Source organism: Euprymna scolopes, chromosome 4 (assembly GCF_053919585.1).
Source record: "Euprymna scolopes isolate OS-2025 chromosome 4, ASM5391958v1, whole genome shotgun sequence".
NCBI classification, from domain to species: domain Eukaryota; kingdom Metazoa; phylum Mollusca; class Cephalopoda; order Sepiida; family Sepiolidae; genus Euprymna; species Euprymna scolopes.
Window position 1 is genome coordinate 516,556 of NC_136485.1, and position 144,179 is coordinate 660,734.

General features: G+C 36.1%; 3 protein-coding genes across 3 annotated transcripts in view; 2 read left to right on the forward strand and 1 right to left on the reverse strand.

The window, feature by feature from the left end:
- The first annotated feature begins 798 nt into the window (after positions 1-798).
- On the forward strand, positions 799-14,896 carry LOC145273298 (uncharacterized). The gene is made up of 2 exons (XM_080127067.1): positions 799-1,230; positions 14,570-14,896. Exons 1-2 carry the CDS (start codon positions 799-801, stop codon positions 14,894-14,896), a joined length of 759 nt encoding a protein of 252 aa, XP_079983193.1.
- Positions 14,897-24,089: 9,193 nt separating this feature from the next.
- On the reverse strand, positions 24,090-52,220 carry LOC145266407 (glyoxylate reductase/hydroxypyruvate reductase-like). The gene is made up of 3 exons (XM_080122071.1): positions 51,890-52,220; positions 41,553-41,723; positions 24,090-24,878 (listed from the first exon to the last, which is right to left on the reverse strand). Exons 1-3 carry the CDS (start codon positions 52,083-52,085, stop codon positions 24,280-24,282), a joined length of 966 nt encoding a protein of 321 aa, XP_079978197.1. The 5' UTR covers positions 52,086-52,220; the 3' UTR covers positions 24,090-24,279.
- Positions 52,221-104,017: 51,797 nt separating this feature from the next.
- LOC145266413 (uncharacterized) overlaps positions 104,018-144,179 on the forward strand; it is a 445,667-nt gene continuing 405,505 nt past the window's right edge. Inside the window, exon 1 of the mRNA XM_080122081.1 lies at positions 104,018-105,516. Coding sequence (XP_079978207.1) covers positions 105,224-105,516 — 293 coding nt within the window. The 5' untranslated portion in view covers positions 104,018-105,223. The remainder of the gene's footprint in view (positions 105,517-144,179) is intronic.

Genomic DNA, 144,179 nt, shown 5'->3' on the forward strand with positions numbered 1-144,179 from the left:
TTTGACCAAAATGGGCATCAAGACAGTTCCTTATTATTCCTATGATCCAAACCTTTTTCCCTGTGACTTTTGGTTATTTCCTAAACTCAAGGAAAACCTTAGAGTCCCATAATGTGACTATTGAGGAGATGAAAGGGGCTGCGACGAGGGTCATAGCTTCAGTGCTTTCTGCATCTGGGTTTTTTTCTCTTTTACTGTGAATAATTTGCCCTTAATGTTTTATCTTATTTAAGAAGAACTCACATTTTTAAGAACTCAGCTTGAATCCATATTCTTCAATTCTCTGAAATACTGCTCTAATATGGGCTTTATATTGCATATCATATGAGCTTTTAATCAAAATATCGTCCAAATATGCTATTGCATATTCCATACATGCCAACATTTTGTCCATTCTTTGTTGGAATAGGCTTGGAGCTACTTTCAAGGAAAATGATTAAGTTTAAAAATTCCTTTATGTATGTTTATTGTCAGGTACTTCAAACATTCTTTACTGTCTTTAACCTGAAGCTTCAGACAAATCCAATTATGAAAACACTCTATCATCATTTAATTTAGTTAATATATCTTCTGGATACGGTAGTGTTATATTTTCATTTAAATTTTGTTCTTACTAAAAAAAAACATATACAAATTCAGTTTCTTGCCACGTGATTTTGCATGTGTTCCTTTTTCTTTAAAAGACTGAGTTCTTTCTCTCTTGCTTTAGTAGCTTTTAATTTTTTTCGATAAAGCCTTGGAAAAAGGTTTGTTTACATCTTCGACACTACAATTTATCGAACAAAAATTTATTCCCTCATGGAGAAGATCATTCGTCTGGACAAATTTGACGTATCCTTGACAGACCTTCAGGCTGGAAAGCTTTGGAGATTGTGGTATCGTAACTTTCATTACTATTTATCAACTATTGCTTCGTTCAACCCTGATAAACTCGAAGCTCTTTATTTAAACATCGGTCCAACCATTGCTTTAGCCACATACGTTATCGAGGGTTGTTCAGGATTTGAACATGCTCTCGAATTACTGAAAGGTGTTTCCGACAAGTCTCCAAGCGTTATTCATGCTAAACATTTGCTTTCCATGCGTCTGCAACAAGAAAACTGGTCTGTCGACCAATATCTTCAGGTCTTGAATCGACCTGCCACTGATTGTTACTTTAAAGACGTTAATGCTACTACTTACAAGGACGAATCCGTCTCTGATGCATTTATACGTGGTCTCCAGTCCTCAGTAATACGTACTAGACTACATGAAACTGATACACTAACTCTCAAAGAGGCTACTCAATGTGCTAGGGCTTTAGAACAAGCTCACTTTCGTGCTGAATCATACGCCTCCTCGATTGAAGCAGCCGCTGCTACTACTACTACTTCTATTAGAACTAACAATGTGTCTACTTATCCTACCGAGGAGGCCACTAATACTAAAATTGCTGACTCTACTGGTTCTCACATGGAGTGTGACTCTTTACAATTTTCTGCTGCCCTTCCTGCTCATGGCAAGTGTTACAACTGTGGAGGGAGATGTCACTTTAAGGATGATCGTCGTCATTGTCCTGCCCGCGATAAGGTATGTCGGAACTGTGGTAAACTCGGTCATTTCTCCAAAGTTTGCTGTTCTACTATGCAGACACTTCCACGTTCTGCTATTATGGTAACCCATGCTAAAGGTGGTGATAGGTACCCTCTCATTACTAAAATTGTTGAATTAAAAGAAAAAAATGAACTGCCCTCATAAACACCGGCAGTTCTGATAATTTTATCAGTGCTCATATTGTTAAAACAATAAAGCTGTCTACATCAAAACATAATTCCGTAATTTCGATGGCATTATCCGCCTTTTCCCTCAAACTATCGGAATATTGCATGGAGAACATTTCCTTCAATGGTTGCGAGTATAAAGAAATTGACTTTACAGTGCTTCCTGATTCCTGTATGGATATTATACTCGGAGTGCCTTTTTTAAAAACTACATCAGGGTATCACTATTTATTTTGGTGGACCTCAGGATATTGTAAAAATCTGCGCCTTAACCAAGATCAGCTGTGCCCTGTGAAATTGTTTCGAAACTTAACCTCTGATTGCAAACCTATTGCTACTAAATCCTGAAATTACCATGTGGAGGATGCTCGATTCATTGAAAAGGAAATTCTACAACTGCTTGAGGATGATGTAATTGAAACAAGTTATTCACCATGGCATGCTCAGATTGTTGTGACTTCGTTGCTTAATAAAAAGAAACGATTAGTAGTTGATTTCTCCCAAACTATCAACCGTTTCACCTTACTTGATGCATACCCTTTGCCTCGGATTAAGGATCTCGTGAACCAAATAGCCCAATACTGTATATTTAGTACAATTGACTTATCCAAAGTGTACTACCAGATCGAAATTTGTCCCGAAGATCGGCCCTACATGTCCTTTCAAGCTGGAAATCATTTGTACCAATTCAAACGAATACCCATGGGTGTCACTAATAGGGTTTCTGCTTTTCGACGGTTTATGAATTCTTTCATTTCTGACAACAAATTATCTGGAACTTTCTCATATAGATGATATTACTATTTGCGTATATTTCATATATAGATGATATTACTATTTGTGGTAAAACTCAGGAGGAACATGATGTTAATTTGGAATGTTTTTAAAGGCTGCCTCGACATATAACCTCGAAATAAACCAAGAAAAATCAAAGTTTTCACTTCATTCCATCGATTTGCTTGGGTACCAAATTTTTAATGGGAGTATGCAGCCAGATCCTGAGCGTTTGAAACCTCTTTTACAAATTCCTCCTCCTTCCAATTCAGATTCGTTAAAGAGGTGCTTGGAATGTTTTCATACTATGCTAAATGGATACCTAAGTATTCATACAAAATTCGTCCACTGATCGAAAATAAACAATTTCCCATACCTCCTATAGTTATCAGTTCCTTTGAAAAACTTAAGAAGGACGTTGCCAAATCGTCTGTAAAAGTTATTGATGATGAATTATCATTTACTATTGAAACCGATGCTTTAGAAAAGGCTATTGGAAGCACTCTCTTACAGGCTGAGAGGCCTGTAGCATTCTTTTCTCGATCGCTAAACCCATCTGAAATACGACTTCACATCGTCAAGAAAGAGGCTTATGCCATAGTCGAGTGTGTCCGAAAATTGAGGGATCTCCTTGCTGAGAAGCACTTTACTATTATAACAGATTAGCAAGCCGTATTTTTTATGTTTAAACCTGCTAAGTGAGGAAAAATTAAAAATGATAAAATTATACAGTGGAAAATGGAACTTCTCCTGTTGTCATACGACATAAAACACTGTCCCGGAAGTGAAAACATTGTTGCTGCTGCATTATCGAAAGTATGTGGTGCTGTTGCTTCTTCCTTGGAGGAACTAAAGTCAGTATACAATTCATTAATGCATCCTGGAGTACAACGCTTTTGGCATTTTGTAAGATCACGAAATATGCCATATTCAATTGATGAAGTCCGGCGTGTGACATCTGAATGTACGACTTGTGCCAAGATAAAACCTCACTTCTTCAATTCTACTAATAATACACTGATCCGATCTGCTCTTTTTCAGTGCCTCTCCATAGACTACAAAGGACCTGTCCCGGTATCTTTGACGGGATATCGTTACATATTTACTGTCGTCGATGAATACAGTCAATTTCCTTTAGCTTTCCCTTGTCGCGATTGTTCTTTGCAAACCGCAATCCAGTACCTGACAAATGTTTTTTCCATATTCGGATTCCCCTCATTTATCCATTCCAATCGAGGAAATTCATTTATGTTGGAAGAATTCAAAAAATTTTTGATGCGACTTGGAATTGGATCCAACAACACTACTGCATATAACCCAAGAGGCAACAGTCAATGCGAGTGCTACAACGGCATTATTTGGAACACTTTGTTATTAGCTCTGGAATCTAGACGATTACCCCTTAGCGCTTGGCAGGATGTTCTACAGGATGTTTTAAATGCTATTCGCTCCCTGCTGCGCACTACTACAAATGCAAATCCTCACAAACTCATGTTCAACTTTGAAAGGCGCTCTTCTACTGGTACTGTTTTACCTGTTTGGCTCTGAGCCTGGGGGGTATTATTTAAACGGTTTGGTAACAGGAGCAAATATGACCCGATTGTCGAGGTAGTGGAAATTCGGTTTGATAATGTTGCATGTTTAGCAATTAGCTGTCACTGCACAGATTTCTTTAACTGAGTATGGCAAGTTTCTATTTCGAATAAAGTGTGTCATTCTGATTACACCTAGGTGACATAGGGATTTATGTAATACTAACAGTTTGTTGTCCGTAAGTGTAGCACAACTTGTTCGTGTGAGAATGTCTGCTGCCACATTCTATTTTTTCTCTCGGTACTGGATGTCAAAACTAAAAGATGCAAGATTGATTCTCCAGCACAGTATCTTTTCATTTTTTATTTTGCCATGATTTTGTGTACCAAACATGAATCGGACAGATTTTTGGTCTGTTTTTAAAATTAAGTGCCTACGAATTAAGAAGTGTCTCCATTTCTCAACAGCATCAACTATTGCAAGAGCCTCTTTCTCTACTGATGCATAGTTTAATTCACTGTGTTGTAAAGATCTTGAGTGAAAGGCAACTGGCCGATTGTTCTGATTAAGTACAGTGGATATAGAGTTGTGGGATGCATCGGTTTCGACGACAAACACTAGATCGTCGCTAATTGCAGTTAGGCTGGCATTTATCTGGTCAGTTTTCAGTGTCTGGAAGGCTGTTAAAGCCTCGTTTGATAATAGAAAGATTTTTGTGGATTTCAGATTTTTAATTTTGTCTGAAAACCTATTTTTCCATTTTGCATAATATGCACACATTCCAATCACACGTTCCAACGACTTTGTATTTTGGGGTGCATTAGTTAATGTGAGAATTTAATAAAAATTTTGTATTTTGGGGTGCATTAGTTAATGGGATTATAGTGCTCGTAATTCTACACGTATGCATAAACGTTCTGGGTCAGGCTTGATGGTTCCCTCAGATATCCGGTATCCCAAGAAATGTGGACAAGTTCTTACTTTCTGTGAGAATTTAATAAAAATATTTTTATACGTTCTTCGGTAAGTAAAAAAAAAACAACAACAAAAAAAGAAAAATGGACCAAGCAGGAATATGAACCCTGGGCTGGCTTCACTTAGACTTAGAACAGACTTCGGGTTACACCTTTTTGACCTTCACCTTGGTACGTTCGTGCGGTTTTCGCGACCAAGTGCATTTTTTAAATTTTTTAAAAATATTTACACAATTTGAATTAATCTTTGGATTGATATTGTAGTTTGACGTAATTTGCATATCCATGAGGCCACACACAAGAATGAGGCAATGAGGCCGAAAGTGAAGATAGCGTGAGTCGAGTTCAGGAGAACTGAGCTGAATGAGTCAGAACTTGGACTTTTTAAATGCTGACAAGAATCCATTTCTTCTTTTTTTTTTAATTATAAGCTATTTATTGCCCTCTATAGGCCCCACAACAGCGGAGTTACTATCTTTAAGAGCATATCTGAGAAAATAGACCACATACTGTCTTCACATCCCTCGGCTAACATCCACATCTGTGGTGACTTCAACGTCCATAACGTGGAATGGCTGACCCATTCAAATAAGACAGATGATGAGGGGAGGTTTTGTCATGATTTTGCCATTGCTTATGACCTCACTCAGATTGTTTGCGAACCCACCCGTGTGCCCGATACACCCAATCAATATGCAAGCCTCTTAGACCTTTTTCTCTCAACTTCCCCTGAGCTATGTTCATGTACCGTTCATTCTCCTCTAGGATCCTCCGACCACTCCGTCGTATCAGTTAAGATAAAAACGAAATGTAAGAAGCCCCCAGACGTACCCCTCCACCGTACTGTATACCGATACTCTATGGCTGACTGGGATAGCTTCCGTACATTCATATCTGATTTACCTCTGCACTCCATGTTTAAAAAGGAAGTGTCCTCTATAGTATCAGATCTGACCGAATGGTTAATTGTAGGCATAGACCAATTCATACCATCTAAAAAATTCCAACAAAAACCTAACAGCCAGCCATGGTTCTCCCCAGAATGTGCTGCTGCTATCGCGCACAGAAATCACTTTTTCCATAGGTACCAACGTAATAGATGCACTGAGACTAAAGCTGCTTTCAGGACTGCCAGCAACCACTGTAAAAGAGTAATAAAAAATGCAAGAGAGCTATATGCCCAGTCTGTTAAATCCAAGGTAGCTGATCAGCGGCTTGGTTCCCACCAGTTTTGGCAAATAACAAATAGGATCCTGAACAGAAATGTGCATTCTATCCCAACCATTATCAATGGACCAGAGGTTATCTCGTCAGCGTCAGACAAGGCCAAACTATTTGCAAAGAACTTTGCAGCTAATTCTACCCTATGCGACGAAGGCCATCAACTCCCCATATTTCCTCCTATAACACAGAACAAGCTAGGTAACATACAAATATCCGTGCATGAGGTCGCCAAGCTAATAAAAAACCTAGATTCCAGTAAAGCAACTGGCCCTGATGGCATCCCAGTTATAGTGTTAAAAAAGCTTCAACCAGAACTTGCTCCCATACTTACGAAACTATTTAAGCGCTGCCTTAAGGAGAAGTGCTTTCCGACTCCCTGGAAGACCTCATCAGTTTGCCCTGTATTTAAGAATTCAGGTGATAAGTCATCTCCCTCTCAGTACAGACCAATAAGTCTTCTCTGTGTTATGAGTAAGTTGCTGGAATCAATATTAAATAGAGAATTAGTCAACCACCTCAGCAGGAATAACCTTCTTAGGGACACACAATATGGTTTCCACTCTGCAAGATCTACCGCAGATGTGCTGACGGTTATATCCCACAGGATTAGTGAATCTCTTGACAAAGGCTTCCTTTCTAGGGCAATTGCTCTTGACATATCAAAGGCCTTTGACAAAGTATGGCATAAGGGTCTACTTCACAAGATTTCCAGCTACGGTATAACTGGAAATGTTTTCTCAATCATTAAATCATTTCACTCCGATAGGCTCATAAGAGTAGTGGTAGATGGACAAAAATCGGAGGCCTTCAATATAAATGCTGGAGTCCCTCAGGGGTCAATCCTGGGCCCAACTCTCTTCCTGATCTACATCAATGACCTCCCTAAACACATACTTAAATCATTCGTTGACATCTATGCTGATGACACGACCATCTATGGCAACACATCAAAGGCTGTAAATGATGAAGTTCTCTCGGATTCTCTCTCCTCTGATCTCGAGTGCGTGGTTCAGTGGGGGAAGATGTGGCTAGTTACCTTTAATGCATCCAAAACCAAACTCCTATCCTTACATCATCAACGCTCTGATTCCCAGCTGGCATCAATTGTGATGGATGGCTCTCGTCTGGGTGAGGCCCCGTGTTTTGACAAGCTTCTGGGTTTGACCTTTACTCCTGATCTGAAATGGAACACGTACATCAAGTCTGTTGCCAAGGTCGCTGGAAAGATGGTGGGATCCTTCTACCGCTCCAGAAGATATCTCACTACTGATGCAATTCTCTATCTATATAAAAGCCAAGTACGGCCAAGGATGGAATACTGTTGCCATATCTGGGCAGGAGCTGCCAAAAACAGCCTATCATGCCTTGACAGAGTACAAAATAGACTTCGTGGTTTAGTGGGGATGCCCTTTTCTCTACCCTGCAACCCCTCTCCCACAGAAGAGACGTTGCGAGCCTATCCTTGTTTTATCGTTATTTTCATGGCAGGTGCTCGTCTGAACTCCAATCCCTGGTCCCCCCTCGCCAATCTTTCACGAAAAACACCCGTCTAGCTGAATCCACTGTGAAAAATTTCCCCCACTCTATATCTGTGCTTAAATCAAAACGCGGATTTCATGAACAAAGCTTCTTTCTTAGAACTGCACGCCTGTGGAACTCTGTTCCGTCTGCCTGCTTCCCTCCGGACTACAACTTGGATGTCTTCAAGTCTAATGTTAACAAATTCCTAATGAACCGCCCCCCTAATTAAACACTTCATCAAATCTCCACACTAACGTAATGTACTTGCAATAACCCTTATCCCTGAGTGGCTTCCGGGCCTTGATAAGTGGTGATCACTGTGTAAAAAAAAAAAAAAAAAATATTTCGGCCTGAAAAATACAGTCGCTGCAATCGAGACGAAATTTGAAAGCGTTGTCAAAAAGAAAGATTAAACGAGTCACGTCGAGATTTGAAAGCCTCGAGAAAGAAAAAGATTAAATGAGTCACATCAAACTACGAAAATTGAAAGTGTCGAGAGAATGGGAATAGCACGTGTCGAATTAAAAAAAATTGACAGCATTGAAAAATGGAAAGATATAAATGATTTGCTTAGACCTTTAAGAATTGAAAGTGTCGAGAGAATGGGAATATTAAGTGATACACGTCGAATTTTTAAAATTGAAAGTGTTGGAAAATGGAAAGATTAAAATGATTTGCACCGAACTTTAAGTTTAAAGCGGTGAGAAAAGGAGAACTGAAACGAATTGTGATCAGAGAGGTGAAGATACGGCGATGATGAAGTGAGTCGAACCTTTATGTCTTTTTCTTTGTTTGTTTGTTTGGTATTCCCAGTGAGATTCGTTGGAATTTCTTTTTTATTGTCTCATGAAATGAACGTGTTGAAATATGATTCGGTTGAATATTGGAGGCGCATACAAAAATCAACATGAAAATTCGTCATACTATGGATAATTTAAAATGCGTACATATTTATTTAAACACTTAACTGGTAGTTATTTTATGAAAGTACAATTCGAGTAGGATTTTTTTGTTTGATTTTGAAAAAGTCGTCACTTTTAAAAGAACTTAAACACAACAATGAAGGCATATGGGGTTTCATTCACCAGTTTTAGAATAGTGCGTGCGTAGATGATTTACGTACAAACACGTTTATGCATTTTTATTTTTATTTTTTTTACAAAGGAGTCACCACTTATCAAGGCCCGGAGGCCACTCGAGGATAAGGGTTAATGGGTATATATTAGTTAATGGGATTATAGTGTAGTAAACATAAGTAGTGGGAATTTTGTAAATTGGATTAATTAGGGAAACGGTCAATCAAGAACTTGTTTATGTTGGACTTGAAGGCAATCAAATTGTAGTCAGCTGGAAAGCAGGCAGACGGAAGCGTTCCACAGGCGTGCAGTTCTAAAAAAGAAGCTGTGTTCATGCAATCTACATTTAGGTTTATGCACAGATATACAGTGTGGGAAATTACTGATAGTGGTTTTGGCTAGATGAGTGTTCTCCGTGAAAGTTTGGCAAGGGGGGACCATAGATTAAAGCTCAGATGTGCACTTGCAATGAGAATAACAATAAAGCAGAGACAGGCTTGCAATATTTCTTTTTTTTCTTTTTATATAGGCATAACCACTTTTGTACATCAATGTGTAAAATCAATGCTACAGGCATTTGTCTGAGTGTGTGTTGTTTTGTGTTAGAGTGCATTAGCATGCGGTTTATCTTTTATTTTTAAATTTTCTTATCATTTTATTCAAGCCAGGGAGAGGCATCCTATCAGATGCCAGACATTCATCTGCTATCTCATATATTCTAACCATGAGAACTTTTTAAGATTTTAACCGTCCCTTTAAATGAAATTGTTTGAATACGGCTGTGTGTGTGTGTGTGTGTGTGTGTGTGTGTGTGTGTGTGTGTGTGAGCTTAGAATTAATTAGGCATTTCTTGGCCACTTTATTAACAGAAAGATATTTAAATTCCACAATGGGAAAATTAGCGTCAGAGGATAAAGTATCATTTTAAACATTTTGAAATGCTTAACAGACAGAAAGCAAAAACAATCTGCAGCATATCAAGTTCTTTTTAAATCACTAAATTCAAGATTACTTGGTGTTGCCTGAGTTGAGGGTGTCGTGGTTTCAAAATCACTGCCTTCATTTTTTCTTTCTTTCTTTGCCCCCGCTTTTCTCTTCACCGTTCCCTTACCTTAAACAAAGGATGCGGGCCAACTTATGAAAATATTCGGGTTCAGTGAATGCATTGACCTTCCTGTTATCTTTTCATCATCAATTTCACTACGCACATCGGAATTCAAATGCATCAACAAAACGCCAATAAAGCAGGCAATTGACATTTTTACTTTTAGACGAAATTAATTTAAATGGAATCAACAAACTCACAATCTACTTTTGATTGCATAAATTTTGTTCTAGAATTAATTAGAGTCGTTTGTTTGTCTTATTGGGAGCAACACCTTTAACATCATGCTGGCCAAATGAATACAGCTCGTGTCGGCCCAGTCAAGTCAACTTGGCTGGGGAGTAGGAGGAGGCTCCCAAAGCGATGACTGACACTACCAGTTGTGTTGACCGAATCCACCAGCACCGAAGAATTTCAACAGCAGCAGCAGCGACAGCAGCCATCTCAACAGCAGTTCAAACAGCCCTTATTAGGGCTAATGTTTTTCTACTAATGCGATTCACTACTGCTTGCCTCCTGAGACCCACCAGCAGCAAACTTCATTTCCAGTCTCCAGTGCTTCCAGCTCACTCCAGCAGCTTCCTGCTCATTCCCGCAGCCTTTCTAGCCCTTGGTGCCTCCAGCGCCTCCAGCTCACTCCTGCAGCCTTCCAACTCTTGGTGCCTCCAGCTCACTGCTGCAGCCTTCCAGCTCCTCCTGCAGCTTTCCTGCAACCTTGCCTGCATCTCGCTCCTCTGATCTGCAACCTCACGTGCACCTCGCTCCTCTGGCCTGCAACCTCGCTCCTCCAACCTGCAACCTCTTTTGTACCTCACACCTCTGGTCTGCTACCTTGCTCGCATCTTATTCCTCCGATCTGCAACCTCAATCGAACCTGACTCCCTACCGACTGTCCGTTCCTTAACTCTCAGTGTTGTTGGTTCTTTAACACTGACCCTACGCTCTCAGTGTCGTCCATTCCTTAACACTGACCACCTCATTCTCAGTGTCCGCCATCTGTTTCCAGATCGCCCTGATGTCCAGCCGATCGTTCCAGACCCAGCGAGCAACCCTGAACCACGCTACGTCTAGAATACCTGTTCCAGACCTTCAGACCTTAGCCTCCAGTGACGTGCGACCTTCCAGGTGATCAGCATCCATATCATATGATTTTTCGTTTCCTTTGCAAATAAAAGGCAAACCCACGTCTTTAACCAAATAACCTGTGTTTTTCATTCTTCTTTACCTTAGTTGTTGGATCGATTGTCTCCGGACGACCGGCCCCACAACAAGGGAAAACAACTATGGATAACATGCATTCATCTCAAAGGACTTTGTCACCCACTCAATGAATTTTTTTTACATGCAAGAAAAGCGAACATTAACAGAAAAAAATACAAAAACAAGTAGCAACAAATCACTAAATTCAAGATTCCTTGGTGTTAATTGAGTGGAGGTATAACAAATATGGATAACATGCATTCATCTCAAATGATTCCCAAAATATAAAACATAGATAATTTATTTGGCTAAATTTTTCTTTTTTTTTTTTTACAAAGGCATCACCACTTATCAAGGCCAAGAGGCCACTCGAGAAGGGTTAAAGAGTGTACAGTAGACAATTGGACAATAAAGTAATCGTTAGTAATGGAAATTCGGTAAATTTGTTAAGTTATATGGTACGGCTCATCAAAAACTTGTTTATGTTTGACTTGAAGACAACCATATTGTAGTCAGCTGGAAAGCAGGAAAATGGAAGACAATTCCATAGGCGTGTAGGTCTAAGAAAGAAGCTTTCTTCATGAAATCTACGTTTAGGTTTAGGCACAGATAAAGAGTGGGGAAAATTATTGATAGTGTTTTCTGCTAAACGAGTGTTTCTTGTGAAAGTTTGGCGAGGGCGGACCATAGATTGGAGCTCAGTCGAGCACTTGCCATGAAAATAACGATAAAACAGAGACAAACTTGCAACATCTCTTCTGTGAGAAAGAGGTTGCAGAGAAGAGAAAAGGACATCCCCTACGAGGCTATAAAGTCTATTTTGAAATCTATCAAGGCAGAATAAGCCCTTTCTAGCAGCTCCTGCCCAGATGTGGCAACAGTACTCCATCCTTGGACGTACCTGGCTCTTATATAGATAGAGAATTGCATCAGCAGTGAGATATCTACTGGATCGATAGAAGGATCCCACCAAATGGAATTCTTGTGCCTAGATATTTTTTTCATCAGTTAGAAAGCTAATCTCTTAATATTAGAATTAAATAAACTTAAAATAAATCTTAAAAAAAAGTTGGGATTCTGTAGGCATTTGTGTATGGTTTTTGTCAGAGTGTACATGTAGTCGATGTGTACACAAAAGTAAAATGCATAAACACATTTGAATGCATATACTATCCTAAATGAAAACTAATAATTGTATTATTATTCATTGGACTACTGTTCTCATCTTGAGTGTGATTTTCACAACGTTTCGGTCGATCTAACCTCCGACCTTCTTGAGGTGTATCTTGTCAAACTCGGGAATGTTTCTGTCAAACTCGGGAATTTGGACGGAATTTTGAGCAGAACCCTTTATTTACTTCACGGGGATAGCATGCTCTTGTTCCATCAGCCATGACCGAATAGAGGTCCTAAGTAATTCGCAAATGTATATTTCGGTCGCCCACATTGAGTATTGAACCTTCAACTTTCAGGAGAATATCACTTTTACAATTGATTTTTCCCACGGATCTTTGCGGACAATTCTAATACGTATTTTAGGAGCCTTAAACCTATTTTTATTTCTTGTTGTAAATATCACTATTTATTACTAATTATTATTATATATTAATGTATATCTATCTCTATACTTATTACTTGTATATATTATCTATTGTTTATAATTACTGGTCCCCTGATTTTGGGGTCCTGGATATAACCTTAAACTATATCCGATGGTGAGGCTCCAGCTTGCAGGCTTTGTGGAGTGTGGAGCCACCCTTTAATTGCCATTGCTCCCAGGTTCACTCTGACCTGGAGTAGTAGTACCTGTTAGGGTCCAAACTTGAAAAAACAAATATATTCTATTAAAATATTGTTCAAAATTACTGGATTCGGCATTAAATAACTTGAAAAGGGTTGATATGCCGTAAAACAAAAACAATCAACAACCAAATCCCATGTCATATAAAATTCTATACTAGGTCTACTTAGCAGTTAGTTATTCCCCAGCATATGTGCTGCTTCTTTCAGTCGTCTTACTCTCCACCATTCCTCTCTGTCTATAATTTTTACTTTGTCCTATAGATGTAGATGGTTTCCCTTTTCTTTTCAGATATGGTCAGCTATACCTGACTTTTCAGTCTCTCCAGGTACTACGGCTTTTCGATGTTCTTCTAACCGTACTTTCAACAGACGACACGTTTCACCTCTAAATAGTTTTCCACATTTACATGGGATTTCATATACACAATTCTTAGTTATGATTTTTTTTCTGTGGGGGGCTTGACTCTCATAAGCTGTTTCTGGAGAGTTGAATCAATCCTAAATACTGTCCTGATGTCATATGGATTACATATTCGTACACATTCCCACTCTTTCTCTCTCTATCTACTACTGGTCCCTGAGAACACCTTCACGTTGCTGACTACTAACTGATGTCAACTCTCATATCCTCTTCTTTGTCTACACGCTGGACTACCATTCTCATTTTCACTATAACACTCATTTCTCTTCCCACGCGCGAACAAACGATAGTGACCCGAACTTGAGATGAACACACATTTCCTATTCTTGCTACAACACCAGCCCCGCAACGAACATTGGTTACACATGCACGGACATGAACACGTTATAACTAAAACGTTCATTCTTTCAACAGCAAATAAACGACGTTTATCTTATCCATCAATCGAGTCTTTGTTTCCTTCAATTACATTCGTTTCATTATTTTCTTGTGGCGAGCTAGGTTATTATATCTTGGTCTGCTACAGTATATAGATGACATAAACCCCTGACCTGTGCGAGTTATCAGCACATCTAGGAACGATAATTTATTGTTATTTTCTTTTTCCATCGTGAACTGTATAGTTGGACAGATCGAGTTCACATGGTCTAGTAACATTCAAATTACTTAGAACCTCTAACCAGTAACGGCTGACGGAACAAGAACATATTACCCCCGTGAAGTAAATTCTGTCCAAATTCCTGAGTTCGACAGAAACATTCCCCAGTTCGACAAGATACACCTGAAGAAGGGCGGAAGTTATATCGACCGAAACGTTGTGAAAATCACACTCAAGATGAGAACAGTAGTCCAATGAATAATAACATAAATAACCAATCTTCATCTCAAAAATTCAGAAACGTCATATGAATTCGGTACGGACCCCAAATAATACAAAAATGAAAACAAATCGGAAAACTCTACCAAAAACTGGCAAGGATAACTAACCACCTCACATTCCTATGCCGGTGCCATGATCTTAAACTAGTACCACCAGGCTTAACATTGAAACTACCAGTCAGCTCCAGACGGACACAAAAGATCACAAAACAAGTAGGGGATGAACTCGTCTGAGACAGAATCTACAACATCAATTACAGACTAAAATTTCAAACAACCTTACTTCATTCCTGATTCAGATTGATGACAAAACTCGCATTCAAGAATACCTGGACATATCCTATGAGAAAGAATTTAAAGAGGTTAAGTCTTGCCAAATAAAGAAATTGGAAAATCTAAAAAAAGCTAAGGACATAAAACTCCAGGTCCACCATTCACCAATAAGCGCCATTGTCAACCAAAGTAAATGTCAGCTAACTCCCTCTGAGGAATCAGTGCTAAACAAAGGTCTCAAATTTGCCACAACCATAAAGCGAATTCCATACTTGGATATACTAGCTCCAATAGAGGAGACAACCTTGAATAAACCCAAAGCACAAGGAGATGAACTAAGGTGGAAAGTGTGATAAGTATTCGAGAATTCAAAGCCTCCAAAACCAAACCTCTCAAAGGAAGAAGTATTGGCTATCAAGTCCCTGTGCGGTGACAATGATATCATAATACTACCAACAGACAAAAGCGATGCTACAGTGATAATGGATAGAGTAGAATATTCCAAGAAATTGGCAGATTTAATAGAATTTGGTGGTTACTGTAAAGTGAAAAAGAACAAGAATCTGACCCTGAAAACGGAAAGGAAGCTGTCACAGATCCTATGCAGTCCTTTGCATTATTGTTGAATTTTGCAGAATATTTCAAGCTGCACTGGTTGGGCAGTAGAGAGCATATAAAACATTGCTGTATCGTATGGTCCACTTCTCCACACTTAGAAATGGTTTGGTCAGTTTTGTAGCCTCATCTGGTCATATCAACTTTTGATTGCCCCAGTCCTGTTCTTAGGTGGTTAAGTGGTTTCCACTGGAACCAGGATGCTTCTGAACTGAGAGGTTCGAAATAATATTTTTCACAAGTTTGAAATAGCGTTGTTTTTGTCTTTAACAGGTGCGAAATACCAGTTGTATTTGTCTGTCACGGATCTGAAATAACATTTTTATTTGTCTGACACAGGTTCAAAATAGCATTTTTGTTATTCTGTCATTATGTCATGTGAAATAGGATTTTTTTAAGTCTGTTTCTTCTGTTACACTATTATTGAAATAGATTTTGTTGATCTGTTACCTTTTAAACAGCATTTTTTGTTCGTCTGTCACATTTACATTTGAAATAGCATTTTTGTTGTTCTGTCACAATAACATTTAAAATAGCATTTTTATTTGTTTGTCAAGCGTCTGAAATAGTGTTATAGTTGGTCTGTCACTCTTATGTTTAAAATAATATTTCTGGTTGTTTGCCACCCTTAAGTTTGAAAATAACATTTAGTTGTGTTTTCACACTTAAATATTTTTTTTTTTTTAATTCCATTTTCATCCCAAACAAGGCATAGTGCTACTTTGATGTAGGGGGCTACTATCGGGGACATAAGTTGCAGGGATACTATGTAGGGAGTTGAGCAGCGAGATGTCCGTTCATTTAAAATAGTATTTTTGTTGGTCTGTCACAATTACATTTAATATAGCTTTTTTGTTGGCCTGTCATATTGTATGTAATGTAAAATAGAATGTTGTTGTTCTGTCGACGTTGAAACATCATTTTGTTGTTCTGTCACGTTTTGAAATAGCACTTTGGGTGTTCTGTCACTCACACGTTTGAAATAGCATTTTTTTTAATTGTTTTGTCACACTAATATTTCAAATAGCAATTTTGTTGTTCTGTCAGGCTTACGTGTGAAATAATATTTTTGCTTGTCCATCACAATTACATTTGATAAAAAATTTTATTTTTTAGTTTGTTGGTCCATCACACTTGCGTTTGAAGTAGCATTTTTGTTGGTGCATCACACTTATGTTTGAAATAACATTTTGGTGGCATATCACACTAGCATTTTGTTGTTATATCACTTTTACATTTGAAATAGCATTTTTTGCTGCTTTATCACACTTACATTTGAAGTAGCAATTTTGTTGTTCTATGACACCAATATCTGAAATAGTAATTTTGTTGTTCAGTCATTTGAAATAGAATTTTTATTGCTTTGTTACATTTACTTTTGAAATAGCATTTTGTTGTTTTGTCATGCTTACATTTGAAGAAGCAATTTTGTTGTTCTGTCAAAATAACATTTGAAATAGCATTTTTATTGCTCTGTGACATGTTTGAAATAGCATTTTGTTCATTCATCACATTTATTTTAAAAATAGCATTTTAATTTGTAAATTCACTGATTGAAATGACTTATCTTAAGAACATCTGTTCTTATTTCTGCTGCATGGTCTTTTACTGTCCAGCTGTTTCTGTTAACTTATTAGATTGTTGTTATAAGTCTTCCCATCATTTATTCTTTTTTATGTGGCAGCAGTTAAGCTCTAATTACACTCGTAAATCAAGAGCAGATACCTTTTAATTTTGATCCTTTTTTATTTGTTTGAGTGTCTTTTTTTCAATTTATGAGTCCACAATTTACAAAATTTAATTTTTCTTTCTTTTCATATCTTAGAATCCGACTCTGCAAACTATAACGTTTTTAAATTTGTTTTTATTGTTCCTTTTTACTATCTGATTAACTAGCCATCATTTATAAAAAGAAGATTTAAATGTAAATTTGTCACCTACTTAACGATCCTATTTGTTGACAGCTCATCTCAGTTATTTATAAACAACACTTTTCTCAGCACAAGGCTTGTGCCGTCGCGATCAATACACGCACTTACCCAGTTCAAAGTGTCCATGGTGTCTGGTGGCCATTTGCAAGAGCTGCAAGGAACATAATCATTGTCAGGGTTATACGCTTATCCATAATTTGCATGCAAGGAGATCAACCTGTTTAAAATACACTGTTGAAAAACAATTGGAGTGAGGACAATTGCGGTTAGAAGCAAGCATACACATCGAGAGACAATGAGAACAAGAAAGTTACTAGTCAACATGTAAAAAGGGAATTATTAGGAAAAGGTAGTGAAAACAAATGACACACAGTATGTAATTTGATTTTGTAACTAAAAGGATATGAACTATTGGAGGTAACTTTATTTCTGATTCACTTCTAATATTAAAATAGGACGCTCTTTGCTGAACAACCGTCGCTTGCTTGTTTCCTTGTTTGTGTTCGTGCACAGTAGATGACTTAACAAAGGGATGATATCACAAAGAGATGACGTTATCAATTAAACATGTTGAATTCTTCTTCAGGTATTAAGTTTGTTATTACAAACATCGATGGTCATGGCTCTCCAGTCCCCTTTGCATTCGGTCTTTCTGTAGAGATCTACAGTCGTCTTTCCTGTGACCCTGTTAGAATGTCAGTGAACTTTGTTCGTTGTCTTTCTCTACTCTTTTTTTCCGGCGATTTTCCTAACATTAAGCTGTTTTCTAAGCCGTCCGTTCGCATTAAATGCATGAACTGTTTGGTGTGGACTGTATTGAGTAGTGATCATGAATACAGCGGGAAAATACCTTTTATTACGTAATAAATGATAAGGTAACAAAAAATTGTTTTATTCATTAAGACAGAGAACATTTACGATACGTAAGCCGAATATTTATGCACCATATATATATATATATATATATATATATATTTGTTTACAGAAAGTTTCTAGATGAGACAAGTCATTGATACCGTCGGTTTCAAACCTGATAATGAGGACCGTTTTAGATACCCATATCAATATATACATCACGAGTTCACGTTTAACTCTCGCTTTGCGAACCCCCTCCTTTTTTATTTATCGGATGGTGATAATTTTATTAACTTTAAAATTAAATTATGTTAAATTTAAAATTTAAATTCAATTAAAATTTTTTATGTTAAGTGCCTTTAATATTAAAACCATAATTTATTTAAAAATTTAAATTGTTTTAAAATTGTTTTTCAAAATTAAAAACTTAAAATTTATCTCAATGTCGATTAAAACGTAAAATTCCGTTTAATTATATCGGAATGTGTTTAAAAATTCGTTTAAAAATTTCAACTCTTTCAAAGTTTGGGGGGATACCCATCTAACCTAAGAGATTTTCCTAGTATATTAACCTCAATACTATTGTATTTTTCTCTATAGTTTTAAAATTGAAATAGATTGTAAATTACATTTATAAAGTATGGCTTTTAAAAAATTGTATAATACAATAATTTAAAATCTATAATAAAAATAATTTAAAATTACGATTAAAATCCAATTTTACAAACTAAACTCAATTTTAGAATTTAAAAGTTAACTAAAAAATACATTTTTTTTAATGTACATAAAAATTTAGGTTTTGTCTTTTTCACTGACCCAGTTTATAAAGAGTGTTTTCCTTCTAATTTTTCAAAGATTCACTCCTCACTTTTAAGCATCTTATTTCCGGGTCATGAATTGCCCGTAGGATGTGGTTCTTTTCCGCATTACACTTAATACAAAAACTAGAGTAGGACATCTTTTTCTTAGACTTCTAGATAAGCATTTTCCAGAAAAGCACAGACTGCACAAATTCTTTAATAAGAATGCTGTGAAAGTAAGTTACTTGATAGAACTATCGATCAAGTCTATAATATCTAAGGCTCCTGGAAAGATAGTTAATGCAGGCTGCTCTTGCAGGAACAAAAATAAGTGCCCATTGGAGGGCAACTGTAAAGCTGAATCCCTTGTTTACGAAGCTACAATAATGGACCAATCGACAAGCACACCGGAAAAATATATAGGTACGACACAAGGCCCATCTAAACAAAGATACTATGAGCATATGAGCTCCTTTAGAGCTAAAAAAAAAAAAAGGATAAAACAGCATTAGTAAACCGGGTGGGAGCTTAAAGAAGAGGGTACACCTTTTCCATAAAATGGAGAAAAATCGAGCATAAACCAGCATATGCCCTGGAATTAAGTCAATGCTCTGTAAAGTGGAAAAGTACCACATCCTACGAGCAATTCATAACCCAGAAATTTTTAAAAACAATTAAAAAAATTTTTTTTTTTCAATTTTTAAATAAATTATGGTTTTAATATTAAAGGCACTTAAATATAATAATCCCAACCAAATAAAACAGCTCAATACAATCTAGATAGGAAATAGAGCTCATTATAGAACACAGATTTAAGATTGTAAATTATATTTTACAGGAATTTATTGTTCGACAGGATACTCAAATAAGATATATTAAAATTTCCTTAATTTGTAGAGTTTAAAAAAAATGCGTTCTTCTCATCAGAGCGCATTTCTTTGAAACTCTGCAAATTAAGAAAACTTCAATATATCTTATTTGAGTATCCTGTCGAACAATGAATTCCTGTAAAATATAATTTACAATCTTAAATCTGTGTTATATTATATATATATATATATATATATATATATATATATATATATATATATATATATATATATATATATCAGAGATCTTATCAGAGACGCCCCATGGGGAAATATTTTTTCTCTTCCTGCTGAACAGTGTGCAACCGAGACCACTGAATGGTTCAAAACTGCAATCGAAGCGCATGTTCCCATGCGGAAATTCTATAGCAAGCCCCACTCTCCCCAATGGTTTACTTCGACTTGCGCAACTGCCATTGCTCAAAGGCAGCATGCATTCCGCAGGTTTAATCGACATAAGTCCAGTTCAAACAGACAGAAGTACATAGAAGCTAAAAGTAACGTTAAGAAAGAAATAGCGACAGCTAAGAGGGAATTTACGGAAACCACGAAAAAACGCATCGAAGCACAAAAACTAGGAACTCGTGACTTCTGGAAAATCTACAACAGTGTAGTAAATAATGGGCAATCAACAATTCCCCCACTAACCAACAATCACGAGGTTCTTTGCTCAGCAACCGAGAAGGCTAACATGCTTGCCAGTCGGTTTGCCTCAAACTCCACACTGGACCCTCTAAACCACCCCTACCTCAATTTCCTATGCGGACAGACGCCACGCTAGACGACCTGAAAATCACCCCTGCTCAGGTGCATGCTATCATAAAAAACCTTGACACTTCCAAAGCATGTGGACCCGACCTCATCCCAGCTGTGCTATTAAAAAAGTGCTCAGCCGAAGTAGCTCCAGTTCTCTCCAAACTCTACAACAAATGCCTTAATGAATCTTGCTTTCCGAGCTGTTGGAAAACTGCTTCTGTAGTACCAGTATTCAAGAATTCTGGCGAAAGAACTGACCCATTAAATTATCGCCCTATTAGCCTCTTCCCACTTTTTGCCAAAATATTTGAGACCTTAATTAACCATGCTCTAGTCCAGCACCTTACAGATGCTAAACTTCTGACCGACCGTCAATATGGATTTAGACAAGCCCGTTCCACGGCAGACATCCTCACTGTAATCTCTGAACGCATATACCATTCACTGGACAAAGCGGGAGAGGGAAGAGCGGTAGCTCTAGATATATCTAAGGCTTTTGACAGGGTATGGCACAAGGGTCTCCTCAGGAAGATTAGATCTTACGGTATCACTGGTAAAATACTTAACGTAATTAAATCCTTCTTAGATAAGAGAAAAATCCAGGTTGTCCTCGACGGTCGTACATCTAAACAATATGATATAAATGCGGGAGTGCCCCAGGGATCTATCCTGGGACCTCTGCTGTTCCTGATATTCATAAATGACCTCCCCGACAAGATTGCCTCTGAGATGGGGATATATGCTGATGACACCACACTCTATAGCAGGCACGACAGGAAAACAAACGAACATATATCTAAAGTAATGGCAGAAACACTAGAGGATGACCTCCAATCAGTAGTGGAATGGGGACAAAAATGGATGGTCACGTTCAATGCCACCAAGACAAAACTGGTTTCATTCAATAATTACAAGAAACCTTCTCTACCACCTATAGCAATGGCCAACGACTCTTTATCTGAGAGTACGTCTCTCAAGCTCCTTGGCCTAACGTTCACTGGAAACATGAGTTGGAACAGTTACATCGAGGGCATTGCCAGGGCCGCTGCAAGGAAGGTGGGCTCTCTCTACCGTGCTAGAAAACTTTTAACACCCGAAAGTATCCTGTACCTCTATAAGGCCACCATTCGCCCATGTATGGAGTATTGCTGTCATATTTGGGCCGGTGCATCGGCTACTAGTCTCTCGCTCCTTGACAAGGTTCAAAAGAGAGTCGCAAATCTGATAGGCCCTAAACTGGCATCAAAACTTCAGCCTCTGTCCCATCGTCGAAACGTTGCATCCCTCTGCCTGTTCTACAAGTATTATAATGGTGAATGCTCTGAAGAACTGCAAGCACTTGTGCCCCCACGACGTGAACACCCTCGACAGACCCGACAAGCTGCAAAATCCCACCCCCACACTGTAGAGATCCCTAGATGTAAAAGATCCTTCTACTCCAGTAGTTTCTTCTCCAGAACTGCTAGACTTTGGAATTCCATTCCGGGTCACTGCTTCCCCAACTGTACTGACATGCATAAGTTCAAGTGCAACGTGAACCAACATCTCGCTGCCCTAATCCCTACATAGTACCCCAGTAGATGTTTCCCCTGATAGTAGCCCCCTACACCAAAGTGGCTATGTGCCTTGTTTGGGGTGAAAATGTAATTAAAAAAAAAAAAAAAATATATATATATATTCACGAAAAACACCCGTCTAGCTGAATCCACTGTGAAAAATTTCCCCCACTCTTTATCTGTGCCTAAATCAAAACGTGGATTCCATGAACAAAGCTTCTTTCTTAGAACTGCACGCCTGTGGAACTCTGTTCCGTCTGCCTGCTTGGATGTGTTCAAGTCCAATGTTAACAAATTCCTAATGAACCGCCCCTTAAGTAAACACTTCATCAAATCTCCACACTAACGTAATGTACTTGCAATAACCCTTATCCCTGAGTGGCTTCCGGGCCTTGACAAGTGGTGATCACTGTGTAAAAAAAAAAAATATATGTGTGTGTGTATTTGTGTATGTGTGTGTGTGTAAGAGAGGGCACTGACATTTAACATTTTTATTTTTTACTTATATTTTTCATATTAAATTCTTAGATGCTTAAATGTGGCATATATGTTTTGGATGTTTACTTTACCTCAAAAGAAATAAATTCATAAACTCACTAATTTGATGGTTTTCCTTTGTTTTTGAATGAATATTATTTTCTTTGTAAAAAGTGTGTGTGTGTGTGTGTGTGTGTGTGTGTCTCTCTCTCTCTTCTGTATCTATTGCTTTTTTGTGACTGGTAAATATAAAGTCATTACTGTTTATGACATATTTTTGATGAGATGCATTTTTACTTACTGTGAATGTGTGTGTGTATCTGTGTTTTAGGCTACCTCTGTTTGTGTGTGTACTTATTACTTTTTGTTTAAACGTATTACTTTTTACTTAGGCGTCACAACTTATCAATGCTTGAAGTCCGCTCGAGAATAAGGGTTAATGGATCTAAGATGGTAGTATAATAATCGTTAATGTTCTAAATTGGGTAGAATTTGATCATTTATGGGGACGGCTCAACAAGAACTTGTTTATGCTGGATTTGAAATTTACCATGTTGTATTCAATCGGAAAGCAGGACAGCGGAACAATGTTCCATAGGTGGGCAGTTCTGGGAAAGAAGCATTCTCCATGGAATCGGAGTATTATTTTCACAATGTTTTGTATTTATTTGTATAACTAGTTAAAAAAAAAGAATGGAAAATCAAACAGTTGAACTATAATTAACAGACGTCATTTCTTAATAAGTCAAGCAACATATTATTTGATTCCTATGTTTGCACATGTTATGACATTTGTATTGTTTGCATTCTTCAGACTACTATTCCTATCATGAGTGTTATTTTAAAAGTTGCATTTCTCGAGATTGAAGGTTTAATCCTCAGTGGAGGCGACACTCAAAATACAATTGTGAATTTCTTAGGATTTTTACCCAGTAATGGCTGATGGAACGAAAGCATGCTACCGTCGTGGATTAAATAAAGGGTTCAGTTCGAAATTCCATTCAGATTCCCGAGTTCAACAGAGAGATGCCCGAGTTTAGCAGAAAGATTCTCAAGTTTGACAAGATACACCTGAAGAAGACCAGAAATTACATCGATCAAAACGTTGTGAAAATAACACGCAACATGAGCTCAGTAGTTTGGACAATTCAAATAATAAGAAAAATCCATTCTCATCAAAAAATAAACCAAAAACGTAATATTATGGCAATATTTATGTTTATGTTTTTGAATTCATTTTCAAATATTTCATTGTGGAAAAATAAATATTTAAAATATAATTAAATTATATTACTTGTTTTGATTGGACTATTGTTCTCATCTTGAGTGCTATTTGTGCAACGTTTTCATTGGTTTGACCTTCCACCGTTATCAGGCATGCTGGTTGTTGTCTTGGAAAAGAAAAGAGAAAGGTACTGGCTCCAGAGAAATTTTTGTATTCTTGTAGTTAGTCTCTGTTTTATGGCTGCGGTTTCGTATCTGTGAAAAAATTGGTTGACAAAGGGAAGGCAACTCTAATAAAGATTGACAGGGGATTATCTCCTTTCCATCGCCGAAATTTTAAGGGTATACAATTTTTGTTTTTTCTCCACTTACAAATAATACTCAAGATAAGAACAATAGTCTGATCAAAACAAGTAATATAAACAATCAGCCCTCATCTCAAAAATTCAGAACTATAATAAAATTAGTTCTTTTAAATGATATTTTATTTAAAAAAAGTCAGAAATTTATAATTGTGATGTTGAAGTGCATAACAGTTTTAATTTCACATAACGTTATTATTTCCTCTTATACATTGAAATATTTTAAATCTCAATTTCTTGTTGGGAATGAAACCTCCCGACTTTAAATGGGAATATAAAATAGAGATTATATTAAACTCGAATTCTTCCCAGAGGATCATTGCCTCCTAAAATTGTTAGCATGTTTTCAGCTGTCAGTAGAGACATTGCATTTCGAGCTTCCCACGTACTGCTGGCAACATGGGGTGTGATAATGCAATTGTCAAGTGACATCAGCTGATGTTTTACAGGAAGCGGTTCTGGGACTGTCACGTCCAATGCTGCCATTGCTATATTTTTGTTCTTAAGTGCTATGTATAGGTCATCATGATTGATGACTCCACCGCGACTGACATTAACTAGAACAGCTGTTTTTTTCATCTTATCAAAAGCAGATTTGTTGAACAGACCTCGCGTCGAATCGGTCAAATTGCAGGCTATGCAAACAATGTCACACACTGGAAGCATCTGATCAAGGGTCATGAAGGTGGCGTTCACTTCAGCTGCATATGGCACTTCTTTCATGTCTGTGTAGCAGATCTTCTTAACTTTAAAGGCTTGAAGACGCTGCGCAATGCCAAACCCAATTCGACCCAAACCAAGAATTCCAACTGTTTTATCAATAAGTTCGAATCCAAGCAGCCACATTGGTTTCCAGGTAGTCCACTCACCTGCTTTCACAGCATTGTATGCTACAATTAATAAAAAGAAAAAAATAAATCATTATGACGTCAACTATGCAAGAATATAATAAGCTTAGAGAAAAACAAGAGAAATAAAGGAATATTTAATAAATTTTCATTTTGGATGGTTTTTATTTGCTGCTTTAACACCTCTCTCTCTCTCTCTCTCTCTGGTCGGACTCCTTGGCCGGATCAATGTGACTCTCTCTCCAGATTTCCATCATCTGCCTCAGGATCACACGTGGTATCATGTGCAATTTGGATGTAGATCGTCCTATGCTTGTGTGGAGTCCACAGCAATACATTTCTCACCAGCTCTTGTTTGCTTCTCTGGCAGTGACCGGCAAATCGTAGACATTGCTCCCTAATAGTAGTAGATATGGCAAGTAGGTTGCCATAAAGCTGCTGCTTCGTGGGATGATCTTGCCAAGATATATTTAATGCTGTTCATAGCATATGGATGTACATGCCGTCTATCTTTCTTTCCAATCTTTTGGTGAGTGTCCAGATTGTAACACGGTAAACAAGGACAAACTTCACCACTGCTTTGAAGAACTGCCTTTTCAGTTTGTCAGTTAGCCTTGAAGTCTAAAACACCCTATCTATTGTAAATTTTTAATAGCAAACCATCATGCTATTTTAATAATAAATACATTAAATAGTAATACATACATGCCTTAATGACGATGATGACGATGATGATGACAACAGCGATGACGATATTGCCCATCATCATCATCATCATCATCATCATCATCATCATCATCATCATCATGTCCATTTTCCATGCTGGTATGCGTTGATTTCCAATGTAACCTATGTCTAGCTTATTGTTTATTTATCCTTATTTCTCTTAACTCCATTCTTATCACTTTTCCAATATTGTTTCTTGCCCATTTCTTGTAAATTAAACTTGCCACATCAACTATTCTATATTGACTAAATCTAAAACTCTTATCCATTCCTTCAACGTCTCCTCTACTGCATGTACATACTGGCCAGACTTAATCTTCATCCAAGTTCTCAGAGCGTTTCTTTTCATGCAAGGTATTCACTCAACTCTCACTGACCAAGTTTCAACTTCCATACATCATCACACTGCATGCATATGCTTGAGCGGTAATGCTTAAGTAGATGCAACAGATCTAATACTGTATGATCTCTGTTCAACCAAACATATATACTTTTCCTTGACACTTATAATTTTTTAATCAGATTTCAATACAAATTATCATGAATTTACATAGATATGAGATGTCTTCAATAAGTTTCCAGACTTGTTTTGTACAGGCATTTAAAATTGTCGTAGACTCTTGAAAGGTTTCAGGTTTAAATGAACAGCAACAGCAGAAATTGGAACACACTCTTCTAAAGGCTGATTGTCACGGCTGGTGAATTTCAAAAATGCAACCTGGACGCGAAGAGCAATATACAATAAAATTCTGTTTTAAACTTGGAAAAAATGCCACAGAAACATGGAATACTTTAGACTGCTTTTGGATTATCTTGCTTGAATCGAGCATAAGTTTTGGAGTGGTATAAGAGATTCAAGGGAGGCAATAAGTCTGTGAGGGGTGATGAGAAGTGTGTGAGGAGTAAGGAAGTCATAACACCAGAGTTGATTGGCCAAATAAAGAATTTCATTGATAAGTGCACCGTTTAATATCAGTGTGGGAACTATACACACAATTATTCATGAAAAACTGAAGATGTAGAAGATTTGTGCGAATGCACCAGTTCACAATTCTATCCTTGTGACAGACTATTTGACCAGATGGGCAACAAGACAGTTTCTCACTCTCTCCCTATAGTCCAGACCTTGTTTTCTGTGACTTTTGGATATTCTCTAAGCTCAAGGAAAACCTTAAAGGCTGTCGTTATGAGACAATTGAGGAGATGAAAGAGATTGTGATGAGGGTCATTGACATGCTCACACAAGAGGACTGCCATGGGCCTTTCAGAAATTGTTGGAATGGTATAAGTGCATTGCATTGAAGTTAGAGGAGATTACTTCAAAAGGGATTAGAGTTTCATATTTGTACTATCAATAAAAGTGTCCATACAAAAACGTCTGGAAACTTATTGAAGACATCTCATACCAAATGCAGTTTATACAGAAAAAAAAAAAAAAAATTAACACAAGAATAAAACTGAAAGAAATTCACTTCAATAAGACATTTCACAAATTTGATCTAACATGAATTTACCTGCAGTTGGTGCAATGTATATAAAGTTCTGTGTAGCAAAATAGCACACATCGTCAGTGAGCACAGTAACATAACTAGTGACTCCCATAGTTTCAGCTGTGTTAGCCTTATTTTCATACAGTTTTCACAATATTCATATGTTTTGATTACTTTAAAGAATGATTAGGAGTTCGAACATTTCACATTTAAAATAGCTTTTTTTTTTAAATTGTCATTTCACCCCAAACAAGGCACAGAGCCACTTAGTCGTGAGGAACTACTATTTGGGTCCCTATTTGCAGGGATAATATTTATGGAGTTTGGCAGTGAGATGTCTGTTCATATTACACTTGAATTTCTGCATGTCAGTACAGTCAGGAAAGCATGGACCTGGGAGAGAATTCCAAAATGTAGCAGTTTGAAGAAAAAATCTATTTGCAGAGAAGGCTTTATGGCATCTAGGGATATCTACAGTGTAGGGGTAGGATTTTGCTGTTTGTCAAGATTATCAAGGGTATTGTCGTACAGTGGGTACTAATGCTTGGAGTTTGTCAGAGCACTTACCATTGGAATACTTGTACAACAGGCACAAGGATGCCAGGTTTCGGCGATGGTGCAGAACTGGATGGGGCATTTCAGGTTGGAGTTTAGTTGATAGTTCAGGATCTATTAGATTAGCGACTCTTTTTCAAACTCCTTCTAGGAGCGACAGACTAGTGGCAGATGCACCAGCCCTGATGTGGCAAGAATACTCCATGCATATACGAACCATGCCCTTGTAGAGATACAGAATACTCTCAGGTGTGAGTAACCTTTTAGTATGGTAGAGAGAGCTCACTTTCCTCGCAGCAGCCTTGGCACTTGTTTCAATGTATTTATTCAAATTCATGTTGTCTGTGAATGTTAACCCTAGAAGCTTGAGGAAAGTACTTTCAAGCAGTATATCATTAGCCATGGCAATCAGTGGTTGATATTAATACAGATATATGTATAAAGAAAAGAAAAAAATGATTTCAAAAATAAATTTCAATATTAAAATTGTGCCTTTACTAATTATGTCCAAAGTAACCTGAAAGAATCGTGTTCCAGGGCAATTATATCAATTTCATGTCTCCTTCACTCGATGTCACTTGTTCTATGCATTCTTTCAAAATAAATATGGCATCTAAGTGTGTAGTGAGTGATTAAATTCTGTGAATTTTACATCGTAAAATTAAATAATTAAATACTTAAATGAAAACAGACTTCTATTTGTATCACAGCTAAATTTGATCTACGAGTCTATAAGAACATAATTTTCTAAAAATAATAATATTTTCAATTAAAAATGTGCTGTTTAGCAGTTCTTAATAAGTGCAATAAAAACTATTGCTTTCTATTATCAAGAAATTTTATTTGTGTACACTAGAAAAAACATCCAAAATTTAACTGTCTTACTAAATTATGATCCAGAAATGCATGTAATTTATTCGCCAAGTCTTTGATATAAATATTCAGAATCTGAATCCATGTTCATATGGAATCTCTTGGATGGTTGTTTATTCGGTATAATACCATTAGCAGTCATCGGGCATCCGCACTTAATTGTTTCTGCTATCCAATTATATCAAATTGTCTAGACTTAACAGTCATATCAAGTTTCTTAGTTCCAAGTTTATTGACCAAGTATACATATGTGAATGTATACCAATGAATACTTATATTTGTTTATTAATATAATAAAATGTAAATGAAGAATTTTGGTATATTTAAAATATGACGCGTCTGCATCTGCCAGTCTGTCTGCCTCCTTTTCTTTCTTTCTTTTTCTTTATCCCTCACCATATACGAGAGACGTTTCAAAATTAATGTATGCTATTTTCTTATTCTGCTCGAACGAATCAGAAGGAACTACAAATTGCATTGTTATGATGACTGAACTTATACATTCATCATCAGAGCTTCAGCTCTCTGTTGGAGATATTGATGGTGAAACTCTAAGAAAGAAATCCCTGTCATGGACGTACACCAGAAGCAAAGATGCAGTTTTAAATTCTTCCATGCAAAAAAAATTAAACGGATCAACATAAATCAGGGCCGCTTGAACGTTTATGAAGCTGATGAAGTTGATGTCAGCACAGTTATCAGATGGATTCGTTGAGTTCAGAGTGTCGAAAAAGACGTGACAAAGTGCACTCTGAACTTTTAAGATCGATCCCTCAAAAGAGGCTGACAAAAGTGCATTGAGAATGGTGGTGAGTATGCAGCAAACTAAATTCTAAAGCACAAAAAGTCGCACATTTTAGTGGCATCACTTCCATCTTTGTAGCTCTTTAACGTTTTTGTTTTTAAAAATATTGGGCCTTATTTTTGGAGCAACCCTATTTATATAATAATAATTATAATGATGATGATGATGGACAAATGGTACCAACATTACGTAGAATGTGTAGTGTAAAATGACGATGTTAAGATTCTCTGGAATTTCATGATTGAGTGTGACCGAAAGATAACTCACAGGAAACCGGATATTATAGTTGTGAACGAAAAGACCAATGAATGCCAAATTATTGATGTGGCTTGCCCAAACAACATCAACTTAAGAAGATTGACCTATCAGAAACTGAAGATGGAGTTTGCTAGATTGTGGAATAAGAAAAATTCCATTGTGTCAATAATCATGGGTACATTTGGTTCAATTCCTGTAGATCTTATGAAATAGCTGAACTCCTTGGGAATCAGATACAACATCACCGTACTCCAGAAGTCATTTCTGATTGGCTCAGCAAACATCCTATGCCAGGTTCTTTCCATCTAATTGATTCTCTGGCTATTCTCACTAGCTTTGGTGTAAGAGCCCGCTCTTGAGGGGAAAGAAATCCGTGTAAAACATCACAAAATTGTGAAATTAATGGAACAACAACAACAACAACAACAACAACAATAATAATAATAAATTCTAACCTGGCATATATAAACTGCAATAGAAATGAAACAAAATTCCCAACCAAGAGAACTGGTACACAAAAAGTGAAAAGTGCCTATTTCTCCTCCCACCCCAACTCTCCCTTCTCCCTTTTTCCTTTTCCCCTTCTTATTCCTGTTTCCCACTTTATTCTTTTCCTCTTCCTATTCCCTTTTCTCTTTTTCTTTTCCCCTTTTTCATTTACGTTTTGTCTTTTTGCTTTTTCTTTATTCCTTTACCCCCCCCCCAAAAAAAAAAAAACTGCCAGTGCCACCACACCAAATAATCGAAGGGTCAAGGAGGATGGAAAGGCTGAGGAGAAAAAGCACTAATCAGGCCTCCACTGGATGAGTGCGAAGAGGACTGGGACCTTAGGGAGGCTTATTGCCACTCAAATTCCGGTGAGGACCAATGACTGCTACCAATGAGAAATTAATTGTAAATGGTTGTTGCGATAATGCAAATTAATTTGCAAATGGTATCGAAAGAGGTGAGATCTTTATGTGCAAGATAATGTCTAGGGGTAGACACACAACATATATTAATAAAAAAAACTAAAAGAAGTTTAAGAGGGAAAAGGGAATTTACTGAACCGATAAACAATGGAAACAAATATTTACAAAAATGAGTTTAAGGGAAGTACCTTGTTACTAGCTTTTGTTGCGGAGTAATAACAGGGTTTGATAAAATGTGATATATTTTACTTTGATTTGAATATAAGATCAGAAAATCAATATTTGCCATTGTTATTTGTGAGGGAGTTTGCAATAGGCTTGTTTCAGGAAATTCCTTGTAACCGAAAATTGGCCAGAGTCATAAATAGTTGAAAGGTCGCCCCAACTAACCGTTCCTTCTCAGTGTTGATTTAATAACTGAAGTTATGACGCTATTTGCATCTATTTATAGCCATGTGTATTCGAAGCTTATAGAATTTCCAAAAATGGAACAGATCGACTTTTGAACCTTCTAGAGCACTCGAAAAAAAGAACACTTTTCTGTTCTATTTTTAGATCTCTCCAGAAACGCTAAAAAAATATCTTTTTATTTTCTAATTGTAACGTAATATATTTTAATAGTAAAAGTTGTTATATATATTTAATTTTATTTAATATATTTTATATTATGATATATTATAATATTAATTATATATTATTATTTATATTTATATATATTTTTTATATTTGTATGATATTTTAGATTATAATTTATGTAGGAAATGGTAATTTCTTCATATTTTAAAGAGGAAAACTGCCCTCTCATGACAGAGAGTACTGGAAATTTGGGAACACTTGTCACTCAGACTCCAGGGAACACCACAAGTTGTTCTCAGAGAGTATTCTTTGATGATAGCCTGTTTGAAAAGTCCTAGTGAATAATAATAATAATAATAATAATAATAATAATAATAATAATAATAATAATAATAATAATAATAATAATAATAATAATAATCCCAGGTCGCCAAATTTAGAAAAGAAGCTAAAGCGATTGAATAGAATGAAAGAGGACAGAAATCTTTAGAAGAGGATGAACCTGATTCACAAGACTAAATAAGAAACAGTAATAAGCAAAACAAAAAAATGTCAGCAAAAAGTAACAATAATCAGCAAAACAAAAAATGTCAGTAAAAGAAAGAAGACTGAGACGATACAAATATAAATCAGAACAGTACAAACAAACAAGACGTTTGAAAACAATGAAAGACAATTTTATTAAAACATGAGCAGTGGAATGACAAGAACAAAGCAACTGGTCTAGACAGATTCAAAACTTTTTAGGAATTAAATATGAGAACAGCCTCAAAACCAGAACAGAAATGCCAAATGCCTAAAAGACATGAAAAATGAATTCCATGAAATTTAGTCAGACAACTGCATCTTGAACACTCTTACAAATGGTACAAGCACAAGTCGGCAGCAGTACTTGAAAATGAAAGTCACAAAATTCTATGCGGCATGGATATACAACCAAACGTCATATTAGTTAAGATGAAAGAAAAGTTCTGCCAGATTGTAGACTTTGCCGTTCCAGCAGTTCACAGAGTGAATATCAAGGAGACAGAAAGGGAGCAAATACATGGAACTATCCAAAGAGCTCAAAGGGATATGGAAGATGAAAAAAATCTAGAAAGCACCACTAATAATATGAACACTAAGAACAATATTGAAGAGCTTTGAAAATAGAATGGAAGAGATTGCAACCAAAGGGATGGCTGAGAAGATTCAATGGATAGACAATAATGAAAACGGCTGAAATATTAAAGAAAACCCTTGAATGCAGAGAATAACGCACATGAGCTACAGGCACTAGCCAGACATATAGAAACTGCTACAGATGTAAACCACAAAGAAACATCACATAGGATCATAAAAACTGAAACTGCATAATTGTAAATTAACCCTCATGCAGTCCTGCCTACCGTCTCCTATTTTTTCTTTTGTGTGTCGTTGTAAACTGGCACCACACCAAATAAGTAAGATCAAGGCGGAAGGAAAGACCAAGGAGAGAAAGCACTAGCCAGACCTTCGCTGGATTGAGTGCAAAGAAAACTGGGATCTTGGGGAGGCTTATTGCCATCAAAATTCCAGTAAAGACCAATGGTCGCTACCAACAATAAATCAATGGTAAAAGGCTATAGTGATAATGTAAACTAATTTGCAAAGGCTATTGAAAGCGACAATGAGTACTGGAAGTCTGGGAACTATCAATAAAATTGCCATACAAAAATGTCTGGAAACTTATTCAAAGCACTTCGTATGTCTGAATAGCCCAGCATTGATCAAGGTTAAAGTAAACTTTACTTGATATGACGTTGCATATAATTTTATTCCATACTCTAACTCAAGCAATTCCATGTAACCTTGCTAATGCTAAATAAATTTCATAATATTCATTTTTATGGCAAGTGCTCACCTGAGCTCCAATCTATGCTCCACCCTCGCCAAACTTTCATAAGAAACACACATCTAGCTGAAACCACTATCAATAATTTTGTCCACTCTTTATCTGTGCCTATACCTAAGCGTAAATTCCATGAACAAATCTTTAAATAAGCCATCCCCTTAAGTAATGTTAGATAATAGCCGTATAGAAGCATTATCTATCTATCTATCTATCTATCTATCTATCTATCTATCTATCTATCTATCTATCAATCTATCTATCTATCTATCTGGCGATGAATGGACAACAGAGATTTGTCAAATTTGTAAAAATTTGTGACCAGTCAGTTTGTACAGGAAAGTATCCGAATATGGATAGACAGGACGTTTCAAGCGTCATGTGTTCCGATTTGTGCAAACATAGTATTGAGTTAGGTTAAAGATGCCGAGAAAGATGGATGGACTAAATGAGTGTCACCTCAGAACGGAGACATAGAGAATCCCACAAACCGAGAGTCTATCGATTACTCCCTTCTGCTGTGACGAATAACTGGGAGTGATTAAAATATATAAAATCCTACAACGTCTTGGTCTGAGTCTTGTGCATCATCTTCCTTAAGACAGGTCTGGCTTTCCAAGATGGTTAAAAACGCTCCCAGAAATAGCTAGCAGAAACAGGTATGTCATCAGATTACATGTATTATACACAAACACACAAGAACTAGATGAGTCATGGGCTGTTAAGATAGACAGTAGAACACGAGGACAACAGTACGTTATACCACAACACAATGTACATACATTTATATACGTCCGTTAATTAAAGAAGAAAATATAGACTATATGATTTAGAAAATAACAACACATGTATACACAGCATACGTTAATTTGATACCGAATATACGTGCTCATCTGAACTCCAGTCTCTGGTCCCCCCTCGCCAATCTTTCACGAAAAACACTCGTCTAGCTGAATCCACTGTGAAAAATTTCCCCCACTCTTTATCTGTGCCTAAATCAAAACGTGGATTCCATGAACAAAGCTTCTTTCTTAGAACTGCATGCCTGTGGAACTCTGTTCCGTCTGCCTGCTTCCCACTGGACTACAACTTGGATGTCTTCAAGTCCAACGTTAACAAATTCCTAATGAACCGCCCCCTTAAGTAAACACTTCATCAAATCTCCACACTAACGTAATGTACTTGCAATAACCCTTATCCCTGAGTGGCTTCCGGGCTTTGATAAGTGGTGATCACTGTGTAAAAAAAAACGAAAAAAAAACGTGGTCATATAGGTAGAAGAATATTACAGTACTCCAATTTAACAAATTTCCACTACTAACGATTACAATGGTATTGTCCCATTGACTACTGTACACTCATTGACCCTTATCCTCGAGTGGCCTCCGGACCTTGATAAGTGGTGACTCCTATGTAAAAGAAAAAAATATATATATCCTCATGGATTAAACCATATGGTACAACACCTATTTTGTCTTCTGTTCCTATTGTTTGACACGGAATAAATTCCCTAAATTAGTTTCGGTCATTTTGTAATCCGTTTTCATTATTATTATTATTACTTTTATTTGTTCTTTTCTCCTAGTAATATTATATTATACCAAGCCATACAGTTTTACATTATCTGCCCTATTAACCATTACTTAGTTTATATTCTGATTTGTTAAAACTAATACTAATCTTTATGAGCTGATCTCATTAGAGGATCATTATTGTACCGTTTGCTTTTATAAAACAATTGATTCATTTCTAGATAATTTGGTTATTCAATTAGAAACAGATGAAACTGTAGCTTTTTTTTAAAACTAGAAGTGTATGGTTAGCATTATTATCTACAAGGGTCATCTCCAAAATAAAGCCTCCTATTTTGAACTCAGAAACTAAATCTCTGAAAAGGCGGAAGTGATTCAATTAAAACGAACGACTTTTTGTGCCCTGTAACGTTGTCCGGGAACCAACACGTTGTAGTTTTCAGTCGCAAAGCAGGCAAAATACAGAAAAGAACTTCACCTCGCTTTTTCTTGATAACAACGTCATTTATTTTCTCATTTTTACAGTCATAACGTCACCCACATGATCTCTCAGACGTCACGCGCACCTCTCACATGATCTCAGACGTGTTCCACGTCTCTACTCTTTCTCTTTTTATAGTCTCTTCTTTACCGGTGACGTAATTTTGCATGCATTTGCATACACACGTCCGCACCATGTTACAGCCCCAGAATTTGTTTTCCCATATAGTCACCCGTATTCTCAATGTACCTTTGACAACAATGGACGGTACCTCTGCCGTAAAAGTCCGGAGCACACTTTACCACTCACATCTCTATCACCACTTTGAAATCGCAGAATCCATTTCCTAACTGTGCTGACATGAACTGTATTGACTTCATAAACGTTTAACAGGCGCTGGTGAGTGTTGATCGGTTCAATTTTTTTCTGTGTAGAGGAATTTTATGACACATCTCTGCATCTGACGCACGCCCATGGCAGGGTAACATTCTTATAGTCTCACACCGTCAATATCTGTAACAGAGAGATAAAACTTCTAAGTCGTGGATGCATGAGTTCAGTCATAATAACAATGCAAATTGCACTCCCCTCTGATCAATTTAGGAGAAATAAAAATAGAAGACATTACTTTTGGAACTTACCTCGTATATAAAACAAAGTATTGTTCAGATTGTCCTAGTAAAGTTCGTCTGTATTGTTAACTAATTTTAATTTGACATAAAAAATCTACTATATTATGATTGATATCTACTATAGATATTTTATTGAAGAATTCATGTATCGTTTCTTTTTTTTCAATTTACAGATTTCTATGAGTGGAATTAACAAAAAACAGGACATCATCTCTATATAGTCCTATTCTCCAACAAGCCCGAAATGTAGCTGTGCAATTCATTCAATATACATGAAGTCCAACCAAATTGGTCAACTGTTCAGATCCGGATCCCTCAGTGATATCAAGATTACTCGTTCTATTCTTCCTAGTCCATAGCTTATTGTTATATACAGTTAGTGGGCTTCTAGCCAGTTTTATGATGTCAATTTGCAAACTAGTTATATAAATTATGGAACGGTAGTATGAATCTATTAATACGAAAAACTTACTGGCATTAGTAATCATGAAATTCTCAAATAAGAATATGACTTTATCAGAGGAATTCCGCAATTTATGGTGAGTTTTAGATGTAATTTCGGGTATTATTCTATCTAATATTCTTTTACTTATTACACCTATATCTGCCACACATAAATGAAAAATATCAGCAACAACCGACGGATGGATGGCAAGCAATTGTATTAGCAGCAGGAGCAGCGTTTGAATGCGTATGCGAATTGGCAAGTGTGTTCGCGCTTGCATCTGACGAAAAAGAAGAAAAAGGACACCACGTGATCGGGGAGAAACAAAATCGATGCTGAAGGAGATGGACATGTATAGTGAAGGCGAGAATGGGCTGGTTGTAGCCAGCCCACGGTCGGAAGAAAGAGTGCGGTCGAAAAAGATGAACTTTTAAGAAATGGCTGTCTACGGCCGGCTTGTAGTGGAGCAAAAGCGAAGACTTTTACGCTGTGTCGAGCCGAGGAGAAAGAAAAACGGTAATAAACGAAAACGTGCTAAAAAAAAGAAGAAGAAAAAAGCTGCATTGGATTTATTTATTTTTGTTTGTTTGATCCTTTTTGATGGTGGTGGACGGCATGGGGATCCGAGAGAGATTTGAGCTGTAATGAACACGGTTCAAACTGTGATGAACACGGCCACGTTATACCTTAAGTAGTACGGTAAAGGAGCTAGTCTTGATAAGTGGTGACCATTAGTTACAAAGAGCGAGGAAATCAGTTTGAAACATGTGAATAATGTATACAACACTGATGACTCATCCGGAAAAAAAGTTAAATAGACTTTACATTACGTTAACTAACGTTAATTACAACTTTATATTAGGTTAAATAATATGAATTACGATTTACATTAATTAAATAACGTTAAAACTTTACATCAGGGTTGGCTACCCCTGGCCTGTGGGCCACATCCAGCCCACGAATGAATTTTGTCTGGCCCACTATCTTACCCTGGACACGATGTAAATATAGGCAAACCAAACCAAAGTGACAGTTTGCGGCTTGAATATATCATGTCGAAATAAATAAAATCATTCTTTTTACCTCGAGATTACCATACTTATTGTCTTTTTCTCTTCCAGAAATCGTTTTTGTCTGAACAAATAACAAGCCCATGGAAGCTGAGAGAAGAAAAGTGGATTTAGAGTTTTTTTGTTTTTTTAAATTTTTTAAATTACATTTTCACCCCAAACAAGGCATATTGCCACTTTGGTGTAGGGGTCTACTGTCAGGGGCAGCAACTACTGGGACACTATGCTGGGATTTGGGCAGCAAAATGTCGGTTCAGGTTGCACTTGAACTTCTGCATGTCAGTACAGTTAGGGAAGCAGGAACCTGGAATGGAATTCCAGAGTCTAGCGGTTCTGGGGAAGAAACTACTGGAGTAGAAAGATCTTTTACATCTAGGGATCTCTACTGTGTGGGGGTGGGATTTAGCTGCCTGTCGGGTTTGTCGAGGGTGTCTATGTCATGGGGGCACAAGTGTCTGTAGTTCGTCAGAGCATTCATCATTAAAATACTTGTAGAACAGGCAGAGGGCTGCAACGTTTCGTCGATGGGACAGAGGCTGAAGCTTAGATGCCAGTTCAGGGCCTATCAGATTTGTGACTCTCTTTTGAACCTTGTCTAGGAGTGAGAGACTAGTAGCAGATGCACCAGACCAAATGTGACAACAATACTCCATACATGGGCGAATGGTGGCCTTATAGAGATACAGGATACTTTCAGGTGTCAGTAGTTTTCTAGCATGATAGAGAGAGCCTACCTTTTTTGCAGCGGCCCTGGCAATGTTTTCAATATAATTGTTCCAACTCATGTTTCCTGTGAACGTTAGGCCAAGCAGTTTGAAAGATGTACTCTCAGATAGGGAGTTACTGGCCATTGCTATTGGTGGCAGAGAAGGTTTGTTGTAATTATTGAAGGAAACCAGTTTAGTCTTGGCGGCATTGAACGTGACCATCCATTTTTGTCCCCATTCCACTACAGATTGGAGGTTATCCTCTAGTGTTTTTGCCATTTCTTAGTTATGTGTTCATTTGTTTTCCTGTCATGCCTGTTATAGAGTGTAGTGTCATCAGCATATATACTCATCTCAGAGGCAGTTTTGTCGGGGAGGTCATTAATAAATATTAGGAACAATAGAAGTCTAAGGATAGATCCCTGAGGCACTCCCGCATTTATATCACACTGTTTAGATGTACGACCGTCGAGGACAACCTGGATTTTTCTCTTATCTAAGAAGGATTTAATTATGTTAAGTATTCTACCAGTGATACCGTATGATTTAATTTTCCTGAGGAGACCCTTGTGCCATACCCTGTCAAAAGCCTTAGATATATCTAGAGCTACCGCTCTGCCCTCCCCCGCTTTGTCCAGTGAATGGTATATACGTTCAGAGATTACAGTGAGGATGTCAGCTGTGGAACGGGCTTGTCTAAATCCATATTGTTTGTCAGTCAGAAGTTTAGCATCTGTAAGGTGCCAGACTAGAGCATGGTTAATTATGGTCTCAAATATTTTGGCGAAAAGTGGGAGGAGGCTAATGAGGCGATAATTTGATGGGTCAGTTCTTTCGCCAGAATTCTTGAATATCGGTACCACAGAAGCAGTTTTCCAACAGCCCGGAAAGCATGATTCATTAAGGCATTTGTTGTAGAGTTTGGAGAGAACTGGAGCTACTTCGGCTGAGCACTTTTTTAATAGCACAGCTGGGATGAGATCAAGTCCGCATGCTTTTGAAGTGTCAAAGTTTTTTTATGATAGCGTGTACCTGAACTGGGGTGATTTTTAGATCGTCTAGCGTGGCGTCTGTCCACGAAGGAAAGTCAGGCAGGGAGTGGTTGAAAGAGTCCAGTGTGGAGTTTGAGGCAAGCCGGCTGGCAAACATATTAGCCTTGTCGGTTGCTGAGCAAACAACCTCGTGATTGTTGGTTAGCGGGGAAATTGTTGATTGTCCATTATGTTGTAGATTTTCCAAAAGTCACGATTTCCTAATTTTTGTGCTTCGATGCGTTTTTTAGTGGTTTCCGTAAATTCTCTCTTAGCTGTCGCTATTTCTTTCTTAACGTTACTTCTAGCTTCTATATACTTCTGTTTGTTTGAACTGGACTTATGTCGGTTAAATCTGCCGTATGCATGCTGCCTTTGAACAATGGCAGTTGCGCAAGTCGAAGTAAACCATTGGGGAGAGTGGGGCTTGCTATAAAATTTCTGCATGGGAACATGTGCTTCCATTGCTGTTTTGAACCATTCAGTGGTCTAATTTTTTCAATGTTCAGCAGGAAGAGAAAAAATATTTCCCCATGGGGCATCTCTGATAAGATCTCTGATGGCTTCCCAGTCAGCCTTTTTATAATATCTGGTTATTTTGAGCACTGGCTCTTCAATTTTGGGTCTAGATTTTAAGGCGATTTCTATCATTATCACTGCATGGTCAGCGTTCCCGAGTGGGCTGTCAGCATTTGTTGTACAATCCTCGGGAACAGATCTAGAAGTGATGCTTGTTTTTCTTGCTGGTCAGAGAAACGGGTTGGAAACGTAACCATTTGTGATAGGGAGTGAGATATAGCAAAACTTTGTGTTGTGCTGCCCGCTGCATCTGTGTAAGTAGAGAATCCAAGCCAGTTTTTGTGCCAAACCTTTAATGATGCCTGAACAACAAACTACTTTTTCACTGAGCATTTCGCAAAATGGGTTTGCTTAATTTATTAGGAAACCGTTACGGTGAAGAAAGTTTCTAATATTAAACGGCATTATGAAATTCGTCATAATCATTACAACAGTTTTACGAACTTACAAGAACAAGAAGTTGCACGGTTGAGAAATAATTTAATAAAGCAATTATCCTTTTTTTACTGGAAAAGTTGAAGAAAGTGATCAAAACTAATTGCAAAAAAGATGAAACCTTTTACTGATGGAGAGTTCTTTAAAGAATTATAGTTAACAGTAGATGTTGTTGTTTTGTGTAGAGAAAAGATAATTGTTTTCTACTATCAGCTTGTCGGCAAGAACAGTAACAAGGCGTACTGAAGGGCTGGTAGCAAATATCAGAAGTGACATGGAGGGCATTTTAAACAATTTGGACTATTATTCCATCAGATATGAAGGATACTATCAACTTGCAGTGCTTGTGAAGGGTGTAACACCAACATTTGATATTGTAGATGAACTTGTGAAATTGATTCCTATGAAAGACACTAGCACTGGAGCATATATTTTACAAAGCATAATAACATGGATTACCGAAATGAATCTGGATTTATCAAAGCTTTCTAGAGTAATCACAGATGGAACATCAACAATGGTTGGAGAGAAAAAGGGTTTTGTTGCATTGCTCCAAGCATTGATAAAATAATAATCAAACTTCATTGCATTATTCATCAAGAATTTTAAGGACATCATGAAAGTGGTCGTGAAAACGGTGAACTTTATATTGTCAAAAGGACTAAATCACTGCCAGTTTCGAAAATTTTTGAAACAAATCGTCGCTATCTTAGACACAACATATTTTTCAAATGTTCGATGGTTTACCCGCGGAAAAATGCTAGAACGAGTATATGCATTAAGAGAAGAGATTTCCATCTTTTTAGAGACAGCAAAGAACAAGATAATTCTTACTTTCAGATCCACAGTGGATTGCTAAGTTAGATTTTTAGTGGACATCACAACCCAAATGAACACTCTGAATCTTGAGCTTCAAGGATAGAAAAAGGTTGTATTTGAGATTTTTGATCAAATTACTGGTTTTGAGAGAAAGTTTCGACTGCCTTCCAAAAGGAAACTACCCTTATTTCCCAAGTCTCCAAAATCACAAGGAAGATATAATGCCAGACATCTTTGTGAGTTCTATTATGGATCTGAGAAGCGATTTTTCCTCTCGTTTTGCTGACTTCCGGAAATATAGAAATCTGTTTGGTTTATTTGATACTCCTTACGAAAAAGGTGTGGAGCAAGTGGCAGAAGAATATCAGTTGGAGTTAATTGACTTACAGTGCGACGAATCTTTGAAGTCAAAATTTCATTTTGAATCCACTGCTGAGCTCTACAAGAAATATATATTGCCAAGCGAAAAATATAAAAACATTATGGCTAATGCGTTTCTAAGTGTATTTCGTTTGCAGCAGGAAATTTGCTTTTTCTCTTGATTGTGATAGTACTTTTTAAAATTCATGCAGTGAAATAGGGATTTTTTCCTAAATGTGTTTGTATTTTATATCTTTTTTTAGTGTTATTCCTGTAGCAAAATAAGTGTTATTGTATAAATACAATTATATTGAACCCTTGCATCTTTAAACAACCAGACAATTTATTTACATATTTAATAATATGGTTCTCCTCCTCGACACAGCAGCCATAGCTGTTTGGCCATCTTCCATAACTCTACATAGCTGTTAAATAAAATAAATTTAAATAACATAAATTGCGACTTCATGTTAGATAAGATGAATTACTTTACATTACGTTCAATTACGTCAATTAAGAATTTATATAACGTAAAATAACGCTAATAAGACTTTACATTACCATCGATTACTCGCCTAGCGAGGGTCAGGATGAGGGTGACACAGAATTCAGAGACACAATCACTTGACACCGTAGAACAGTTTGCTGCAACGATCGATCGCTTGTTGATTTCTACCATGTCCAGATGCTCGTATCCCACTGACATTGTGCAGATAGCTTTGAGTCGAGATCCTTAAATAAAGATAAAAATATTTTATCATCTATGACTGTATGATCAGCTAGCTAAAACAAAACATGGCGAAAAAGGAAATAAACACAACTGTAAAATTTCACTTCAACTTTAATTTAGTTTTATTTACAAAAAAAAAATATATAAAAAAGAAGGCAATAAAATTAAATGTTTCATTATTATTTTAGAAACAACTTTTCTTTATACATTTCCTTTATTACATGGTTTAATTCTTGAACAGTGTTATCTGGAAATTCCCAAGATTGTTCATGCAATGCATTCTTAAGATTATATTCACAAAATCAGTTTACATTGTAGATGGTATTTATATCAGTTCACTCACAACCAGGCCTTCGGGTTACGGGCAAATGTAATATCTGTTTAATAATCCCTTTTAGACTGAAGCAATTACTGTTTTCCAGAGTGTGAATGAAGTTTTCCATATATTAAAACCGATATTGTGTCTACCTTTAATTGTAGCAATATTGTTTGTGCGATGTGTTGGATCACATACAAAAGAAAAAGCTTGCTAGGAATGAAGTTAACGTGTCAAAGAAAGTGATGTAATAAAAAGTCTAGAATAACACAAGTTCCGTCGTGGCAACCAAGAAAGAAACAATACGTGTGTTCGGAGTGAATTCTTCATCTGCGAAGAGTGGCCAAGACGACCACTACATCTTGCTAAGGTCACGTTCATTGAAAGCTTCCCGAACGCGGTGGCGATCTTCTTCCGTGCTAACTCGTCGCTATCTTAAACCCAACTCCTCTCGAAATCCCCTTCCTTCTGCCTACGTAACTACAAAATTATATGTAAGTAGCACAAATAACAGTCACCTGATACTTGTCACGTAACCAGTTTCTATGTTATTGTTAACTAAAATTTTATCTTCTAAGTAAATATTCCTGTATACATACATAACTAACATACCATTTTCCTAATTCCAATAGCCTATTGAAATACTTCGTATCAATAATTATTTTTTCTATTGAATATTTCACATTCAAAACATCTACATCTTTATAAAAATAATAATCTCCTCGCTTAGGTGATTTGACGGCGCCCGGGAGTTCAATATACAACAAATTAATGAATATTTTGATAATTTCTAAAAATACAGAAATTAAACTATAATAATGTTCCAATCTACCTATCTATAAAAGTAAAAATGTGTGCGTGAGGATATTTCTCAACCTATATTCTCAACGAATTTTTGATCTACAGACTTGAAATTTAGTATATAGTGTAAGAAATTCTCTTACTCGTTTTTGCCTATGGCAGAATGAAAGAGACTCAGAAAAGCAACAAAGGCTCACCTTAAATCCAAGAATAATTTTATTTACAAAAGGGTAAAAGAGGAGTCCGTATTGCAAAAGAGTGCCCTCTTTAGCTTCTGCCAAATGGCGGGTAGTTCTTGCCTTGAAAGGCGAAGGTAGTTTTCTTCTTGGTGAAGATGCTGGTAGAATCGGCCGCTCGTAGAATTGGTTGAGGGTTCTCGAAATCCTTCCAGTTGTCGAATACGAACAACGCATGTTCATAAAATAATATGCCCTCTTGCGGCCAATGATAATGAAGTAATTAATCCGTAGAACATTTTAGCCTCCGGCTAATATCCGCATTTAAATGAGCGGAGAAATAAATGGGGTAGAACCATGCCTTAGTTCATTAGGCATAGAGCGAGATTACGCGCGTCGGCTTTGTCCGACGTCAAGTTTAAATCTGTTTTTTGAAACACAAAATGCCCGCCACTTCTGAATCCTCCGCAGCAACTGGACAACGCAATACCATTATGCGAAATAATCGCGTGATTGTAAATCACGCGGTTATCGCCCTTGCATTCTGAAATTTCTAACAATAGAGTATTAAGACATGTGGAAAAATTTTAATCGGTTTTCATCTGGGGAAAAGGCTGCTTAGGGGTCAAGATTGGAACATTGGTACTTGGGGGGTGGGGGTGGGGAGTCATCGGATTTTTATCTGTTTGTCAACTGTTTCAAACGGTTTGAAGAGCGTGGCAAGCTGGTCTAATGATTATTGTACTTGATTCACTGGCTTTAGGTTTTGGTTTCGATCTCAGACTGAGTGTTTACTGCTTTACTTACAAGAATTGAACTGTTTAAAAAACTATAATACTCGCATGCACATATCTCAGTTTCTTCCCGTTTTTTACTTTACATTTTAAAATGAAATTTAACATTACGTTTGAAACCTACGGTATTTCTGTTTATAATAATAAGGATTCTACATTAATTAAAATAAAATATTTATGCGTATTTTACGACCGGGCAAGGCCGAGCGGCCCGCTAGTTTCTCTGTAAATTTAAAAATAAAATTGCCATTTTAAAATCTTTAGCTTCCATAGGAATTCTAAGCGTCGCTTGTCATTAATTTTGATTGCACGAAGATTTCTCTAACTATACTCTCGTTTTTTTTTGAATAATAATGCAATTTTTAATAAAAATAAGGTGTTTATTTTGGATTCAATATCTTAAGACTTTATATATTATCTTTGAATTAATTTTGGAAAAATAATATTTATCTTTCAAGTAATTTTTACGATTTTCAAATTTTTGTAGTCGCAATAAAAATCATGTCATTATAACTGATTTTTACGTGTAAAAATGCATTTTGTTCTTTTAAAGATTAGTCTTTTATCATTCAAACACAATTAAAAAAATAATCGGAAACTTATAAAAATATAATAAGCCGGCTTTTATAACTATTGGACTTATCAGTTTTCACCTTTAATTTATGCATATTTAGTTGTGAGTGCTGCGACTGTCAGTTAAATGATTTAGTACTAATAAAATGACATGAAGGAACTTTTGATGTTGGAAGATATTTGTAAACGCAGGTATAAAAGCTGAAATCAAGCGATATCAAAACTAGGTGAGTTAAGCTGACGTCCTTGAAACGAGAAAGTTTTAAGGAATATCTGATGGTTGATTATTAAAGTTAAGAATCAAATAAAACATACCTTATTTCTTTAAATTAATTTAACACATAAACACAGAGAGATGTCTGCTTTTATTTACATTCCGAGAAAAAGAGGGAGACAGGCCAACTCACTCGTTTATATACGTATAAAAGTACCCGTCACCAAACAATAAAGATAGGAAACTAAACTTTCGCACGGTTCAAAGGAGACAGCTTCCTTCCTGTTCATGTAGACTTGATCAGTCTCATCTTTCAGGTCTAGTGAATTGCATATGGTGATTAGTTACTTAGTCTCATTCAAATTCAGAGTGCTTCTACAGATTTTGAACTAAATTGAACCGACTTTTGCTAAAATAAACATCAACTTAGGATAGGATTAGTTTAGGTTAGATTAAAATAAAAAAGGAACTGTTGTATTGCCGGGAATTCTATATAACATGAAGAGGTGTATATATTACGTACGTGTGTCTAACTTGTGTAACGTCTGGTAACGTATAAAAATTATGACAGCAGATACAATTTTACAACGGGCATGAAACAAAAGGGACAAATAACAATTCTTTGGGCTTGTAACATCATGCCAATCGGAGAAATATACCTAGTCCGTACCTGATCTTTTTTTTTATTGATCCCCGGGACAGCTGCAAAGAAGATTCATCCCGATAACAAATCTCGAGTTGACTTTTCAGCAACTTTTATTTACGATGTTTCTCCATTGGAAAGCTGCTGCTGGTCTTAGACTAACGCATTCTGATCCCCTCTATTGGGAGCTATCATCGTTCGACTCAATTCACTCTCTCTTACTCCCGATGCTTGACCGCATCTGCTCTCTCGCTTCCAATCTCTGACACATCAAATTATCATATTTTTTCCAAAATTTTCACAGTGAAAACCTATATTTACATTGATAATTTCTAACAATATCAACTCCTAAAACGATCACTAATAGTATATATATGTCGAACATGAGAGATGGCGTCTTAAGGTTTTGTAGTTTTTATGGATATGTTTCGACGTCGTCACAAATATAAAACATGTGGTCGAAGGGAGAAGCAAAATGCGCGCCGAATGAAATGGAACTAAGGCCATATATATACTATAACATCATGCCAAAAGATAATATATCACTCGCCAGCTCGATCGCCAACAGAATATACCGGTATGAAAACTGTCTGCATGGAATCGACAAACATTGTTACTGCAGCAACAGGACTGTAGTAACTTCATTTTGAATGATGGTGTGTTGATAAAGATATAAGCAAAAGCTGTATTGCTTGCATCGACACAGAGAATCAAAAATCGTATTCTTCAAAGCAAATAGTAAAAAAAACAAACAAACTTAAAATTCATACTGAAATGTCAGGTTTCTGTGGAATATAAAGTAAACACCTTAGCTAAATAACGTAATTTCAGAAGACAATCAAGAAAAAGATCAAACATTGCCTTTACAAACCAATAACAAAAATAGTCTGCAAGTTCTTAAAATAGATATTGATCCCTCGCAGATAATCTTTTTTTACATTTTCACTCCAAACAAGGCACGCTGCCACTTTGATGTAAGGGGCTACTATCAGGGACCTAAGTTGCAGGGGTACTATGCAGGGAGTTTAGCGGCAAGATGTCTGTTCACATTACACTTGAACTTCTGCATGTCAGTACAGTTGGGGAAGCAGGAAACCAGAAGAGAATTCCAAAGTCCTGCAGTTCTGGGGAAAAGTAAAAGGCTTTCTTACATCTAGGGATCTCAACTGTAAAGGGGTGGGACTTCGCTGGTTGTCGGGTTTGTCGGGGGTATTTTTGTCGAGAGGGTACAAGGGCTTGTAGTTCGTCAGAGCATCCACCATTAAAATACTTGTAAAACACTCAGAGGGATGCAACATTTCGTCTGTAGGACAGGGGCTGACGTTTAGATGACAGTTCGGGACCTATTAGGTTGGCGACTCTCTTTTGGACCCTGTTCAGGAGCGAGAGACTGGTAGCAGATGCACCATCCCAAATGTGACAGCAGTACTCCATGCATGCGAGAATAGTGGCTTTGTAAAGGTACAGGATACTTTCAGGTATAAGTAATTTTCTAGCACGATAGAGAGAGCCCACCTTCTTTGCAGCAGCCTTAGCAATAATCTCGATGTATCTATTCCAACTCATGGTTCCCGTGCTCTAAGGTAAAGCATCTCTAGCCATAGCTATTAGTGATTGGTAAGGTTTCATGTAATTATTAAAAGAAACGAGCTTCGTCTTGGCAGCATTGAACGTTACCATCCATTTTTGACCCCTTTTCACTACAGACTGAATCGGTAAAAGATATATTTTGTCTTAAACAGCAAGTCTCTGATTCCTTGTATTTGGCATCCTGGTGACGATCAGAACAAAAGTGCTGTTGCGTAAACTATACTCTAAACAGATGAGCTTGGATGATATAATGTCTGCAACTTTACAGAAATGTTTGTCCTCTTTGATAAGGAACTTGGCGAGTCGAGTGACTTGAAGTTTGCAAGACAAGCTACCAGCCAGGACAGTCGTATGACATTGTGCATTTTGTACGATGCATGGCTTCATACATATGGATTCGTTATGTATGAGATGTAGAACATCAAACTAAGGCTACATCCATTAAATATATAACTTGGAATAATTAACAGCATACCTAGATGCAAAAACACTACCCATCCTACTAAAAACACAAGATCATATACTAATAAGTAATATCTATATAGTAATAGATGTCCAAGTTTCCTGCTATAAAAAGTGGCCGAAACATTCAAATAAAAGTCAGCTGTTGTTTTAGAAACAAAGCCTCCTTAGTATCGAACAGCAACATTACTAGAGCTGATAAGTCTGATATAAATATCCAATTTGCAAACCTAGAATTGCTTAAAATAAGTACATAGGCGCCTCTTATAGCCCGGTTGTTTGTACTCCTTTGTCTATTACCCAGGCTCAGATGTACCTTCTACATAGAAACTTCGAAGGCTCTCTTTGCCTGACCTTGATTTCTGACTAAGACAATGAAGACCGTCCTACCAATGTCTTTCACTTTATCTGAACAACACTGAAATATTTATTTATTTGCGGATTGTTATTCTCATCTTCATAGTTTTTGCTTCACCAAGTTTGGTCCAACTCATCCTCTGGCTGAGTTTATTGTTGAAAAACACTAAAAATAAACTTAGATGAGTTATTTCCCTTATTTTCCGGCCATAAAGTAAAAAAAAAAAAAAAAAAAGAAATGAAAATGTCATTAATTGAACAAACCCTCGAATATTCCTTGATTATATTAGTAGAAATCAATTGCAATTTGCCTTGTTTAGGGTAAAAAAAGGACAAAAAAGAAAAACAAAACATTACAAAAAAAACAAAAAAAAACGTTGACCATATAAACTTGAAACAGGCCATATTGAGACGGGTTAGTTTTTTATTATTCTACCGATCGATTCATATGTAACGTCTGCCATGGCCACAGCCATCACCCTAGTACAAGCGGAACTGCGAGATCAGAGCAACGGTTCACGTATTCACTCGAACGAGCGGAGGCACCACGCTGTCCTCGGAGGATAACATCTAAAAACATCTAAGTAGTTAGCGTACGTGTGTGTGCGTGTGCGTGTGTGTGTGTGTGTGTGTGTGTGTGTGTGTGAGAGAGAGAGAGAGAGAAAGAAAGAGAGAGAGGTCATCTGTCACTCTATCTTTTCTCTTTCCCTTTTTTTTCAAAATGAATTTATTCTAAAGACAGAATATAGATAAACGCTGACCCAACATCTAACAGATGATCTAGTTTTTTTTGTCTTGTTCTTCATTTTTGTTCACCTCAAACAAGGCAAGTGAAGTTAGAGGACTTATGTTCACAGGTGTCCTTATTTCCTCTGAAAATCATATGACATTGGAAAACAGTAAACATTTAAACAGTGTAAAAACAATTATAATTTGGATTATTCGGAACAGTTATAATATGAGATGTTATTCTCAGAAAGTGTTAGCCAATATAACCCCCAATATTCTTGTTTCGTCTTGGTGAACCCGGGAATGTTTCTGTCAAATTCGGGAATTTGTGCAGAATTTCAAACTGAATTATTATTTAATTAGTTCAATTAGCCATGATCGGGTAAAGTCTTAAAGGAATCTTACTTATATATAAAGCATAGCTTGTACTAATCAATGAAACTCCAACCCTCAGAAAACTGTCACTAATTTAAACTTAGCATTTAATCCGTTGCACCAAGAGGTGACAAGACGAACCTAGAATTCTTTCTAGGAAAATATCGGGTGCCTACGGAAGGGATCACGTGAAGTTTTCCACTACCTATGTGGAATGGACAGCATTCGAACTTTTCGAGTCGTTAACCACTTAGCCACCGCAACGAATAATAAGAGACGTAGTAGGAAGTAACAAATAGCGTAAATCTATCTCTACTATAAAAGTCACTTCGTGTGTGTATGTGTGTGTGTGTGTGTGTGTGTGTGAGTTTTTTTCTCATAGGTTCCGAAACGGTTGAGCCTATCTTTTACAAATTTCATACAAAGCTAATTTATATGTCTGCCAGTGTTCTTCTATATATTTTGTACAGAAATTCATCCGATAAGTATCGAAAATCGAAAAAAATAATCCGATTTAAAAAATAATCTTTTCTCTCTCATAAATAAAAAACAATTTTTACAGGAGAATATTTTCCGTTACACCGTCCAAGGAAGATTATAAAATTTCAGCAAATCATTTCTTCTACCCCCACCCAAATCAGACTGATTATAATCTGTAGATATAGTTTAGTGGTAGCGCATTCGCCTACAGATCGAATGATCCTCTGTTCAACCCAGGTGTATCTTATCATTTCATTTTAATTTCTTATTAATGAGTTCAATTAACGATAAAAGAAGAGGTACATTTGCATATTTTAAAACTAAGCATCAATCAGAAGTGACTTTTCCAGTGCATTCATTGTCAAGCCCAAATATCAGCTAGCGTTAAACAAACACAGGCGGAATGTGATGACCGACATTATCATTATTTTTTTTTTTTATATTACTTTAATTTTTCTGCAAATTAGTCCACCGGGCAAATTATTCCTTGTAATATATAATAATCAATAGAAATTGAATCTATAATAATACATAGGCAATCTGCATAAATTAAAATATCATGATTAAGCGTATTGTACGACCGAGTAACGCCGGACTACTAGTTAGTTATTTAAAAAGATAGAAATAGGAGATAGATAGACGGTTAGATAGAGAGAGGGAGAGAGAGAGGGCGAGAGAGAGAGAGAGAGAGAGAGAGAGAGAGAGAGAGAGAGAGAGATATGAGATCATCCGTCACTCTATCTTTTCTATTTTTTCCTGTCTTTCTCAAAGAAAGACAGAATATAGATAATAAACACTGACCCAACATATCACAGATGGCCTAGTTTACTTTTAATATGACATCACATCGTACTTATTAATGAAGTGATTTATGACGTATTTTTTCCCTTTTGTTTATACCACAGAATGAACGCTCTTTTCAGCGAGCCGCTATATGTTTTTATTGAAAAATATATAAAAAAAATATCCTCCATGTTTTAATATGCTTTCCAACTACGTTTCATATTTGTATATAAATGAATCGCCACGTACAAAAGTCAAAATTTACTCAAGAATGACGATTAATGTGATTATCAACTGAATGATATTATGAGAAGATTGAAAACGATGATTGAAATAGGTAAAAAATGATGACTCAAATATTTCCACGTATTTCTTGATGTTAAATTTGGAAACGACCATGTTGTAGTCTGCAGATAAGCGGTCCCGTGGTAATGTGTTTCATATATGAGAAGTCGTTTCTGAATTTTTGAGATGAGTATTGGTTATTCGTATGATTTAGATTCATCGGACTACTGTTCTCATCTTGAGTATAATTTTCACAGCATTTCGGTCGATGTAACTCCCGACCTTCTTTAAGTGTATCTTATCGAACTCAGGAATGTTTCTGCCGAACTCGGAAATTTGGACAGAATTTCGAACGGAACCTTTTATTTACTTCACGAGCGTAACATGCCGACAATGACCCTTGGCGCAGTTGTTAAAGTACTTGAAAAAGAAAAAAAATCAATTATAAAAGTGAAATTTTCCTAAAGGTTGAAGGTTCAGTTCTCAGTGTAACCGATAAATACAATTGAGAATTACCGATAAATACAATTGAGAATTACCGATAAATACAATTGAGAATTACCGATAAATACAATTGAGAATTACCGATAAATACAATTGCGATAAATGCAATTGCGAATTACTTAAGACCTCTATCCGGTCATGGCTGAAGGAACAAGAGCATGCTATTTCCGTGAAGTAAATAAAAGGTTCCGTTCAATATTCCATCCAAATTTCCGAGTTCGATAGAAATATTCCCGAGTTCAGCAAGATACACCTGAAGAAGGTCGGAGGTTACATCAACCAAAGCGTTGCGAAAATCACACTCAAGATGAGAACAGTAGTCGATTAATCGAAATAATACGAATATGAGAAGTTCTAGGAAAGAAACGCTGTTTTTGAAAATTCCCTTTGAATTTGTATGCAAAGGAAGAAAGAAGTGGAAAGGAATTAAAAGAAGTCTTTGTCTTTTTTTACATGGGGGTCACTACTTATCAAGGCTCAGAGGCCACTCGAGGATAAGTGTTAATGGATATACATTAGTCATTGTGATTTTAGCGTAGTAAACATTAGTGGTAATTTTGTAACTTGGATTACTTGGGGGGGGGTAGATTCAATAAGAACTTGTTCACGTTGGACTTGAAGACAATCAGATTATTTATTATAATTTGGATTATTCGGAACAGTTATAATATGAGATGTTATTCTCAGAAAGTGTTGGCCAATATAACCCCCAATATTCTTGCTTCGTCTTGGCGAACCCGGGAATGTTTCTGTCAAATTCGGGAATTTGTGCAGAATTTCAAACTGAATTATTATTAAATTAGTTCAATTAGCCATGATCGGGTAAATTCTCAAAGGAATCTTGCTTATATGTAAAGCATAGCTTGTACTAATCACTGAACCTCCAATCCCCAGAAAACTGTCACTAATTTAAACTTAGCATTTTATCCGTTGCATCAAGAGGTGACAAGACGAAACTAAAGAGGACTAGAGGTTATATTGGCAGAAATATGAGAATAACATCCAAGATGATAACAGTAGTCGGAATCAATCCGCATTTCAAAGATTTCGATACATGATAATGTAAAAAGATGCTTAGATCAATACCTGCTGACTCGAGCACTTCCTTGTCTATAGTGTCTGTAAGCATACAGTAAAGACCATCAAACTTATTGTGTAACACTTTGACTAGTTCGCTGTGGGGGATGGGTTCATCACTATCCCAAATTTCCAGCTCGATTTCCTTTTGCTTCAGAAGTTCAATCCCTGGCGTTGGAATTCTACGTGTGATGTAAACACGCATGGTTCTTATTTATATCGATAATTAAATGTTTTCAGTGTCTTTGGTGAAGGAAAATCGATTTAAAAATTCGATACTTGGTTTTCTATTAAAACCTCGAAAAGCTGCAAAACTTCCGTAAATCTTGTTTGTAACTGGTCACCATGCATACCAAATCACGTCAAAAACAAAGAATGACGTAATTCATTCATTCATGTTGTATAAACTAGATGATTCTACTGTTGGTATTGGTTCCCATAATGTTTTTTTTTACTTTGTAAGAATTCTTTCTAGGAAAATATCGGGTGCTTACGGAAGGGATCACGTGAAGTTTTCCACTATCCTATGTGGAATGAACTGCAATCGAACTTTTCAAGTCGTTAACCACTTAGCCACCGCAACGAATAATAAGAGACATGGTAGGAAGTAACAAATAGCGTAAATCTATCTCTACTATAAAAGTCACTTCGTGTGTGTATGTGTGTGAGTTTCTTTCTCATAGGTTCCGAAACGGTTGAGCCTATCTTTTACAAATTTCATACAAAGCTAATTTATATGTCTGCCAGTGTTCTTCTATATATTTTGTACAGAAATTCATCCGATAAGTATCGAAAATCGAAAAAAATAATCCGATTTAAAAAATAATCTTTTCTCTCTCATAAATAAAAAACAATTTTTACAGGAGAATATTTTCCGTTACACCGTCCAAGGAAGATTATAAAATTTCAGCAAATCATTTCTTCTACCCCCACCCAAATCAGACTTATTATAATCTGTAGATATAGTTTAGTGGTAGCGCATTCGCCTACAGATCGAATGATCCTCTGTTCAACCCAGGTGTATCTTATCATTTCATTTTAATTTCTTATTAATGAGTTCAATTAACGATAAAAGAAGAGGTACATTTGCATATTTTAAAACTAAGCATCAATCAGAAGTGACTTTTCCAGTGCATTCATTGTCAAGCCCAAATATCAGCTAGCGTTAAACAAACACAGGCGGAATGTGATGACCGACATTATCATTATTTTTTTTTTTTATATTACTTTAATTTTTCTGCAAATTAGTCCACCGGGCAAATTATTCCTTGTAATATATAATAATCAATAGAAATTGAATCTATAATAATACATAGGCAATCTGCATAAATTAAAATATCATGATTAAGCGTATTGTACGACCGAGTAACGCCGGACTACTAGTTAGTTATTTAAAAAGATAGAAATAGGAGATAGATAGACGGTTAGATAGAGAGAGGGAGAGAGAGAGGGCGAGAGAGAGAGAGAGAGAGAGAGAGAGAGAGAGAGAGATATGAGATCATCCGTCACTCTATCTTTTCTATTTTTTCCTGTCTTTCTCAAAGAAAGACAGAATATAGATAATAAACACTGACCCAACATATCACAGATGGCCTAGTTTACTTTTAATATGACATCACATCGTACTTATTAATGAAGTGATTTATGACGTATTTTTTCCCTTTTGTTTATACCACAGAATGAACGCTCTTTTCAGCGAGCCGCTATATGTTTTTATTGAAAAATATATAAAAAAAATATCCTCCATGTTTTAATATGCTTTCCAACTACGTTTCATATTTGTATATAAATGAATCGCCACGTACAAAAGTCAAAATTTACTCAAGAATGACGATTAATGTGATTATCAACTGAATGATATTATGAGAAGATTGAAAACGATGATTGAAATAGGTAAAAAATGATGACTCAAATATTTCCACGTATTTCTTGATGTTAAATTTGGAAACGACCATGTTGTAGTCTGCAGATAAGCGGTCCCGTGGTAATGTGTTTCATATATGAGAAGTCGTTTCTGAATTTTTGAGATGAGTATTGGTTATTCGTATGATTTAGATTCATCGGACTACTGTTCTCATCTTGAGTATAATTTTCACAGCATTTCGGTCGATGTAACTCCCGACCTTCTTTAAGTGTATCTTATCGAACTCAGGAATGTTTCTGCCGAACTCGGAAATTTGGACAGAATTTCGAACGGAACCTTTTATTTACTTCACGAGCGTAACATGCCGACAATGACCCTTGGCGCAGTTGTTAAAGTACTTGAAAAAGAAAAAAAATCAATTATAAAAGTGAAATTTTCCTAAAGGTTGAAGGTTCAGTTCTCAGTGTAACCGATAAATACAATTGAGAATTACCGATAAATACAATTGAGAATTACCGATAAATACAATTGAGAATTACCGATAAATACAATTGCGATAAATGCAATTGCGAATTACTTAAGACCTCTATCCGGTCATGGCTGAAGGAACAAGAGCATGCTATTTCCGTGAAGTAAATAAAAGGTTCCGTTCAATATTCCATCCAAATTTCCGAGTTCGATAGAAATATTCCCGAGTTCAGTAAGATACACCTGAAGAAGGTCGGAGGTTACATCAACCAAAGCGTTGCGAAAATCACACTCAAGATGAGAACAGTAGTCGATTAATCGAAATAATACGAATATGAGAAGTTCTAGGAAAGAAATCTGTTTTTGAAAATTCCCTTTGAATTTGTATGCAAAGGAAGAAAGAAATGCAAAGGAATTAAAAGAAGTCTTTGTCTTTTTTTACATGGGGGTCACTACTTATTAAGGCTCAGAGGCCACTCGAGGATAAGTGTTAATGGATATACATTAGTCATTGTGATTTTAGCGTAGTAAACATTAGTGGTAATTTTGTAACTTGGATTACTTGGGGGGGGTAGATTCAATAAGAACTTGTTCACGTTGGATTTGAAGACAATCAGATTATTTATTATAATTTGGATTATTCGGAACAGTTATAATATGAGATGTTATTCTCAGAAAGTGTTGGCCAATATAACCCCCAATATTCTTGCTTCGTCTTGGCGAACCCGGGAATGTTTCTGTCAAATTCGGGAATTTGTGCAGAATTTCAAACTGAATTATTATTAAATTAGTTCAATTAGCTATGATCGGGTAAATTCTTAAAGGAATCTTGCTTATATGTAAAGCATAGCTTGTACTAATCACTGAACCTCCAATCCCCAGAAAACTGTCACTAATTTAAACTTAGCATTTTATCCGTTGCATCAAGAGGTGACAAGACGAAACTAAAGAGGACTAGAGGTTATATTGGCAGAAATATGAGAATAACATCCAAGATGATAACAGTAGTCGGAATCAATCCGCATTTCAAAGATTTCGATACATGATAATGTAAAAAGATGCTTAGATCAATACCTGCTGACTCGAGCACTTCCTTGTCTATAGTGTCTGTAAGCATACAGTAAAGACCATCAAACTTATTGTGTAACACTTTGACTAGTTCGCTGTGGGGGATGGGTTCATCACTATCCCAAATTTCCAGCTCGATTTCCTTTTGCTTCAGAAGTTCAATCCCTGGCGTTGGAATTCTACGTGTGATGTAAACACGCATGGTTCTTATTTATATCGATAATTAAATGTTTTCAGTGTCTTTGGTGAAGGAAAATCGATTTAAAAATTCGATACTTGGTTTTCTATTAAAACCTCGAAAAGCTGCAAAACTTCCGTGAATCTTGTTTGTAACTGGTCACCATGCATACCAAATCACGTCAAAAACAAAGAATGACGTAATTCATTCATTCATGTTGTATAAACTAGATGATTCTACTGTTAGTATTGGTTCCCATAATGTTTTTTTTACTTTGTAAGAATTCTTTCTAGGAAAATATCGGGTGCTTACGGAAGGGATCACGTGAAGTTTTCCACTATCCTATGTGGAATGAACTGCAATCGAACTTTTCGAGTCGTTAACCACTTAGCCACCGCAACGAATAATAAGAGACATGGTAGGAAGTAACAAATAGCGTAAATCTATCTCTACTATAAAAGTCACTTCGTGTGTGTATGTGTGTGAGTTTCTTTCTCATAGGTTCCGAAACGGTTGAGCCTATCTTTTACAAATTTCATATAAAGCTAATTTATATGTCTGCCAGTGTTCTTCTATATATTTTGTACAGAAATTCATCCGATAAGTATCGAAAATCGAAAAAAATAATCCGATTTTAAAAATAATCTTTTCTCTCTCATAAATAAAAAACAATTTTTACAGGAGAATATTTTCCGTTACACCGTCCAAGGAAGATTATAAAATTTCAGCAAATCATTTCTTCTACCCCCACCCAAATCAGACTGATTATAATCTGTAGATATAGTTTAGTGGTAGCGCATTCGCCTACAGATCGAATGATCCTCTGTTCAACCCAGGTGTATCTTATCATTTCATTTTAATTTCTTATTAATGAGTTCAATTAACGATAAAAGAAGAGGTACATTTGCATATTTTAAAACTAAGCATCAATCAGAAGTGACTTTTCCAGTGCATTCATTGTCAAGCCCAAATATCAGCTAGCGTTAAACAAACACAGGCGGAATGTGATGACCGACATTATCATTATTTTTTTTTTTATATTACTTTAATTTTTCTGCAAATTAGTCCACCGGGCAAATTATTCCTTGTAATATATAATAATCAATAGAAATTGAATCTATAATAATACATAGGCAATCTGCATGATTAAAATATCATGATTAAGCGTATTGTACGACCGAGTAACGCCGGACTACTAGTTAGTTATTTAAAAAGATAGAAATAGGAGATAGATAGACGGTTAGATAGAGAGAGGGAGAGAGAGAGGGCGAGAGAGAGAGAGAGAGAGAGAGAGAGAGAGAGAGAGAGAGAGATATGAGATCATCCGTCACTCTATCTTTTCTATTTTTTCCTGTCTTTCTCAAAGAAAGACAGAATATAGATAATAAACACTGACCCAACATATCACAGATGGCCTAGTTTACTTTTAATATGACATCACATCGTACTTATTAATGAAGTGATTTATGACGTATTTTTTCCCTTTTGTTTATACCACAGAATGAACGCTCTTTTCAGCGAGCCGCTATATGTTTTTATTGAAAAATATATAAAAAAAATATCCTCCATGTTTTAATATGCTTTCCAACTACGTTTCATATTTGTATATAAATGAATCGCCACGTACAAAAGTCAAAATTTACTCAAGAATGACGATTAATGTGATTATCAACTGAATGATATTATGAGAAGATTGAAAACGATGATTGAAATAGGTAAAAAATGATGACTCAAATATTTCCACGTATTTCTTGATGTTAAATTTGGAAACGACCATGTTGTAGTCTGCAGATAAGCGGTCCCGTGGTAATGTGTTTCATATATGAGAAGTCGTTTCTGAATTTTTGAGATGAGTATTGGTTATTCGTATGATTTAGATTCATCGGACTACTGTTCTCATCTTGAGTATAATTTTCACAGCATTTCGGTCGATGTAACTCCCGACCTTCTTTAAGTGTATCTTATCGAACTCAGGAATGTTTCTGCCGAACTCGGAAATTTGGACAGAATTTCGAACGGAACCTTTTATTTACTTCACGAGCGTAACATGCCGACAATGACCCTTGGCGCAGTTGTTAAAGTACTTGAAAAAGAAAAAAAATCAATTATAAAAGTGAAATTTTCCTAAAGGTTGAAGGTTCAGTTCTCAGTGTAACCGATAAATACAATTGAGAATTACCGATAAATACAATTGAGAATTACCGATAAATACAATTGAGAATTACCGATAAATACAATTGCGATAAATGCAATTGCGAATTACTTAAGACCTCTATCCGGTCATGACTGAAGGAACAAGAGCATGCTATTTCCGTGAAGTAAATAAAAGGTTCCGTTCAATATTCCATCCAAATTTCCGAGTTCGATAGAAATATTCCCGAGTTCAGTAAGATACACCTGAAGAAGGTCGGAGGTTACATCAACCAAAGCGTTGCGAAAATCACACTCAAGATGAGAACAGTAGTCGATTAATCGAAATAATACGAATATGAGAAGTTCTAGGAAAGAAATCTGTTTTTGAAAATTCCCTTTGAATTTGTATGCAAAGGAAGAAAGAAATGCAAAGGAATTAAAAGAAGTCTTTGTCTTTTTTTACATGGGGGTCACTACTTATTAAGGCTCAGAGGCCACTCGAGGATAAGTGTTAATGGATATACATTAGTCATTGTGATTTTAGCGTAGTAAACATTAGTGGTAATTTTGTAACTTGGATTACTTGGGGGGGGTAGATTCAATAAGAACTTGTTCACGTTGGACTTGAAGACAATCAGATTATTTATTATAATTTGGATTATTCGGAACAGTTATAATATGAGATGTTATTCTCAGAAAGTGTTGGCCAATATAACCCCCAATATTCTTGCTTCGTCTTGGCGAACCCGGGAATGTTTCTGTCAAATTCGGGAATTTGTGCAGAATTTCAAACTGAATTATTATTAAATTAGTTCAATTAGCTATGATCGGGTAAATTCTTAAAGGAATCTTGCTTATATGTAAAGCATAGCTTGTACTAATCACTGAACCTCCAATCCCAAGAAAACTGTCACTAATTTAAACTTAGCATTTTATCCGTTGCATCAAGAGGTGACAAGACGAAACTAAAGAGGACTAGAGGTTATATTAGCAGAAATATGAGAATAACATCCAAGATGATAACAGTAGTCGGAATCAATCCGCATTTCAAAGATTTCGATACATGATAATGTAAAAAGATGCTTAGATCAATACCTGCTGACTCGAGCACTTCCTTGTCTATAGTGTCTGTAAGCATACAGTAAAGACCATCAAACTTATTGTGTAACACTTTGACTAGTTCGCTGTGGGGGATGGGTTCATCACTATCCCAAATTTCCAGCTCGATTTCCTTTTGCTTCAGAAGTTCAATCCCTGGCGTTGGAATTCTACGTGTGATGTAAACACGCATGGTTCTTATTTATATCGATAATTAAATGTTTTCAGTGTCTTTGGTGAAGGAAAATCGATTTAAAAATTCGATACTTGGTTTTCTATTAAAACCTCGAAAAGCTGCAAAACTTCCGTGAATCTTGTTTGTAACTGGTCACCATGCATACCAAATCACGTCAAAAACAAAGAATGACGTAATTCATTCATTCATGTTGTATAAACTAGATGATTCTACTGTTAGTATTGGTTCCCATAATGTTTTTTTTACTTTGTAAGAATTCTTTCTAGGAAAATATCGGGTGCTTACGGAAGGGATCACGTGAAGTTTTCCACTATCCTATGTGGAATGAACTGCAATCGAACTTTTCGAGTCGTTAACCACTTAGCCACCGCAACGAATAATAAGAGACATGGTAGGAAGTAACAAATAGCGTAAATCTATCTCTACTATAAAAGTCACTTCGTGTGTGTATGTGTGTGAGTTTCTTTCTCATAGGTTCCGAAACGGTTGAGCCTATCTTTTACAAATTTCATACAAAGCTAATTTATATGTCTGCCAGTGTTCTTCTATATATTTTGTACAGAAATTCATCCGATAAGTATCGAAAATCGAAAAAAATAATCCGATTTTAAAAATAATCTTTTCTCTCTCATAAATAAAAAACAATTTTTACAGGAGAATATTTTCCGTTACACCGTCCAAGGAAGATTATAAAATTTCAGCAAATCATTTCTTCTACCCCCACCCAAATCAGACTGATTATAATCTGTAGATATAGTTTAGTGGTAGCGCATTCGCCTACAGATCGAATGATCCTCTGTTCAACCCAGGTGTATCTTATCATTTCATTTTAATTTCTTATTAATGAGTTCAATTAACGATAAAAGAAGAGGTACATTTGCATATTTTAAAACTAAGCATCAATCAGAAGTGACTTTTCCAGTGCATTCATTGTCAAGCCCAAATATCAGCTAGCGTTAAACAAACACAGGCGGAATGTGATGACCGACATTATCATTATTTTTTTTTTTTATATTACTTTAATTTTTCTGCAAATTAGTCCACCGGGCAAATTATTCCTTGTAATATATAATAATCAATAGAAATTGAATCTATAATAATACATAGGCAATCTGCATGATTAAAATATCATGATTAAGCGTATTGTACGACCGAGTAACGCCGGACTACTAGTTAGTTATTTAAAAAGATAGAAATAGGAGATAGATAGACGGTTAGATAGAGAGAGGGAGAGAGAGAGGGCGAGAGAGAGAGAGAGAGAGAGAGAGAGAGAGAGAGAGAGAGAGATATGAGATCATCCGTCACTCTATCTTTTCTATTTTTTCCTGTCTTTCTCAAAGAAAGACAGAATATAGATAATAAACACTGACCCAACATATCACAGATGGCCTAGTTTACTTTTAATATGACATCACATCGTACTTATTAATGAAGTGATTTATGACGTATTTTTTCCCTTTTGTTTATACCACAGAATGAACGCTCTTTTCAGCGAGCCGCTATATGTTTTTATTGAAAAATATATAAAAAAAATATCCTCCATGTTTTAATATGCTTTCCAACTACGTTTCATATTTGTATATAAATGAATCGCCACGTACAAAAGTCAAAATTTACTCAAGAATGACGATTAATGTGATTATCAACTGAATGATATTATGAGAAGATTGAAAACGATGATTGAAATAGGTAAAAAATGATGACTCAAATATTTCCACGTATTTCTTGATGTTAAATTTGGAAACGACCATGTTGTAGTCTGCAGATAAGCGGTCCCGTGGTAATGTGTTTCATATATGAGAAGTCGTTTCTGAATTTTTGAGATGAGTATTGGTTATTCGTATGATTTAGATTCATCGGACTACTGTTCTCATCTTGAGTATAATTTTCACAGCATTTCGGTCGATGTAACTCCCGACCTTCTTTAAGTGTATCTTATCGAACTCAGGAATGTTTCTGCCGAACTCGGAAATTTGGACAGAATTTCGAACGGAACCTTTTATTTACTTCACGAGCGTAACATGCCGACAATGACCCTTGGCGCAGTTGTTAAAGTACTTGAAAAAGAAAAAAAATCAATTATAAAAGTGAAATTTTCCTAAAGGTTGAAGGTTCAGTTCTCAGTGTAACCGATAAATACAATTGAGAATTACCGATAAATACAATTGAGAATTACCGATAAATACAATTGAGAATTACCGATAAATACAATTGCGATAAATGCAATTGCGAATTACTTAAGACCTCTATCCGGTCATGACTGAAGGAACAAGAGCATGCTATTTCCGTGAAGTAAATAAAAGGTTCCGTTCAATATTCCATCCAAATTTCCGAGTTCGATAGAAATATTCCCGAGTTCAGTAAGATACACCTGAAGAAGGTCGGAGGTTACATCAACCAAAGCGTTGCGAAAATCACACTCAAGATGAGAACAGTAGTCGATTAATCGAAATAATACGAATATGAGAAGTTCTAGGAAAGAAATCTGTTTTTGAAAATTCCCTTTGAATTTGTATGCAAAGGAAGAAAGAAATGCAAAGGAATTAAAAGAAGTCTTTGTCTTTTTTTACATGGGGGTCACTACTTATTAAGGCTCAGAGGCCACTCGAGGATAAGTGTTAATGGATATACATTAGTCATTGTGATTTTAGCGTAGTAAACATTAGTGGTAATTTTGTAACTTGGATTACTTGGGGGGGGTAGATTCAATAAGAACTTGTTCACGTTGGATTTGAAGACAATCAGATTATTTATTATAATTTGGATTATTCGGAACAGTTATAATATGAGATGTTATTCTCAGAAAGTGTTGGCCAATATAACCCCCAATATTCTTGCTTCGTCTTGGCGAACCCGGGAATGTTTCTGTCAAATTCGGGAATTTGTGCAGAATTTCAAACTGAATTATTATTAAATTAGTTCAATTAGCTATGATCGGGTAAATTCTTAAAGGAATCTTGCTTATATGTAAAGCATAGCTTGTACTAATCACTGAACCTCCAATCCCAAGAAAACTGTCACTAATTTAAACTTAGCATTTTATCCGTTGCATCAAGAGGTGACAAGACGAAACTAAAGAGGACTAGAGGTTATATTAGCAGAAATATGAGAATAACATCCAAGATGATAACAGTAGTCGGAATCAATCCGCATTTCAAAGATTTCGATACATGATAATGTAAAAAGATGCTTAGATCAATACCTGCTGACTCGAGCACTTCCTTGTCTATAGTGTCTGTAAGCATACAGTAAAGACCATCAAACTTATTGTGTAACACTTTGACTAGTTCGCTGTGGGGGATGGGTTCATCACTATCCCAAATTTCCAGCTCGATTTCCTTTTGCTTCAGAAGTTCAATCCCTGGCGTTGGAATTCTACGTGTGATGTAAACACGCATGGTTCTTATTTATATCGATAATTAAATGTTTTCAGTGTCTTTGGTGAAGGAAAATCGATTTAAAAATTCGATACTTGGTTTTCTATTAAAACCTCGAAAAGCTGCAAAACTTCCGTGAATCTTGTTTGTAACTGGTCACCATGCATACCAAATCACGTCAAAAACAAAGAATGACGTAATTCATTCATTCATGTTGTATAAACTAGATGATTCTACTGTTAGTATTGGTTCCCATAATGTTTTTTTTACTTTGTAAGAATTCTTTCTAGGAAAATATCGGGTGCTTACGGAAGGGATCACGTGAAGTTTTCCACTATCCTATGTGGAATGAACTGCAATCGAACTTTTCGAGTCGTTAACCACTTAGCCACCGCAACGAATAATAAGAGACATGGTAGGAAGTAACAAATAGCGTAAATCTATCTCTACTATAAAAGTCACTTCGTGTGTGTATGTGTGTGAGTTTCTTTCTCATAGGTTCCGAAACGGTTGAGCCTATCTTTTACAAATTTCATACAAAGCTAATTTATATGTCTGCCAGTGTTCTTCTATATATTTTGTACAGAAATTCATCCGATAAGTATCGAAAATCGAAAAAAATAATCCGATTTTAAAAATAATCTTTTCTCTCTCATAAATAAAAAACAATTTTTACAGGAGAATATTTTCCGTTACACCGTCCAAGGAAGATTATAAAATTTCAGCAAATCATTTCTTCTACCCCCACCCAAATCAGACTGATTATAATCTGTAGATATAGTTTAGTGGTAGCGCATTCGCCTACAGATCGAATGATCCTCTGTTCAACCCAGGTGTATCTTATCATTTCATTTTAATTTCTTATTAATGAGTTCAATTAACGATAAAAGAAGAGGTACATTTGCATATTTTAAAACTAAGCATCAATCAGAAGTGACTTTTCCAGTGCATTCATTGTCAAGCCCAAATATCAGCTAGCGTTAAACAAACACAGGCGGAATGTGATGACCGACATTATCATTATTTTTTTTTTTTATATTACTTTAATTTTTCTGCAAATTAGTCCACCGGGCAAATTATTCCTTGTAATATATAATAATCAATAGAAATTGAATCTATAATAATACATAGGCAATCTGCATAAATTAAAATATCATGATTAAGCGTATTGTACGACCGAGTAACGCCGGACTACTAGTTAGTTATTTAAAAAGATAGAAATAGGAGATAGATAGACGGTTAGATAGAGAGAGGGAGAGAGAGAGGGCGAGAGAGAGAGAGAGAGAGAGAGAGAGAGAGAGAGAGAGATATGAGATCATCCGTCACTCTATCTTTTCTATTTTTTCCTGTCTTTCTCAAAGAAAGACAGAATATAGATAATAAACACTGACCCAACATATCACAGATGGCCTAGTTTACTTTTAATATGACATCACATCGTACTTATTAATGAAGTGATTTATGACGTATTTTTTCCCTTTTGTTTATACCACAGAATGAACGCTCTTTTCAGCGAGCCGCTATATGTTTTTATTGAAAAATATATAAAAAAAATATCCTCCATGTTTTAATATGCTTTCCAACTACGTTTCATATTTGTATATAAATGAATCGCCACGTACAAAAGTCAAAATTTACTCAAGAATGACGATTAATGTGATTATCAACTGAATGATATTATGAGAAGATTGAAAACGATGATTGAAATAGGTAAAAAATGATGACTCAAATATTTCCACGTATTTCTTGATGTTAAATTTGGAAACGACCATGTTGTAGTCTGCAGATAAGCGGTCCCGTGGTAATGTGTTTCATATATGAGAAGTCGTTTCTGAATTTTTGAGATGAGTATTGGTTATTCGTATGATTTAGATTCATCGGACTACTGTTCTCATCTTGAGTATAATTTTCACAGCATTTCGGTCGATGTAACTCCCGACCTTCTTTAAGTGTATCTTATCGAACTCAGGAATGTTTCTGCCGAACTCGGAAATTTGGACAGAATTTCGAACGGAACCTTTTATTTACTTCACGAGCGTAACATGCCGACAATGACCCTTGGCGCAGTTGTTAAAGTACTTGAAAAAGAAAAAAAATCAATTATAAAAGTGAAATTTTCCTAAAGGTTGAAGGTTCAGTTCTCAGTGTAACCGATAAATACAATTGAGAATTACCGATAAATACAATTGCGATAAATGCAATTGCGAATTACTTAAGACCTCTATCCGGTCATGGCTGAAGGAACAAGAGCATGCTATTTCCGTGAAGTAAATAAAAGGTTCCGTTCAATATTCCATCCAAATTTCCGAGTTCGATAGAAATATTCCCGAGTTCAGTAAGATACACCTGAAGAAGGTCGGAGGTTACATCAACCAAAGCGTTGCGAAAATCACACTCAAGATGAGAACAGTAGTCGATTAATCGAAATAATACGAATATGAGAAGTTCTAGGAAAGAAATCTGTTTTTGAAAATTCCCTTTGAATTTGTATGCAAAGGAAGAAAGAAATGCAAAGGAATTAAAAGAAGTCTTTGTCTTTTTTTACATGGGGGTCACTACTTATCAAGGCTCAGAGGCCACTCGAGGATAAGTGTTAATGGATATACATTAGTCATTGTGATTTTAGCGTAGTAAACATTAGTGGTAATTTTGTAACTTGGATTACTTGGGGGGGTAGATTCAATAAGAACTTGTTCACGTTGGACTTGAAGACAATCAGATTATTTATTATAATTTGGATTATTCGGAACAGTTATAATATGAGATGTTATTCTCAGAAAGTGTTGGCCAATATAACCCCCAATATTCTTGCTTCGTCTTGGCGAACCCGGGAATGTTTCTGTCAAATTCGGGAATTTGTGCAGAATTTCAAACTGAATTATTATTAAATTAGTTCAATTAGCCATGATCGGGTAAATTCTTAAAGGAATCTTGCTTATATGTAAAGCATAGCTTGTACTAATCACTGAACCTCCAATCCCCAGAAAACTGTCACTAATTTAAACTTAGCATTTTATCCGTTGCATCAAGAGGTGACAAGACGAAACTAAAGAGGACTAGAGGTTATATTGGCAGAAATATGAGAATAACATCCAAGATGATAACAGTAGTCGGAATCAATCCGCATTTCAAAGATTTCGATACATGATAATGTAAAAAGATGCTTAGATCAATACCTGCTGACTCGAGCACTTCCTTGTCTATAGTGTCTGTAAGCATACAGTAAAGACCATCAAACTTATTGTGTAACACTTTGACTAGTTCGCTGTGGGGGATGGGTTCATCACTATCCCAAATTTCCAGCTCGATTTCCTTTTGCTTCAGAAGTTCAATCCCTGGCGTTGGAATTCTACGTGTGATGTAAACACGCATGGTTCTTATTTATATCGATAATTAAATGTTTTCAGTGTCTTTGGTGAAGGAAAATCGATTTAAAAACTCGATACTTGGTTTTCTATTAAAACCTCGAAAAGCTGCAAAACTTCCGTGAATCTTGTTTGTAACTGGTCACCATGCATACCAAATCACGTCAAAAACAAAGAATGACGTAATTCATTCATTCATGTTGTATAAACTAGATGATTCTACTGTTAGTATTGGTTCCCATAATGTTTTTTTTACTTTGTAAGAATTCTTTCTAGGAAAATATCGGGTGCTTACGGAAGGGATCACGTGAAGTTTTCCACTATCCTATGTGGAATGAACTGCAATCGAACTTTTCGAGTCGTTAACCACTTAGCCACCGCAACGAATAATAAGAGACATGGTAGGAAGTAACAAATAGCGTAAATCTATCTCTACTATAAAAGTCACTTCGTGTGTGTATGTGTGTGAGTTTCTTTCTCATAGGTTCCGAAACGGTTGAGCCTATCTTTTACAAATTTCATACAAAGCTAATTTATATGTCTGCCAGTGTTCTTCTATATATTTTGTACAGAAATTCATCCGATAAGTATCGAAAATCGAAAAAAATAATCCGATTTTAAAAATAATCTTTTCTCTCTCATAAATAAAAAACAATTTTTACAGGAGAATATTTTCCGTTACACCGTCCAAGGAAGATTATAAAATTTCAGCAAATCATTTCTTCTACCCCCACCCAAATCAGACTTATTATAATCTGTAGATATAGTTTAGTGGTAGCGCATTCGCCTACAGATCGAATGATCCTCTGTTCAACCCAGGTGTATCTTATCATTTCATTTTAATTTCTTATTAATGAGTTCAATTAACGATAAAAGAAGAGGTACATTTGCATATTTTAAAACTAAGCATCAATCAGAAGTGACTTTTCCAGTGCATTCATTGTCAAGCCCAAATATCAGCTAGCGTTAAACAAACACAGGCGGAATGTGATGACCGACATTATCATTATTTTTTTTTTTATATTACTTTAATTTTTCTGCAAATTAGTCCACCGGGCAAATTATTCCTTGTAATATATAATAATCAATAGAAATTGAATCTATAATAATACATAGGCAATCTGCATAAATTAAAATATCATGATTAAGCGTATTGTACGACCGAGTAACGCCGGACTACTAGTTAGTTATTTAAAAAGATAGAAATAGGAGATAGATAGACGGTTAGATAGAGAGAGGGAGAGAGAGAGGGCGAGAGAGAGAGAGAGAGAGAGAGAGAGAGAGAGAGAGAGAGAGAGAGAGAGAGATATGAGATCATCCGTCACTCTATCTTTTCTATTTTTTCCTGTCTTTCTCAAAGAAAGACAGAATATAGATAATAAACACTGACCCAACATATCACAGATGGCCTAGTTTACTTTTAATATGACATCACATCGTACTTATTAATGAAGTGATTTATGACGTATTTTTTCCCTTTTGTTTATACCACAGAATGAACGCTCTTTTCAGCGAGCCGCTATATGTTTTTATTGAAAAATATATAAAAAAAATATCCTCCATGTTTTAATATGCTTTCCAACTACGTTTCATATTTGTATATAAATGAATCGCCACGTACAAAAGTCAAAATTTACTCAAGAATGACGATTAATGTGATTATCAACTGAATGATATTATGAGAAGATTGAAAACGATGATTGAAATAGGTAAAAAATGATGACTCAAATATTTCCACGTATTTCTTGATGTTAAATTTGGAAACGACCATGTTGTAGTCTGCAGATAAGCGGTCCCGTGGTAATGTGTTTCATATATGAGAAGTCGTTTCTGAATTTTTGAGATGAGTATTGGTTATTCGTATGATTTAGATTCATCGGACTACTGTTCTCATCTTGAGTATAATTTTCACAGCATTTCGGTCGATGTAACTCCCGACCTTCTTTAAGTGTATCTTATCGAACTCAGGAATGTTTCTGCCGAACTCGGAAATTTGGACAGAATTTCGAACGGAACCTTTTATTTACTTCACGAGCGTAACATGCCGACAATGACCCTTGGCGCAGTTGTTAAAGTACTTGAAAAAGAAAAAAAAATCAATTATAAAAGTGAAATTTTCCTAAAGGTTGAAGGTTCAGTTCTCAGTGTAACCGATAAATACAATTGAGAATTACCGATAAATACAATTGAGAATTACCGATAAATACAATTGAGAATTACCGATAAATACAATTGCGATAAATGCAATTGCGAATTACTTAAGACCTCTATCCGGTCATGACTGAAGGAACAAGAGCATGCTATTTCCGTGAAGTAAATAAAAGGTTCCGTTCAATATTCCATCCAAATTTCCGAGTTCGATAGAAATATTCCCGAGTTCAGTAAGATACACCTGAAGAAGGTCGGAGGTTACATCAACCAAAGCGTTGCGAAAATCACACTCAAGATGAGAACAGTAGTCGATTAATCGAAATAATACGAATATGAGAAGTTCTAGGAAAGAAATCTGTTTTTGAAAATTCCCTTTGAATTTGTATGCAAAGGAAGAAAGAAATGCAAAGGAATTAAAAGAAGTCTTTGTCTTTTTTTACATGGGGGTCACTACTTATTAAGGCTCAGAGGCCACTCGAGGATAAGTGTTAATGGATATACATTAGTCATTGTGATTTTAGCGTAGTAAACATTAGTGGTAATTTTGTAACTTGGATTACTTGGGGGGGGGTAGATTCAATAAGAACTTGTTCACGTTGGACTTGAAGACAATCAGATTATTTATTATAATTTGGATTATTCGGAACAGTTATAATATGAGATGTTATTCTCAGAAAGTGTTGGCCAATATAACCCCCAATATTCTTGCTTCGTCTTGGCGAACCCGGGAATGTTTCTGTCAAATTCGGGAATTTGTGCAGAATTTCAAACTGAATTATTATTAAATTAGTTCAATTAGCCATGATCGGGTAAATTCTTAAAGGAATCTTGCTTATATGTAAAGCATAGCTTGTACTAATCACTGAACCTCCAATCCCCAGAAAACTGTCACTAATTTAAACTTAGCATTTTATCCGTTGCATCAAGAGGTGACAAGACGAAACTAAAGAGGACTAGAGGTTATATTGGCAGAAATATGAGAATAACATCCAAGATGATAACAGTAGTCGGAATCAATCCGCATTTCAAAGATTTCGATACATGATAATGTAAAAAGATGCTTAGATCAATACCTGCTGACTCGAGCACTTCCTTGTCTATAGTGTCTGTAAGCATACAGTAAAGACCATCAAACTTATTGTGTAACACTTTGACTAGTTCGCTGTGGGGGATGGGTTCATCACTATCCCAAATTTCCAGCTCGATTTCCTTTTGCTTCAGAAGTTCAATCCCTGGCGTTGGAATTCTACGTGTGATGTAAACACGCATGGTTCTTATTTATATCGATAATTAAATGTTTTCAGTGTCTTTGGTGAAGGAAAATCGATTTAAAAATTCGATACTTGGTTTTCTATTAAAACCTCGAAAAGCTGCAAAACTTCCGTGAATCTTGTTTGTAACTGGTCACCATGCATACCAAATCACGTCAAAAACAAAGAATGACGTAATTCATTCATTCATGTTGTATAAACTAGATGATTCTACTGTTAGTATTGGTTCCCATAATGTTTTTTTTACTTTGTAAGAATTCTTTCTAGGAAAATATCGGGTGCTTACGGAAGGGATCACGTGAAGTTTTCCACTATCCTATGTGGAATGAACTGCAATCGAACTTTTCGAGTCGTTAACCACTTAGCCACCGCAACGAATAATAAGAGACATGGTAGGAAGTAACAAATAGCGTAAATCTATCTCTACTATAAAAGTCACTTCGTGTGTGTATGTGTGTGAGTTTCTTTCTCATAGGTTCCGAAACGGTTGAGCCTATCTTTTACAAATTTCATACAAAGCTAATTTATATGTCTGCCAGTGTTCTTCTATATATTTTGTACAGAAATTCATCCGATAAGTATCGAAAATCGAAAAAAATAATCCGATTTTAAAAATAATCTTTTCTCTCTCATAAATAAAAAACAATTTTTACAGGAGAATATTTTCCGTTACACCGTCCAAGGAAGATTATAAAATTTCAGCAAATCATTTCTTCTACCCCCACCCAAATCAGACTGATTATAATCTGTAGATATAGTTTAGTGGTAGCGCATTCGCCTACAGATCGAATGATCCTCTGTTCAACCCAGGTGTATCTTATCATTTCATTTTAATTTCTTATTAATGAGTTCAATTAACGATAAAAGAAGAGGTACATTTGCATATTTTAAAACTAAGCATCAATCAGAAGTGACTTTTCCAGTGCATTCATTGTCAAGCCCAAATATCAGCTAGCGTTAAACAAACACAGGCGGAATGTGATGACCGACATTATCATTATTTTTTTTTTTTATATTACTTTAATTTTTCTGCAAATTAGTCCACCGGGCAAATTATTCCTTGTAATATATAATAATCAATAGAAATTGAATCTATAATAATACATAGGCAATCTGCATAAATTAAAATATCATGATTAAGCGTATTGTACGACCGAGTAACGCCGGACTACTAGTTAGTTATTTAAAAAGATAGAAATAGGAGATAGATAGACGGTTAGATAGAGAGAGGGAGAGAGAGAGGGAGAGAGAGAGAGAGAGAGAGAGAGAGAGAGAGAGAGAGAGAGATATGAGATCATCCGTCACTCTATCTTTTCTATTTTTTCCTGTCTTTCTCAAAGAAAGACAGAATATAGATAATAAACACTGACCCAACATATCACAGATGGCCTAGTTTACTTTTAATATGACATCACATCGTACTTATTAATGAAGTGATTTATGACGTATTTTTTCCCTTTTGTTTATACCACAGAATGAACGCTCTTTTCAGCGAGCCGCTATATGTTTTTATTGAAAAATATATAAAAAAAATATCCTCCATGTTTTAATATGCTTTCCAACTACGTTTCATATTTGTATATAAATGAATCGCCACGTACAAAAGTCAAAATTTACTCAAGAATGACGATTAATGTGATTATCAACTGAATGATATTATGAGAAGATTGAAAACGATGATTGAAATAGGTAAAAAATGATGACTCAAATATTTCCACGTATTTCTTGATGTTAAATTTGGAAACGACCATGTTGTAGTCTGCAGATAAGCGGTCCCGTAGTAATGTGTTTCATATATGAGAAGTCGTTTCTGAATTTTTGAGATGAGTATTGGTTATTCGTATGATTTAGATTCATCGGACTACTGTTCTCATCTTGAGTATAATTTTCACAGCATTTCGGTCGATGTAACTCCCGACCTTCTTTAAGTGTATCTTATCGAACTCAGGAATGTTTCTGCCGAACTCGGAAATTTGGACAGAATTTCGAACGGAACCTTTTATTTACTTCACGAGCGTAACATGCCGACAATGACCCTTGGCGCAGTTGTTAAAGTACTTGAAAAAGAAAAAAAAATCAATTATAAAAGTGAAATTTTCCTAAAGGTTGAAGGTTCAGTTCTCAGTGTAACCGATAAATACAATTGAGAATTACCGATAAATACAATTGAGAATTACCGATAAATACAATTGAGAATTACCGATAAATACAATTGCGATAAATGCAATTGCGAATTACTTAAGACCTCTATCCGGTCATGGCTGAAGGAACAAGAGCATGCTATTTCCGTGAAGTAAATAAAAGGTTCCGTTCAATATTCCATCCAAATTCCCGAGTTCGATAGAAACATTCCCGAGTTCAGCAAGATACACCTGAAGAAGGTCGGAGGTTACATCAACCAAAGCGTTGCGAAAATCACACTCAAGATGAGAACAGTAGTCGATTAATCGAAATAATACGAATATGAGAAGTTCTAGGAAAGAAACGCTGTTTGTGAAAATTCCCTTTGAATTTGTATGTAAAGGAAGAAAGAAGTGGAAAGGAATTAAAAGAAATCTTTGTCTTTTTTACATAGGGGTCACCACTTATCAAGGCTCAGAGGCCACTCGTGGATTAGGGTTAATGGTTATACATTAGTCATTGTGATTTTAGCGTAGTAAACATTAGTGGTAATGTTGTAACTTGGATTACTTGAGGGGGAGATTCAATAAGAACTTGTTCACGTTGGACTTGAAGACAATCAGATTGTAGTCAACTGGAAAGCAGGCATAGAGTTCCACAGGCGAGCAGTTCTAAGAAAGAAGTCCTGTTTATGGAATTTACGTTTGGGTGTAGGCACAGATAAAGAGTGTGGGAAATTGTTGATAGTTGTTCTTGGTAGACGATTTTTTTTCGTGAAAGTCTGGCGAGGAGGAACCATAGATTGAAGTTCAGATGAGAATCTGCCATGAAAATAACGATAAAGCAGGAAAAGGCTCGCCACGTCTTTTCTGTGGGAAAGAGGTTGCAGGGAAGAGAAAAGGGCACCCCCCAGTAAGACAGGATAAGCTGCTTCTAGCAGCACTTGCCCAAATGTGGGAACAGTACTCCATCCTTGGCCGAACCTGGCTCTTATATAGGTAGAGAATGGCATCAGGAGTGAGATCTACTGGAGCGGTAGAAGGCTTCTACCATTTTTCCAACGACTTTGGCAATGAATTTGATATCGGTGTTCCATTTCAGATCGGGAGTAAAGGTCAAGCCCAGAAGCTTCTCAAAACATGAAGCCTCCCCAAGAGGAGAGCCATTCATTTCGATTGATGGCAGCTGGTCAACAGAGCGTTGATGATGTAAAGATAGAAGCTTGGTTTTAGATGCATTCAAAGTAACCTCCTACTTTTTCCTTATTGGACTGTGACATGCCTCTCGTGGTGAGGTCAAGCAACTGATCTCCGGTCTTTTTCGAAACTTTTGCGCGTGATGTTTAACTCTCTGAGAGACGACCACATTAGATCCTAAATGCCTCGGTTTGGAATTCTCTGGAAGCGGAAAACGAAAGCTGCATTCACCAGAAAGAAAAACAGACAATTGGGTTCTATTCTACTAAAAATTAATTTCACGAAAATTACAAACTTTTTACAGATATGCACACGTTAAGTTCTTAGCAAATGTTTTGAAATTCAGTTTTTAGAACGTTTTTAAAATTTCAAATCTCTCTTCTTTGTAGATGGCACTCAGGCTAAACAGAGAGGGGCTTGTCAGGCGTTGGGAGCGATGTTATTACCTCGAGATTCCACGCAAATCTGGTTAATTTCGAGCGGCATTGGTCTTATATATTCTGGGTCGGTCGGGGTAGAAAATTCACTCAGCCAACGGTACGTATCTGGGGCTTTCCAATCTAAATTGCGTGTGTGCACTTTACCAATATTACCAGTTTTGTAATCTGGGATAAAAAATGATATCTGTTCCCATGACCTCAGAGGGTCAACAGCTGTCAATTTTAATTGCCTAAAACGCAGAACACCTGGCCCAGTGCTCCTTAGGCCAGACGAATGTCATCGTCGTTATTCTAACATTTCCTGTCGTCTATTTTTCAAATAACAAATATATCTCTGGCTTTGAAAATAAAACAAAATATATATCTGATTTTGACAACAAAACAAAATATATCTCTATATCTTCTAATTCAAGTATTTTGATATCCGCTGTTGTCCGGGATTAAATTAAGCAATCTTAGCATATTTACCCGGTCTTTCTAAACCTCCCCAATGGGGAGCAAATCGCTCCCTCACTCACGTTACATTCGCCCTTATTAAACTTCATTACTTCGATAGAACCAATGGAGTCTCTCCTCACTACACGCTCCGCCCTTTCCACAGTTTGCCATCAGATATTTTTCAACGCCCCCCTCTCTCCATCGTTAGTTTACCTGCCAAGAAAAGATAACATATGCCCAGTCGAACAACCACCCTTCAATCAGGGTTCTTCCCCTTTTTTCATACAAAAGTTCACAAGAAAGTTCATAGTTCACGTGTTCATCAACTAATTAATTCTCTTTTTCTTTTCACATGCAAGTTTTTTGTTTTTTTTTCACTATAACTCAAAATAAAATCATCATTTATAAATGCCACTCAATAAATGCAAAAGTTTACTTCATTAATTCATAAGAGTTACTTCCCCTGTTTAAAAAATTTTTTTTTGTTTTTAAAAGTTACTCAATTTTTTCCAAGGGTTTTATAAGAGTTATCCGCCTTTTACCATTTTGTTTTTTAGAAATTTAGTCACCATTTTGCAAGATTTTTCTTTTCATAGAGTTCAGTCACAATTCACAAGATCTTTGTTCACTTTGTTATTAATAGCACAGTCTCTTAAATAGAGGGTATACATCCCTAATCAGGGTCTTAAGACCCGCTCTTTATTAAGCTAGGGGGAATCTCTCTCACCTTAAGCAGTCGCAGTTGAAACTTCACTTTATCAGGTTTTGGTAAGCATCCTGTTGAATTGAGGACTTCTTCTCACCGCCCTAAAGCTACCGTTCGGATTGTCCTGCAAGCATCTGATAAAACAGAGAGAAAAGAAAAGAAAAGAAGAGAAATTTTCAAGTCGTCTTCAGTTCCTCTGTATCTCAGCATTGGGGTTTTTTCGAGATGCACTTCGATTTCGTTAGCACCAACAGTCACATTTTCTAGAATCACAGGCGGGTTCGAACCAGGGTCTCCCTTGCCATTTGTGCAATCAGCCTCGAGATGCTTATCGCCTCGTTTCCTCCTCTCATTCGTCCTTTTCATACACCATACAATCGCCAACAACAACAAAAAACTTATTATTACTAACGTTCTCACTCCCACTCCTGTAATTACTACCTTATGATGTCTATCCCTAGATTCCGTATTCTCCTGACTTAATCGGGCCTGCAATTCACTCAAATCTATTCATCCAACTCATCCCAGAGTTGTTGGTAACCCAAGTCAGGTAGGCGGCGGTGAACGACGAATCAGGGGGTCCCAGAGATTAGTAAGGTTGTTCAATTGGACATTCGCCCACTCTACCTCGGGTGCTTTTAATAAATACCGTTCCTCAACCTGATAATATGCAAGTAAGCCTATGCCCTTTCCCCGGGATTCACATCCCCTGTTCAGTTCTACCATAGTTAAAGGCGGACTCACCTTAATTATCTCAGCAGCCATGTTACCGCATACCTTGGACAATTCCATCTTCTGTTGTGTGGACACCAACCAGGTGCCTTCGGCTACTCTTACAGCCAGTGGCAAAAGATCTTCACTTTCTCACCCCCTGAAATAATCCCAACACAAACAACTCATAATCTCCAGTTACATATATCGAACTTAGTGACCGGCAAATTTCAAGACTATTCATTCGGCATTTTCCTGCCTCTCGCTGATTCAACAGCATAAATCTATCCCTTGCCATATTAAACACTACATATTCTGACTCCACCTTATAACTGGCTACCAACCCCAACATGGGTGTGTCCAGTGGATAGGGAACGGGTGGAATGATAACTTGATAAACCTCGTACTTAGTTCCTCGATCCCAGAGGAGTACAGACACAAACACTAATATTTTTTCAGCTTCTAACCGCGCACTACATCCCAGGGTGTTATAATATTCCCCCAATACTTCCTCGAGCTAAATGGAAGTTGTGGACGCGATGGTAATTTTTGTCTTATATCTTCCAAGAGTTTAATATTCGGGCATACTATTCTACTCCTACAGGTACACCAGCTTGATGACGCCCATCTTCGGAACAAAGCGAGGAAAACCCCGCCTGTCAGTACACAACTATTTACAAAAAGTTAAGTACCTTTTGCCACAGGCTGTTTAAACAATCAATTCACTTTCAACAAAATTAATCTGTACCCTCATGGATGGTCCAATAAAATAAAAAAATAAAAAAAACTACAGGGAGCTATCCATGCCCCCCCCCCTAGCGCCCTCCCAAGCGGCATGTCCGAACGGATCCATACCCAGAAATGCACCATGAGGTCACGCAAGGATCGGCCAACTTTAATCATTAATGATTCTAACTCCCAACATTCAGCTTAAATGCTCCAGAATTCATTCCAACTAACTATATATATATATATATATATATATATATATATATATATATATATATATATATATATATATATATATAAATTAATACTAAAAATGCGTAATGTTTAACGGCCTCGCAAGCCGAGCTCTTCAAGGAGAATCAGTTAACGCTCCGTTAAAACATGAGAAATTCTGTACTTTTTTAATTATGAGGGGCGCGCAATAAGTAAAACCCCTGACCCACTTCCAGTTGTCTGATCTAGCTGAAATTTTGCATAAGTAATGATTTGTATTTCTACGGGTAATGTGGCAAATTACAGCTAACTAATTGTGGTGTCTGTTTTACAGGTCTTTGAACTGAGTTAGGTGTGAAATGGAGCCTGTTAAATGTCGAGCAGTGATCCATTTTTTGTATTTGAAAGGACGCACACCAGAGGAGACTTTTGATGAAATGAAATAAACTTATGCCTCATCATATGACCTTGTAAAACGCTGGCATCGTCAATTCAAACATGGCTGAAAGTATGTGAAAACAGCTCCCAGACCTGGTCGCCCCCCTTCTGCCATTGATGAGGCATCTATCCGTCAAGTTGAGGCTGTCATTTTGGAAGATCGGTGCATTACTATTCGCAAAATAGCCCAAGATGTCAAGATAAGTACAGGGTCTGTGGAAACTATCATTCATGACCATTTGCATATGCATAAGGTATTTGCCAGGTGGATTCTCAGGTTGCTCACACCATTCCAGAAGCGAGAACTCGTCGAGTGCTCGAGGATGAATTTGGAGATTTACCAAGAAGATGAGTCAAAGTTTTTTAAAAGACTGATTACACAGGATGAAACCTGGGTCCATCACTATGATCCAGAAACCAAAGCCCAGTCAATGCAATGGAAGCACTTGGACTCACCACCTCCAAAGAAGGCAAGGGTGCAGCCCTCCGCTGGCAAGGTCATGCTCACAGTCTTCTGGGACCAGGACAGAGTAGTGATGACAGATTTCCTGGCAAGGGGTACCACGATTACAGGAGCCTATTATGCTTCACTTTTGAGGAAATTAAGAGAAGTTATCAAAATTAACTGGCGGGGTAAGATCAGCAAAGGTACCCTCCTTCTGCAGGACAACGCTCGAGTCCACAACTCGCATGTCGCCAGATCAGAAGCACGGGTGTGTAGTTATGAAATCCTCCCCATCCTCCCTACTCTCCTGACCTTGCACCCTCTGATTTTCACTTCTTCCCAGCCATGAAGTTATTTTTGAAAGGAAAGCGTTTCCCAGATGATGCAGCCTTGATTTCTGAAATCACGATGCGGTTGGATGACCAACCTGGGGTGTTCTACAAGAACGGTCTCCAGAGCTGCATCAAACGATGGGAAAAATGCATAACTCTGGGTGGTTTCTATGTAGAGAAAGACTAATAACTGTGCCAAGTTTCGTTGCTCTACTACTATGGAAAGTGGGCCAAGGACATTACTTATTGCACACCCCTCATAATATCTCCAGGTGTGAACATCACGAGCCTGATTTACTCGCAATGAAAACATCCATCTAAGAAAAATAAATCGCTTTTCGCGCAAAATTGAGTGCATCACAATCAATCCATTACTTCGCTCAGTGATACTAATGATCATTTCCAATCAATTCTCATTCAAAGTACGGCCTCTTAACCCTTACTTCTCGACCAAGAAATCTTTCCCGACTGAGGTAAAGTTTTGATTCCTTCCAAAAGTCAATTTAATCGCTGAAATTAATGCCTTTAATTGTTCTCACCTGAATTCCCACTAAATCTGTTCAGTTTGATAACCGAAATCCTTTCAGACTAAGGTAACAAAAAAAATAAAAAAAAAACTTTTCAAAAATTAATCCAACTCTCAAAAATTAATATTTCCAATCATTCTTGTTGGAAATCATAAAAATCAACTCTTAAAAGTTTAATTCCCAATAACAACGATTGATATCGCTACATAAAATACAGATTAATTCGTCCAACAGCTGTCATCAAAATTCATGAAACCTCTCAAAATACTAATCTCATCAGTTTTTCAAAAAATTTTTTTTCAACTAAATTCAATCACCGGAATTTTCCCCTCACAATTTATATGTAACTAAAGTAAAAAATCATTATCATCCGAGCCAACCCGCTCTCGACAGAACTCAACAAATAGTCACTTTAAAATAAGTGGACAAAACTCTATACCCTCATCTTGACCCATGCTTAAAGTATGAAACTCCCTTTTCCTTCAAGCCTCGCATCTGGTGGGTCATGGGGCCACCTATCATCCCATTTCCGATTTTTCACTTCCCAAGTTACAGGCATTCTCTCACAGTTCTCATTTAACCTCATCCACAGGTCCTTAAAGGTTATCATAACATTCCGTTGGTAAGCCCTTATGACATAATTCAGCATCAAGCCAATCTTTCGCCCCTCCAGGAATTTCCTTGGACTACCTGGACCGGGTCGTCTCTTGATATCTTTGTCAACCTACATCTCCGAGAGGGCTACTAAGGCATTCTCTCCTTTATAATAATATTTTTTTTTTTTTTACACAGCGATCACCACTTATCAAGGCCCGGAAGCCACTCAGGGATAAAGGTTATTGCAAGTACATTACGTTAGTGTGGGGATTTGATGAAGTGTTTACGTAAGGGGGCGGTTCATTAGGAATTTGTTAACGTTGGACTTGAAGACATCCAAGTTGTAGTCCGGTGGGAAGCAGGCAGACGGAACAGAGTTCTACAGGCATGCAGTTCTAAGAAAGAAGCTTTGTTCATGGAATCCGCGTTTTGATTTAGGCACAGATATAGAGTGGGGGAAATTTTTGACAGTGGATTCAGCTAGACGGGTGTTTTTCGTGAAAGATTGGCGAGTGGGGACCAGAGATTGGAGTTCAGACGAGCACCTGCCAAGGAAATAACGATAAAACAAGGATAGGCTCGCAACGTCTCTTCTGTGGGAGAGAGGTTGCAGGGTAGAGAAAAGGGCATCCCCCACTAAGCCACAAAGTCTATTTTGTACTCTGTCAAGGCAGGATTGGCTGTTTTTAGCAGCTTAAATACAGGGCAAACTGATGAGGTCTTCCAGGGAGTCGGAAAGCACTTCTCCTTAAGGCAGCGCTTAAATAGTTTCGTAAGTATGGGAGCAAGTTCTGGTTGAAGCCTTTTTAACACTATAATTGGGATGCCATCAGGGCCAGTTGTTTTACTGGAATCTAGGTTCTTGATTAGCTTGGCGACCTCATGCATGGATATTTGTATGTTACCTAGCTTGTTCTGTGTTATAGGAGGAAATATGGGGAGTTGATGGCCTTTGTCGCATAGGGTAGAATTAGCTGGCAAGATGACCTCTGGTCGATTGATAATGGTTGGGATAGAACGCATACTTCTGTTCAGGATCCTATTTGTTATTTGCCAAAACTGGTGGGAACCAAGCCGCTGATCAGCTATGGATGGAATACTGTTGCCATATCTGGGCAGGAGCTTCTAAAAACAGCCAATCCTGCCTTGACAGAGTACAAAATAGACTTTGTGGCTTAGTGGGAGATGCCCTTTTCTCTACCCCGCAACCTCTCTCTCACAGAAGAGACGTTGCGAGCCTATCCTTGTTTTATCGTTATTTCCAAGGCAGGTGTTCGTCTGAACTCCAATCTCTGGTCCCCACTCGCCAATCTTTCATGAAAAACACCTGTCTAGCTGAATCCACTGTGAAATATTTCCCCCACTCTGTATCTGTGCCTAAATCAAAACGCGGATTCCATGAACAAAGCTTCTTTCTTAGAACTGCACGCCTGTAGAACTCTGTTCCGTCTGCCTGCTTCCCACTGGACTACAACTTGGATGTCTTCAAGTCCAATGTTAACAAATTCCTAATGAACCGCCCCCTTAAGTAAACACTTCATCAAATCTCCACACTAACGTTATGTACTTGCAATAACCCTTATCCCTGAGTGGCTTCCGGGCCTTGATAAGTGGTGATCACTGTGTAAAAAAAAAAAAAAAGCTCCTGCCCAGATATGGCAGCAGTATTCCATCCTTGGACGTACTTGGCTTTTATATAGATAGAGAATTGCATTAGTAGTGAGATATCTTCTGGAGCGGTAGAAGGATCCCACCATCTTTTCAGCGACCTTGGCAACAGACTTGATGTACGTGTTCCATTTCAGATAAGGAGTAAAGGTCAAACCCAGAAACTTGTCAAAACACGGGGCCTCACCCAGACGAGAGCCATCCATCACAATTGATGCCAGATGGAGATCAGAGCGTTGATGATGTAAGGATAGGAGTTTGGTTTTGGATGCATTAAAGGTAACCAACCATGTCTTCCCCCACTGAACCACGCGCTCGAGATCAGAGGAGAGAGAATCAGAGAGAACTTTGTCAGTTAATTTCATCCTGACCTCTGCCACTACCACCAACATCGTAGCTCCCTAACGCCACACAGAGACCCCCCCTTGCTGTTAAAAGGCCCGCATCTCGTAATCCCTTTAATGCTGGGATCGCAATCAAGAATTCCTTCTTACCTCATCGCTCAACACTCTCGTAATTACTTGTTTATTTCATTAATATTATTGATTATGTCTCTGCGCCCCAATAATACTCAAAACAGTTAAATATACACAATATCAATTAACTTCAGACAAGAGAAAAAGCACATAAACAACAAAATAGTAAAAACAATCATGCAATAATGTGTACTCGGATCACAAAAGAAAGATCTCACAATTATCTCTTATAAGTTACGTTCACTTTCTCCCTTTGTTTTCAACCTTTTATGCAATATAAGTATAAATAAGAAATAATAACTCAATCCCAACACCGCGCTTAAGCGTACAACGGAATTACAACAACAACAATCTGTTTCAATTTAAACAAAAAAGTAAAACATCCTCCTCCACTTTTTAAAACACACCCCTTTCTCTCTTTGACTTACTGATATCACTACTAGCGCTGATCGTTTTACTACTTACGACAGGGACAACACACACCTCCTCCTCTCTTTTCTTTTTTTCTTCTTAACCCTTTCTTTTCTAATATAAGCAAAAACACGATTATTACGTTTAACTTCACAGCGCCATCTCTCTCTTCCTCTCTTTTGCTATAACGAGGACTAAATTTGCACAGATGAACAAGCAATGAGACAACAAAAAAATCAATTCTTCTTACCGCTAGCTAGTCACTGTCTCTTTTCTTTCTCCGTCTTTCTCTTCTTCGTCGCTGATTGTCGCGCGCACTTGTTCAAAAGAAGAGGGGGAAAAAGTTCATTCTCTTTCGGGTTCTCTTCCTCTCTTTCTCTCTCCGTATATCGGTCTTTTTCTTTTTTTCCTTAAAATTTTATTTTCAAATGCGTGTTTCACGCGTGCGTTTTTTTTGTGCTTTATGTTTCTTTTTGTTTTCTTTTCTCTGGCTCTGAGGTTTTTTTCTATCTTTGAGTTTGACTTCGTGTTTTTTTTTCTTTTCTCTTATCTCACTCGTCTGCGTCTGTCTGTCTATCTCTTTCTATTATTAAAGTCTTTTGTTTCTGTGTTCGTCGTGGATTTTTTTTTTCTTCCGTGGTAACAAAAATAAGATATGTTAAGTCAATTTCACCTTTAGGGTTGATACCCTGGATCAACGGCAACCACCTGTGACATGTGGGAACATGATGAGAATTGGTAGCCAACCGGATGCTAACGTATCCAGCGTAAGAGACAAAATGAAAAATCGTCTTTTGCACATGGCTCCACGCATCGCGTCCGTTTGGAAAAAGAAAAATAAGATAACCACAAAAGAATTATCAACCAATGGCAGAGCTCCGCGCCGAAAATAAAGGCCTAAAATATCACAGTCGCTGGGAGCCGGTTTGCCACTATAAAATGAGGGGACCAGAAAGAAAAGAGAGGAGATTCGCCCAGCTGCGTCAGTGAACGCACGGACATTCTCCCACCCGACCTAAAGAGATGAAGAAGAAAAAGAAAAGAAAAAGAAGAGATTCGCCCTGCTGCGTCAGTGAACGCACGGACGGATTCTCCCACCCGACCTAAAGAGATAAAGAAGAAAAAGAAATAAGGCACCAGTGAGTGAACTGAAGCCGACTACGCTCTCATGTTATGGGCCAGAACGCCTTCAATTCTAAACAATGCCTATTTCACACAAACCAAAAAAAAAAAAAAAAAAAGAGAAAGGAGACAAAGATAGGAGGCGAAGACGCCGTGCTGCTAGAGGTTGATGAAAGAAGTCGCCGCTTCCAAGTTAAAAGCCAGGACACATATCACCGACAGTAGCACGACCGGCCACCCACTTACCACCCCCATCGTCCGAAAAGATAAGTACGCTTACGAACATTCTTTCTTTGTTAAATTATACAAGCCTACAAAAGTTCATTCCGTATCAATGCATACACACCTACAAACATCCTACGAACACTTTACCTCTTCTAATTAAAACTGTCATTAATAAATAAAACCGGTTCTCAACTTCAATATTCGTCTGTCCTTAATTGCATGGAGTCAGATTCTACATATTTCAAACGTTGTCAATTAAATGTATTCCTTGTTGTGACCTCTATGGCCTCATTTCCTTCACCCCTTTTCCATCTATAAACCAACCAAAAAAACCCCCGGGCCATAGACATGCCTCTCGTGGTGAGGTCAAGCAAGTGATCTCCAGTCTTCTTCGAAACTTTGGCTCCTGATGTCTAACTCTCCGAGAGACGACCACATTGGATCCTGAACGCCTCGGTTTGGAATTCTCTGGAAGCGGAAAACGAAAGCTGCATTCTCCAGAAAGAAAAACAGACAATTGGGTTCTATTTTACTAAAAATTAATTTAACGAAAATTACAAACTTTTTACAGATATTTACACGTTAATTTCTTAGCAAATTTTTTAAAATTCAGTTTTTGGCACGATTTTAAAGTATAAATCTACAACAGCGTAGTAAATAATGGACAGTCAGGAAAATCTACAACAGCGTAGTAAATAATGGACAGTCAACTATTCCCCCATTATCAAACGATCATGAGGTTGCTTGCACGGCAACTGACAAGGCTAATCTGCTTGCCAGTCGGTTTGCCTCAAACTCCACATTGAACTCGGTACACCACTCACTCCCTGATTTTCCTCTGCGAACAGACGCCTCACTAGACGATTTGAAAATCACCCCTTCTCAGGTACATGCTATTATAAAAAACCTAGACACCTCAAAAGCATGTGGACCAGATCTCATCCCGGCTGTGCTATTAAAAAAATGCTCTGCCGAGATTGCTCCAGTTCTGTCCAAACTTTACAATAAATGCCTTAACGAATCTTGTTTTCCCGACTGTTGGAAAACCGCCTCTGTGGTACCAGTCTTCAAGAATTCTGGTGAAAGAACTGACCCACTAAATTATCGCCCCATTAGCCTCCTCCCGCTTTTCGCCAAAATATTTGAGTCCTTAGTTAATCAAGCCCTAGTCCAGCACCTAACAGCTGCTAAACTCCTGACTGACAAACAATATGGATTCAGGCAAGCCCGTTCAACAGCAGATATCTTAACTGTAGTTTCTGAACGTATATACCGTTCATTGGATAAAACAGGGGAGGGTAGAGCGGTGGCCCTCGATATATCTAAGGCTTTTGACAGGGTATGGCACGATGGTCTTCTAAGGAAAATTAGATCATATGGAATCACTGGAAGAATTCATAATGTAATTAAATCCTTCCTAAGTAATAGAAAAATCAAAGTTGTCCTCGACGGTCGTACATCCAAACAATACGACATAAATGCGGGAGTACCTCAGGGGTCTATCCTTGGACCTCTATTATTCCTGATATTCATAAACGACCTCCCTGATAAAATTGTTTCGGAGATGGGTATATTTGCCGATGACACCACTCTCTATAACAGATATGAGGGGAAAACAAATGAACACATATCCAAGGAAATGGCAGAAACGCTAGAGGATGACCTCCAATCCGTAGTGGAATGGGGACAAAAATGGTTGGTCACATTCAATGCTGCTAAGACTAAGCTTGTTTCCTTCAATAACTACAAGAAACCTTCTCTGCCACCAATAGCAATGGCCAAGAACACATTACCTGAAAGTACTTCTTTTAAACTCCTCGGCCTAACGTTTACAGGGAATATGAACTGGAATAGATACATTGAGAGCATTGCCAAGGCTGCTGCAAAGAAGGTTGGCTCCCTCTACCGTGCTAGAAAACTACTTACGCCTGCCAGTATCCTATACCTCTATAAGGCAACCATTCGCCCATGTATGGAGTACTGTTGTCACATCTGGGCTGGTGCATCTGCTTCTTGTCTCTCGCTCCTGGACAGGGTTCAAAAGAGAGTCGCCAACCTGATAGGTCCTGAACTGTCATCTAGGCTTCAGCCTCTGTCCCATCGACGAGATGTTGCATCCCTCTGCCTGTTCTACAAATACTTCAATGGTGAATGCTCTGACGAACTGCAAACACTTGTACCTCCCCGACGTAACTACCCCCGACAAACTCGACAAGCTACTAAGTCTCATCCCTTTACAGTAGTGATCCCAAGGTGCAAGAAAGCCTTTTACTCCAATAGTTTCTTCCCCAGAACTGCGGGTCTTTGGAACTCCCTTCCGGAATTCTGCTTTCCCAACTGCAATGATATGCAGAAGTTCAAGTGTAATGTTAACAAACATCTTTCTACTCATCTCCCTTCATAATGACCCCGCTAATTAAGTCCCTGATAGGAGCCCCCTGCTTCAAAGTGGCACTGTGTCTTGTTTGAGGTGAAAATTGAATAATAAAAAAAAAAAATGGCACTCAGGCGAAATGGAGATGGACTGGTCAGGCGTTGGGAGCGATGTTATTATCTCGAGATTCCACGCAAATCTGGTTAATTTTGAGCATATTTACCTGGTTTTTCTCAACCTCCCCAATAAGGAACAAATCGCTCCCTCAAGTCGATCACGTTACAATATCACGTGCCCAAGATCAGAGGAGAAAGAGTCAGAGAGAACTTGGTCGTTTATGGTCTTCGAAGTGCTATCATAGATGGTAGTGTCCTCAGCATAAATGTCTACGAATGATCTAAGGATGTGGTCTGGAAGATCATTGATGTAGGTCAGGAAGAGAGTTGGACCCAGGATTGACCCCTGAGGGACTCCAGCATTAATACTGAGAGCCTCTGATTTTTGCCCATCAACCACTACTCTTAAGAACCTATCAGACAGAAATGATTTAATAGCTGAGAAGATATTTCCAGCTATACAACTATGGAGATCTTGTGAAGTAGACCTTTATGCCATACTCTATCAAAGGCCTTTGATATGTCAAGAGCAATTGCCCTAGAGAGGAAGCCTCCGTCAAGGGATTCGCCAATCCTATGAGATATAACTGTAAGCACGTCTGCTGTAGATCTAGCAGATCAGAAACCATATTGCATCTCACTAAGAAGGTTATTTTTTCTGAGATGGTTGACCACTTCCTTATTTAGCACAGATTCCAGCAGCTTACTCATGATACATAGGAGACATTGGTCTGTACGGAGAGGTAGATGAGCGATCATCTGAACTCTTAAATACAGGGCATACTGATGAGATTTTCCAAGGTGTTGGGAAGCATTTCTCCTTAAGATAACGCTTAAATAACTGTGTAAGTAAGGCCGCTAGTTCTGGTTGAAGCCTTTTGAGCACTGTAACTGGAATGCCGTCAGGGCCAATTGCTTTAATGGAATCAAGGTTTTTGTTTAGATTGGCAACATTACGTACAGATATTTGTATGTCACATAGCATGTTTTCTGATATACAAGGAAATACTGGGGTTGGTGGCCTTAGGGGTAAAGGATAGAATAAATTGCAAAGTTCTTGGCAAAGACATTGGCTTTGTCTAATGTTGACGAGATTAACTCAGGTCCATTGATGATAGTTGGGATAGAGCTCACACTTCTGTTGAGGATTCTGTTTGCTATTCGCCAGAACTGATGGGAGCCAAGCCGCTGCTCAGCTACCTTGGACTTGACGGACTGAGCATACAACTCTCTTGCCTTCTTTATGATTTTTTTACAGTGGTTGCTGGCAGTCCTGAAAGCGGCTTTAGTCTCAGTACATCTATTACGTTGGAAGCAATGGAAAAAAGTGATTTCTGTGCGCAACGGCAGCAGCACATTCTGGGGAGAACCACCGCTGGTTCTTACGTTTTCGCTGGAACTTTTTGGAGGGTATGAAACTGTCTATACCTACAGTTAACCATTCCATCAGGTTGATACTATAGAGGACACATCCTTTTTAAACATGGCACGTAGAGGTAGGTCTGATATAAATGTACGGACGCTATTCCAGTCAGCAATAGAGTATTGATACACTGTACGATGGATAGGTATGTCTGAAGACCTATTACAGTTTGTATTTACACAAATAATAACGTCTCCCTAATCTGAATCCAGTTATTCTGATTTGTTGAACTATCACCAACCTTAAATTCCGGATTACGAATTTATCATATTAAACAAACACTAAGATACCTTACAGATATGGAGTCTCACTCTTTTTACATGGATTTGATCGGAACTACGCCATTTCCTACTCGTATCAATACCGAAATATTACTTATCTCGCTTTAAAACACTTTCGCTATCAGTGTACTATTGCAGCAAAAGAACAATGTTTCCAGTGCCAACTCATGTACTTTATTTCCATAAATAGTATAATTTGCCATCTTACATACTGCCATTCTTTTTTGCCTATTTCTATTTTGCTGCTGTCATTAAACTACCATAATATACTTTTCTATTTTGGGTAATTTCTTCAGAAAAAATACACCATGTGTTATTTATTTACTTTTTTTTCTCTTCTTATGAATAATTACATTAGCAGAATTTGATGTAAACACCTTTTAAATAGACTAAACGAACATAATTTATTTTTCTTATTTGGAGGGGAAATAATCCTTCTTACAAAATCAGACATGTGCAATTTTTGGGGTGGTGGTTGCAATCTACACGTGGTCTTACGATATATTATATCCGCCGAATTTGACGAAAACACTGGATTCATTAAACTAAACGAACACATTATTGCTTTGTGTTTGTGTGTGGGGGGGTAACATTTCTTCTTAGACATGTGTTTTTTCCTTTCCGTTCTTCATTATAAATTACGGTACTTCCACCTAACAATTCACGCTTATAATGGGTTAATTTTCTAATAATTTTAAAACCATGACTTTTTATTTGACAGTTTAAAGGCTTTTGAGGAGTCACGAAGTAACTATTAACAAACGATCAAAATTGCTTTGTTTAGAAATGATAAACGAAATAGGCAAACTGTCGAATAAAAATTCACGGCTTATGAAAATGTGCTTAGAATTTAAAAACCATGGCTTTTTATTCGACAGTTTAACGGCTTTTGAGGAGTCATGAAGTAACTATTAACAAACGATTAGCATTGTTTTGTTTACAAAAAATTACGAAATAGGTAAAGCCTTTAAACTGTTGAATAAAATAATACTATGACTTTCTGATTTCTGTCCCTCAACCACTACTCTTATGAACCTATCAGAGAGAAATGATTTAATAATTGAGAAGACATTTCCAGCTATACCATAGCTGAAGATCTTGTGAAGTAGACCTTTATGTCATACCCTATCAACTGCCTTGGATATGTTTAGGATAATTGCCCTAGAAAGGAAGCCCCCGTCGAGAGATTCACTAACCCTATGCGATATAACCGTAAGCACATCTGTAGATTTAGCAGAACGGAAACCCTTTTGCATGTCACTAAGAAGGTTATTTTTGCTGAAGTGGTTGACTGCTTCTCCATTTAACAAAGATTCCAGAAAATTACTCATGACACACGGGAGACTTATTACTGGGAGGGAGATAAATTCTTAAATACAGGCCATACTGATGAGATTTTCTATGGTGTTGGGAAGCAATCCTCCTTCAGTGGATAATTATATTTTAAAAACAATATATATATATATATATATATATATATATATATATATATATATATATATATATATATATATATACGAGAACGCTTAAAACATAGAATGAGATCTAAAACAAAATGGAAAAACCGAGATATAAGATCCGTTTTTCTTTTCAATAAAACATATTTACACTAAAGCATAAATGAAATTCCTAATTTAGTCACATAAATTAGTTAGTGAAATAAGTTTCAACATTGCTCCTAAACTTTATTTACAAAAACCATGTCATAAAAGAACTAATGGGACTTATGCAGAGAAGTGCCGTGCTATATTTTACAGTATTTGTTAAAGTCAAGTTTTACGTTATATTTTGTTTATTAAATTAGTAGATGAAAATACAAAATAGTGAGAAAACACCCTACCATCCTCATGTTAAGAATAGGTTTCTAAAAAAATGGCGTTAATATTTAAAAGTAACAGAACGGATTTTCCGGAAAAAACTGCGGTTGCCCTCCTAGGGTGTCTTTCGGGTTAAAATGGCTGAAATTGACACGTTCGTGCTTATTAAAAATATTGATGCCTTGGATTTTTATAAAACGTTCTGAAAAGTTGTCACTAACTGATTTCTATATAATTTTGTTTGTCTATACTTCGCGATAACTCTTGGGTGTGCAGCAGGGGCTCTTTTAGGGCTAATAAAAGCACTCCATTTTTGAAACTATTTTACCATATTTGTCCAAAAATTTTTGTGTATGTCTATTTAGCAGTTTTGCATGGTAATGAATTTAAATTTAAATATGTTAAGGCCTTGGGGGACTTTGGGGGCTAAATGGAGCGGAAGACAAATGATGGACTTAGTCATTTCTTTTTTTGTATGGTGCAGAACTCAAATTTACATATGTTAAGGCCTAGAAATGCACCGTTTGTTCATTTTCACAATGATTTTACGTCCTCTGGGGACTTTTGGGGCTAAATGGGTGTGGGAAAATGCTGAACTTAGTCATTTTTTATGCCTCGTTCACTGTGCACTCACGGGGGGGGGCATGCATGCTTCACTTGTTCCGACATTGTTTTCATTTACACATGCTTTTCACGCGTACGTCCGCAAGATTTTTTTTCCAATAGAACATGGTTTAACTATACTGCCTTGACACGTTAAATATTAATAGTTAAAAGAAAAACAATTCACTATAATAATAAAAGAAACTAGTTTATAGATTTATTTAAAAATTAATAAATATGTATCTTTAAATGTAAATAAATATTTCTTTAAAAGAGCACATGTCGTTTTAGCGTTTTTAAATTTCAAATTTTTATAAATAAATGCACTGAAAAATATAAATATCTCTTACTTTACTCTTACTATATATCCTTCACAAGAAAGTTTCTCTTTTAATTTAAAGTGTTCAAATAAAAAATACTTTCTTGTCCACAGGAAAAAAATACAGTTACTTTTGGACAATTTTCATAATTTCTCTCTGCAATTCGATACAACGGAAGGGCTTCCGGTGGTATATTCAGATGTTTTTCTGTGACAGTTTACTTGGCTTTAGTGAAAAGACCATCTATTACGTCAGTATATCAGCTCTATTATCATTTATGACAGTTGTTCGACTTAACTTTAATCTATGACCCCCTGTAAAACATTTGCAATAAACAACCACTGTTAACAATTTTACTTACCCTCTATCTGTGCATAAAACCAAACGCAAATTTCATGAATAAAGTTTCTTTCCTAGAAATACTCGCCCATGGAACTCTATGCCGTGAGGTTGTTTCCCAATTGACTAAAACATGGTGGGGTTCATGTCTAATGTAAACAAGTTCTTGTTAAGCAGTCATCTTAAAATATCAAATTTCCATCACTACAGATCACTACGGTATTGCCTCGTCGACTACCTAACACTTATCTTCTTGTGGTCTTTGGACCTTAATAATTGTGATAGACCGACGAAAATGCTATTTTGAACTTAAGCTTGACATACTCTTCAGGGAAGAAGCCGAGAATAGAGATTTACGAACTATTGAAAAAAAAAAAAAAGAGATACATCTGTTCGCCTTTCGTATTTGGCGCTGAACATCCTGTTTAAAGCTAAGCTCTGTTAAGTCTGGTCAGTACCAGAGGGGTGACTATTTGGTAATACAATATATGTCATCTGACAGGGATATGAATGAAGTTGTTAAATGTTTTTTTTACACCGAAGTCACAGTAAAAAATTATTTTAACCATTTCCAGACCATATTCTTGATGCTCATCTTGGTCAAATAGTCTTTGACAAGGATGGAGTTGTGGACTGCACCCTTAGGACAAACTTCTCGGAAATCTTCAACATCTTCAGGGACTTGTGAATTATTTTGTGTAAAGTTCCCACACTGATATAAAACTATGCACTTATTGCCCCTATAGGCACACGACAGTCCTTATCCATGAAATTCTTTATTTGGCCAATCAACTATGGTGTTCTGACTTCCTTACTCTTCCCACACTTTTCATCATCCCTCACAGTCACCCTGCCTTCCTTGAATCTCTTATGTCTCTCAAAAACTGATGCTCGATTCATGCAAGATACTCCAAAAGCTATCTGAAGCATTCTATACGTTTCTGTGACATTTTTCCAAGTTTAAAACAATTTTATTGCATAGCGTTCTTCTAAAGTGTCCTCAAGTCCAGATTGCATTTTTGAAATTCACCAACTGTGACAGTCATCCTATAGTAGGGTGTATTCTAATTTACGTTGTAGCTGTTCATTAGAACCTGAAATTATAAAACTTGGCTAATCATTTTATAATATGTATAGCAATAACATACTGAATTTTCAAGAGTCTACGACAATTTTACAAGTCTGGAAATTTACTGAACGCACTTCGTATCTTTATTTTAATCCTAAGTGGATATAAAATTGGTAATAAACTGTTTTGTTCAGAAAATTATATTTATCCAACTTTATAACAGAATAGTCTTGAATCACTTTCGTTTTGAATCACTTTCATGCTTCCTTACGCAGATGAAAATCAAGGTATAATGATACTAAACTTCATGTCTAGAATATTTACTCCAAAGTCAGACACAGATAGCATTTTAACTGACAAGCGTATCAAATTTTGCTTCTGACTAGCGAATTTCCATTTGTTGCTATTATATCGTGTAATGCGGAAAATAATACTTTGTTAAAATTTATTTTAAAAATATTAGTCAGGTTAAGACGACTGCTAATATAAAACATTAAACTATGATCACTCAACATAAAAACCAGTATAATTCATTTTAAATTGAAAAATATTATCATTCTGTACCATAATGTGCCAATAAGTAAAAATTAAAAACAAACATAACTTCAGCAAATTCAATAGTTTTTAAATATTACATAATCCCTTTTAACCGCTTTAGTTTTCGTATGTTGCTTTTGTTTTATCTGTATAACGTGTGATTTACTTTCTTAAATGTAAAACAAGTAAACAATGCCCGTATGAGTGAAATGATAAGACAGAAGGACATTTCAGATATCTCATTTCATATGTAGTAGTCGTTTGAATGTGTAGAAAGCGATGGTGTCCAAAATGAAAAGAAAATGCTAAAACCCATTTCTGCGCATATGACTTGGCACATACGCTAACCTGATTTAGTAAAAGCATATAAAAACATTTAAAACCAATCAGATGTATTTCTCTAAATTTATGAAAGTTTCTGTTTTGACGCCCCCCCCCCCCTGAATATTTTTTTAAATCACCTTCACCCCAAACAAGGCATATCGTCACTTGGACGTAACGAGTTATTAATTGGGACCATGTATGAGAAAGATTAAGAAGATGTTGGTTTACGTTACACTTGACCTTCTGCATATCAGTACGATTAGGGTAGCAGATAGCAGGAAGGGAATTATAAAGGCTAGCTGTTCGAGGGAAGAAACTATTAGAGTAGAAAGCTTTCTGGCATTTAGGAATCTCAACAATAAAGCGGTGTAATTTTGTTGCCAAGCGGGTTTGTCAGGGATATGCACGCCGAGGGGGGCATAAGTGCAATGAGTTCATCAGAGCACATTCCGTTACAGTACTTGGAAAACAGGCATTGGGATGCATAAAAAAGTTAATATCAACGAGAAAGCTAACACCTATTTTACTTCCCTCACCCTTCTGCCGAGTGATGAGAAAGCTAAAATAATCATGTATGCACACATAGACATAAGCATGTGTCCTTTGACACTAACGCACACACATACACGCAGTATATTAAATTTGTTCAAAATGGTGTTTGTTCATCGAAAACAAATGTATAAATTTGTCCATTTTAATAGTCAAACATTTCTTGCTGAACCGTTCACAATTATCAAAACAAATGAACATCGATTCTTTGTTAACAACTTTTAATAAAATGTAATTTGTGTAATTGAGTGGGGAAGTTTTGGTTACGATTTTTCAGACCCGTGTATGATTCACGGTCCTTAAATTATCGACTCATTCTACCTTGATATTTCAGGTAACGAACCTCCTTGTTCTGAAAGGCATTCAAAATATTAATATTTTATGTTTTTCTATCTATTCAAACTTTCAATTTAAAACACAAATGTCTCTTTTTAAAATTTCTGCGTTTGACTCGATTATTTTGTTGTGCTTATGATATAACATTTCTGTCGATCTCTTACATTTTCGTATAAACTTAAAAAACAATTTCTTTAAAAATGTTTAAGAAAAAACGCGCATCCCAAATGTAAGTCTATAAAATCTATAAAAGAAAGCATTACATTAGTGTAAGTAAAAGTGCGAATGAAGATTTATCGAATTAATTACTAGTTTCCAGAAGTTTTAATTACGTACTCTTTCCTGTTGATTATCCAATGAAAAATAACGTTGACTCACGAGATGATTATATAACTAAAAGACTTATGTAATTGAAAGGAAATCATTTCTTACAAAGAATATAGACTGATAACGACCTTGCATAACTGACTAGTAAACAAAGTGTAAATTTTCAGATGCAATTCTAGTATTGAAATTAAAGTTTTCCTTTTAACTGCCGAATACTGTTAAATGTTCATGCAAAAAAAAGGTTTTTCTTCTTCAGCTTGCAACGCTCTCGTCACACACACACACACACACACACACACACACACACACACACACACACACACACACACACACACACACACAAACGACAATCCTTTTTCTCTTCCAGTTTCGACGTTCGTAGAAAATCCGTTTTTCTTTCTTCCCACTGACACGCGAATTAACCGTACGTTCGAACCACCTCCAGTGAACAATTTTCCCAGCTTTTATATCCTATCTAGAAAAAAAGGAAGAGACAGGAAAAACAAATAGCTTCTCCTATCATGCCCTGCTTTCCCAAGATGCCCTTCGTGTCTATAAATGAGCAGCCATCCTTTCCTTCTTCTTTCCCAAAGAGAAATGCAGATACGCCCGGTACGTTTTTTTTCTTTCTAACCATATACCCCACACGCCCCCCCCACCCTGATCTTCGAGATCAATAAGACACTTCATAATCCTTCATCCAAGCAGGCCCCCTCCTCTCACATTGAGGCCTCTGGGGGACAACTTCTTGGAGGTTGACATTTTCAGGTTCACTACAGACATTCTCGTCCGGTTGTAAAGAACCACAATATGAGAGGCGAAGTCGAATTGGGGTGCATCGTTAGCTTCTTGGCGGATCTCGACTTCCTCCTCTTTACTGCCATCAGTGCGCACCGGCAGGGTTACACGACGCAGGTCTAGGATATGCCGGGGAACGCCATTCACCATCACGTTGTTCTTCGACTGCGTTCCCGTTACGACCCCCTCCCCCAGCGAGTGGTACATTTTCATTAGGGGGCTTCACCCACACTTCCTCGCCTACTTTAATGGTAGCTTCTTCAGCCTCAATTCCTACCATTTTGTTGCACGGATGCCGCCACTTTTATATATATTTTTTTTTTACACAGTGATCACCACTTATCAAGGCCTGGAAGCCACTCAGGGATAAGGGTTATTGCAAGTACATTACGTTAGTGTGGAGATTTGATGAAGTGTTTACTTAAGGGGGTGGTTCATTAGGAATTTGTTAACATTGGACTTGAAGACATCCAAGTTGTAGTCCGGTGGGAAGCAGACAGACGGAACAGAGTTCCACAGGCGTGCAGTTCTAAGAAAGAAGCTTTGTTCATGGAATCCGCGTTTTGATTTAGGCACAGGTACAGAGTGGGGGAAATTTTTGACAGTGGATTCAGCTAGACGGGTGTTTTTCGTGAAAGATTGGCGAGGGGGGACCAGAGATTGGAGTTCAGACGAGCACCTGCTATGGAAATAACGATAAAACAAGGATAGGCTCGCAAAGTCTCTTCTGTGGGAGAGAGGCTGCAGGGTAGAGAAAACGGCATCCCCCACTAAGCCACGAAGTCTATTTTGTACTCTATCAAGGCAGGGTAGGCTTTTTTAGCAGCTCCTGCCCAGATATGGCAACAGTATTCCATCCTTGGACGTACTTGGCTTTTATATAGATAGAGAATTGCATCATTAGTGAGATATTTTCTGGAGCGGTAGAAGGATCCCACCATCTTTCCAGCGACCTTGGCAACAGCCTTGATGTACGTGTTCCATTTCAGATCAGGAGTAAAGGTCAAACCCAGAAGCTTGTCAAAACATGGGTCCTCACGCAGACGAGAGCCATCCATCACAATTGATGCCAGATGGGGATCAGAGCGTTGATGATGTAAGGATAGGAGTTTGGTTTTGGATGCATTAAAGGTAACCAGCCACATCTTCCCCCACTGGACCATGCACTCGAGATCAGAGGAGAGAGAATCAGAGAGAACTTTGTCATTTACAGCCTTTGATGTGTTGCCGTAGATGGTCGTGTCATCAGCATAGATGTCAACGAATGATTTAAGTATGTGTTTAGGGAGGTCATTGATGTAGATCAGGAAGAGAGTGGGGCCTAGGATTGACCCCTGAGGGACTCCAGCATTTATATTGCAGACCTCCAATTTTTGTCCATCTACCACTACTCTTATGAGCCTATCGGAGAGAAATGATTTAATGATTGAGAAAACATTTCCAGTTATACCGTAGCTGGAAATCTTGTGAAGTAGACCCTTATGCCATACCTTGTCGAAGGCCTTTGATATGTCAAGAGCAATTGCCCTAGAAAGGAAGCCTTTGTCAAGAGATTCACTAATCCTGTGGGATATAACCGTCAGCACATCTGCGGTAGATCTTGCAGAGCGGAAACCATATTGTGTGTCACTAAGAAGGTTATTCCTGCTGAGGTGGTTGACTATTTATCTATTTAATATGGATTCCAGCAACTTACTCATAACACACAGGAGACTTATTAGTCTGTACTGAGAGGGAGATGACTTATCACCTGAATTCTTAAATACAGGGCAAACTGATGAGGTCTTCCAGGGAGTCGGAAAGCACTTCTCCTTAAGGCAGCGCTTAAACAGTTTCGTAAGTATGGGAGCAAGTTCTGGTTGAAGCTTTTTTAACACTATAATTGGGATGCTATCAGGGCCAGTTGCTTTACTGGAATCTAGGTTCTTGATTAGCTTGGCGACCTCATGCACAGATATTTGTATGTTACCTAGCATGTTCTGTGTTATAGGAGGAAATATGGGGAGTTGATGGCCTTCGTCGCATAGGGTAGAATTAGCTGCAAATTCTTTGCAAATAGTTTGGCCTTGTCTGACGCTGACGAGATGACCTCTGGTCCATTGATAATGGTTGGAATAGAACGCACACTTCTGTTCAGGATCCTATTTGTTATTTGCCAAAACTGGTGGGAACCAAGCCGCTGATCAGCTACCTTGGATTTAACAGCCTGGGCATATAGCTCTCTTGTATTTTTTATTACTCTTTTACAGTGGTTGCTGGCAGTCCTGAAAGCAGCTTTAGTCTCAGTGCATTTATTACGTTGGTAGCTATGGAAAAAGTGATATCTGTGCGTGATAGCAGCAGCACATTCTGGGGAGAACCATGGCTGGCTGTTAGGTTTTTGTTGGAATTTTTTAGATGGTATGAATCGGTCTATGCCTACAATTAACCATTCGGTCAGATCTGATACTATAGAGGACACTTCCTTTTTAAACATGGAGTGCAGAGGTAAATCAGATATGAATGTACAGAAGCTATCCCAGTCAGCCATAGAGTATCGGTATACAGTACGATGGAGGGGTACGTCTGGGGGCTTCTTACATTTCGTTTTTATCTTAACTGATACGACGGAGTGGTCGGAGGATCCTAGAGGAGAATGAACGGAACATGAACATAGCTGAAGGGAAGTTGAGAGAAAAAGGTCTAGGAGGCTTGCATATTGACCGGGTGTATCGGGCACACGGGTGGGTTCGCGAACAATCTGAGTGAGGTCATAAGCAATGGCAAAATCATGACAAAACCTCCCCTCATCATCTGTCTTATTTGAATGGGTCAGCCATTCCACGTTATGGACGTTGAAGTCACCACAGATGTGAATGTTAGCCGAGGGATGTGAAGACAGTATGTAGTCTATTTTCTCAGATATGCTCTTAAAGATAGTAACTCCGCTGTTGTGGGGCCTATAGAGGGCAAATATAAATGCAGTGGTGTTAGCAAGTGCAACCCTGAAGCATATATAGGGTAAATTAGGATATTCTCTAGAGATATCCCTGCCACACGGGAAGCCATCCTTAATGTAGGCACATATTCCATGCCCATGGCGATCTTGGGTGTCAGATTTAGCTGTTAAATTAGAGTATCCGTTAATTATGAACTCATCTAGGGAAGTGGTCGGCCCTATTCCAGTTTCACTTAGAAATAATATGTCCGGTTTCGTCTCCTGTAATTGGGTTTCAACCTCTGGAAGGTTGGAACGTAGACCCCTGATGTTGGAGAAGGAGACCTTGTAGTAGGGGTCTACGTTGGAAGATGGGGTTCTAGGTTTAATCGAGTTTTTATTCTGGAGATGATTCTGATTATATGCGAAAATGGCTCTATGAGGCACAGTTGTCTCATCTTGTCTAGTTTTCGGTGAGATGTTGTAACAAAACAACGCCTCCATGGGTAAAATGTTGCTTTTTTCCGCAGCAGCCTTGATAGTGCGATGATTCCTCTCCACTATCCTATTGCCACTCGGTCGACATGCTGCCCTAAAAATGGCCTTACTCCCCACTTATCACACCCCTCTTTAAAGGCTTCTGATCAGAAAGCGGGGCCATTGTCCATTAACAGTTCCTCAACTGGCCCTCGCTCCAAAAATATTTCTTCGATGATCCCTCCCTCTGATCGCCCATGCAGCTTCTTCCCTGATCTCTCTCCATAAGGCAAAGTTCCCCGGTCCACAGTCCACCATCGACAGATACAGCTTATGGCGATAATGGGCCACATCAATGGCCAATCGCTTCCAGTCCTCCGCATTGTGTAACTCTCCTGCTTCGTGTATAGATGGTCCAGGGTTGATCGATTGGCACTCCTGACAGTGCTCCACTACCTTCCTGACCTCCTTCTCGGTGGTTTCCGGGTAACCCTCTCTTGTCAGGAATAACGTCCGTTCTCGACCAAAGTGGTGCATTTCATATAATTTTTAACTTCCTCCCCTGCACAGCATACTGAGGAACCCTCCTTTCTCTCTTGCAGCCAGACCTTCTTTACCCGTGTCATCGAATCCGCCTTGTTCTTTTCTGATGGGACCAGCACTACAGATACCTGCAACTGGAATTCCGCTGTCAAATCTGCAAGTGCTCCAAGCCTGCTCTTGATCAGCATTTCTGCAGCACCTCTGGTCCTAACTCTCTTATCGCCAGTCACTGCCGAACTGATCCATGAAACTACCACTGCCGAATCAGATTTGATTTCAATCGTTTTCAATCCCCACTTCAGGGCCAGATTGATTCCTTTCATAGCGGCCTCTAGTTCGGCTACGTTGATATGGGAATAGTCGTTTTTCTTTCTTAGCCACGCCGCATCTACCAGTTACACCTCCCATCTCTAATACGACGCAAAATGCCAGACTGCTGACATCGCACCAAATCACTTCCGCGTCTCCGCCGCTGATGTACCATTCCTCCTTTACTGGGTCTTCTTTTGTCACTCTCGCGATGATTTCTTGTAGCATGTTCGTGACCTCCTTCGTCACAGGGCCCTCCCAGCCATCGGTGCCCGTTTGTCGTTTAATAAAGCTGCACGCTATCCTGAGCCAGCCGGCGATTGGATAGTGTCCCACCAGTTCCCGCAGACCGATAAGAGTTCTAGTTTTGTCAGGTCGGTTCCGATTTCGGGTATTGCATTCCCTCGTCTAAAGACAAGGCTTCCTTTTCCATCTCGGCATACTTTCAACCCCAACGCCGCTCCTCCATCCAGGGACTCCGCCGGTTTTGCAATCAACCCATACCTCGCGACATGGCCTCTCATTTTCTCCGCTGTCACCTCTGCTTCCTCCACGAGAATGTCGTCAATGTACGAACTAGTGGCCTTGTCCACTGTACAGTCTTTACTCAGCACCGTCTTCAGCACGGCAGTCATAATTTTGGGGGCTGAGCTCAAAGCCTAACCTCGTCAGGCAATACATCTTCCCCTTGTACCGGACCAATTGATGTTGCCAGAGTTTTTCATCGACATGGTTCTGGAGATAAGCCGACTTCAGGCCGACAATCTTAGTGGCCCGCTCCATCCTCCTCCATTTCCTTATAACCTCTTCGCATACGTCAATCCCCTTCCCAGTGTGGCAGGCTACGTATCTGCTGGTAAATAGTGAGGGCTTCCCCCTCTAAGTAGAGCGGCAGCAGGGTGACCACGTCTTCGATTTTTTGCAACCTTGCTACCATCTTTAATTTTTCCAGCCATTTAATTAGGTCACCCTCCCCAGTGAAGGGTCTCAACATCTGAGTTGAGAGTCTCCTATCAGCCATGTTAACCTGTTTGAGAAGCCGAAATAGCTTCTAATATTGAAAATTAAAGTTTTCATTTTAACTGCCGAATACTGTTAAATGTTCATGCAAAAAAAAGAGCTTGCAACGCTCTCGGCACACACACACACACACACACACAAAAAAAAAAACACAATCCTTTTTCTCTTCCAGTTTCAACGTTCGTAGAAAATCCGTCTTTCTTTCTTCCCACTGACACGCGAATTAACCGTACGTTCGAACCACCTCCGGTGAACAATTTTCCTAGCTTTTACATCCTATCTAGAAAAAAAGGAAGAGACAGGAAAAACAAATAGCTTCTCCCATCATGCCCTGCCTTCCAAAGATGACCTTCGTGTATATAAATGAGCTAGCCATCCTTTCCTTCTTCTTTCCCAAAGAGCAATGCAGATACGCCCTGTAAGTTTTTTTTTCTAACCATATACCCCACAGCAATGCTATTGTAGCAACCGCAATGCCCGACCGGAATAAATCCCCGGCAGTTACATTTCATATCGATCACAGCTTCAACGCCCACGCGTATAAAGAACCCGTAGGCACATGACGTCGCACATAAAAACAAAACAAAATCAAACTATACAGTGAACAGGCTGGAACGTTCGAAAATGTCTGTATATAAAGATTTATCCGTTAAAAATAAAATCAGTTTCCTCTTTAATTTCTCAAGAGCTGCACATGTTGAGGAGACGTTAAAACCCGTCTTGATATTACGTGCAATGCAAAACGTTACTTCACATTATGGAAAGTTACCACATCAAACGAGAATTTAAATCTACATTTAAACAATTTTATTTCAAACTACTCTTCTTATAATACGAACACACACACACACACACACACACACACACACACACACACACACACACACACACACACACACGCATACACACACGTGTATTCACTTATATGGATTTTTGGATTGTTCTTCTTAAAAATAGCCACATGAACCTTTAAGCCCATGTGAAGCACTCTGATAATAAAAAATCAGTAATTTCAAACCTCATGCTTTTCTCACAAAAATTCCCACTTCATTAATCTTTCATTATGAACATTTCACACAAAAAATACTTATGTTTGAACAATTTGAACTAATATTCCTAACCCGTAAATTACTTTTGTTTATTATATGTTAATACAGTAATTTCGTGTTCTTTGTCGAGAGCCAAACTGGATTTCATTTTACGGCATGATCTTCAACCCTAACAAATATGAGTTCAGTGTTTCATCATTATCTTTTCTGGGTCATATTATTGACAAGGAGGGCATTCGTCTATTTTCGATTACCTTGTTCCCATTTCTTTTCGTAAACTACGGGGATTTCTTGCTTTAATTAACTTTTACAGACGATTCCTCCCTCACTGCGCCAAATTAGCATAGCCCGAAACTAATCTTCTTCGGAATAGAAAAAAAGTATGAAGGGAGTATATTAAGCGAACCTGAATTGCACTCTTAGTTTTAAAAAGGACCTTAGCGAACGCTACATTGTTGGTTTTTCCCAAGACAGATGCATCACTTGCGTTATTCATAGATGCTTTCGGTGTGGACATCGGAGGAGTGTTACAACAATTCGTTTATGGTTTATGGCAACCATTATCCTTCTTTTCTAGAATACTTCAAGATACTAAAAAAAAAATGCAATACTTTCGGTATGGAATTGCTCGCTGCTAATTCCGCAGTAAAGCATTTCCGATTTATGTTGGAAGGTTCAAATTTACCGATCACAAAACACGGTCGCATGCCTTATTCGCTAAGCCTGGCAAACACTCGCCCAAAGAAGCTCTTCACTTGTATTACATCTCACAATTTAGTTCGAACATTAAATATATCAAAGGCACCGAAAATATGGCCGCTGACACACTAGCACGTATGCACGTCAACGCCATACATCCTGCTCAGGATATGGATCTTCATCAGATCGCTAAGGAACAGGAGGGCGACGAAAAATTAAACAACTTACAACGATCTCCCAGTTTTAACTTTCAGCAAGTTCCTTTGCCTTTCTCAAACGATTTTATTTGGTGCGACACTTCGACTGGACACGAACGTACATATATACCTCTCCAACACAGACAGGCAACCACGGTTCTAAAAATTGATCTCCCAACTTATACCGTACAAGTAGTGACTCTGCCGTGAATTCGATCTCACATCCTACACTATCAATAAAAAGCGTATAAAATAGATCTACGGATGCAGCGTGGCTCGAAATCCACTACATTCAAATGCGCTGTGAAAATTGTTCTCTGATGTATAACTACGCTTTTTTTGTTAATGTCAATAACTAAACATTAAGAAAACAGCAAGGAACGCAAATTGTTACTAAAAAATTTAGACTCGTTACCGTTCGTTGATTTTTCAAGTCTTTATTTAAGAAAGTCTTCATATTAGTAAACTTCGGAACCAGATTTAAAAAAAAGTCATAGCGAAACATGTCATTTCATTGCGATTAGCATGGTATAGTAATAATTGAAAATTCGCGACTCATAATCACAATTTGAGTATCAGCTTGAATTATTTTAATTTCAATCATAAAAATCCGTCCAACACACACAGACACAAACAAAACACACAGACACACAGACACAGACACAGACACAGACACAGACACACACACACACACACACACACACACACACAGATATATATATATTGAGGTGAAGAGAACTTGCTCAAGTGGAAAACGCGCAAATATGTAATAATGGTGGGACACAGGCCTATAATGCATTCCTCTGAAAAGAGCACCTTTAAAACAGGAGTAAAAGGGGTAGGTGCTTCGTCACTCCCAGCACCTCCCTCTGTACGTCCCCCCTATATATATATATATATATATATATATATATATATATATATATATATATATATATATATATATATGTATGTATGTATGTATGTATGTATGTATATATATATATATATATATATATATATATATATATATATATATATATATAGTTTAAAGGTTAAAAAACTTCCAAGACTATATATAAGATTTGTTGTTGGCGTTTTTAAGAAATATTAACAACTTCGAAACGCTTTTATTTTTTTCACTACCTCAGCAGTATACCTTATATGCACGTAATAATAATAATAATAATAATAATAATAATAATAATATATATATATATATATATATAATGTTTCCTCGATCATTTCTCTCTGATAGGCTCATAAGAGTAGTGGTTGATGGGCAGAAATCAGAGACCCCACAGTATTAATGCTGGAGTCCCTCAGAGGTTCATACTGAGCGCAACTCTCTTCCTGATCTACATCAATGATCTCCCAAAACACATACTAAAATCTTTCGTTGACATCTATGCTGATGACACGACTATCTATGGCAACACATTAAAGGCTGTAAATGACAAAGCTCTCTCTGATTCTCTCTCCTCTGATCTTGAGCGCATGGTACAGTGGGAGAAGAGGTGGCTGGTTACCTTTAATGCATCTAAGACCAAGCTCCTATCTCTACATCATAACCGCTCTGATCCCCATCTGGCATCAATTGAAATGGATGGCTCTCGTCTAGGGGAGGCCCCATGTTTTGATAAGCTTTTGGGTTTGATCATTACTCCTAATCTTAAATCGAACACATACATCAAGTCTGTGGCCAAGGTCGCTGGGAAAATGGCGGGATCCTTCTACCGCTTCAGAAGATATCTCACTAATGATGCAATTCTCTATCTATATAAAAGCCAAGTACGTCCAAAGATGGAATACTGCTGCCACATCTGGGTAGGAGCTGCTAAAAACAGCCTACCCTGCCTTGACAGAGTACAAAATAGACTTCGTGGCTTAATGGGGATGCACTTTTCTCTTCCCTGCAACCTCTCTCCCACAGAAGAGACGTAGCGAGCCTATCTTTGTTCTATCGTTATTTCCATGGCAAGTGCTCGTCTAATCTCCATTCTCTGGTCCCCCCTCGCCAATCTTTCTCAAAAAACATCCGACTAGCTGAAACCACCGTCAATAATTTTCCGCACTCTTTATCTGTGCCTAAATCAAAACGTAGATTCCATGAACAAAGCTTCTTTCTTAGAACTGCACGCCTGTGGAACTCTGTTCCGCTTGCCTGTTTCCCTCCCGACTTCAACCTGGATATCTTCATGTCCAACAGAAACAAATTCCTGAAGAACCGCCTCCCTTAAGTTATGGCACTTTATCAATTCTCCAATACTATTACTACACTATCCCATTGATTACTGTACACACAATAACCCTTATCCCCGAGTGGCTCTTGGGCCTTGATAAGTGGTGAACTCCATGTATATATATATATATATATATATATATACGAGCAAACAGTTAATAAAAAATGTTAAAAAACACTTTGAAATGAGTTAAAAACATATTTAATCTGAAAAGGAAACACTAGATAAATGGATAGTCCTTAATCCGCGGAGTTTCGAAGAAATACTTTATATATATATACATATATATATATATATATATATATATATATATATATATATATATATATATATATATATATATATATATATATATACAAAGAGATAGATAGATAGATAGATAGATAGAGAGAGAGAGAGAGAGAGAGAGAGAAATAGATAGATAGATAGATAGATAGATATATAGATAGATAGATAGATGGATAGTCACCAGAACTTTGGTTAACTATCATTCATCTTTTATGAAGCCATATATCTTCAAGTAAAGGTACTAGATTTAAATATCACAAAATTATGACGTCATACTTTAAAACAGGAGTAGGAATAACCGTGTCAGTGGATGGCAGCATCCATTAAACCAGGAAGATGAGAGAAAACCATGCGCAAAATGATAACATCAACCGTCAAAGCAGAAAGAGAAGAGGGAAGATATACATTATTATTAGACGTCTACTGCTCAAACTGTCGATCTTGCTTGACATTAGGGATGTGATTGATGAGCTCATCTATTAAAACTAAGAGAGGAATAACCGTGCACAATAAATTACGCCACAAAAGAGTCATAAACGATCACTTTCTTTTTCTCTCTCTCTTCATGGATGACTTCATACTTTTGTCACGTTTAGTCATACTATTTAGGCATGAAACGATGACTATATCTTATGTGTGGTTAGGCATAGCGAATGCACCAATTTCAAGATTCAAGACATAAATACTATTATCACGTCTAGTTACACTAATGAGGCATGAAAAGGCGAAACAGTTGTCTGTGGATGACAATACCTTATGCGTGGTTAGACATAGGAAATGCATCACTTTTAAGATTCAAAACATAAACGCCGTGACCAACTAGTGTTAAATGTGTTCTCCGCTGTGCTAACAAAAAAATCTTAGAGTTTACTAGCTATATAGATAGTTATACAGATATACAAGCTGAGAATAATAAGGACATCTGATAAAATTAGAGTGAGAGTTAAAGGGGGAAGAGTCGCGTTTGTTGATATCAAACTTTGACGAGTGTTACGCTTAGCAGCTCGTGCGTTAACCTACATAAACTTATGCCTACATTATCGCTTTCATTGTCAACGCATTTGTAAAAAAAAAAAAAGAAACGAAAAAAACAAAACAAAAAACACTCCTGCTACTTACTTAGCGTTAAAACTACCACTCAGACCCACAAGTAATGTGTTATCATTATGACTAGTGCTCGTCAACTTTCAAATATTGAAGTCTTACTCGAAAACATATCTCGTTTCGTCAGACAATCTTGTTGGCAGTGTTAGTTATAGTAGTTCGCTTCAGAGGAAGACTCGTCCTAGTTGGCGATTAAGAAAGTAATACAATACTGCGAGGATAATATATACAGCTGGACAAGTAAGTGTCCCTATTTACATGTCTGCCCAAAATTAGGCACACGGTCGTTTTCTTTATGTGGAGGAGTATCGATTTGCCCCAAAGGGGGCACTCTGAATGGGATAACAATAAACATTTTTATTTCCCCGACCGTGGACAGAACAAATACTACACTTTGATCCTCTCCCCACGGCCAGTTCATTCGTAGTTATATCACGGTTATGGTTAATCTTATTATTATAAACACGACGCGTTTCATACGTTATCATAGCTAAATTTAGTGTATTTATTTTCTGTTTTTTAATATGTAGAAAGATATTGAAGTCTTGAAGCTGATCTGTAGTTGTTTATTTTTCATAGAATATACACGACAACATTTAATATTATCTGTATTCAATCGAAGAAGAATACTGAGATGGAACCAGAAGGAATGTACGTCAACATTTTTGTCATTTTTTATAAACACGTGACAAATCGAATTCCTTTTGTTACAAGTTTAATATGAATACGGACCGTCCATGATATTTCAATAACAATAACGTGTAGTGTATGTATTTTTTTTTTATTAAATTGTGAACGAGATTTTTCCAAATATGTTCGGTTAAAATGGGACGAGAAAATATATTACTGAACAATACATTATGTGACGTACTTTGATTTGCATTTTTAAATATCACTGTCACAGAGCGGGATATTTTCAATCGGTTGCGTATATTTATATCGTGATTGTTTAAAAATACACGCAAACACTGTTCATTCGAAATTGTCTCACAGTTACACGGCGGTAGTAACAACTAATGCAAATTGCAAGTATATACATTCATATGTATTTTTGAAGAACACAGACAATTTTCCACAAGTAACTATTATATATAAGCACTCATGATTTTATTTGCCTAATATCTATAACCTAATACAAAATAAACTTACATTAAATACCTCCTAACACATTACTTACGTAATATACTTTGAAGTTATATAAACACGTGTTTATATCTTATTACAGAAAGCGCTTTCGTTTCTCCGATCTTGTCTACCACATAAATCTCGTGTTTTTTTAAGAAAACAACTCACTATCTGACTAAATCTCCGGAAACTTCGTGAAGTGAGTAAACAATAAATATGAATGGGAAAATTCAACCTGGGAAAATACTGTTGATATGTTTGCTGCTTCTTCAATATTGCCGCGATACTTCTGGCATGAGCCACTCGGATACCAGGCATCGGGATGCGTCCCCTTTTAAGGCTTACGGTGACAACACAGACGTTGAAAGTAGTCATAACTACAAGACTAATGGTGATGACGACGATGATGATGACGGACCCCTAAGTGTCACGTTTACAACGTGCATGGCAAGAGTCAACGAAGGGAAAATTAACTTACGGAAACTCAGCGGAGACAAAGGGATACCAAGGTAAGTGTTTCTAATTACAGACATATTACAAAAATATGTTTCGGAATTTTTGGAGATGAAGATTGATTATTTGTAATATTTAAATTATTCGAACTGCTGTTCTCATTTAAGCAGTTATCGATCCGTGTCGTAACGGGAACAACGTCTGTAACAATCAGTTCTTTGTGACATTTATCTGGGAATTTATCGTAAAGTCGTTACCACAGGCGAGCATAACTAAAAATAGCCTAATAACTACTGATGGGACGATGCATAAACTGTTCTCGATCCTGATATAATTACCGATTCTGTTCTAAATTCGCGATTTCAATACAATTACATATTCTGTTTTAAATTCTTGATGCTGATCCTTTTTAAATTTCTATATATGTAATTAGAGGTTTGTTACTGTATCTATTTACGAATAGCTGTAAAAGACCCGTGTAATGCCTGTATATATTTTACTCGTAATCGATTAAAAATTGTCAGACAAAGATTTATTCCTCTTTTAACACAAAGCCAATTTGCATTAGTTGGTCACTATTTACAACATGCTACTTTAATTTTTTCATAAACAATTGAAAATAATTGATGACTGGTATTAAAAATAAGAAGACGGTATAGCAACAGAATAGTTTAAATGCCTCCCCCCCATATGGGACGAATATGTTAATAATAGTTACTATTTAGAAAATCATTCTTAACACGTAAAGAACGGGACGAAGATGCATTGATAACTATTATGTACGTTCTCTAAATCAAACAATGTTTATGATTCTTCCTAATTATCAAGTTTGGTTCATAATAGCTACTGTCAATATAACAGATATTTATCAGATTGATTTATGTTTATGTAAAAAGAGGAGCAAAATACAAATACAAATATAAATAATAATAATAATAATAATAATAATAATAATAATAATAATAATAATAATAATAATAAATTTGTAGATTAACATACTCAGCTGAGCGAAAATTCCATGAGTATTTTTTTTCAGAATGCTCGTTTGTAGAACACAATAACACAAACTTGCTTCCTGGCTTACTTTAACATGGTCGTTTTCAAGCCCAACGTGAACTGGTTCTTCAAGAACCATCCTCTAATACAAATCATCAAATTTCTATTACGCACCCATTAAGCTTTATCCTTGAGTTGCCTGCGGGTCTTGATGAGTCGTGATTATATGATGTAAAAAAACAATAAAACAAGCAAACAAACAAACAAAAACAACTCAGAAAAATGTGACTTTTCTTCTTTAGGATGATTACGTGTGAACATCTGGAAAAACTTACCGAAAAAAGCAAACAAACAATTATTTTAGAACTTAAAATAGAGATAAGTTTAGTAAATAAAGTTAACATAAAAAGATCATCATTTACAACCCTTTCTAATTTTGTAAAGGCATCTTTATCAATGACCCTAAGTTCAATTGGCAAGATCGTAAAGTATGCGTATAGATTAAAAAATCCCATAAGTAATACACGCGCAAAATTTATCTTACAGAGAAAACATTCTTGGTTAACTGCTCTAGAATACTAGATTATTTCGGAAATATGAACTGACCTTATTTAAATTAATATTTGATACTGATCACCTACTTTATATCCTTAAAAAATGTATTTATCTTTCCAGTAAGTTTTTAGGGTGTTCAAAATAATTACCTAAAAAAGTAAAATCTCATTTTCGTTTGGAGGGATGTTATATAATAAAGGAATTAATTTAATTTCTACAAAGATATATTAAAATCTATTATATTATAAAACTCAAATCGTCTTGCTTGAGCGTTGAAATTGTCCATCCGGTTTACAGCTTCCGGTTTAAAAAATTCTACGTATGCCTAAATAATTAATAATAAAGTTATGAAATGTTTTTTTAAATCACCAATTTTTTTTTTGCGTTTAAAATATGCAAATAAAAACAAAGCTATAAATTGCTTTTGCTTTTTTACATCGACATTTTACGAATTTTATTTGTATTTTTCATTGCAAGTTGGAATCGTTTTCAAACAAAAACAAAACGATTTAACCTATTTTAAAGTGTTTTATATCTTCTGTAATTGACAGTTTAAAGACGTTAAGATTACTCAAATCAGTTTCACAAGTCGTTGAAACCGTGTTAATAAGAATAATCTACTTAACTATCAACAGATAATAACATCTAAATATTTTTTTAATAAATGCAACATAAGAAAAATAAAATCGTACAATAAGTAACTGTTACGAAAGGCAATAAAAGTGACTTTTCTAAGATAACTGGTTGGGTTAGAAAAAAAGAAAAAGAAATTAAAACTATTAAACCGGTAAATTCTATTTCTTACTGTAACGCAATAGCAGTTACTTTTCTGATGTATTTGATTTAGTTTTTTTTTTTTTTTTTTACAATTTAAACTATTTTAAAGTATTGTTTTATGCATTGGATTCCGTAATTGGCAGTTTAAAGACGTTAATATTATTTGCAAATGTTTATTAATACCTTGAAGAGTATGCAAACAATAAACTTTTTAACTTGTTAAAAACGAGCAAAACTTTTTAACTTGTTAAAAACGAGCAAAAGTTATAGCCGTTAAGTGCTTCATTCAAGAGCCATGCTTCTTTGTTTACAAAGCCCTTAGACGAAATTTTAAGGTACGGATAACCAACACTGTATATACTGTAGCTTTTTTAAGCGAATATCAAAATAGAAGTTTTGGTAAATTTTTACTTAGTTTCCACCATAACATAAAGCTTTTCATGTATTGTGAAAACGAATATCGCAATTCAAATTTCCGCAAATAAGTAGTTTTTCCAGATATTGGACAATGTAACTCCTTATATTAAAAGTGGTGATCATTGTTGTACGTACAAGCGTTCATATTTTTGGTATAACTAACATATTCACTATTCCATAGCTAGCTATAACATATCCTGTCCCAACGGGCCACGGGTAGTCTAGTATAAATATAAATATGAAAGAAAAATCATAAAGAAAATGTTTCTATTTAATTCATAAAACAGAGTTTAAACGTCTTTAAAGTACTATAAAAAAATCCACATATATTTTAATGTTGGCAAATTTTCATTGTCATTCGCCTGTGTCTTGTCACTGAAAAATAAATGAAACAACTAAACCAACAAGCGGTTTCAATAATATTAATAATCAAAAATCTTTTTATTATTAATCTTTGATTTAATTGCTTCATATCTACATCCAAACAATAGTTAGAAATTTTGTTTTACAATCAGTATACAGGTTTGGAAAGGGGAGAAAGATCTTGTTTCAGGTCGAAAACGATGGATCGCTTTGACTGCCTCATGCGTTGCAGCATTCTTAAGTCTAAGTAAGAAATACTGACAGAATCACAGAAGAAATAATCTCTAAAGTTGATTTGCACATTTATGAATTCATTTATACAAAATTCAACTCAAAGACAAGCCTTTGAAAATTCCGAAAGTTCTTTTTCCACATTTTCGGACATATATTCCAAACTTACTACCTAACTCTACGTACGTATTAAGCACCCTTGAAATGAATACTAAAAATTTGTATAAAATCTTTTGTAGATACATGAAATAATATATATATATATATATATATATATATATATATATATATATATATATAAATATATATATATATATATATATATATATATGTGTGTGTGTGTGTGTGTGTGTATGTGTGCGCGTGTGTGTGTGCGTGTACATAATTAATTTTATAATTATAGAAATGCATATCTAAAAACATTTTCTTTTGCAAAGTAACTTTTTTTGTATTTCTTGAAGGAATAATTATTTCTAATACCATATAAAGACATACTACGATATCCACTATCTGACTTGTTACATGTTTCAAGTCAGAATTGTACACTTAAGTCCTTTTTTATGATTCTGCTTTGAATTATTTGAACAATACTTAGGCATCATTTAATAGATATTCTTTGGAGAATTATGTTTCTAAATTTTTGAGATGTCGATTGATAATTCGGATTTTTTAAGTTATTCAAAAAATATTTTTGTCTTTAGTTTTATTTTCACAATGTTTTGGCCGATGTAACCTCCGACCTTTTTTCAAGTGTATATTGTCGAACCCAGGAATCTTTCTGTCAGACTTAGGAATTTACACAAAATTTCGAACGGAATAGTCAGCCATAACCGAGCAGATGGCTTAAGTAATTTGTCATTGTTTTCTGAGTATCGCCCGCAATGCGTATTAAACATTCAACCACCAGAAGATTAACAATTAAAATTAACCGAATCGCGTGTTTTCGTTTTATTTTTAACTTACTTAAAAACTAATAAAGAAAAATTGCAAAATATTTTTTCTCTAGACAACAATAAAAATCAAAATATAAGTTTTAGTATGAGAATGAAAAAATATATTTGCATAAAATGAAAACGCAATTGTCTTAGATTAATTCAATATTTAACAAAGATTTTAGGCACATGTCTGTACCATTTAACTGATATATATGATGTAATACTTAATTATAACCATTTTTAGATTTAAAAATTCAAATTCTGAAATTGAAGTGACGTTTATGGTTTGTTTAGATTAAAACAATGGCGGACTTTGAATGCTAATTGTCAATGAAATTAATGAGATAATGGAAGACATTTTGTCCTTAATGACGAATCTCGAATGTATTTGTTTATTATATATTGCTGTGAAGCATAGCCTCTTTCTGAAAAACACTAGAGGAAGACCTCCAATCTGTAGTGGAATAGGGACAAAAATGGATGGTCACATTCAATGCTATCAAGACTAACCTTGTCTCTTTCAATAATTACAAGAAATATTCTTAACCACCAATAGCTATGAGTAAAGATACATTACCTGAAAGCACTTCTTCCAAACTCCTCGGCTTAAGGTTCACAGGGAATATGAGTTGGAACAGATACACTGAGAGCATTACTAAGGCCGCTGCGAGGAAGGTGGGCTCTCTCTACCGTGCTAGAAAGTTACTTACACCTGAAAGTATCCGGTACCTCTACAAGGTCACCATTCACCCATGTACGGAGTATTGTTGTCACATTTAGGCTGGTGCACCTGCTACCAGTCTCTTGCTCTTGGACAGAGTTCAAAAACAAGTCGCCAACCTGATAGGTCCTGAACTGTCATCCATGCTTCAACCACTGTCCCATCGACGAAATGTTGCATGACTCTGTCTTTTTTTACTAGTATTTTAATGGTGGATGCTCTGACGAACTACAAGCACTTATACCTCTTCGACAAACTCGACAAGCAGACAAGTTTTACTCCTACACGGTGGAGATCCCTAGATGTAAAAATGCCTTCTACTTTAATAGTTTTTACTCTATAACTGCTAGACTCTGGAACTCCCTTCCGGGTTCATATTTTCCCAACTGTACTGACATGCAGAAGTTCAAGTGTAATGTGAATAGACATCTTGCTGCTCGACTCCCTACATAGTATTCCTGCAACTACTGTCCCCGATTAGCCCCCCTACATCAAAGTGGCACTGTGTCTTGTTTGGGGTGAAAATAAAATGAAAAAATATACAGCCATTGACACAAATGTAACCTCTTATTACATATATATATATATATATATATATATATATATATATATATATATATATATATATATATATATATATATATATATATATATATATAGTCGTTGATTCCAAACAGTTATCTCTCTCTGTATAATATCTTCGTACACCATTTCCATGTCTACGATCACGTATACTTATATTAACATTTCTTGTTATACCATGATAATTAGTCCAGCTTATATTTGTCCACACCTAATACCATTTGGGAAATTATCTGATAGAAACTTTGTCATCATTCGAACACTTTGATAATATACCTTAAATAAATTATGTTAATCAAAAATAGAGAATTGCAGTTTTGAACATGTTTCCCAGTTGCCATACTCCAGCTATATGAAGGAAGCATAAAAAAGATTCAATTAAAGAAAGATCAAGGGAAAGGGTACCAAATTGAATGTGTCGACTAGATAAGGATTGAAACGAACAGCTGAAAACTCGTCCCAAATCGTGAGAACTATGAGACGAAGCTGTCTTGAATATGCGATAAATTTAATTCAAGATCGAACATAATAACGTTTTGCAACGGACATTTATGATCGATATATATTGACTTTTTATTTACACTAAAAGAAAATGAAATTTCGAATTTGTTTTATTTCTGAATGTAAAATACGAGACGATTTACACATCTAGCACTTAACCTATTATAATTTATAAATTTTAGAGTAAAAAACAAAACAAAAAAAAGAAAAACGAAAACAAAACTCAATTAACAAACGTAAAACAAAACTGAAAACGAAACCACTTCCGGACATTGATGAGTGGATCCAGTTAGATGATAAATAAAATAAATGCTAATATGTTGTTATTCGATTGTTTACTTTATAGACTAGTGAAGGACAACTGGTACTTATGTTTGTGCAAATATATACGTGAAGAATTTTGGAATATCTTTTTCAACACAGCACTGATGGCACTGATGTATGCATGGGATGGAAGGTTGCCAGTTATGGGGAGGTAACCATTCGTTTTAAGGGATGTGTTCATGACAGTTTTGCCGGTTTTACTTTTTTTTTTACACAGATGTCACCACTTATCAAGGCCCGGAAGCCACTCAGGGATAAGGGTTATTGCAAGTACATTACGTTAGTGTGGAGATTTGATGAAGTGTTTACTTAAGAGGGCGGTTCATTAGGAATTTGTTAACGTTGGATTTGAACACATACAAGTTGTAGTCAGGTGGGAAGCAGGCAGACGGAACAGAGTTCCACAGGCGCGCAGTTTTAAGAAAGAAGCTTTGTTCATGGAATCCACGTTTTGATTTAGGCACAGATAAAGAGTGGGGGAAATTTTTGACAGTGGCTTCAGCTAGACGGGTGTTTTTCGTGAAAGATTGGCGAGGGGGAACCAGAGATTGGAGCTCAGACGAGCACCTGCCATGGAAATAACGATAAAACAAGGATATGCTTGCAACGTCTCTTCTGTGGGAGAGACGTTGCAAGGTAGAGAAAAGGGCATCCCCCACTAAGCCACGAAGTCTATTTTGTACTCTGTCACGGCAGGATAGGCTGTTTTTAGCAGGCCCAAATGTGGCAGCAGTATTCCATCTTTGGACGTACTTAGCTTTTATATAGATAAAGAATTGCATCAGTAGTGAGATATCTTCTGGAGCGGTAGAAGGATCCCACCATCTTTCCAGCGACCTTGGCAACAGACTTGATGTACGTGTTCCATTTCAGATCAGCAGTAACGGACAAACCCAGAAGCTTGTCAAAACACGGGTCCTCACCCAGACGAGAGCTATCCATCCCAATCGATGCCAGATGGGGATCAGAGCGTTGATGATGTAAGGATAAGAGTTTGGTTTTAGATGCATTAAAGGTAACCAGCCACGTCTTCCACCACTGAACCACGCGCTCGAGATCAGAGGAGAGAGAATCAGAGAGAACTTTGTCATTTACAGCCTTTGACGTGTTGCCGTAGATGGTCGTGTCATCAGTATAAATGTCAACGAATGATTTAAGTACGTGTTTAGGGTGTTTTGTAAGGAGGGAGATATTTTGGGGATGAGCCAAATTTCAGAGAAATATTTTCAGTGAAAAAAATCTGCAGGTTTTATAATCAATTAGGAGAAAAACGAGAAACATGGTCATACGGTAAAATAAAACAAAATAATGAATTAAAAAGGACTATATTTACAAGAGGGATAATTTTTATATTCTTAAAATGGAAGGTTTACAGCAATAGGAAAACATAGAAAGTTCATTACTGTTTATAGAATTCTTGCAAAAATAGAAGGTTCATTAGTTGAAATATTAGAGGAAGTCTGGCTCAATTAATTAAGGACCGTGAGTATCAAGGGCCAGAAAAATAGTATTCAAAACTTCTCTGCTCATTTTATAAATGATAATTAAAGTTATTTATAAGAGTTAATGTTCATTTGATTCTGTATTAGTAAAATATTTCAGTGAGATAGATTGGATATATTTCAATGAATAAAGTTTTATATATATTGCCAAACGATAATAAGTAAATGAGTTGTGTATGTTTGTTCGTTAATATTTGTGCGTGTGTGTGAATAGAGAGAGGTGTTGTCGAGGTGGGGGGGATAGCGACACCGATCCGTAGACTCGGGTCAACTGTGCTTCACTGGTTTAATGAAAGAAAATCTGTCCCTTTTAAATGATTTCGATAGCTCTTAGAAAGATCATTTTAAATAAATTCAGAAAGTTTTCTGATTGAGCTAAAATATAATTATTTGTTTTTAAGATAATGTATGTGCAAATGATTTGCGTACAAATGCGTTTATGCATTTTGATTTTTATGTGGATTGAAAACATCTATACTATACATGTAAAAAGTGTAACTGTTCTTGTATTGGAAAAACATGTTTAAATATGTAACACTTAACGCGTTTCAAAGAAACGCCACTTATATTATTTTATCTCAATGAACTTGAAATTTTCATTGAATGTTTAATATTTTGTAAGTTATGAATTTTGTATTAACTTTTAAGTATTTCTGAAGTTTATGGGTGTGCTATTTTTTTGTCAACTTAATTTCAATTTTTACGGTATCTTTTGTTTAAAATAGTTTACAAAGCTCCTTCTCCGTGTTAAAAATGAGCTTCCAAATAATATTATTATTTCAGTATAATCAGTATACTGCTGGAGTACCAGCTTTTACAATTATTCAAAGCAGATCAGTATTTTTGTGGATTGTTAGTCATGAATTAATGTAATCTTATATTTATATGAAGATATCCTAATGATACACATGCTTTTTTTTTCTCATCGATAAAATAATAAATTAAACGTAGAATTATATACATATTAAAGAGACCATACTAATACCATAAAAACCCATACTAATACCATACTAAGTGTTTGGGAAATCGATGATATAACTTCGGTATGATATTCTATATATGTAGATAATAAAAGCGTTCCAAAACTCTAATCCCATTAAAATAAATACTGATCAGCATTCTTTGTAGTAAAAATCTATCACGTACAATGTTTGTGACGATTCATTGTTATTTTCATATGTCGGATAAATAAACGCAATCCCTATGACAGGAGTAGAAGTAAATTAAACCTTTCCTTAATGTTGCTAGTACGGCATAATCACGTTGACACACCGGTACTCATTGGATTACCGAAGTTAAGTAACGTTGAGCCTTGTTAGTAGCAGATGGGTGATCAATTTAGAAATACTAGGCGCTGTATGTAGGAGGACGTCGACACCTTCGTACAAGAGTAGCAAAAACCTAAAATCGTCATCGCTCCTATGGACATATACGCGCAACTCTGGACCGCTTGTGAATTTCGTACTCCGTTGGAAATTCCCCCATTTGAGGAAGCCGGTTAAACCCGGCTTCCTCAAAGGGGGAAGGCTAACATGATTACCAGACGGACTCTGCTAACCACATCCTCCCTGACTTTCCTTTGCGGACAGATGCCACACTAGACGATCTGAAAATCACCCCTGCTCAGGTGCATGTTATTATAAGAAATCTTGACACTGCAATAGCATGTGGACCTGATCTCATCCCGGCTGTGCTATTAAAAAAGTGCGCCGCCGAAGTAGCTCCAGTCCTCTCTAAACTTTACAACAAATGCCTTAATGAATCTTGCTTTCCTACCTGCTGGAAACTGATTCTGTAGTGCCAGTTTTCAAGAATTCTGGAGAAAGAACTGACCCATCAAATTATCGCTCCATTAGCCTCCTCCCACTTTTCGCCAAAATATTTGAGACCGTAATTAACCAAGCTCTAGTCCGTCACCTTACAGATGCTAAACTTCTGACTGACAAACAATATGGATTTAGACAAGCCCGTTCCATAGCAGACATCCTAACTGCAATCTCAGAACGTATATACCATTCACTGTACAAAGCGGGGGAGGGGAGGGTAGAGCGGTAGCTCTAGATATATCTAAGGCTTTTTACAGAGAATGGCTTGAGGGTCTTCTCAAGAAAATCAGATCATACGGCATCACTGGAAGAATACTTAACATAATTAGATCCTTCTTAGATAGGAGAAAAATCCAGGTTGTCCTTGACGGTCGTACATCTAAACAATATGATATAAATGCGGGAGTGCCTCAGGGGTCTATCCTTGGACCTCTGTTATTCCTAATATTCATAAATGACCTCCCTGACAAAATTGTCTGTGAGATGGATATGTATGTTGATGACATCACGGTCTATAACAGACACGACAGGAAAACAAATGAACACATATCTAAAGAAATGGCAGGAACACTAGAGGAAGACCACCGATCCGTAGTGGAATGGGGACAAAAATGGATGGTCACCTTCAATGCTGCCAAGACTAAACTTGTTTCGTTCAATAATGACAAGAAACCTTCCCTACCGCCAATAGCAATGGCCAATGACTCTTTATCTGAAAGTACATCTTTTAAACTCCTCGGTCTAACGTTCACAGGAAACATGAGTTGGAACAATTACTTTGAGAACAGGACCGCTGCGAAGAAGGTGGGTTCTCTCTACCGTGCTAGAAAGCTATTAACGCCTGAAAGTATCCTATACCTCTATAAGGCCACCATTTGCCCATGTATGGAGTATTGTTGTCACATTTGGGTTGGTGCATCTGCTACTAGTCTCTCGCTCCTAGATAATGTTCAAAAGAGAGTCGCCAATCTGATAGGTCCTGAACTGTCAGCTAAACTTCAGCCTCTGTCACATCGACGAAATGTTGCATCCCTCTACCTGTTCTACAAGTACTTTAACGGTGAATGCTCTGACGAAGTGCAAGCACTTTTGCCCCCTCGACGCAAATACCCCCAACAAACCCGACAAGCAGCTAAATCCCACCCCTTCACAGTAGAGATCCCTAGATGCAAGAGAGCTTTCTACTCCAGTAGTTTCTTCCTCCGAACAGCTAGACTTTGGAATTCCCTTCCGGGCCCGCGCTTCCCCGACTGTAATGACATGCAGAAGTTGAAGTGTAACGTGAACCGACATCTTGCTGCCCAACTTCCTACACAGTGCCTGATGTTTATATCTCTGATAGTAGCCCCCTACAACAAAGTGGCAATGTACCTTGTTTGGGATGAAAATGCTATAATAGCACCATCAGAATAAACACACTTTCCCCAAAGCAAAACAGGTGTATTTATACCAGTAAGTAAAAAAATATCTTGCGCTCTTATGGCGATGAAGTCGCTGAAGGCGTTTTTGATATCGCTTAGATTTTTTAAGCATTTCTCACGCAGAAATTTGTCGAGATGCTTGACAAAATGGTAGGTGAGAGATCTGAAGAGTATGGCGGATGAGGCAGGGTTTCGTTGCTCACTTCGTTCAGCTTCTGTAGGGTCGGTTTAGCAACAGGTCGGAAATTGTTTTGGAAGATAATTGGGTATTTTCTGTAGACTAATGCTGGGTGTTGTTTTCAAGGTTTTGATGAATTGTACAATACTTCTCCGCCGTAATGGTTTCGTCTGCATTAAAAAAAATCTGTAATAAATTAGACAGGTCACAGACCACCAAACAGTCAGCATGACCTTCTTTCGGTGCAACTCTGACTTTGGTAAGTGTCTTTGAGCTTTGTCGGTGTCTAACCACTGAATCGAGCTGTTTTCGAAAAGAACCCACGATTCATCGCAAGTCACAACCCGGTCGAGAAACGGGTCGTTCGTGTTGCTTAAAAGAAGGGAAAATGATATTTCATTAACCGATCATTATGATGTTTTGAACAAAACTGCCAGAAGTAAGGCTTCTAGACAAGGTTTATGCATCATATTTTGATATCACTCTTTGTAAAGAGACATAAAAGTGGTAAAGAACTATTAAGTTATAGAATTCATTTTACTCGTCCTGGGACGGAAATTTTTCAAGTTTAATCTAAAACTCTATCAGATGTATTGAAACTTGGTCAAATAAATCTCAAGATTTAAATATAATGGAAAAGTGTTTGCAAATTCTAGAAGTTAAATAAACAGATCCTTCCCACGGCTCGATTCTGTGAAAAAAAAAAACAAGGTCAAACCGGATTGACTTTCAAAAGTCAGTCATATAAACATTAATATCAGGCTGAGAAGAAAGTTCTTGCGGAATATTTTATTTTGATTTCAAATGATGTACTTTCAAATATGTTTTCGTCATAATACCTTTACCTTATATATCATTTTGAAGAGCGTTCTATCTAATCGTTTAAAACAGAACGTTGAATACAAAATGGGGCAAAAAACAGATTCCCACAATTTTCTTATTTCGATTCAAGCTAGGCCAAAAAGCTGTTCGCGATATCAACGAATCGTTTGGCCCGGGAACCACTGCTGAACACACAGCACATAGTAGTTTTCAGAAATTTCGTGGCCACGACGAAAGTCTTGAAAATGATAAACATAGTGGTCGAAATCGGATGTTGACAACGATCAATTAAGAGTCGAAGCTAATCCACGCACAACTGTTTGAGAACTTCTGAATTAGATGTAACGTATACAACGATTTCCAACCACTTGAGAAAGATTGAAAAGGCAAAAAAAAAAAAAAAAAATAGAAAGAAAACTTGGCTGCCTCACGAATTGAACGACAACCAAATATAACGCCGCTATGAAGTGTCATTTTCCGTTCTTTTACGCAACAAGAACAACCGTTTCTCGACCAGATTATTACTTGCGATAAAAGTGGGTTCTTTACGGCAATCGGTGACGCCTGGCTCAGTAGATAGACGTCGGTCTCATCCATTACAGTTATCTTTAATGCAGGCGAAACGATTAGAGCGAAGAAGTACTGTACAAATGGATGAAATGCATAAAAAACTTAGACAACAACACCCAGCATTCGCCAATAGAAAATGCCCAATTCTCCACGACAATGTCTGATCGCACATTGCTAAACAGCCCCGCAGAAGTTGAACATATTGAGCTACGAAACTCTGTCTCATCCACCATACTCTTCCGACCTTTTACTTAGCGACTACCAATTTTCCAAAAATTTCGACAACTTTCTGCATGAGAAATGCTTAAAAAATCTAAGCGATATCAAAAACACCTTCAGCGACTTCATCGCCATCAGAACGCAAGAGATTTACGTTACTGGCATGAATACACGTTTTGCGTTGGCAAAAGTGTGTAGAATCTAATGGTGCTTATTTTGATCGATAAATTTTTCTTTCAGCCGAGATATATTCATCTGAATTGAAAAGTCCAATACCACACGCGCATATATATATATATATATATATATATATATATATATATATATATATATATATATATATATATATGACTATTTCATTTAATCACCTAGATTTAATTTGATATAATTTTATGCGTAAATTTTTAGTATTTACTTCAACAGTGTTTAATACATAGGTAGAGATAGGTAGTAAGTTATGAAAATATATATGACAACTTAAGCTACACAGAATATTCCGCGGTTCACTCTCGTAAGAATTCGTCAAGCTTATGACGAATTCTTAGGAGGCTGAAATGCGAAATATTCTGTGTAGCTTAAATTGCCATATATATTTTCATAACTTACTATATATATATATATATATATATATATATATATATATATATATATATATATATATATATATATATATATATTATGTACTTATTGACTGCCGAATTCCGTTTCTAAGAAATATTATATTTACTATTTATAACATATGAACCTATACAATAATATTTCAATTTGCCGTATAATCCCAGTCGTTTCAGAAGATATGGTATATTGCCGCTGGGATAAATACTACATTTACTTCTTTCTTCAGTTAATGGTTTATAAATGCTAATAAGTAAACAGCAACAAATCAACGATAAGTCAACGACACGGCCACTACGCTCACAATAGAATACAGAGTCGAGTAACTAGTTAAATGAAATGTTTACATCACCCGTGAGAGCCTAAAGTGACCTCAACAATACACGCTGTTAAGAACACACACATTTAACGGCGACAAAACTAAAATTATAAGTCGGTATATGCAAAGATATTACAGTTCTAAATTTTTTAGATGATTGTTTGTATTGCTTGTTTTTATCGAAATGTTGCGCAAATAACACTCAAGGTTAGAACAATAGTCCGATAAAAACAAGTAAATAATATGAACTGATTTAACATTTATAATTAGTTTTCGACCAAGAATGATAGAGATTTGCACGCATTAATTAATAAGAAATGTCTTTCAAACGGCGCCACATATTAATATTGTGTATTTAATGGAGGTGCAACTTTAAGTTGACTAAGTACTCATTGCAACTCATTTGTCGAAATATGAGAGTTCATTAGATTAAAAAAAAATTAAAATAAATAAATAACGAAAGGTAATAATGGATTATGCGGAAATGGATATTTAAATACACACACACACACACACACACACAGACACACACACACACACACACACACACACACACACACACACACACATATATATATATGTATAATTAAAGTCACTTTGTGTGTGTGTGAATTTCTCCCTCACAGGTTCCGAAACAGCTAAGCCTATCTTTTCCAAATTTCACACAAAGCAAATAAATAGGTCTAGCAGTGTTCTTAGATATGTTTTTTACAGAAATTCATCTGATAAGTATCGAAAATCGAAAAAACCGAATTAAAGAATAGTTTTTCTCTTTTATAGATAAAAAGTATAATTTTTACAGGGAAATATTTTACGTTACACCAAAAAGACTATAAAATTTCAGCAAATCATATCTTCTTCAAGATAGCAGATTTATTATAATCTAGAGATATAGCTTAGTGGTAGAGCATTCGACTACAGAGCGAATGATCCCCTGTTCAAACCGAGTTTACGTAACCATTTTATTTTAATTTCTTCTGATTGCTGAGTTCAATTTACGATAAAATAAGAGGTACCATTTAAAATCGCTGCAAATCATTTGTTCGTCTGCATATTTCCAAATTAAACATGACCTTTTCAGGGCATTCATCGTCAAGCCAAAATATCAACTGACGTGACATTGTAAACAATCAAAGATAAAATTTAATGAACGACTTTATCATTATTATTTTTTAATTAAAAAAAAAAAATTGTGAATTAGTTCACCGGGCAAATAATTCCTTATAATATATCATATTCAACAGAGTATTAGTTCTATAATAAAACATATGCAATCTGCATAAATTAAAATATCATGTTTAAGCGTATTGTACGACCGAGAAACGCGGGGCTGCTAGCTTTATATATATATATATATATATATATATATATATATATATATATATATATATATGTATGTGTATATATATATATATATATATATACACTAGCAGACGTATCCGTCGTTGACTGGGTTCAAAAACAGTCTACAGAAAATGGACTGTGATTGATGAAAGTATGATAGGTTATGAAAAGGAGAGGGTTGTAAAGAGATAGGTTTTGATACTCAAAAAATTTTACCCTAAGCAAAATATGATGAAAGTAAAGATAATTTTCCCGAAAATATATTTTTTATATCAAATTTGTTTTCATTCGTAGCCAAGAGTGACCAACAAAAGGATGTTTCCTTACAAAGAGAAAATGTTATATATCTAATGATATAAATATACAAGAAATAAATGTTACCATAGTCAATAAAAGTTACTTTTATGGTAGAAAGATTTATTGTTTTGTATTTTTAAGTATTTTGTAAACATTTTTTTTTTAATTCACGAACTGGTTAAAAAAAATCAAAATGGCAGCGACTTTGAAATGGAGAGCCCCGTTTTCAATTTGAAGGGGGGCACCTGAGCATTCTGTGTGAACAATTTAAGAGAGTTCCGTTAACGTAAGGAATATTTATAAGCATATTTTAATGTTTTCCGTTATTTTGTGCTTGAGGAATATTCGATTATGACATGTGTAGTTTATATAAAAATTCATTTAAGTAATCGCCTCAAATTCCGTTTTAATTTCGGTTCGTTGAAATTATTACAAGTAAAGAGCATTCAAAACTATTTCAAAACATAAATGCACGAACTGAACTTTTATTGACTATGGTGACTTTATTTCTTGTATAGTTATTTTTTCGGGTAGTCGTTATTTGGCTTTTCTGATAAACACTCTTACTAAATAATATCGACGAAATATCGAAAAACGAAGAAACAAAAACAGTTTTGAAAAATGATGAAGCTTTACTTACTTTAGTAAAATAATCCGAAACAGCAAAATGGGGTATTAAAAAAGTAAACACGTAATTACTTTAATTTTTTTAAGCAAAGAATCGATATAAATATGAATAAGAAAAAAATGGCGCCCTTTTCAAGCAGAACAGCTTTGTTTCAGGTTTACAGTATTGAACGGTGTAGTATTGCGCCGTCGGATTCAGGGTTGTACTATTGTAATGTAAAGAACACGCAAAAAGGGTTGTAATCAACTAAATTATTTCTAGTACACTGACAAAAAAAGCTTAAACAGATATATAAATAAAAATAAAAAGGTTATGTAAATGTTTTTAAAAAGACACATAATCACGTGAGCAGGATTTTTCCCTTCGTTTGACAAGATAACAAGTAACGTTCTTATTTTTTTATTATTTATATATTTATCTATTTTCGAAAGAGTTCCACGTGCAAGCGGAGAAGGAAAAAAACAGAGTTATGCAAAATTTGTGTTGAGAATTGTCTAAAGTTCCGACTTTGTTTTTTGGCTTTCACTTTAATAAGAACGTGAATTTATGAGGTGAATTTATTCGACACAATATGATTCAACTCAAAAATATACAAAAGCTTACGTGAATTAAGATTAAAGTTAAGGTGTCATTTTTAAAAATAAAGCCTTGTTAAACTTGTGACATATTTACATTCTATGAAGGTCAGGCGCGAACGAACACCCAATAATTTTATTATACCATATTTCTTCAAACTGAAACATAATACTCAAAGTATACTTACGGAAATAGATATGAAAAGTCTTTGTTAAAGTTTGTGCCATATTTCCATGGAGTACAGGCGCGAACGCAGACCCCACAACTTTATTATACCATCCTTATTTAAGCTGAAACATACTTATCAAAGTATTCTTATGTACATCTATATCAAAAACACTTGTAAACGTTTTTTTTACCCTTTTTTATTTCCATACTTTGGGGGAAAGGCGCGAACGCAGACCCCACAATTTTTATGAACCTCCGTTCTGCAAGATCAAACATACCCATTCCTGATACTCGATACATCTTCTATCATTATATGTAATCAGTTTTTTTAAAATAGTCAATCATATAGGGGCCTATTCGTGACCACACACACACACACACACACACACACACACACACACACACACACACACACACACACACAGACGTTCAGCTTTATATTATATATATATATATATATATATATATATATATATTACAGCTTTTAAAAGGAGTGGAGTCATTAGAATTTGGGGGAAGATCGATGCAGCGAGAAAAAATAGACACTAAAAATAGTCAAAAGATTAATTGACAAATAAAAAAGAACCTCGAGGTACCTTTCGTTCGACCCTTTTTTTTACACAGTGATCACCACTTATCAAGGCCCGGAAGCCACTCAGGGATAAGGGTTATTGCAAGTACATTACGTTAGTGTGGAGATTTGATGAAGTGTTTACTTAAGGGGGCGGTTCATTAGGAATTTGTTAACCTTGGATTTGAAGACATCCAAGTTGTAGTCCGGTGGGAAGCAGGCAGACGGAACAGAGTTCCACAGGCGTGCAGTTCTAAGAAAGAAGCTTTGTTCATGGAATCCGCGTTTTGATTTAGGCACAGATATAGGGTGGGAGAAATTTTTCAAAGTGGATTCAGCTAGACGGGTGTTTTTCGTGAAAAATTGGCGAGGGGGGACCAGAGATTGGAGTTAAGACGAGCACCTGCCATGGAAATAACGATAAAACAAGGATAGGCTCGCAACGTCTCTTCTGTGGGAGAGAGGTTGCAGGGTAGAAAAGGGCATCCCCCACTAAGCCACGAAGTCTATTTTGTACTCTGTCAAGGCAGGATAGGCTGTTTTTAGCAGCTCCTGCCCAGATATGGCAACAGTATTCCATCCTTGTCAAGAGATCACGTTGGAAGCGATTAAAAATAAAATAATTACAAATTGAAAAATGTAGGCGAAGAGAGGGGTGAAAAAAATTATAAAAACTACACGTGGTGAATTAAATGAATGAATAACCCGTGCCCATATTTCAGAACCTGGGACAAAAAAAAAACAAAAAAAACAAAACAAAACAAAAAAACGATAACTTGCCTGCAAATAAGTGCTGAAACAAGAAATAAAAACGTAAAGTAGGCATTTGTTTTAGTCATCATACCCGAGATTTCGGCGTTCAAACTTCCCAGCTTAACAATGAAGACAGTAAATACGGTGGGTTCACTCTACTGTATTAGAACATTACTCCCATCTGAGGGTATTGCTATTTCGACAAATCTACAATTCGCTAATGAATTCGCTAATGAATTGTGTATCGCTGCCATATCTACCCATCACTATTCTCTCCGTCTTAGACAAGCTAAAAAATGAAACTCCAATCTAATAAGTCCCGCACAATCAACCAAGCACCAAGCATGTCCCATTGCCGCAATGTTGCATCTCTGTGCTTGTTTTACAAATATTTTAATGGAATGTGCTCTGATGAACTCATTGCAATCACGTGGTAATATGCCTTGTTTGGAGTGAACAAGAGTAAAAGAAAAGCATAACTGATCAGTATTATATATTATTTTTATTATTAGAATCCATTAAGACGAGTAATTTGTGTATTTATTTATTTATTTGCGGACTGTTATCCTCATCTTCATAGTTGTTGCTTCACCACGTTTCGTAAATAAATACTCTTTCCACCACGTTTCGTAAATAAATACTCTTTCCACCATGTTTCACAAATAAATAAATACACAAATTATTCATCTCAAGGGATTCCAAAAATAAACATAACATATAATATCATTCGATATGGACCCGACAATGGAAGACTAGATAAGAACGAAAATTTGGACGAAAAAATCCAACCTTGATCTCCCTTCTGGGCCTATGGCACAGTGGTCAGAGACGTTGAATCTCTTCGGTTCTAAGTGAGCACTGTCTAGAGATAGCGGTTTCAATACTACCCAAAGCAGTCCAGAGAGTTAGTCGGCAAAAAGGGGTAGAGACATCTATAACAATGGAAGGCACTAATTACTGGGGATACAGTTCCGAGACTCAGCATTCCTATCCTGTCGCAGTAAATCACCTGAAGAAGGCCAGAGTATGAGTTAGCTGAAACGGGATGAAACAAGAGCAGCAATGAAGATGATGATAACAATCTGAAAATAAATAAATAAATGATCTGATTGAATCATTTGACTTTATTTCAATTCATAGCCATCATTCCTTTTACAAATAAATATCACTTTTTCGAACATTAAAACTTTCAAAGTTGTAAATGTTTTATAAACTAGCTATTTTATACTGATTCTATATTTTTATTTGCTAGTTATTTCCTTTTAAGAAAAATGCTTAATTTTTAAAATTCCATGGAATAAGGAAATAAATTTAAGTATTCAGTATTAACACTCATTGTTTTAGAACAATAAATTGTGTAAATGTTAATATCCAGCATTTAATTCCCATCGTGTGTATCTCTGTCTCTATCTCTACTATTATATAAAATTCACTTCGTGTGTGTATGTGTATGTGTGTGTGTATGAGAGAGAGAGAGAGAGAGAGAGAGAGAGAGAGAGAGAGAGAGAGAGAGAGAGAGAGAGTTCTTCATAAGCCCTGTAACGGCTAAGCCTATCTTTTCCAAAATTCACACACAGGTAATTTATATGTCTGACAGTATTCTTAGATATGCTTTGTAAAGAAATTCATCCGATAAGTATCGAAAATCGAAAAGAAAACCGACCTTAAAAATAGGTTACTCTCTTATAGATAAAAAAGAATCATTTTACAGAAAATATTTTACCATAAACCGGCCAAGGGAAATAATAAAATTTCAGCAAATCATTTTCGAAAATCGAAATAATCCGATTTTAAAATAGTATTTTTCTAGCATGGATAAACAAAAAAAATTTTTACAGGGCAATATTTTACATTACACCGGCCAAAGGAAATAATAAAATTTCAGCAAATTATTTCTTCTTAAAAACAAACAAACAAACAAATTCATTGGAAATATAGCTCAGTGGTAGACCACTCGACTACAAATTGAATGATCCCCTGTTCAAGCCCATTTTATTTTACTTTTTCTTATTAATGAGTCCAATTTACTATAAAAGAAGAGTTACAATTTAAAATCGTCGCAACTCATTTCCTTGTTTGCATATTTTAAAACTACACATTAATTAGAAGTGACTTTTCCAAAGTATTTACAGTCAAGCCCAAATATCAGCTAGACAGAACTTGATGAACGAAATTATCATTATTATTTTAAACTTTATTTTGCAAATTACTCCATCGGAAAAATTATTTCTTGTGACATATAATATTCATCACGGGTGTTGCAAAATACTGATGAGGGCGACATTTTTCTTTTGTAAGAGGAGACAGCTCTCCCATGCCCAAGTCGAATGGAAAACTATTCAAATTTTTCAGCAAATATCAAAGTTCACTTTTAAATTTCCTCTTTACCGACACTGCAGTTATCACTAAATACTCTATCAAGGTCCTTAACAGAATATATTATCTTACAGGGTTTGTTCTATCGCAGTACCTAATGCTCTCCTCACAAGATCTAAAAAATTGATCATATAAATATATATATATATATATATATATATATATATATATATATATATATATATATATATATATATATGTGTGTGTGTGTGTGTGTGTGTGTGTGTGTGTGGAAGGGATATAAAAAAGAAAAAAGTCAATATAAATACTAATGGATTAAAAATTTACAATTCAAACAATACACACACACACACACACACACACACACACACACACACACACACACACACACACACACACACACACACATATATATATATATAGTGATGTACATAAAAAAAAACTGTTTTCTAAAATACTTACTTCTGATAACGGTTACAAAGCTCGATATCGCTAGAGTTATGGCTGAAATCAGAAAAATGCTCGCCGCATTGATTAAATAACCAAAGCACATTTAAAAAAAAGACATTGTGGTTTTCATCCAAAACTGCACTCGCACATACATACATACATACATACATACCTGTACATATATATATGTATATATACGCTTATATATATATATATATATATATATATATATATATATATATATATATATACATATGATTTAAAAAATATATATAAGAGTATGCATATTATATTTTTTAAGTTATTCATGAGATACCCCTGAAAATAATATTACATTTTGCTTTGTATATGTTATTAAGACATTTATAACGGGAAAAAGAAACATATTTTTATTTGATCGCGATTTTATATATGTTGAATAAGCATCCAGTGTGTTATATGCGTAAGAAAAAACAAACAAACAAAAAAAAAAAAAAAACGTCACGCGTTGGTAACACTATGACCCAGAAACCAAATTAGAGGCGCACGTGTAGGACTAAAACAAAAACATGTGAAAAAAAGGCCCAACTAAATTTGCTACACTTACGGCGCTATGAGGAAAAAGGAAGGAGCATTATGGCAAAGCATTAAACATGAGAGATAAATACGTTTATTAAAAAATTTGCGAAAAACTGACACCACCGACTCCTAAAGAAGATGCCTTGTAATAATTATAGATTTATTGCAGTATATATATATATATATATATATATATATATATATATATATATATATATATATATATATATATATATATATATATATATATGGCGTAATGGTAAGGTATAAAGGTTGCTGCAGCTGCTCTTCCAAATTTTCGGATCCTCACCATGTTGTATCACATTTTAATTCCTTTAGGTGTATTGATTGTTGCTATTTCTTCTGATGAGTTAAGGGCGTAATAGATTCACTGATTGATGTAATTATTAAGTGATTGATTTTGCGCTGCGAAACAGACGCTGTCAAGAACTGTAAGGATCAATTGATGTAAAGGAATAAAATATAAAATTGCTACATCATGTATTTTGGAATATAAATGTTTGTCATTTATTCTATATATTGCTCTGTATTCACACTGAGCTTCTTATATAAGGAATGATATATAATACGAAAAACATATTTCTATAGAAATATATATATATATGTATGTATGCATAAGCCTGACGAATCGTAGCGTGGATGAAACACGGAATATTTTGCGTAACTTAATTGTCATATATATTTTTATAACTTACTACCTAGCTCTACCTATGCATTGAGCACTGTTGATGTAAATACTTAAAGTTTACGCATGAAATAATACTTCTGTATATTAATTTATGTGATTAAATGAAGTAGTCATAAGCTCTGTGTGTGTGGTGTGTGTGTGTGTGTGTGTGTGTGTGTGTGTGTGTGTGTGTGGTCCCGAATAGGCTCCTATATGGTTGACTATTTTTAAAAAAACTGAATACAGATAATGATAGAAGATGTATCGAGACACAGGAATGGGTATGTTTGATCTGGCAGAACGGTGGTTCATTAAAATTGTGGGGGTCTTCGTTCGCGCCTGGTCCACAAAGTATAGAAAAAAAATTTAAATAAAAAAAAAAAAACGTTTACAAGTGTTTTTGATATAGATGTACGTAATAATACTTTGATAAGTATGTTTTAACTTAAATAGGGATGGTATAATAAAATTGTGGGGTTTGCGTTCGCGCTAGCCTCCATAGAATGGAAATAGGCACAAACTTTGATAAAGACTTTTCATATCTATCTGCGTAAGTATACTTTGATAATTATGCTTCAGTTTGAAGAAATATGGTAATCTCCATAGAATGTAAATATGTCACAAAGTTTAACAAGTTTTTTTTAATATAGATCCACAGACTATTGTGATAAGTGTTTCACTGTGAACAGATATGGTATAATAAATTATGGGGTTTATCTATTTTATTTTTACTTTCATCATATTTTGCTTTAGTTTGGATACCCCCAGACAGAAAAAAAGTCGACATTTCTTTTGGAACGTCCCTGCTATATGTATGTATATATGTGCGTGTGTGTGTGTGTGTGTGTGTGTGTGTGTTTATATATATATGTGTGTATGTGTGCAAATTACAAGGGACGTTCCAAAAGAAATGTCGACTTTTTTTCTGTCTGAATGGATCAGATGGGATTTTAAACTGCTTGTATATGATCCTTAAACTTATGCATTTATGATCTGAAAATCCTATCTCTTAGTTACACTTATTGTTGGTGTGAACCTGTAATAAAACAACACGTGTCATATACGTGCCTCAGAAGCAGAGCTGTGTCATTGAATTTCTGGCAAATGCTGATGATTACGCAGAAAAATAAATCCTGGAGCAGAAAAGGTCGCTTATGTTAATGGTACCATTCGTGTCTTCGTAGCCCTTTAACTTTCTGAGTTAAAAAATAGGAGACTTTACCTTTGGAAATGCTCTCGTAGAAACAGTACGACTGGGGAAAGAATATTCTACAACAAAATGTCAAAATCCAAAAATAACAGTAAAGAAAGGCATTACTCAATTTATTAGAAGTAATATTAATTAATATATTGTCAAATCTATTGATAGCATTAACTTGAAACTAATATTTTTAAGTGCTCAAAACAATGTAGTAAAGATGACATGATTCCATTTACGTTTGATGAAAACCGGTTTTGTTTTTCGTTGCTGGCCATCTACTAGTTATTCAGTCGTGTACAGATCCCAAGAGCGATAGGAGCCTTTTATCATGTCTGAAAGTGACATAATATTCAATAAGCGAGATCGGAGATGCGCCGCTGTACAACTCATGTTCTCTACCGATCTAAATTATGAACAAGATTATTGCAAGTGCCTTAAAACTGCATCGCTGGTTTGCCACAAATAACAGGGACATGTCCACGGCGATGAAAGCAGTTTCCGGCCACGGTTATGGTTTTTGGTATGGTTTCAAGTGAGATGCACATCATGCCACCTCATATCTTCGAAGTCGACTTGAAAGTCAACACCAAAATGTACCTGGATGTGCTGAAGAGTGTGGTGATCCCCTGTTGCAATCAGGTGGCCTCTGGCAGCTCCTGAGTGTGGCAGCAGAACTCGGCACCGGTACACAAATCCAAAGAAACTCAGACTTCGCTTCAGAACAAGTGCTACAACTTTGTACCCTTCTCTCATTGCCCCCTCCTCTTCCCCATGCCTGAACCTGCTGAACTACTTTATTTTCTCATACGTCGAGAACATTACCAACATGACCTCCCACAACACCAAAGCCAGCCCGATCGCCGCTATCCGCCGAGTATTCGCGGAACTCCCGCCGGCGCTTGTGGAAAAGACATACTTCCAGTTTTAGATCCGTATCGAGGCGGCGATTGAGGCTGAAAGCAACTACATTTAATAGATATCAACTCTACTACATAATAAAGTTACCTGAATTGATGCTTTCAATAAAAGTTTTAAAATAAAGCTGTAGTGTTGTTTTCTTTAGGGCGACACTTTTATCACGGCAGCTTGAGCGACTAGCTGTGATGGTCCGGTTACAGAGCATGAGATCATTACTACGTTGAAACAGATCAACTACAACAAGTTTCTAGGACTTGATTTTCCCTACGAATTCTACTTGAGGCTGCACCCATGTTGGTTCCTGTTCTGAAGGATGTGTTTAACTATTGTTTTTCTCAAGGCTCCATTCCAGGGCAGGTGACCAAGAGAGTGATTACATTGCTGAGGAAAGGTCAACGGCATGGCGAGGAGGAAAATTTAGATGATTTTAGGCCTTTGATTCTGCTAAACAGTTGAAGTATTTTGCAAAGATTCTTTCTTGAAGGTGGCCGTCACTGACTTGATCGAACCGAACCAGAGCTAGCTGTGAAGGGGAAATCGATACAAGACAATCTACATTTGATCCGCACGGTCATAGAGGGAATAGAAGACAGCACCGAAGCCGCGCTGATCAATTTAGATCTATTTAAGGCTTTCAATAGGGTCTACCATCGTTTCCTGAGTTCTGTTTTAGAGGTCGCCGGTTTTAATCCAGACTTCCACAAGTGGGTCTTCGTTCTGTACCATAAACCGACGGTAGCGGTGCAGATCAATGGTAGGCCTTCAGAGTCTTGCGCCGTCTCTCGGTCGGCGCATCAGGGCTGCCCGCTGTCGTACATCTTGGCGTTAGAACCCCTCTTTCGCAAGTTAAGGGACGAGGCGACTACACCAGTCCTGCGTGGAATAGCTCTCCCTGGCGGTATGCGATCCAGTGTTTCCGCGTTCGCCGATGACATCTCGGTGCGCATGTCAAGCCGCACAGACATCGAAGCGGTGACCAAGGCACTCTGCCGATACGTAGATACTTTAACCGCAAGTCTGTCGGTCTGTGGTTGGGCGCCTGAAACGGTGAAACCATGCTTCTGGGCATATTCAGCTGGACCGATGGCCAGGTTCCGTGGTCGGAAGTACAGACCAAGGTCGAATCGTCGGTGGAGATTTGGATTCGAAGGAGATTGTTTCCGAAGGGTCGAACGGTGGCGTGCGCAACTTACTCATCTTTTACCGGTTGTATGTACTGCCCCTGCCTGCAAAACGCCTCCAAGCTTTTACAGAGCTCCTCTCCTCGCTTTTGTAGAAGGGAAAGCATTATGTTCGCAGGGAGGTCCGCATTCAAAGTCCGATTTCAAATGTCATAAACATGCCAAGAGGTTGGCTTTCCTAGGTCCTTCACTAGAGGAGTACGTTCAATGCGGTTGGAAGCGCTTTCCTCACCCTTAAACTCGACCCCTTGGTCGTATACCTCGGGCGGAATTCAAGTTCTTGGCCCAATGTCGAACTGCGCTTAAAGCTGTTCCGGGGACTAGTGTCTTCTCGCAGCCTAGAAAGAAAATTTATCGGGCATTAGCGGTGGGCACCACTCCGGATCCCCCGAAGGAGCGGCTGGGATAGTCTGAGGAGGAGGAGGAGGAGGAGGAGGAGGAGGAGGAGGAGGAGGAGGAGATCCACTCACATTGACAACATAGATCCGCCGCTTCCTGGGGAGAAAATAATAGGTTTTCTGGCCATCCTAGCAGTAGCGAGAATGATGTTTTAAATCAACCGCCTCAAAAAGGTGTACGACGGGACATATGTTCCAAATCGGGATCTGATCGTTTACTTTAAACATTTGCTTGAAGTGAAAATCAGATGCGATTGGAGGAGGTTGCCTCGAGTGGATTTCAATAAGCGGTAGACGCATTACACTAGTTTATGCATCCGTCGAGGAGCACGGTTTTAATTCGTGCTCCCACAAAAAAGCATGGCACACGCGGTCCTAAGTTCTTCGGAGCCCACCCCGCTAGAATAGCTTACATTTAAAAAAAAGACTCTTGGCTTGTGGTATAAATAAGATCCCGTTCCTGTTTTGTTTTTAAGAACACAGTTAAACTTTCATTCTCAACCTCTGCCAATCTTGCAAACGCTATAATAGGCTCTAATAATGATAAAATAAAAGTTGGTATCCAGTACTTTGAAAACAAATAAATATTTTAGTATTTTGTTTTAATTATGTTAGAAGCACACAGAGGATTGAGGTAATGTAGATATAGATAATTAATTGAAATATGAATCTAAAAAATAGGGCAATCGGAAAATGATTAAACAAAAACACGAGGAGAGAGGAAGAAGGTGCAACTGCTCAGTATCATAAATAACAAATCGAAATCTGTTCAGATACGTATTAATCAGCGTTTTTACCGTCTGATGAGATGCCATTCGTGAATATTTTTGAATAACATAAAGTTTGAAATTGTCCGAATGGTGTCGAAACAATTGTAACGTTTCAGAAAAAGTACACAATATGATGCTTTAATTTTTATTTTTTGTTGTCTTTTTGGGAAAATTTTATATATATAAACTCAACTTTATATATATATATATATATATATATATATATATATATATATATATATATATACTAGCAAAAATATCCGTCGTTGACTGGGTTAAAAAACAGCCTACAGAAAATGGACTCTGATTTATGAAAGTATAATAGGTTATGAAAAGGTAGGGTTGTAAATAGATAGCGTGGAATTTGGGGGTATCAAAACCAAAGCAAAATATGATTAAAGTAAAAATAAAATAGATAAACCTCATAATTTATTATACCACACCTGTTCACACCGAAACACTTATCACAATATTCTGTGAATCTACATTAAAAAACCCTTGTTAAACTTTGTGACATATTTCCATTCTATGGAGGTCAGGCACGAACGAACACCCCATAATTTTATTATACCATATTTCTTCAAACTGAAACATAATTATCAAAGTATACTTACGCAGATAGATATGAAAAGTATTTATTAAAGTGTGTGCCTATTTCCATTCTATGGAGGCTAGGCACGAACGCAGACTCCACAATTTTATTATGCCATCCTTATTTAAGTTAATACATACTTATCAAAGTATCCTTATGTGCATCTATATAAAAGACACTTGTAAACGTTTTTTTTTATTTAAAATTTTTTATTTCCATACTTTGTGGACCACAATTTTAATGAAGCACCGTTCTGCCAGACCAAACATACCCATTCCTGTGTCTCGATACAGCTTCTATCATTATATGCTTCTATCATTATATGCAATCAGGTTTTTTAAAATAGTCAACCATATAGGAGCCTATTCGTGACCACACACACACACACACACACACACACACACACACACACACACACACACACACACACACACACACACACACATTCAGCTTTTATATATATATATATATATAGTGAGAGAGAGATGGAGAGAAGTCTCTATCACTGGTGACTGGCTGATCGAAACATGCTCATGACTGTGTAGCAACATATTCTTATGGATAAAAAATCAATCACAACCATAATTTCTAATTTATTCTATTATTTTTTGTTTCCATCTTAAGTACATTTCACATCCACGATGAAACTATTGTCTTTGGTTTTGTATGCTGTTCTTTAGAGACAATCATTTATTAATAAAAAATCGACAAATTATTCCAAAACAAAACAAAAAGGAGGAAAGGTGAACAAGAAAGATGAGAAGAATAACATTTATAAAATTCACTTTTAAGATGATAATAAAAGAAAAAATATACCACAGAATCATATGACAATGCTAGAAGGTATTTAGACCGTCACATTATATTTAGCAAGCATACATGTGGTCATGATTTTTCAATTCAAAATAGAAGAAAGAATATAATTCTAATAAATTTTCAAAATGCCACTTTGTAAAATACTGTGTAGTACAATGTAATTTAATGTAATGTCATTTTAGGTATATATACGTATACATATAGAGCGATATATATATATATATATATATATATATATATATATATATATATATATATATATATATATATATATATATATGCGAGAGTGTTGGGAAGAATATATACAGAGAGGGAGAAAAAGAGAAAAAGAGAGAGGAGATAAAAGCTTTAGATAGTGTTGAATCCTTAAAACGTTTTTTTAGCATAAGGAGAAATTTATAAAACGAGCGAGAAAAAAAGGGAGAGAGAGAGAGAGAGAGAGAGAGAGAGAGAGAGAGAGAGAGAGAGAGAGAGAGGAAATAAAAACTGTCGTAAGTAACGTTTACGCCGTAAAAGTTTTGTTTTTTGTTTCAGCAGAAAAAGAAATATAAAAAGCGAGCAAGAGATAGATAGATAGATACATACATACATAGATAGATAAATAGATAGGAAACAAAAACTGTTGTAGGTATTGTTGACGGCGTGAAATATTTTTCGGCATAAAATATGTACAAAGGTAGCGAACGATGAAATAAAAATGTAAATAACATTGACGTCGAAAAATGTTAGTTTTTCGGAATAAAAAGAAATGTAAAAAGCGAGCGAGAGCGCGCGAGAGATAGTACGAGAGAGAGAGAGAGAGAGAGAGAGAGAGAGAGAGAGAGAGAGAGAGAGAGAGAGAAGAACTATAAACTGTTGTAGTTTGTGTTTACGCCGTAAAATGTATGTTTCTTTTCGGCAAAAAAGGAAATGTACAAAGCGAGCAAGGAAATACAAACTGTTGTAGATAAGATTGATGCTGTAAAATATTTGTTTTCTTGTTGTTCGGCATAGAAAGCAATGTAAAAAGCGAGAGAGAGAGAAAAGGATGTGTGTGTGTGTGTGTGTGAGAGAGAGAGAGAGAGAGAGAGAAAGAGGGGGGTGTAATCACGATATGTGCATAATGTGTATATTTCGTCTCGGTGTTGACTGTGAGCGGTATGAGGAATTGATATATAGAAGGAAAATAGTAACTACTTCCTCTAACGATAGTTACAATTGTGATCGTGTTGCTTCTAGGATGAAATATGTAGGATTTTATTATAACGACTAAATATATCTAAAATGTCGTTCTAAATTACATAAAATAGTGGCTAATATTCTAGACATAACAAATTTGTATATGATATCTGTTATTTTAAACTTTGGTCTAGAGGGAAATATATGCAATCAAAATATTATATATATATATATATATATATATATATATATATATAAGTGTAATATATATGTATATATATATATATATATATATATATATATATATTACACTTGCATTTTCTCTTTTTATACTCAAGTAAATTATATCTGAAATATAATACTAATTAATGTAATTACTAAATATTTATTTACTTATTAGATCAGTCTCATGGGTCATATGCCCCGAAAAAATTATTTTAGAATAATAAATTATTTTTCCACATTTATATAAAGCGTTCGTTATGGAACGGTTTCAAGATATTAATATTTCTTTGCATTCTTTAAAAATATGAGGATACTCGACACCAATATATTTTAAAACGCCGCAGAAGCCCTCCTTTTGTAAAAACTGGATGTAAATAGAGCTAAGTTAAGGATGATATGTTTTTATTTTATTTTATAGTGCAGAGTAGAGCACGCATTAGAGGAACTTAACATTATTGAATTTAATATGATTAACAGATTCTAAACATGTTTACATGATTTTCCTACGGTCTACATATAATTACATTATTTGAATTTACTTTTTCTTACCCATTAATTAACTGAAAGCAACGAGACACACACGCCTATATATATGTATATAATTGTTGGGAGCGAAAGAACTATTAATTGAACTACGAGTGTAAGTCAATTAATATTTTGAAATTACCCTTCTTTCGCTACAAACAAGAAAGTAAAAACTTTCCGGCATCTATAGTTTTCTACAGTTTAAGGACGGGAGTTTGCTGCTTGTCGAGTTAGTCTAGTATATTTACGCCGAAAGGATACAAGGGCGTCCGTTTCGTAGTGTATTATTTTTGTGTTGCTGACAAGAATTTCTCTATCTTCGAAGGAGGAGCAGTTATATATATTTTTTTAATGTTGTAGCATTGCACTTGATTTTATATTATGCATGGCAAGGCGACGTGACAAAGTAGTCTTTGTATAACCGACGGAACGAACGCAACCCTTGGATTTATTGGTGTTATAGGAGTTGCACTCTCCAAGGAGCACTTGAACTTATAGATGACTTTAGTTCGTTCTTGTGCTTTGAGAATAGAGGAGACATTGTGTTTTACTACTAGATTTTGTGTTTTAAATGGTTTATAGTATATGATAAGTATAATCTGAGTGTTCTCACAGGGGAAAACATATCAATGGATAATATTTTTTATGGCCTTTCTTCTAATATAAAGCCCGGTTACATTTGATTACAGCAGAATTGGTTACTTGCATTTATATTTTCGTGTTGTTGGGTATTACTATTAGTGGTGGTATTTTTTTTTTAAATTCTGCACCATTGATTTTATTTTCTGATCGAAAATATAGTTTGGAAATACGTTATTGATAAGTACTTGCTTGATATTTTTAGTTCGAGAAAAAGTGTTTTTTTTTAACAGAGGAGATTATGGTGGCGCGGTTAAGAAGATTTTTGATGATAGCTATTTTGTAATGGTGAGGACATTTGCTCTTAAAATTTAGAAGGCAAGAATTGGAGCTGGTGTTTTTTGTAGTTGGAGGTGCTGAATGTGTTGGAAGTATCTATGAGAACGTCAGGAAAGGAATTTTGTTGTTAACGATATTTAGTTCTATCGTGAATTGTAGTATCGAATTACCTTAGAAAAGATTCGTAATTGTTAGCATTTGTTTGTCGTTGTCGGCTAGAATTAGTATATATTCGACAAACCGTACATATATAGACTATTTACTGGCATTATTAAATGTCCGATTTTCAACGTCACTCATGTAGAACTCACTGAAATCGTCTGAGAACATAAACCGTTGAAACTCCATCTATTTGCGTATAGGTTTTACTTTTATAGTCGTAAAAGGGTACCTCGGTCGTATAAACTACTAATAATTTTTAAAGTAATCGTTTGTAAATTTTTAGGGGATTGAGAGACGGGTTGTTGTATATATTATCCAGGATTATATCCATGGTCTTTTGAAGAGTACGTTAGTGAAAAAGCTTTCTACGTCGAGGGAGGCGATGGTTTTGTTATCAGTTTGTTTTGTTTTTAGGATTTGTATTAGTTCTTGTGTAGACATGGGTAAATATGGGCGTAGAAGGTCATTAAGTACTTTGGCAAGAGAATAGATTGGGCTTGTATCTTGTGATATGATGTGTCGTACGGGCGATTTGAGTTTGTGTATTTTTAGAGTTCCGTGTAAATAACCAGGTTTATAATCTCTGATAATTTTGGGAAGTTGGTAGTTTCTGATTTGGGCATTGTTGGCAGTGATAAGTTTGTTTATTTGCGTCCTTAATATGCTCGTAGGGTGATTATTAACTTTATTCAATTTGGAGAAGTTGAGGATAATTTGCAGTTTTCGCGGCAGTCAGATTTGTGGAGTATAACAAATATATTTGTTTTATCTGCCTTTTTTATTGTGATGTTGGTGTGGTTGCAGAGATTGTAAGCGGACACACACACACACATATATATATATATATATATATATATATATATATATATATATGTATATATATATAAAAAGAAAAGAAAGTGAGATAATAAAGTTACTTTAGAACTTTATTACATTATCATATCAACAAGGATGAGGGTGATTACAATATGTGAAAGAGAAGTGAGGGAAGAAACCTCTTTACGCCATGACATTTCAAAGATAAATGTTTCTCATCACCAGGAGGAGAAAAACAGCATTGTACAGGAGTATGAACAAAGAAGGTTTAGATTAATCAGGTAGATCTTCGTCTATCCAGACATGTTAACCCTTACATATACATTTTTTTACGTACATACACTAGTGTTCAATGCTTATGCAATATTTAGTGAATGAAATGATAATTTATACAGGGCGAAGGATACGAATCCAGTTGCAAAGTACATTTGAGTCTGCCGTATACGCAAAAACACATGTATGTACTAGCTATCAGTTAGAATCGAAACCAAAACTTTTAACGCTCCAGTCGCGTTCACCACCGTTTCAGTTATTTACAGATAGATTAGAAATATTTCAAATTAAATCACCTCAAACCATGAATAAATTTACGCATGCGTAAAAGTAATAGAAATATTTCGGTCAATTAAGATAAACATTTTGTATTTAAATTTGCAAACATTGTTTTATTCTCGCATGTTTGTTCAAGTGAAGGAACTGATTAATTCATAGAAATTGGAGCAAATTTCGAACAATCAATAATTATCTTCAGTGGAATTGATTAACTCGACGTTTATCAGTTACATATGAAGAACAGTTCTCTCCTAAGATGTGAACATCATTATGGATTTCAGATGAAGATAATTTAAAACTTGTTGATATCGTTTGCAAGAGTAAACAAAGTTGTTGGCAAAATACGAGCAATTCTTTTACTTATTTAACTCATAAATATACCGTGCCTATCAGTCGCCACTAGTAACACTCGTTGAATATCTAATAGGAATAATAATCCTTACGAACTTTATTCAAATATACAAACACAGAAAATATTTATTCTGATAATCCAAAAACAAAGATACTCGATAAATGATATCTTTCTCTACAAATATAGGGAGTTATACGTTTGCACATCTAATAATGTAAAAATAGTTCTTTGACAGACATTTCTAATATAAATATTGAATTATTAGATGAGCCGATCATTGTCCGGTATTAAATGTAACGTTAAATTCCTTTAAAAATGAAATAAAAAAGGGGGGACTGAGACATGTGCATGCGAGTATTATGTTTTTTTAAAATAGTTCTCTTCATGTAAGTAAAAGAAAATACTCGAGCTGAGATCGAAACTAAAACCTAAAGACAGTGAGTCAACTAACTATTAGGTCTTTAAAAAGTGTTTTCAAACTTACTTATTCTTAACATAAGTAATCTGTCATGTGAACGATTCACACGCGCGCATTCGTGAACAGTTGACAAACAGATACAAATTCGATTACCCCCACGTACGAATTTTTCAATTTTGCCTCCTTAGCAGCCCCCTTTCCGGGTGAAAACAGATTAAAAAATTTTCCACATATCTGAATATCGTACATATCAAATTTCAAATCTGTAGATCAAAACTTCGTTTACTATATTGGTTGAGATATTCTCACACACACACACACGCACACACACACACACACACACACATATATATAAATAGATGGATAAAGATATTGTCACTTGTTTTATTATATGAGCCACTTTGAACTGCTGAAATCTGAATCTAGTTTTTGTTTAGTTAATTGAGTTATGTTTATTTTAGGATACGTGTTGTGGTTTATTTGGGATTTTTTTTTTGTTAGTTATTTTTCTTCTACTTACTTTAGAAATCACGAAAATTCAAATCATAAAATTGTTATATATATATATATATATATATATATATATATATATATATATATATATATATATATATATATATAGAGAGAGAGAGAGAGAGATAGATAGATAGATAGATAGATAGGACAAATACCGACCCAATTTGATAACATATACAGATTAGTTTAACACAACCAAGAAGGTGTTTTATGATCATTGTTTTGTAATGGAGAGAGCACTCGCTCTTAAAATTTAGAAGGAAGGCAAGAATTTAGGCTAGTAGGGTTTTGTAGTTAGAAATGCTGAATATATTATCAAAGGTATCTGAGAATATAAAGGGGGGGGGGCTTGTTATTGACGTTTAGTTCGACAATGAGAGTTATTTTCGAAAAGATCTTTAAGAAGGTCTGTATTAATTTATTGGCATCAGTTAGAATAAGAATATCGTCCACGTATCATAGTAGTGTTGTTAAATATTTTATTTTCCAAGTAACTTACGTAGAATTCCCTGAAGCTTCGTTCGAGAATTACATTGTAAATAAGCTTACTACATTGAGAGAAGCGATAGTTTTATTAACATGATCCTTTGATTTGAGGATTTGTAAGCGGTGTTCTGTTAATGTAACACTGTATTTACTGGGTAAATATCAGCTGATAAGTTCATTTAAACTTTTTGCTAGAGAATATATTAGAGTGCTGACGTGATATGATAGGTCGGAAGGGAGAGTTAGATTTATGTATTTTTACGGTTCCATATAGATAACCGGGTTATGTCTAAAAATTCAGTACGCAAAGTTAAGGCATCGGAAGTGAACTCGGTTTACATAAATATGAAATGGAAACAAAACAAAAATCGAAACCATATAGAACCATTTCTTGATTTATCATGAAATAATAAAAAATATGATAGCCTTTTATTTTTTACATTGTTATAACCATATTTTTAATATTTAAAATAGGTTCATAAATGAAAATTCATAGTTTACATTTTTTAAATAATTTTCTAAATATGTCAAATATATTCATATGAAAATAATTTAAAATTTCACAAATTTCATCACATAATTTTGTCATGAATAAGATATCATAAAAGAAAGTAGCCATCCTCAATTGAATTAACAAAATTCTGTGATAAAACTTGTAAAAGACATAGATATATTATTTCAAAACAACACGACTCATAGAAATGTAAATAATAAACATTCTCATTAGTTTTTTGTGACAGAACAAAAAACTATTTATAATAATGTAAAAAATAAAAGTTTAATATTTATTATTGTTTCATGATAGCACAAGAAGTGTAAAAACAAAAATAATTTCTGAAATAAATTATTTCCATATGGTTGTGTATTTCGTTTCATGTCTACTGACTTCTATTCCACATTTAGGTAAACCGAGTCCACTTCCGGCGTCATAACTTAACGTAGTGAAATTTTACACATAACCGATTATCAAGTTTATCGTCACCAATAATTTTAGAAAGTTGGTAATTCCTGATTTGGCATTTATTGGCGGTAATAAGGTTGTTAACTGTGTCTTTACTATACTAAAGGGGATTATTGATTTTTAACAAACATTTTGTGTAAAAGTGGAGGATAGTTTGCATTTTTTGTGATAGTCAGATTTATTGAGTACTACAAATATCTTTGTTTTCTCAGCATTTTTATCGTTATAATGTAATGTAATCGTCATAACTTTATTTTCCGACGTATTTATATATGTTACATAATTTTAGGTTGACATGGTTCGTTAGGTTTCAAGAGGGATGAGGGGAGTCAAAAATACTGAGCTTTGCAAAGTTTTAATTACAGTTCGCTCACTGGTTTTTGACAATAATATATCGAGCTTGAAACCTAAATTACTATGTTGATTTGAATTGCTATAACATTATAAATTCATATTAGGCTCTTTGTAATAAATAATCGAACACTACTCGATTGCTTTCTACCTTTTTGCACACTTCACTTAAGAGGAGAGGTTCTATATAAACTCCCATAAAAGAACTCCCACCGGTAGAAACTCAAATATTGGAGGATAGAACTCTTAAATATTGGAGGAAATTAATTTTGGTTTACAAAATGAAAAGGAAAGAGCACTTTATCTCTGCTAAATTGACTTTCTCAAACAAAGAAAACACCTTCCAGAACAACCGTTTTTTTTGCAAAGCAAATAACTGTTAGAAATTATTTGGAAGGTTATTTTTTACTTTTACAGCAAAGGCAAAAACAATTATCATTTTTATGTGGGAATAAAGGTAGAGGCCAATCAAACAAATTGCAGTCAGTCAAATATATATTACAACTCCAAATACAATAAAGAGATACTTAGTCGGTTTTTTTTGTACTTTTGAATAACACGTAACAGGAATGAATGATTAGGAACAATGTTTATTTTCCAGCGATAACAGTAACAGCATTAGTGTGTGCAAAATGAAAGAGATATAATGTGTCTGCTTTCTTTCCTCGTGGTCGCGGCTTTGTCTTCTGTATTTTATTGGAACCGATGACGTCAGGACATTTCTTCACGCATTGTCTGAAATGTCGGTCAATATCGCTGATGAATCCCCGGAGATTCTGTCCCCCATTTCGACTTCTCTGACGTCATTCCCGGGCGTACTTGGACCTAGAATCACTACCTTGACCTAGGATCTTACCGACTTTCTTTTGAGGTCATCTTCTCAAACCCAGACAGTCACCGTCGTCTCTAGAATCATCTATCAACTCCATCCCACTTTCTGTAGTAAAATTATAACTTAATGTATGTCTCACTTATATACGTATGGATTTCTCTTCGTCTCACTCGTTGATAATTCAACCACTCTCTAATATTTAAAATCTCTGTAAGCATTTAGAAAAAAAAAATGACTTATTTTAAGAAATGTCATCGAATTTTAATGACAACGTCACTTACAATCAACTCGTATGTAAGTTACATAACAAAATAAGATTTCTCATAATTATTCATAACGATATCATCAGTGTGGCTAGCTATAACCAGTTCCGGGATTCGAACTTAAGTCTCATTTTACTTTTATCCGCCATCTTTGCTTCCACGGCCAGAGTCACCGAAAGGAAAATTTTCTCATTACTTAAAAAACGAAACAATCATAGTCTGTAGAGAGGTCGAGCAATATTGCTTTTGTTAAAGACTTTTCTTATTCCCAATTGAAATATCTTGATTTATAGAACTCTGTATTAGACGTTTCACTCTTATTACTACAAGTTCCCAATGATTTATATGCATAAACAAAATATAAAATATTTATGTCGGGATGGTGCTTAAGTTTAAAATAAATAGCACACAAATGTGTCAAATATTAGACTTTGAATTATTGACATGAAACTAAAAATAAATATATACACATCATTGAGTTAAGACTGAGAATCTATAATCTCTATATTATTATATAAAAGTCACTTTGTATCTGTGTGTGTATGCGTGTGTGTGTGTGTGAGAGAGAGAGAGAGAGAGAGAGAGAGAGAGAGAGAGAGTTTCATTCAACATAGCTTCCGAAACGGCTGAGCTTATCTTTAGCGAATTTCACACAAAAGTTATTTACATGTCTAGCAGTGCTCTTGCATATGTTTTGTACAGAAATTCATCCGATAATTATCCAAAATAGAAAAAGTCCGATCTTAAAAATAGGCTTTCCCTCTCATAGATAAAAAATAATTATTTTTTACAGGGGAATAATTTACGTTACACCGGCGAAAAGAACGATAAAATGAAAATAGAAAAAAATCTTTAAAATAATCTTTCTCTCTTATAGATAAAAAGAACTTTTTACAGGGGAATATTTTACATTACGCCGGTCAAGGGGAATAATATAATCTCAGCAAATCATTTCTTCCTAAATAACAGATTTATTGTCATCTGGAGATATAGCTTAGTGTTAGAGCATTCGACTACAGATCGAATGATACCCAGTTTAACCCAGATGTATCTCACCATTTTATTTTAATTATTTCTTATTTATGAGTTCAATTTACGATAAAAAAGAGGTACCATTCAAAATCGTCACAAATCATTTCATCGTTTGCATATTTCAAAACGAAACATTAATCAGAAGTGACTTTTCTAGGTCATTTATCGTCAAGCTCAAACATCAGCTGACGTGATATTGTAAACAAACAGACGGAATTTGATGAACGACATTATCATTATTATTTTATTATTTTTATTTATTTTGCGAATTAGTCCATCTGGTAAATTATTCCTCGCAATATATAATCCCTATATGTAATAAAAGAGGCACAATTCCTGCCCTCTGGACCAAAATACCGTAGGTTTACTGCAACAGATGACACATACTAAGTCATTATATCTACACTATTAGGCACTATCTTATGTAACGATAGAACGGCATTTTGTACACATTAATTCGTTATAATAAAACCCTATAATTAACCCTAGGAGTGACATCATATACAATGGAAGTAGCTGCTTTTTCCTCTAAAAAAAGTGCTACTCCCACTACCATTCGACACCATGAGGTTTTCTGCATTAGGATTATATATGGGTTTCGCCCTAATTTTTTGCTCATATACTTATACACACACCATCATCTTTCCTTTTCTCTATTCCACAAGATAATGATTTCTCCTTCCTCACATTTCACAAATTCTCATTGGCTGACACATACATATTCCGTGATCCTGGAATGAACGAAACCTCATTCAAAAAAGAACACCCCAGAGATTAAAACAAACACGGCTTCCCTGATTAGATTAGGTAATCATTTCAGATTGAATATCCCGATTACAAACTTAGGAAATTCGAAAAATAAATTAAATGAACTTTATTTTTATTATTACCAGAAAAGATGTACTTGACCTGTTATTACTTTAGTAAGAACGAATTACTGTTTTCTTATCTTTCTTACTAAAATGTTTCGTTATCCTTATTACTAAAATACTATTGTCAATTCTTTCATTTTTTCCATGCGCACCGTCTAAT

Coding starts and splice junctions, on each gene's coding strand:
- LOC145273298 (XM_080127067.1), top strand. CDS start 799: ATGGAGAAGATCATTCGTCTGGACAAATTTGACGTATCCTTGACAGAC. Junction 1,231..14,569: donor TACGTGGTCTCCAGTCCTCA/GTAATACGTACT, acceptor TTCCTGATTCAG/ATTGATGACAAAACTCGCAT.
- LOC145266407 (XM_080122071.1), bottom strand. CDS start 52,085: ATGCGTGTTTACATCACACGTAGAATTCCAACGCCAGGGATTGAACTT. Junction 41,724..51,889: donor GGAAGTGCTCGAGTCAGCAG/GTATTGATCTAA, acceptor TCTTTATTTAAG/GATCTCGACTCAAAGCTATC. Junction 24,879..41,552: donor CGCTAGGCGAGTAATCGATG/GTAATGTAAAGT, acceptor TATTAATTGTAG/CATACAATGCTGTGAAAGCA.